General features: G+C 40.9%; 4 protein-coding genes and 1 long non-coding RNA gene across 6 annotated transcripts in view; 1 reads left to right on the top strand and 4 right to left on the bottom strand.

Moving 5' to 3' along the window:
* Nucleotides 1–6018: 6018 nt before the first annotated feature.
* LOC311261561 (ubiquitin-conjugating enzyme E2 L3) lies at nucleotides 6019–52539 on the bottom strand. The gene is made up of 4 exons (XM_084360325.1): nucleotides 52434–52539; nucleotides 30493–30588; nucleotides 30223–30409; nucleotides 6019–7591 (listed from the first exon to the last, which is right to left on the bottom strand). Exons 1-4 carry the CDS (start codon nucleotides 52458–52460, stop codon nucleotides 7437–7439), a joined length of 465 nt encoding a protein of 154 aa, XP_084216451.1. The 5' UTR covers nucleotides 52461–52539; the 3' UTR covers nucleotides 6019–7436.
* On the bottom strand, nucleotides 42136–42939 carry LOC311260851. Its single transcript, XR_014623060.1, has 3 exons — nucleotides 42836–42939; nucleotides 42563–42725; nucleotides 42136–42439 (listed from the first exon to the last, which is right to left on the bottom strand). It is a non-coding gene; the product is annotated as an uncharacterized lncRNA (long non-coding RNA).
* A 2061-nt stretch (nucleotides 52540–54600) lies between the features above and the next one.
* On the bottom strand, nucleotides 54601–115060 carry zfr (zinc finger RNA binding protein). 2 transcript variants are annotated; one of them, XM_084360964.1, is made up of 20 exons: nucleotides 114956–115060; nucleotides 114708–114789; nucleotides 101383–101662; nucleotides 99474–99612; nucleotides 87994–88206; nucleotides 75138–75385; nucleotides 74718–74921; nucleotides 73827–74148; nucleotides 73335–73528; nucleotides 73112–73231; nucleotides 72334–72479; nucleotides 70216–70372; nucleotides 68592–68794; nucleotides 67151–67301; nucleotides 66543–66684; nucleotides 64300–64397; nucleotides 63360–63455; nucleotides 57770–57881; nucleotides 56247–56344; nucleotides 54601–55858 (listed from the first exon to the last, which is right to left on the bottom strand). In XM_084360964.1, the coding sequence occupies exons 1-20, from the start codon at nucleotides 114990–114992 to the stop codon at nucleotides 55676–55678; spliced, it is 3225 nt and encodes a 1074-aa protein (XP_084217090.1). In that variant the 5' UTR covers nucleotides 114993–115060; the 3' UTR covers nucleotides 54601–55675. The 2 variants fall into 2 exon arrangements, with proteins under 2 accessions (XP_084217090.1, XP_084217091.1); XM_084360965.1 differs by lacking the exons at nucleotides 54601–55858; nucleotides 56247–56344; nucleotides 57770–57881; nucleotides 64300–64397.
* A 16810-nt stretch (nucleotides 115061–131870) lies between these two features.
* uqcc3 (ubiquinol-cytochrome c reductase complex assembly factor 3) lies at nucleotides 131871–134751 on the top strand. Its single transcript, XM_084358967.1, has 2 exons — nucleotides 131871–132203; nucleotides 134208–134751. The coding sequence occupies exons 1-2, from the start codon at nucleotides 132090–132092 to the stop codon at nucleotides 134334–134336; spliced, it is 243 nt and encodes an 80-aa protein (XP_084215093.1). The 5' UTR covers nucleotides 131871–132089; the 3' UTR covers nucleotides 134337–134751.
* An 8502-nt stretch (nucleotides 134752–143253) lies between these two features.
* Nucleotides 143254–144179, bottom strand: part of LOC311260711 (VIP36-like protein) — a 6193-nt gene continuing 5267 nt past the window's right edge. Inside the window, exon 8 of the mRNA XM_084358875.1 lies at nucleotides 143254–144143. Coding sequence (XP_084215001.1) covers nucleotides 144001–144143 — 143 coding nt within the window. The 3' untranslated portion in view covers nucleotides 143254–144000. The remainder of the gene's footprint in view (nucleotides 144144–144179) is intronic.

The following is a 144179-nucleotide window of genomic DNA, read 5'->3' on the forward strand; positions in this document are numbered from 1 at the left end:
CACTCTCGTCCGCAAACACACCGGATTTATATAAAGAAAGAATAAGGCTTCAAACGGAACTTGATCTCCTTCTCACTTCTGAAGCTGAACAGCTTCTTCTTTGTTCTAGGGGGTTGGTGTACGAACATGGTGACAAGGCTGGACGCCTCTTGGCTCATCAGCTGAAGGCTAAAACAGCATCGAATCAAATTACTCAAATAACAGACGAATCAGGCTCAATAACCTCTGACCCGGACAGAATAAATAACAGTTTATTGAACCACTATCAGCTGCTCTGAAAATGGGGGAGGGATTTGGGGGGATTGAAAGATGGGGCATAAAACACTCAGTTTTGTTATATGCAGATGATCTGCTTCTCTATGTAAGTGATCCTGTGTCAAGCATTCCACGTATTCTGACATTATTAAACTCTTTCGGTGCTCTATTTGGATATAAGCTAAATATCTCTAAAAGTGAATACTTCCCAATCAACCAATTGGTTGTAGACATATCGCCATCAATTATACCCTTTAAAATAGCCAACACAGGATTTAAATACCTTGGCATTACAATTACACGATCCTTGAGAACAATGCGAGAGCAAAATCTTACTTCATTAACAACAATGGTCAAGACCGATTTACAAAGATGGAATTACCTGCCGTTGTCCCTAGCCGGTAGGATACAAATTATAAAAATTAATGTGCTACTTGTATGTTTTTCAGTGTCTGCCCATCTTCCTTCCCAAATCCTTTTTCACAGCTATAAATGACATTATTTCATCATTCATCTGGGCTGGTAAACAGCCAAGGGCAAGTCATACACTGCTTTATAGGGATAGATCGGCTGGGGGACTGGGTCTACCCAATCTAATCGGCTACTATTGGGCTGCCAACGTGCATAAGATAATATCTTGGTTTACTTCCCCTCAATCCAGTTGGTGCCAGAGTGAGTCAGCCTCCTGTTCCTCGCCGCTGCTAGCTTTAACATGTAGTACCTTGCCCCTCTCCCCGTCAAGCTTTACCTCTAATCCGGTTGTTGTTGGAACACTAAAAATTTGGACACAAATAAGACGCCACTTCGGATGGCTCACCCTTCCTCTAGCAACTCCTATTTGCAATAATCACCTGTTCATTCCAGCAAAGATTGACCCAGGATTCTCCATCTTAGAAAGCAAAGGGCTACGTAGTTTGGGAGACTTGTACATTAATGGTATATTTGCGAGCTTCAACCAATTACTCTCTACCTTTAACCTACATAAATCAGACTTTTTCCGGTACTTCCAGCTGTGGGACTTTGCAAAAACACACGCTACGTCATTCCCACAGACACCAACACTGACCGGGATGGACCTTGCGCTCAAGGCTAAAACCCTGTCAAAGGGCCATATCTCCTATTTTTATAATTTACTGTCCTCAGCCAGTGCATCTATTTTACATAAGATCGAGATGAACTGGGAGTCAGAACTCCAATTGAATCCAATCTCTGAGATCTTCTGGGAGAGGGCTATGGGGGCTGTTATCTCGTCATCCAGCTGTGCTAGACTGTCATTAATACAATTTAAAGTCTTCCACAGGTTACACTATAGGAAGGAAAAACTATCAAAGCTCTATCCAGACAAATTTGATGAGAAATGTAATAGATGCTCGCAGACTCCATGCAATCTTACCCACTTGTTTTGGGCATGCCCCAAGCTGTCTGAATTCTGGCATTTATTCTTTAAAACAATTTCAGATATATTAAACATAACTCTAATTCCAACCCCACATATCGCTATTTTTGGCAAGCCCCCAGACAGCTCCCATACTACAGCCATTCAAAATAACGTTATTGCCTTTGCCTCCCTTATTGCTCGTAAGAGAAATCTTTTATTATGGAAATCTCCTCATCAACCATCAATCAAAGTCTTGCTTCATGACATTTTAGGTCTTCTGAAACTGGAGAAGGGGGGTGTTGTTCATTTAAGTTCAAAAAAAGAAAAGACATTGTATTCCTGTACGCACTTTATGTCTGTTACTTGCACTTGATAAATAAAAGTTATAAAAAAATAAAATAAATAAAAACTCTCAAAACGATCAAACAATAATTCGGCACCCCCATCCAGTAACTATGAGGAACCCTTAAAGCTATGGTCTACGATCTGAGAAAGGTTTGAAAAAAGCACCCCCCTCCCCTCCGAGTTCGTATCGCTCTCCCCTCGGAGCCTCCCGCGACACACCCCCTCCCGCAACAAGAGCAACAAGCTGGCCGGCAGAAACCAAATACAGCCCAGCTTTGAATGCGGACTATCGATGTCGGATTCACAGGTAAAGTTATTGCAATGCACGTTGAAACTAACGTAAATCTTGTAAGTCATTACAATGTCCAAAGCTAAGCTCCACAGCCAAGCTAGCGTAACGTCATTAGCATGTTACAGCTACGTTTCGTTACAGCTACGTAATAAGTTACTATTTATCAACAGCTAAGTTAGCCACTTCTAAAAGTTATTGAGGGCCAAGAGACTAACAGATGCTGCCGTCAGCTTTAATCACAACGATCGCTTCCACATTGTGGCTGAAAACTAAACCTGTGTGAGTCTCGGAGCAGCTGTGTCCCAGCTGTTGTCTGAGTAGCACCAGACCGCGACACGAACGTGCCCCGTAAACCGCAATCTCTTGTTTATGACAGATAAGACACACAAATACACACATCGCAACGTGTATATGATAATCCATCATATTGATTTAGCAAAGGCTTCGTTGAAAACAAATGGACAAGACCGGGAGGAGGGTTAGCAAAACAGTTGAGTAGTGACCGGGCGAGAGGTTGTTATGGAGAAATAAATCCGGACAAATAAAATGATTCATTCATCTTACTTTCATTATTTGCTGCTTCATTTAGCTGCCACAAGCAAATAAATAGGCTGATTTGGTGTAAACATGATAGCAATGTTGGCTTGTTGTTAGCTTACAATGCTAACATAGAGGCTAACATCTCCATCGAACAAATAAACAAGTGTTGACAATACTGCAGAGACAGAAATTGTCTCAACACTGTCTTAATAACACAGAAACAAACTAACGGCAGCTTTCACAGTCATAAGCCAGCATCAGCATGAAAGTTATCTGTGTCACAACATCCACAATAAAGACGAAAGATTACCTGCTCAACAGAAACTCCGCTGTATCATCATTGGGTCCATATCTTCACGGACCTTTCGCCACCGTTCGAATGATGACCCGATGTTTATTCTGGTTTGAGCCCTCTTTATTTCACATCTCCGCTTTGTGTCTATTTCAGTGACAGACTTTCTTTCTTTGACTCTTTGTCAGTGGGGCGAGCAGAGGCAGCTGAACTGCTCAGGGCAAAACAAACCTCTTGTCCGCTTGTAGTTTCAAATGTGGAAGTGGGTCGGGACCAGACGTGAGCAGGAGCAGGAGAGTGAGCGAGGGGATTGGATCGGAAAATTGATCCAATAGGAGCCATCCGGACCGGAAAGTCGTAGACCATAGCTTTAATTTGTGGTCACATGATTACTTTTGTTGATGGTTGTCTAGTTACAGGGGCTTGGCTCATTTTACCCACTGGCTCTCTCCTAGTCATTTCAAGACAAATAATGATCTTCTTAAGCTAACCAAATAGTTTCATCAATATTGAATACAATGAAAATGCACCTGCTGTTAACTTATTCTTCCAGGATTTGTATAATATGAACCTTTACCATTTAAGTTACCCTTCCGTTTAAGGTTATGAAAAGTATTAGCCTTTATACTCTTGGTTTTTAAAAATATCAATTATGTTCGCACCAAGGTCTTATTCACCAATAACCTGCCCAATTGGGGAAGTGTAGACAGCCATACATATAAACCACCTTCCAAAAGAGACAGATGGCTGAAATCGCTCATGGCCAGAGGCACCATTGCTGGGAGTGTGGGTAACCAGTGGAAAGCAGTGGTGAAAAGAAAATCACTACATCTTCTCAAGAACTTCACCAAGGTTACTTCTACTTTGCTTCAATTTTATGCATTATAATTTTACTTCACTTCACTACAGGAGGAAATATTGAACATTTCTTACCAGTGTATTTATTTCACAACTACAATTACTAGTTACTTCACCCAAAACAAAAATAACTTGCACACAAAACCTATGATTAGCGTATATAGGATTTTGTTGTATACTATATGTGGTTATAGAATAAACCACACACAACTATGTAAAACTAACTAAATTTCACTAGCTATGTTTGCTTCAGTAATCTAATATTGTAATAAGACACTCTAACAATGAAAAGGGCCAATATGCTGCGTAATGATCCATTAAGTACATTACAGAACATTTGTCCTTGTGGTATGAATACTTTTACTTCCTTTATCAAGCCATCCATGACTTGATCCCTGAACTAGTGGGTGCTCAGCATCTTCAACAACTCGCATAATTGTATGTTAGAACTTTACTACATTTTACCAGCATTGCAACCCACTAGCAAACAAGAATTAGTACAAACATCTGAAGGTTGGCTTTTAACCTAATAAGGGATTTTCACTCAGCACCCCAGGCTAAGAAAGCATTCACACTGGTACATTTCAAAGTGACCTAACTGACTTTAGTCTAAGGCTTGCTGACCCTGCCCCAGAGCACAGTAAGCCCCAACTTTGTGGGGTTATGCTCAGAAAATGAACTAAAAAAGCGAAGAGGTGCCAGTGTGAACTTGGGCTAAAGTAAACACAGTACTTACACAACATTCTACAATGTTAAGCTCTGCAGTTAACCCCAGGCTAGTAGAAATGCAGTGTGAATCGTATAGGCTTAGGTTAACTCTGGGTTAACAATCTGTGTGAAAAGTTATCCAAGAACGAGTATGCAGTGTGAAAAGTCCAATAGACAGCCACAGTAATCCCACTATGCTAAATATCAAGTGGCTGAAAGCAACTAAGTACATTCATTAATGCACCTAAACACAGATTTGAGGTACTTGAACCTCACATGAATATTTACTAAAATGTAAAACTAAACTTTCATTACATTTGAGAGGGAAACTTGTTACTTTTTACTCCACTTAATTTATGTCTTTTCTAGTTTCTGGTTACTTCACAGTATTTGTTACAAACAAATGGTGGAACTCTAACTCAACAGAATAAAATTAGATTCACCACCACAAGATACAACAGTGAAATGCTTTTCAAACATAAATGTATTAGTATTAACTATCCAATAATGTATGAAACTTACAGCGGCTCATTACAAACAATTTTACTTGAAATACTTTTGTACCTTGTAATGTTGTAACACTGAGTAACATGGACTATAGGACTTAAACCTGTGCTTGAATATTTTTACATTGCTATTTTTACTTAAAGAAGCACTATGTAGTTTTGGGGAATACATTTTGATCAGAAGAGAAAGATCTTCATTGACTGATTTTCTCTGCCTTAACAAACTAAATCTTTTTCCATGTCTGAATAAACAAACTGACCTTAAAGGACAACACAATTTCATACTGCTTTACTTCGTTTCTAGCTTCAGTGTGCTGGGGACCTTATTTTCCCCAGAACAGCATATTTATGCAATTTGACTTTGAATTTCTCCTCCAAAACTCTAAATATTACTATTAGTTCTGAAAAATAATCACCCATGTGAAGCAATGTCACATGTATGCGATCTGTAATAGAGGAATACAAAGTAGAATGTGTTAATTTGCCCCAAAAAATGCTCAACAGCTGATTTATAAAGTTCAATCTTTACTTTGAAATGAAATGAAAGTCATAACTCAAGGTCCTATTAACTGTATGTCAAAATGTTTAAGTTTTACACTGTAGGGTCTGTTAAAAGCTCCAGAATAAAAAATGCAAGTGTAATCTGCTATCAACCTATGGACCAACTGTATAGTTATGACATGGTTATGTGGATTTGTAATATTTGTTAGTAAAATTGCACTAAAGTTCACATCCACTTGATTTGTACCAAATTGTTTTTCAGAACATGCTGATAGTTGAGACTGGTTTTACTTCAAAAGCCAGGTGCATGCAACATCCAATTGACCACCAGACAGGGAAGCCAAACGGTTAGCCATCTTTATTATGAAACAATATTGGGACCAGATCAAACAGTTGTTACATGGTGTTTTATTTGGCCACTGCAGTCCCTTTCCATGTCCTGACACATCCCTGGACAGCCAGCCCTCTCCCAGCTGCCTTCAAGGTGCTTATTTGTAGGACTGCCTCAAGGAGCTGAGCTTCATTCCATCTGAGTGCATCCTTCTCCAGCTTCTCCCTCCTCCCTCCCGACAATTGGGTCCCTTTCAGTTGGGTAGCTGACAGTTGATCTGCTGCTGGGATATGTCTCTGTGGGATGATCCGTTTCTAGTCTGATCGGTGGTTATACTGGGTTGCAGGAAACATGCCTGTAGGATTCAAATTAACCAAACAAGTTCTTCCCACATTACCAATTTTCTATATCAAGTGCCAATCAATACAAATTTTAAGTGGAGAAATCAAATTATCATTAAGGAAAAGAAAATCAAAATAGCCATATGTCATGCAGGAAACTGTTTTAACAGCATGGTCTGAGATGACAACTCATCTGTCTGTCAATAACCCAAAAAAATAACTACTGAGTAAATGTTGGGGCTGCTGTTCAATTTGTTTTGGGGGGCTGCTGATAACTACGTGCTGGAAACCAATTATTTTCATTTTAACACTCAAGAATGGTCTATAGCATATGCAGCAATAACATTGTTTTAACTGAGTCAGTTACAATCTGGTTACAAACTAGGGGGGAATTGGGGAAGGAGATTTGAGAGGACAGTGTACAGTGCAAGTCTAGAAGCAGTGGAGGCGAGAGAGGAAGACATATCACTCAGCACAAACCTCCAGGTCCTACCTGTAGCTTCTCTTCTATCACATTTGTTTTAGCTTAAAAGATTATTGATGATTGGGCAAAAGGAAAAAAACCTAATCAACCACTTTCCTTGCTCTGTAAAAAATAAAATACTTCAGGAAAAAACATAACTAAGTGAGATCTGTTTAACACAAGAGTTGTTTATATAGAGGAAAAGCCAACAGAAAATTAAAACATTACTCTGAGTGTTTCCATCGAACTATTTATGTGTTTTCCATAGTATTTCCTTTTCCATTTTTCACATTAAGAAAATAGTAAAAAGTTGGAAATGGTCTGGGGATTAATGGCTGAGGGGAAAGAGGAAGAAGAGGGGGAGGAAGCTGTCTGATCCACAGAGAGTCCTGGAAGGGGAGGGAGACTAAGGCTGCTTGAGCCTTCTGCTTGGCTTCAGCTTGGTGGCTCCTGGGCTGCAGGGAGGACTGGTGTGGGGGAGAAGGGAGGAGGAGAGTGAGCGAGGAAGGTGGTGAGATGTGGGGAGGGCAGTGAGGCAAGAGGAAGTTCTGTATTTGATCGGGTATGTGAGATAGGAGGAGAGGGGGAGAAAGAGACAGAGAGAGGGCTATACGCTTGTTGCGTGATCAGTCCATTGGCCTTTTTTCGCCATGTTTCTTTGTAAACTCTTCAGCGTTCTTCAAGAATTTTTTACGGTCTTTTGAGTATTCTTCTGCTAGGTCAGCCCTCAAGGGATGCTCCGGCTGGGGGTCGTTCACCAACGCAATGAGGGACTGAATAACTGTAAGACACACAGCCAGAGAAATCAAGTTAAATATGGACAACACTGTTCCTAACAAGACTATAACCTCTAGTTTTACAGTGGTATATGCTTGCAGAAAGAGCAGCAGCTGGTGCAAAACTAGCAGCAACACCATTAAAAAGTTTGAGTTAGTTACAGGACCACACCAGTGGTTTTGTGCAATAAGCCTAGTTAATCCTATGTGATTCTGTAATTTTTGCCTCCTATACGATCAAAATCAGACTTCATACCAAATACATAGCTGTATCTTACGGAAATGCATCAGCACTGGTTTCCTTGAAGTTTCTTAATTTTGGTTTTAAAGTAGCAATTTGTAGTTTGCGGCCACCTGCTCCAAACATATAAGGGGCAGTATTTCACCCCTTCTCAATGTTTAGTTCAAACCCTTTTTGTTAATCATTTTATATATTATACATTTATTTTATGGTCATCATTGTAATTACTACTATGTATGTATTTATTTACCTTTATATATTAACCATTCCTCAGTTGCACTGTTGCATTCTTATGTTACGCAAGTGCAAAAAAAATTTTTTAGAGTTATACATTGACACAAAATTCTGAGAACAGCTCATTGTACTACCAAAAAACCATGGTAACCAACATCTGAATAAAGCTGGCACAAAACCCTTTCCAGCAGGTTGGAATGTTTCATTTCAGTTATTGTCAACACAAAAAGCCTTTCATGTTTTGCCATTTATTACAAAAGGTACAAGAAACCAGCCATATATACAAATACTGTAGTGTGAAAACAAAATATTGGTACAAAAGTGGACACTAAAATGCCACTCATTTTTTTAGAAGAAGGACTTTGCCATGGTGTTTGATGCACAAAAAATGATGGCTAATTACTGCAAAATTTAAGAAAATATAGAATACAAATTTAGGATAAAAATATAAGAACATGCTATAACAAATACTATAACAAGTATGTATGTTTTAGAAACACAAAGCTGTACGGGGCACAGGGTAAGTAATCCATCACTGAGGGTGGCTGGACTAGAATTCTGGTCCTAAAAAAGAGATGGTGTGGCAGGGCAATTAGTGACATACTTGTCACTATCACTCGTCCAATGCTTAACAAAGCAGGATCTTCCAGCTCTGCAGGCCCTGCTCATTTCTTCATGGAAGTAGAAACTAGAGCTGCAAGAATTTTATGATTTACTAACTGCAGCAATGAAACTGTTTGATATTATGTACACTTAGACACGTGTAGTAAACCTCTAATGTACCAAACTTCAAATGTTGCCTGATCTAATGCCAACTGATTACAATATGGTGAACTGGTTGACATTTTTTCCCAGCAGTCTACTAGTGGGTCCATACAATTGCAGTTAGTCATCTGTTAGATAAAAAGGCAACTTATTACTAACAGCAGAGCAAGAATACGCAAAAACAACCAAACTGCTGAACCTCCAACAGCTGGTCAAAATAAGACTGCTCTGATCTTCACGTGTGGCGTTTATGTATAGTTGACATTATAGCTTACTTGGCTCAGCTTAGAAACACCACAGTAACAAAAAAACATCACGCCAAGCTAACCGTTACTAATAACAACACAAACTGTAAGACTAAGGATATGTTTCAGAGGGGATGTAACGATACACCAAATTTCACGATATCACGCTTAAAATGTTGCAATACCATCGTGGGACTGCGACAATATCTACCAACATATGACATGGTTATTTTGTTCATAAAACTCATGGATCTAACAAGGGAAATCGGTATAATTGCATTCTACTGTCTCCCCTACTGTCATTGTAATGTTCTATTTGAACGGCAGAGGGCACAATCATACTGGTCAAGAAGACAGCCTCCTGTTATTATGGGTCCTACCTGAGTTCTCATAAGACCCATCCTACTCCACCTCCAATAGGTTGGCGTCCTTAGTTGCGTTTCTCTATGCTTGACTTAAACTGTTAACTCACACAGTAGCTCTGCTAATGTCTGTTTTCAGCTGTGTTTGAGCTGTGTTAACAGTCCAACCTCTTCTCATAGACACAGTGCCCTCTTCGGCCTCTATCCCAGTCTTCTGCTGCTCCTGTCGGGGTCACTCATCCTCCAGAGCTGCTACTCACAGCAAGAGTGTTTCTGGCCTTGTGAGGTGGAGCGTACAGGCCAGCGCCACCCGATGTGTCTGCTTCACCCAACAAGCCCAGAGACACTGCAGTTCTGACAGTCATAGTGACCATGTGTTTACAGGCAGAAAAACTATGGCTCACAATCCCTCTGGATCAGCTCCACCTCTGGTTGGTTGTTTTTACAAAATGTTTTACAAAACAACCGTGAGAAAAAAAAACATCAACCCATTAACACCAGACAACCACTGGACATACAGTTAGCGTAACTGACACATTATTTCCTAACAGATTTTTGTGGACCAAGTCATTTGCTGGACAACATGAGGGAGGGAGATCTGTGGGACCCGGGTAGGGAAGGATTGCTACTGGCTACTCTAATGTTTTGTGGGACGCGGCTGTGTGCCAGTTCTTGGATATGGATATATATATATATATATATATATATGTTTTATGTTTTAGGTCAGTTAGGATTACCAAATTTATATTAAATTATTTATATTTGCTATATGCCAGAATAATGAGAGAGAGAATTTTTAAGACAATTTTTTATTACTTTCTTCAAAGTCAGAAGTTTACATACACCAAGATTACTATGCCTTTAAACAATTTGGGAAAGCCCAGATGATGATGTCATGGCTTTGGAAGCTTCTGATAGGTTAACTGACAACATTTGAGTTAATTACAGGCACACCTGTGGATGTATTTTAAGACACACCTCAAACACACTGCTTCCTTGTGTGACATCATGGGAAAATCAAAAGAAATCATCCAAGATATCAGGAAGAGAATTGTGGACTTCCAAAAGTCTGGTTCATCCTTGGGTACAATTTCCAGATGCATGAAGGTGCAACGTTCATCTGTTCAAACAATTATACACAAGTATAAACACCATGGAATGTCCAGCCATCATATCACTCAGGAAGGAGAAGGGTTCTGTGTCCCAGAGATGAACGTGCTTTGGTGTGAAATGTGCGTGTCAACCCCAGAACAAAAGCAACAGTGTATGTAAACTTCTGGTTTCAACTGTATATGACTTATGTTAAAGTGTATCTTCAATGTTTACTGCTTAATACACTAAGAAGCAGCTTTTAGTTTCTATGCTCCCCACATCTGGAAAAAGCTTCCTGAATACCTGAGGTATGATAAAACTGTCTGCTAATTCAAATCTGGGCTTAAAACATTTCTGTTTTCATAGCCTTCCAATAAATTAGATGAATAACCTCTATAAACTAATTATTTATTTGCTTGCGTTTGTAAGAATCTCATTTAAACAATGTAAAACACACAAGGTAACCTAGAAGCACCAAACTTCCTCCACTACTTTGTCAAATCAACTACGGTATTCCCCCCCCCCCCCCCCAAGACTCAAAAGCACATCTTTTTTTTTTTTTTTATACTCTTTATTTATAAATCATTTTCATCTTTTAGTACAGGAAGGTAAGACAAATACAAAACATTGAACAATTACCCATATTCAAGGTCCGGGGGTGATCAGTAGATCCAAAAGACAAAGTATCATACCCAGTACATGCATACAGTCTCACTCGTTGGCCAAATATGCTTGCCATTTCTGCCATCGTTTTTCACCTAGATCTTTTTGGAGTCTGATTGAGTAAGTCATTTGCTCTAGTACATGTAGTTGTTTTACAATATTAACAAAAGAATCTGTAGTGGGGCATTTTTCTGGAGCCAACATTTTGTGATGGCCTTTTTACTTGCAGCCAGCAAGACCCTAAGAAGGTACATATCAGCTTCACTCAACCCATCTGGCATATTCCCAAGATAGAGAGTTGTGAATAATACATTCATATTAAAACATAGAACCTTTTAAATAATTTTTGCCACTTCCCTCCAGAAAAACTGGATGGGGGGGCAAGACCAAAAAACATGGGCATGGTCAGCAAAGACCTCTCCACATTCTCTCCAGCAGGCCAATTGTGTACCAGTCTGTTTGGACTTCTGCTTGGGAGTTATAAAATAACGAATAAAGCTTTTCCAACAGAAGTCACTCCAAGTCCAGGAGTTGGTGGAGGATGACTGTGTTTCCCAGGCGTTCAGCCACATTTCCTCTGTTATCACGATGTTCAACTCTTTTTCCCATCGTTGTTTCACATAGTCTGTAGAATCCTTCTTCAATGAGGTGATGCTGTGGTATAACTTGCTTATAAGTCCTTTAATATTCCCAGAGTTGTATGCATCCATAAATATATGAATAATCGCTGGTGGCTCTACTGGGTTACAACCTTTCAGCTTTTTAAAAAATTATCACGGAACTGTAAGTACCTGTAGAAGTCTTGCCCACATAGTCCATACATTTGACATAAGTTGTTAAAGCTGTCAAGCTCCCATTTTTTAACGATTTTACATACAGCAGTAACACCATGATAGGTCCATTGTTTATATCTATGATCTAGTAATGCTGGTGTGAATTCAGGGTCATACGCTGGCCATCTAAGTAGTTTTATCTGTTTTTGGAGTTCAAATTTTTTAACCACCTCCCCCCATACCTTCAATGAGCAGTTCACCCATTGGCTCTCCGTATGTAATATTTTTTTCTCCATTCCCACACAACCAAGCAGTGATCGTATTGGTGCATCTGTTAATGATAACTCCATGGTTTTCCATTTAGCTACATAAGAAGAATTACACCAATATACTAGAGGTCTCAGTTGGGCTGCTAAATAGTAGTCCCTTAAAGATGGGAGGGCCTTACCGCCCCTGTACTCCGCAAGCCGAAGGGTGGAAAATTTAACCCTTGGTCTCTGTTTATTCCAGATGAATCGTGAAATATGTTTATTCCATTCTCTGAATTGTTTCAGAGGGATTTCAACTGGCAATGATAAAAAGAGATATAATAACCTAGGGAGAATATTTATTTTTATTGATCTAATTCTGCTACCAAAGTCAAGAGGCAGCAGGCTCCACCCATCAAGGTCATCATATATTTTTTGGTTAATACAGTTATAGTTAATATTGAATAATTGTGACAAGTCTTTAGGCAAACTCACTCCCAGAAATTTAATACAGGGTAATCCAATTAAAACTATACATTACGTTGAGTTCTTCTGTAGGTGTGTAATTAAATGTCATAACCTGTGTTTTATGTACATTTAGGACATATCCTGAATATTCCCCATATGTTTTCAGCATTTTCATTAATAGAGGCAGGCCTGAATCAGGATTTTTTATTGTGATCAATACGTCGTCAGCGTACAGACTTATTTTATATTCCACTCCTCCCATGGAAATACCTTCTAATTCTGTCTGCTGACGTATTGCTTGGGCTAAAGGTTCGATGAATAAATTAAATAAGTTGGGGCTGAGAGGGCAGCCCTGCCTGCAACCCAGTTGTAAAGTTATAGAATCAGAAAGACTGCCATTACCTTTAATTCTCGCAGTGGGGGAGGCGTAAAGTGCCTGGATACAGTGTATAAAATCCTTACTAAATTTAAATCTCTTCATAACTAAATACAGAAATTCCCACCCAACTGAATCAAAAGCTTTCTCAGCGTCTATCAAAAGCACATCTTCAATAACACATTGCTAGAATTAGAACAAAATCAGTGTAAAACCACCTCAGTTGCAAACCTTCCCTTCTTACCACAATCAATACAGAAAATGGATTGTTGCAAATACAAAACAATCTCCTTAACTCTGGCAGTCTGTTGGAAAACCCATAAAAATCACAAAATCCTCACTAGCACCAGGAAGACACAACCCAGCTTGGCTTAATCCAGACATCAAGCTGCACAACACACCCGTCTACTTTCCAGCATGGCAATAACGGAATCACTTGTCACTTATTTTAAATAAACAATACACAAATTTGCTACTTATTCAACATAATAAAGACCACATGACTCACATTACCAAAGGTAGAAATTAGGGCCGGGACTTTAACGCGTTAATTAAGATTAATTAATTACACAAAAATTAACGCGTTAAAAAAATTAACGCATTTTAATCGCACTTATTTTTGCACCGCGGAACGTTTCTCACTGGATGAGTTTCCTGAACGCAGCTCAAACCGACCCGGTGCCTCAGCACTGCGAGCAAGCTTTGATAAACACACCAGATCTGCGCCAGTTTACAGTATCCTCCTGTAGTTTAGCCGGTCGCTACTGTTTAAAAAGCACTCGTCACAGTGGAGCTGAGAACAGCGGAGTTTCCTCTGCTGCAGCTGAACAGCTGACATGTGGTCAAGACGTAGGTAGCCTACAGACCTGTCACTGTCTCACGGTGCACATCACACAGGGAAAACATAGCGCTGCCTGTGTTTTATTAATGTTTACATCAGGCTGAGTTCAACAAATCAGTTTATGCTACTGTGATTTAAGTAGTTAAATACAGTAATCATCATAGTGTAGTGGTAGGAAAGACCATTTACCAAATAACGTGTTACTTAAACATTTTTCATTGTGCTGTGCTCTAAAAATAAACTAAAAAATTAGTGTAGAGTCCTGTATAAGGAATGTCCAGCTTAAATTTTCCCCTTAAATTTAGGTTCTCAGGAAAATCGCATCTTATCAGGTAATCGTTAATCGATCGATAAGGTCCATCAACTAACGATTAATGAATTAATCGATAATTTGCATCCCTAGTCTGTTGGTCTTGGTTAAGTACCACCTTGAAAAAAAATATACAATGTTTTGTTGCTTAAGCTTATGTATTCAGTCATTATTCAATGGTATACTAAAACCCATATGAAAAGAATTGCTTCTCACTATTCTCAGGTCAAATATTTATATGCGATTAAAAATGCAATTAATTTCGATTAATTAATTACAAAGCCTCTAATTAATTAGATTACTTTTTTTAAATCGAGTCCCAGCCCTAGTAGAAATATTAAAAAATGGGATTGGATAGCACAGATTAGAGCCCAGCCGATAAAGGATTTCTAAGGCTGATACCGATACAAATATTTGGTGATTTAAAAATCCTATATTCCCATATATATTGGCCGATATATATATATAAAAAAGAAATTCCAGAAACGCGTAACAAAACATACAACAGATTTCTGTAACATTAGTTATTTGTAGTTATTTATGATTCCTCACTGAAATAATATGATAATGCAGTTTAAAAATAAACTTGTTTTTTTTATTGTCACAACAGAACAGAGGAACATTAAAATTACTAGCTAATTCCGTTTCACTCTTGGCTTACACGTAACAGCAGCAAAAATGGACATGGTAGTCACAAATTTTGTCATGCTTATTTGAGTTAAGAGATCTGATGGGGATGTTCTTTTAATTGTTATTCAAGCAATGTATTTCTCTTGACAGTTGCCAACTTACCATGAACACACTTCACCGATGATCTCAGTCGTGGCTGGATCAGCTGGTTGTAGGGTTTGTGGCGTTCTAAACACGAGTGTTGCCAACAGGGACGTTGTAGAGTGTCCTCTGGTGGACAAACTATGCAACGCCAACACTCATAACATGGTTGAAGGTTGTTTCGTCTGTTTTTATTTTATTTTTTAAATATTCATTTATCGACCATTATAAATGCTGATACCGATAGTTTGGAAAATGCCTAATATCGACCAATAATATCGGCCAGCCGATACATCAGTCGGGCTCTAGCACAGATATCTGTTCAAAATGCACTTTGGACTGCACAGACGATTATTTTCATCCAACTTGGGCCTGTCTATCAGTTCATTGCCTTTAGATAGCAGTGACTGAGAAACTCTCCACTGTCTTGGATCTGCAGGATCCTATTATCACTGGTCCCCTGCTGGGAGACATTACATAAAATCACCTTCCCCAATAAATACAGAAACCCACTGCTCATTTCACTAAATATGGCCATCTTTCAAAATCTTTCAAAATTGGAAATCTTGGATCTCACTGGATCAACCTACTTACGAGAACAGTCCAATAGAAAGAATAAAATCCTACAGAAAAATATAATTTATCAGTTTATAATTACATTTGGAATATATGCTCAACTAGTCAGACAAAACCTAACACAAAACCAAAGCCATGCACATGAAAACTGATCCCAGCCATGCTAAACATCCATACCACAAATCCTTAATGTCTGCATCCATTTAACTTCTCATTACCTCCTTTTTCCTGATTTTTTCCAAAATTATTATGCTCTCAATCATCACACACACATCTGCCACACTGCGATCAATACAAATTTTTATTCTGACATTCTCTTGAATACACAGGCATCACACACATTCACCCAACAAAGATACACACATTCAACCCCACTCCCCTCCTTCCTAGCTCTTTTTTGTTGTTCTTTCCTTTTCCCTCTATCTTTTCTCAATGTCCTGAAACTTTCCCTTTAACCTGTACTTATCATACACACATTTTTGCAGAAATAATGCCTTCTATGTTCATAATCAAACTGTGGAATCGATAAAAACTTGACTTTTGTTCACTGTCCATCTATCTCCTTCCAATTTCTTCCATCTATCCACTAGATAGCCTAAGAAGGCACTATGGAGTACAAGATTCTCCACTCAGACAATTGGAAACCTAATCCTACTCCATCCATCAGTAAGAGTAAAAATTTTGCCTAAGGACGTCCATTTCCATCACCAGCTGGAAGAGGGAAGTCAGTGAACAAGACTAGACCTAACATTAATAAAAACTTAGAACTACCTTGTGTGTGAACATCTGTGCCCGAGTCACATCCGATAGATTCTCATTTTTAAATTTTGTATGCCTTAAACTAAACAAACAAACTCTTTGTTTTCATAACTGAAAAAACTTTCTAACTTCAAACAGTGGTCCGGGGACCTTTTTTTCCTATGAAAACAGCTTGTTTATTCAGTTATGGAGAAGATATATATTTCTGAGTTTGTATTAGTACCTCATTAATATTGTAAATATTAAGATTATTAATATTAAGTATTAACCACCAGCGAGCCACAAGCAAGTTTGTCTGCTGGCTGATAGACAAGAGCGAAGATAAATCAACTTTTTAATCCCTAAAGTTAAAAAGTAATCCCACAGCTGTCCTCCCGTCAGTAAACGGCTCCAGATCCTGACTGACCGATTCTTCTCTAGTTTTGTGTTCTACTAGTGTCCTTGTCACTACTTGTAGCATGAGGCAGTACCTGCAGCCCAATCAGGTTGCACAGGTAGTCCAGCTCCTCCAGGAAGGCACATCCATACGTCTGGTCGCAAGAAGGTTTGCTGCGTCTCCCAGCACAGTCTCAAGAGCATGGAGGAGATACCAGGAGACTGGCCATTACACGAGGAGCGCTGGACAGGGCCGTAGAGGCATCAACCCAGCAGCAGGACTGGTACCTACTCCTTTGAGCAAGGAGGAACAGGAGGAGCACTGTCAGAGCCCTACAAAATGACCCCTGGCAGGCTAGTGGTGTGCATATTTCAGAACCCACAGGTGTGAAAGAGACTGGAGACGCCATGGTGAACATTATGCTGCTGATGGTCTGGGGAGGCAAATCTGTGGAGGTTCGCACAGAAATCCTCAGAGTGATTGTCAGACCTTACACCGGTGCAGTGGGCCCTGGTTCCTCCTGGTGCTGGACAATGCCTGGTCTCATGTGGCCAGAGTGTGGAGGCAGTTCCTGGATGACGAAGGCATTGATGCCATTGACTGGCCCTCTTGCTCCACTGACCTAAATCCAATTGAGCACCTATGGGACATCACCAAGTACCACCACAGACTGTCCAGGAGCTCACTGATGCCCTGATCCAGGTCTTGGAGGAGATCCCCCAGGACACCAACTGTCGACTCATCAGGAGCATGTCCAAACGTTGTCAGGAGCACGTACAGGCATGCAGGGGCCACACACACACTACTGAGTCACATTATGAGTTGCCATGATAAAATTCATGCAAGTTGGATCAGCCTGTGATTTGAATTTCTTACTTTGATTTTCCATGTGATTTTAAATCCAGCCCTCAGTGGGTTGTTGCATATTTTTTTTCCTCAAAAAATTATACAATGTTCATCGGTAAAGATTTTCAATTTAAATAATTTGTGCATCAGGATCTGATGTATGATTACAGTGTTCCCTTAATTTTTTTGAGCAGTGTACTTTTCCTAGTGACTACGGGGGAAATAGATGACTCAAAACATTCCCACAATAATTGACCATATTTTTATAGGTATTCACACCAACTGCAGGGAGTATTGGATTATAAATTATTTACATCTGTAATTTCAAAAAGAATTGAACGCTTTCTACCTGACTTAATAAACCAGGACCGGACAGGGTTTATAAAATGATGAAAAAAGGACTTTTTGCAGATGATATTGTAACCTACTTCCAAAATCTAAACTCAACACTGCCCAAATTTATGACAATTGTTGGAGCATTATGGTCAGATGTCGGGTTATTAACTAAACATCACAAATACACAGGTACTCTGTACCTTTATTATACACCAAATTTCTCTAATAGGCAGAAATATAGATTGAAGTGGGAAGCCAAAGCCATAAAATACCTGGAATAATATGGAGTGTTAATTACTCAAGATCTAAATGCAATAAACAGTAGGATACAGAACGATATAACAAGATGGTCATCGCTAGTACTGGACTTAAGTTCAAGAATTGAGACAATCAAAATGAATTTATTGCTGGTTGCTGCATCTCTTCTTATCATTACCAGTCAGAGCCCAGAATCTCAGTTTACAGCATGGGATAAGCAGACATCCAGGCTGATCTGGGCAGGAGCAAGACCATGGGTAAATTTAGGACCCTCCAGCTTAATAAGGAAAACAGTAGCCTAGCGCTGCCTAATCTCAGAGCATAATATTATGCTGCCCAAATGAGATATGTTGTTTATTAGTGTCCCGAGAATACCAAACCAGGTGGAAACATATTTAGCTTAATCTGGACTAGACCCAACCTCAGGTCCGTCTAGGTAGGTATCCTGACCAAAAAGGAGAACATTCAATCTTAAAAGATACATGATTTGATACCTGATTTAGCCCTCTCAGACCGCCAAGTTTAGACCTGGGGAGATGGATAACACTTTTTTAGGGTGAAAAGAAAAAAGAATTAAAGCCTCGCATTCGACGCGCGTCGGGCTGTGGCGCCGTCGGAGGCTGTGCGCCCAGATGTGTGCTTGCCCGTTGCCTGTGGAAATGTTCTACCTACTGTAAATGGGATAAGTGTCACACAAAACACAACAGTGACATCTTCAGTGACTTCCTGTGTCCAGTGGGTGGCGTTATAGAAATGACGCAGTATTGATGCAGAGACGTATTCTGGGTGAGCCCCTCTACATGTGTGAGCAATGTGGTGCAGATCGGCAATTGTATGTTGAAGTTATAAGGACTTCCTGCTTGATGGCGAAGGATGTAAATTGACCGCACGGCCACGGCCACCAGGCACAACGCAGGCTGTTGAAGGTATGAGGATGCTACTGAGTGAATGTGAAGTCTGTAGTGTTAAATATGTAGGAAAAGATAGTGAAACTACAAGCCATAGAACTTGGGTCCGTATAGAATGGGAAAAGCCATAAGGGGGGTCGCGAAGTTGAACACACTGCCACGCCCACCAGGTATAACGTAGGCGAAAGCTTTTCACAACATATCATCATCAAGGCATGAGGATGATACTTAGTGACTGGGAAGTCTGTGGGGTTAAATCTGTAGGCCAAGTTAAACAATGTACGAGGCTTAGAAATGGGTTCTTACGGCATGGGAAATGCCATAAGGGGGGTCGCGAAGTTGAACACACTGCCACGCCCACCATGTATAACGTAGGCGAAAGCTTTTCACAAGGTGTCATCATCAAGTTCTGAAGATGATATTTAGTGAGTGTGAAGTCTGTGGCTTTAAATCTGTAGGATGAGTTAGTTAAAGTATGAGGCACAGACATTGGGTCCGTACAGAATGGGAAAAGCCATAAGGGCGGCGTTAGGGAGCGCTACTGAGCTATCGTGCTGCGCATGAGGGCAGTTGTGGTATCGAAATAATGTACTCATGGTTAAGAAGCTACATGCGAAATTTGGTGAGTCTGCGAACATGCTCAAGTCCCGAAAACAGCGTAGGAAAATTGAAAATCGGCGCACGCCATTCAAGATGGCGGACTTCCTGTTGTGGCAAAAATTCCAACAAAAATAATTCCGAGCTAAGTCCTTGAGGCCCATAAGTCCTGTAAATTTCATGACGATCCGAGAAAGTTTTTGGTCACATGACCCGACGTTAGGTGGCGCTATGGAGTCCCCTGGCCACACCCGTCCCTAATCATGTTGAATGTGTGCTTGCCTGTTACCTGTCGAAATTTCCTACCTAAATGGGATACGTGCTACACAAAATACAACAGTGGAATATTCAGTGACTTCCTGTGTCCAGTGGGTGGCGCTATAGATATGACACAGTATTGATGCAGAGACGTATTCAGTGTGAGCTCCTCTACATATGTGAGCAGTTTGATGCAGATGGGCAAGTGTATGTTGAAGTTATAAGGACTTCCTGCGTGATGGCGAAGGATCACAATTGACCGCACCGCCACGCCCATCAGGTGTAACACAGGCTGTTGAAGGTATGAGGATGCTACTGAGTGAATGTGAAGTCTGTGGTGTTAAATCTGTAGGAAGAGTTATTGAAAGTATGAGACTTAGAAATTGGGATCGCACAGAATGGGAAAAGCCATAAGGGAGTCATCGAAATTAATCACACCGCCACGCCCACCAGGAATAACGTAGACGAAAGCTTTTGACAACTTTTCATCATCAACGTATGAGGATGCTTCTAAGTGAATGTGAAGTCTGTGGTGTTAAATCTGTAGGACGAGTTAGTTAATGTACGACGCTTAGAAATGGATTTCCTACAGAATGGGAAAAGCCTTAAGGGGGGTCATTGAAATAAACCATATCACCACGCCCACCAGGAATGACGTAGGCAAAAGCTGAGCACAACTTTTCATCATCAAGGTATGAGGATGCTACTGAGCGAATGTGAAGTCTGTGGTGTAAAATCTGTAGGAGGAGTTAGTTAATGTACGAGGCTTAGAAAAGGATTCCTACAGAATGGGAACAGCCATAAGGGGTCATTGCACTGCCACGCCCACCAGGTACATCAGAGGCAAAAGCTTTTCACAAGGTGTCATCATCAAGGTCTGAAGATAATATGTAGTGAGTGTGAAGTCTGTGGCGTTAAATCTGTAGGACAAGTTACATAAAGTACGAGGTGAAAACATGACAAAAAATGAATGGGAAAAGCCATAAGGGGGGCGTTAGGGGGCGCTGCTGAGCTGTCGTGCTGCGCATGAGGGCAGTTGTGGTATCAAATTAACGTAGTCATGGGTAAGACGCTACAGGCCAAATTTGGTGACTCTGAACATCCTAAAGTCCCGAAAAATGCGTCGGAAATATGAAATTCTCCGCACGCCGTTCAAGATGGCCGACTTCCTGTTGCAGCTAAAATTCCGACAAAAATAATTGAGACCCATGACTCCTGTAAATTTCAAGATGATCCGAGAATGTTTTCGCGGCCTCACCCAACGTTAGGTGGCGCTATGGAGCCCCCTGGCAACACTCACCCCCAATCATTTTGAATTCAGCTGTGGGCGCGCAGATGTGACATATGTTACGAGTTTGGTGAGTTTTGGGGTATGTTGAGGCCGCCAAATATGCAGTCGACTGGAAGGATGAAGGAGAATAATAATAATCCTCACGGATACAATAGGTCCTCGCACGAGATTCGTGCTCGGGCCCTAATAAATAATCCTTACCGATACAATAGGTCCTCGCACGAGATTCGTGCTCGGGCCCTAATTAAAACAATAATAATCATTCAAAAAACAATAGGGACCTCGCAGGTTTCCTGCTCGGGCCCTAATAACCGATTTTTGCAGACTCCTTTAAGACTTGAAATTTTATTTACAAAATACGGACCTGTTCCGATATTTTAATGATACAGAAATTAAGAAAGGGATTCAGCAGATGGTAATGAGGTGCTTGAAATGTTGACTGGTGCACATTGGCATTCTATATGTAGCACCCAACAGTCTTCCACTAGCTGATAGCCAGAGACATTTTCCAAAGATTTCATCTGAACAATTCATGTTTCAAATATTTTTATTGTGAAGCAAACAGTATATCAAAAATACAACCATCTTCGTTTATGCAATGCTTCGTTGTTTTGTAACATAACAAAGATGTGCTACAAGTAAGTAAATAAATGAAAAACAATAGATGGGAGAAAAATTTAAACAAATACAAAGATGAATAAATAAATAAAATAAAGTGATTAAGTTGTTAGCTCCCTCCCTGTCCCACCCCGTCCCGTCCACCCAGTGCTACTCAGGTTTGTCCTGCATCCTGTTTCAAGAAAGAAATAATTGGTTGCCACATCCTTTTGAAGTCCTCCAATCTGTCACTAAGAGAATAACGAATCCTTTCAAGATGCAAGGTATCAGTCAGTGCCGTTAACCAGGCTTTAAAAGTTGGTGTCTCCATCTTTTTCCATTGGAGGAGAACAAGTTTTTTCCCACAGAAGAGACTGTAGGATAGAAGGCGGTGTTGCATATTCTGCAGATTCCCAGTGCTCCCTGATGTCCCTAGTATAACCAAGAGTGGATCTGGCCTTAATGTAGTCTTGAAGACCTTTGAGAAAAATGAGAACACTGCTGTCCAGAAATCTTCTAGTTTGGGGCATAGTGCGTAACTGAAGTAGGGTTGCCTCTGCTTGGTTACATTTTTCACAGATGGGCGATATTTCTGGGAAGATCCTATGTAATTTTACTCTTGAGTAATGCAGCCTATGCAGAATTTTAAACTGGATCAAGCAGTGTCTAACATTCATGGAGCAAGTGTTGATATATCTCAGACTTTCCTTCCATATATCCTCCGCTATTCCCATACCCAATTCTTCTTCCCAGCCTTCCTTTATGTATTCCATGTTCACCTGGTCTAGCTCCTGAAATGAATCGTATAACTGAAATTGCATTCCTCTCCATTGTGCAATCTCTGAGACACCTGTCTAGCTTGTCAGGGGTGGCGTTTTCAAAATGGTCCAGGTGTGTCCTTAAAAAAAGTCTGACTTGGAGGTATCTAAAAAATTCACTTTTTGACAGGCCATAATTCTCTTGTAGTTGTTGAAATGACACAAATGAACCACTAACGTATAGATCTCCCACACTGTGCAGTCCAAGTTCTTTCCATCTATCGAAGCCTCCGTCTATAATAGAAGGGGTGAATGATGGATTTGCTGATATTGGGAGTGTAAAGGATAGCTTCCTTAGTTTGAGTTGTTTTGATATTTGCCTCCAGATCTGAATAGTGCTATGTATAATTGGGTTGTAGCTATTAGGGCCCGACCGATATGGATTTTTTGGGGCTGATGCCGATACCGATTATTAGGGGGAAAAAAATCCGATAACCGATTAATCGGCCGTTTTTTTTAATAAAGTTTTAAAATTTCATTAATATAAGTAATATATCTACATATTTACTTTTTTTTTTGAACAAATGGCTGCTTTTGAGCCTTTCAGACACTTCTACAAAGAATTAAAGGCAGAAAAATAATTTCAAATCCTTTTAATTGCTGAGTCAAGCAGCATATTAATAATATGGCTTACACTACACCCCTGGCTATTTATTTTAACTGTAATAAAGATGATAAACTAATTCTTCTCTGCAGGAACACTCGATATACTGTAGGCTACTGCTCTTCACGCCGACAGGAAGACCGACTGATCATCTCAGTAATATACCACGGATTTATCATGAATCAAACTCGGACCAGAAAAGCGTTTTCAACTACTCGCACCCATTAGTGAGAACTCTGGCACTAGGATTGGAGTAAAGTAATTTTATCCACGAGATAAACCTTGTTCCAAGTCCAAATTTTTCTAATACAGCATATAAATATGGGAATTCTACACAGTCAAAAGCCTTTTCGGCATCTAAACTCAGAATGAACAGATCTTCCTTTGGATGCCTGGGGGAATACAGAATATTAAAGGATAACTACCGTTTTTTACAATCTGGACCTTATTTCCAGCAAAATATATGGTCATGTACTCACCCAGATAACTTTGGTGTCATTTGGCGTCGTTCGGACGACATTAGATCCAGTGTAGCGCCGATATATCCATATAATGCGAGTAACGGGGCATCGACACACAGCCTCTATATAACGCATTATCTACCACGAAACTAGTTCATTTCACCAATATTTTGTTACGATATGCTAGCGCTATTCCCCTCTGAGTCCGGGCTCGTCTGTTGTCAACATCCGGGGTCTGTAGGTTGCCCTACTACCTCTGACCTGGAAGATGTCGTCTCTGAGCTGCGCGCGCACCCGCGACAGCCCAGCTTGTTTACCTGTAGCTGCTACTGCTAGTTTGACCCCGGATGTTGATAACGGACGGGCCCGGACTCAGAGGGGAATAGCACTAGCATATCGTAACAAAATATTGGTGAAATGAACTAGTTTCGTGGCAGATAATGCGTTATAGAGGCTGTGTGTTGATGCCCCGTTACTCGCATTATATGGATATATCGGCGCTACGCTGGATCTAATTTCGTCCGAACGACTTCAAATGACACCAAAGTTATCTGGGTGAGTAAATGACCATATAGTTTGCTAGAAATAAGGTCCAGGTTGTAAAAAACGGTAGTTATCCTTTAAGTAGGCGTCTAACATTATGAAATAAGTGTCTGTCTGGGATAAATCCGGTCTGATTCGGATGTATCAGTTTGGTTACAAGAGGACTGAGTCTTGAAGCCAGGGTTTTAGCCAAGATTTTCAAATCAGAATTTAATAGTGACACTGGTCTATATGAGCCCACCTGCTCTAAGTCCTCCCCCTTCTTCGGAATAAGCGTTATTGTAGCCTCATTCAGTGTTGATGGTAATTTGCCATCCTCCAAGGACTTCTTATACATTCTGAGAAGAAATTAAGATGTTATATCGCCAGATTTCTTATAAAACTCATTACATATCCTGTCTGGTTCTGGGCTCTTGCCATTCTTCAGGGAATTGATTGTTTTTCTTATATCTCCCTCTGTAATTTCCATTCCTAGGGAATTCTGACCACTCTCTGACAATGTTGGTAATTGACATGCACTTAGGAACTGTTTCATAGTCTCAGGTGCATGTGCCTGGGAGCTGTATAAAACTTCCTAATATTGGCGAAATGCATTATTAATATCGTTGTGCGAAGTGACAGGGGTGCCAGTGCCTGATCTTATCTTATGAATAGCCCTATCACTTTCCCTCTTCCGCAGTTGTCTTGCCAACAGTTTATGAGGTTTATCCCCAAATTCAAAAAAAGCCTGTTTAGTAAAAGTAAAGGCTTTGGAAATTTTTTCAGAGAGAAGTGTATTGAGCTGATATTTAAGGGCTGAGATTTTATTGTATTTCTTTGCAGAAGGTTGGGCGGTGTTTTCTGCATCCAATTTTCTTATCTGCTCCTCTAAACCTGTCTGCTTTTGATTGTTGCGTTTCTTTTTTGAGGACTGATATGAAAGAATGCATCCTCTTATATATGCTTTGAAAGACTCCCACAAAAGAACTGGGGAGATGTCGTCTTTATCATTTGTTAAAAAAAAATAAAATAATTGTGGATCAAGCCTCCAGGATCTAAAATTTCTCCTCAACTCATGTAGCTTCAGTGAGACAGAAACAGGACAGTGGTCTGAGATTATTATGTTGTGGTATTTAACATTATTTACCCCAGATAGAAGTTTGCTGTCTAGGAGAAAAAAATCGATTCTGGAGTACACATTATGAGCTCGAGAATTAAACGAATACTCTCTACCAGTTGCATTCAAGATTCTCCACACGTCCACCAAATTGGTATTTTTAATAAATGAATTCAGAAAGTTGGAAGCATTAGATTGAGGTAATCTCTGATTTGATGATCTGTCCAGATAGGTATCTAAAACCAGATTGAAATCCCCGCCGATAATGAGATTTGTACATGAAATATCTGGTATCAGACTAAAAGTCTTTCTAAAAAATTCTGGGTCATCCCAATTTGGTCCATACACGTTCAGTAATGTGATTGGTATGGAGTGTATCTCTCCTGTGACCATAATATATCTCCCATCCTTGTCAGCTTACTTATGTAGACTTATGTAGAAAGGGAATGTTTTTGCGGCTGCTCCCCTTGCTTGAGCTGTAAATTTGGAATGGTATACTTGGTTTATCCATCTGGCTCTAATTTTATTGTGTGCCTCATTTTTCAGGTGTCTCTTGTAAAAAAAATCACATACGCTGGATCTGTCTCAAATGAGATAGCACCTTCCCTCGCTTTACTGGTTCATTAATTCCATTTACATTCCACGAGCAAAACGTTAGATTTCCCCCTGTTCCCCCTGCCATGTCAGCATGTGTAGCCATGGTGACATATCTGCTCCATCTGTGATCCCTGATATTGCATCTCTATTTCGATGTATTTTGATCTAAGTAGCACTTTTACCCACCCTGCCCTTGTCCCGATATGCACCGTAGAGAAAAACCCCAACAAAAAAGAAAAAGCCTGTCTCCCCACGGGATAACCTACAGTCAAAAACCTAGGAGTGAGACCAGGCCTCTTTCCCAGAGGTCCGATCTCCCCAACTCTTATCAAAAAACCTGTTCTTAATCATTACCATCCTGCTCCTAACTGTGTAGCTCTGCAGTTATATAAACAACCAAAAACCTTAATAAACTGTGGCTATATTGATTCCAACATTAACAGGGAATATTCATATTCAAATGATGGATAAAGAACCTTAGGACACAGTCTTTAGTTCCCCTCCTGAAGCCACCATCTGATCCATGTTTAATGCGCATATGCAAATGAAGAATTATTTATATTATATGAACAGCACCACATGGAATGGGAAGAGGTTCTAACCCTGTTGTCGGCTCAGCAAGAGAGCCATTGCATGTCTTAGCTTATTAAACCATATGTAAAAGGAATATCTTATAACACACTAACACTAAAAGCATTAATTGTAGCTTTAAATGTAAACAAAACGCTGGCAACTGCCGTGACTTCTGGTCACCTGTTGAAGTCCTCAGTTTCAGTTCGTCTCAGGGAATAAGATGTTCACAATATCTGGACCAGTGTTATAGGGGGGTCTCACCATCACCTCACTCTGATGACCCGAAATGACGGGCTGCGTATTGGCGCGCTTCTTCTGGATCCGTGAAGAGCCTCTCTGACCCATTGTGTGTCACCCGTAGTTTAGAAGGATAAAGGAGTCCAAATTTAACCCCAGGCTTGTCGCGTAGTATCTTTCTGGCTGGGGTGAAGGCAGCTCGGCATCTTTCGACTTCAGGTGGCAGATCCCTTCCAGATCAAGGCAGCTGGCCTCCCAGATCATAGTGATTCAACTTGCCCAGAGAGTCTCTTAACTTTGTCTTCCAACTCTTGTAATGTGTCTGAAGTGTCGTTAGAAACGTCTGCTAGCTCCTTCAAAGCTTGGCTTTGTGCATCTATTTGGGTATTAAGCGCCGGTATTGCTGTGTTATTTTCGGTTTTCAGTGCAGCTATCTCCCCTCTCAAAGTGGTAGTTACCTCTGAAATCTCCGCCTCGATCTTGTTGCAGATCTCCGACTTCATTAGTGCTAGCTCTGAGAGGAGTGATGTTATGGCCTTTAGCACGTTGTTGCTATCTGCCTGCTGGACGCTCTCACCGGCTCTCGTCTCTGTAGCCGAGCCCGAGGCTTCATGCTGGCCTGTCTCCTCGTCCAGGTCAGGTTTTGCATTAGTTTTTCTCGGCATTTTAAAAGTTCTCAGACTGTTGCTTGGTAAATTCCCCAAAGTTTCGTTCATATGGTTTTGTTGAAATGGAGTTTTAAACTTAAATCTGCGAGAGCCACTGGTGGGTGCGTCTTACTTGCTCATCGCTCAACAGCGCCCCCCATCTGAACAATTCATGACGTAGTATATAGTGTCATTGTAATCCTTGACCATCAAAACACAGGGGTAGACATCACTGGTTCTAACATCCTTCACATATGAAATTGAACTTGAAAACTGTCCTTTCAAAACCCTGGACTGGACCTCATAAAAGTGGATACTACATTGAACACTAGAATGAAAAGAATGCATGCTTTGTGAAGTGAAGCTAGCACTATGAGAGTAAATATTATAGAAAACATCATGATATAAATTGGTTGGTGTGCTGCCCTCTCCTGGCACACAACACCTCTAGTGTTGGCTGTATAAACCCATTGGGAGTTTTGAGTTTTGATCCTTTGATCTTGCTGAAGCGGCTCAGTGTGGTTGAGTGTTGAAGCTGCAGAGCAGCGGATTGAGTTAACAATGAAGTCAGCAGTTATAAATTCATTTGAACTTTACATTTAAGACAGAGTAAGAAGAGACCTGTTGAAAAGCCACTCAGCCTGACACTCTGCCCCCACCCCCAGGTGCAGGGGTGTCAGTGTAAATGCCAATTGGTGTGACTATGTCTTAGATCTGCAAGCTTGTCCTTAAGCAGCCAACGGTTTTCTTGTAATTCCATGTTACATTTTTTAGTGTCTGTAAATAAACCTTTGTATACATACACGGATATATTTTATGTTCTAAACATGATTGCCATTCATAGCATTATTCATCTGAATTTACAATGTATATCACTTATTAATTACTAAGTAATATCCTGTTCATTTAAAAAAAGGTTGTTTAATATCATTCAGTAGCAGAGAGTCATTTTTAAATCTGTAAAGCTCAACCTCAAAACAGACTTTTATAATAGACCCTTTTCACGACGGATGTTTTGACTCATCAAAACAGGAAAAGCACAGCTGAAATCTCTAACATTAATGATGGCTGCATTCCAGTTCAGTGAGCTTTCAGTTCTGGTATTGTGCATGCTCACTTAATAGACTGAAGCCATCATTAATGTTGTTGGTCACAGCTGTGCTCTTCCCGCTTTGACAAGTCATGTCAGCCATTCGAATGGTCTATTATTTAAAAAAAGATTTAGAGTTAGTAAAGTTTATCAAATGAAAGGTAAAGGAGTAGGAGTGACGCGTCGCACTCATGACATTACACCAACAGCTCCCTTATTACAAGACCTCTTTAAACAAAAGCCCCCTTAACCCTTGGGAGTCTCTTCTTCTCTGGCAGCCACTTGAAACACACCTTTGCTGAGATGACCCCCAATAGTGGGGTCCACTGGGGGTCAAATCTGCCTATAAGGCAGGATGAGCCAATCAGAGCATGCTTGGTGAACAGAACTTTAATGCAACAAGATTACTGTACATTTGTGTCCTGACAGTACTGAGGAAACTGATCTCCCTGCACACCTAGGAAAAGGGTGCATGGAACTGGAGGGAAAAAGGCAAAGAAAGAGAGAGAGCGACATAGAGAGAAGATGGGGGCCCAGAAGGACTCCTACGTGAAAATGAACACAAAGAGAAGGCCCTTGGATTCATGACAAAGCTTCGACGCAATGAGGTGCCTCCTCCTCCTTCCCACAACCCCCTCAGGTATAACAAAAGACTTTTCCAGGGTTGATCAGATTGATGTTTATAGATTAATAAGGGTGGGCTACACTAGGAAGCGCTAGATTCACACTAGGATTTCCTCTTAATTATAATGATTAATAGAATTCAAACCCCTCCTTTTTGTGTAACAACTCTAAGCTGTTGAATGATTAATTAAAATAAAATTTATGTTTTAAGGTTCCCTACACAAAGTAATCTATTGTGTTACTGAACATGCATTGACATCTTTGCCTGCTTACACTGGTCCAGAACCCCACAACTCTTTGTTTAGTGTCTAGTCTGTAATTTAGTTTAGTGTGTTTTGTTTAAGTCTGGTTTGTCAGCAGATTAGTGATTAAATGCTTGTCCATAAAGTAGTCGTCCTAGTTTTATGCGATTTTACCGGCAGTCTCTGAATACATTCTGATTTGCTTTACCTAAATTGTAGTTTATATTTCCCCAGCATTAATATGTGCGTTCAATAATATCAATAAGATGTTTTGTGGGTGTTATCATGCAGACTGTGAAACAGTACCACAAGTTGGATGATTTAAAGTAGTCTGTCATAACCCTTATAAACACCATATTAATATTTGAGCTATAATTTGCGCTAAGACTGACTTATACTTCCTAAAAAAAGTCACTACCTTAGAAGTGCTGCATGCGTAGGTGTAAGCTGATTATATCCATATACAGATTGTCTGATTTACCCGATTTCAGTGAATTCATTTAAATGTGGCATATTTAAATCACAGATAGGGCTGGGTATGAAAGATTCATACCTTTAGAATGAATGCATGGCAAGTATTCAGAGATTATTGTTTTTTTTTTTGATAGTTCCTAATTTAAACCACAATTGTGTTGATGTTAAACTTGAGGTAAATTTTTTTTTGCTAAGACAAACTACTTTGATTTGTTTGGCCAAGCTTGTTTGATGAAAAAAGGGAGCCCACTCCATAAAACAGGTATTAAAAAAAGTATTGTTTTGGTACTGGCACTAAAACTTGCATAAGCACTTTTACTGAATAATTTACACCAAAGCCATGTTCTGAGCATAGACACGTAATGTAAGCTCAAACCATAAAGTGATTATGTTGCATCAGTTTACCTGCAGAGGCCCTCTGTATCACTAACACACCCACCTTGGTCAGTTTTGGTGGCAGGCTTCCAGTTCTCTGCGCTGATCACAGGCAAGCACACCTGGCCCTTCTCATCAATGTTGGGGTGATAGATTTTTGTCTTGAATGTGATCTTGGGAGGCTTGAAAGGGTACTCAGTCGGGAAAATGATTTCGATCCTGAATGCACCTTTGTCATAAGGAGGGTTGTCCTGGAAGTGAGCAAAGGAGGTTTTGTCAAGGAAACTGTGGGCCAACAAATGCCAGAGAAGTTAAACAAGGAACACTTACTTACAGGAACAATGAGCCCTTGCCATGACAATAGGTTTGATTCCTCAACTTGAATGTTTCTGAAGTTTTTCATTCCAGACCTGCGAATCTCCTCAAGTTCCTGAGAGAACCAACATATAATGTAGATTACAGAAGTGAAAAATGTCAAGAAAGGAGGTCATATCCTGAGTATGTGTTGTACTGAATAAGAGTTCTTGAGTCAATATTGTTTTTTCTGTTTCCATCTGTCCAAGTGCTGCCATTTTGCATATTATTTCCATTTCAGAGATTTGGAATTATTTTACTCTTTACTCCACTTCATCAAGGTTGCTATAGATAACCGAAATTGAACTAGAACCTGTTCCAAGTGTATGACCAGGGATTTATTAAAATACATGCTTTATTGCCTTTCAATTTCACTAATTGATTCCTGAAGGTCTTTTTCCTCCCTGGTTATGCATGTGTCAATGCATATGTATAAATGATGAATAGTAAATGCATTTATAGAGTAGTGCTTATAGTATGGCTAAAGGGGAGGTAGTAAAGTTCTTGCTTATCACTGAAGGGGTCTCTCCAGCTTGCCTTACAATATCATACTACCATGATGTAAGACAGCTAGGGTTCCCATCATTTTTGCAGACTAGTGACTTAATTAAAGGTTGGTCTTTGTGCATGCACATTGGAGAATGAAACTGAAGTGATTGTGTTAACCTTAGACTCCGCCCGTAGACTCTGCCATGTGTCAAAAGAAGATGCAGCATTCAGAAATTGTGCATACCATTTTAGGAGAAAGGATCCAATGCTAAAGCAACCCAGAAACTGGCATTCTGTCACTGTACTCGTCTGCAGTTTCCCAGCATTGCCAGGAACAACTATGGTGGAACATGACTGGTCCTCGGACCACCGTTGCTTGGTTCTAGGCCATTTGTTTTGTTAAAGAACTACAAGGTATCACAGTTTAAGTTTAAATGACTATGCCCTAGGAGGCAGAGGAGAATATATATATAGAATCACTTTTCTATGCCTTAACATAGAATAGTGATTCAAAGTTTAACTTAATGGAACTATGGAAGCAAACAGACCTACACTTTTGGCTGTATTGCTTTCAAGCGACAAAAGCATCACAAACTCCTACATAGCTCCAATTTGAATTTTGAGCTGCACAATGCTCCCTCAGGATGGTTTAAATGCAGAATACCAGTTTCACCATGTTGTACATTGTATGATATGTGATTTAATGAAGCTCAGAAGTCTGAAAGGTCCCTGTGAATGATCACACTAGCCACAAGTGGTTACAGTGCGCTCCTTCAGGGGGGCCAAGAGTTTAATCACATACTAACCACACCTTTTATGCTATTTAGAAAAGATACTATTGCCTAATGTACGACGCTAATGGAGGTGGGCATTGGGTGTGATCGAAAGGTCAACCAATGAGAATAGCCATAGAATCAGGCAGTGTCATCCACCATTAGAACTGGCCCTCAGGGGCGCTTGTACGTGGAGACCCTTCAGCATAAAAGCAGGAGCGAAGAGAGAACTTGTTTAGTTCGCTTACGTGATCGAACTAACTCTTAATTAGTGTTGCTGTCTTGTAGAACCCAATAAACTCCTTTTTACCAGACTCTGCACCTCTCCAGCGCTCTTCTTTGAGCCCATTTCTTGATTCCTGCCTACAGTGAAGACTATTTGGTGAGGTGTTGGACCAAGTACCAGGACCCATCTGGCCCATTTCCTGGTACCCTGGGATTCAACATAATTTGTGAGCCAGCCAGGAGATTGAAAAGGGCCCAACACCAGGGTGGACCTCACTGCACCTCAGACCATCAGTGGCCACCAAACCAAAGGTAAGAAGAGCACTTATTTCTTCTAATGCTGAATGCGTTTCAGTGCAGTGTCAGGACTCCGCCCAGGTTGAAGGTAACTAAAACAAATTGCTAAAGCTAACTAAAGGTTAACAAATTGCTGGAGCTGCTCAAAGAGATACAATTGCCAAACACTGAACTGCAACTTAAACCACTGGTGATACAGACTCTACATTTTTATGTAATATTTTTTACCATGTTGCAGAAAGATTGGATGAGTGTTGAATGTGGTTATAACAATTTGGATTGTTGGATGTCATTGTGCTCTGGGTGGAATAATTTGGTATTTAGCAAAGCGCAGCCAAACACAAGGCTGTATAAGATGGTAGCATGAATAATTTGGGAAAACGATTGTTGAGAATCCGTGATAAAGAGTGTAAACAAGTTTAAAGTAAAGTTGTTAGATTAAGGATTGTTTGATTAATGACTATTGTTGAGTTGATGGTTGTAGTAGAAAGTGGATGATTGCCTTGTGTAAGGTTTACTGAAGATTAAAAGGTCTCTCACCTTTACCATCTGGGGTAATCTAATGAAGTCAGTTTATTAGATTAGCATAAGAGTTGAAGGATCAATTGTGTTTAGACATGGGATTTTTGACAACCAAGAAAAAAGACCAGGAAATTTAAGTGCTTGGTGTGCCAAGACTGAATTCCAGTCCTGTTTTCTTGATAATAAGGAGGTCCACATAAGGGAATTTTGTGTTTTTCAGACTTTGGTTTTGAGATAGTCCTTGTTTTATTTTGCTCAACGTTGAGGAAGTGTATCTAGAAGAGGTGGGTGAAGAAACTGCTCTATAAGGACGCACAGCTGATCAATTTAAAGCTTTGGCAAATCACCAAGTTTATTAATTTGGAGCGAGTAAAAGAGGAATTTCCAGAGATACCATGGGAGCGAGTGCTACGCTGGTTTTGGAGACCCGAGGCATTTGATTTGGTGTTGGAGCGACTGTGCAGAAAATCCCAAAGCAGCGGCCACAATTCACCTTGATCAATTTGTACAATTAAGAGGAATAAACGGGGAGGTTGCGACTCCACAATAGCGTCTCTGTCATTCCCAGGAAAGTTGAGGGGGAAGCAGGTAAATTCGGCTGCATTACCAAGGTCCCAGAGGACGATCAGCCAGAAATCCATAGAGCACTAGCTAGCAGTGCTACCCAAGGCTACATGGGGGCTGGACAAGGAAAAGAAGACAGGAGGGAGACAGCACCAGTGGAGTTAATACTGCAACAACACCCTGGTTGCAAGAAGCAAATCCAAAATTGCATGAAAAAGTGGCATAAAAGAACAACAGGAAAATTCCTTTAGCCTGAAGGGGGCACCTTCCATATGGCGTGCTGTGACGAAGTGGAGACTGAAATCAGGCACATGGATGTCAGAGATACTAAAGCAAGCAACAAGAAGAAGAACAAACACGCAAAAGGGGAGGAGAGTGCTGGGGCTGTGATCAGCCCAACCATCGACAAAAGGGAGTGCCCAACCAATCCTTGGATGGGCCCTGCTGCAAACTTGCAATTGGGCTGCCCAGAGGAGCTGGTCACCAGTCATTTCAACACGGTCACCAGTCAGCACAACCAGTGACGAACCTATCATACCACCTGTTAAAAGAAGAACAACACCCTTTCATGGTGGATACGGGTGCAACGAACACCAGCCAATCAGAGGCAGAGTAGGAATAAGAGGGTGATTATCACTTAACGCTGGACAGCTTACCGTAAGCAAATTTTCAAAGTTATTAGCTAGTTAGCTATGTGGCAGTATTTGGAAGGAGTCAAGAGACCTTTGAAATGAAAACTATGTGACGAAAAAGAGGACGGAGACACACATTCAAGGAGAAAGTTTTGTGAAACGTGGAGGTTTGGAGATTGAGGGGTTCCCAGAGACTGGTTACAGTATGATGCTGAGGCTCTGGTGATGAGCTGTTTGGTGTGTCACCAGTATGCCAAAGAAAAAAAACGACACAACTTGTTTGTTATCAGAAACAGAACGATGAAGCTGGAGAACATCCGCGATCATGAGCATAGCAAATGTCACCATTCCTGTATGTCTGTGTCTTGGGCTCAAGCTGAGCCTCTCCTCTCGACACCCACCGTGACGGCGCTTGTGTTAATGTCGGAGCAGACCAGCGCAAAGAAGAAGATACTGTTTCGTAATGTACATGCCATTGGAAAGAGGGCAAAACCGCTCTCTGACTTTGAGTGGATGTGCGAGTAAGTGAAAACTTTGCTTCTCTGAAATTAGTGTCACTGTCATATGTAACCTGTTAGGAAGCACATGTTTAATGTATGTTTGTTTTAAAATGAAAATGCAATCCCACAATAGCGTTCAAAATTTCCACTTAAGTATCATTTGTATCATAATGAAAGTGAAAATTCAATAATCAATGACCACCTTTTACAATTATTTTACTGAGAACATTCACTGATTTTCTGCCGTGTATAAAGTAATGTTACATACAGAAAATTAGAGAAGTAACAGCAATATTGAATAACATGATTTTAAGTTAATTTTTAATGAAATAACTTTGTTTTTTTACTTCTGCAGTTTGGATGAAAAGAAAGGACTCACTGTGGGCTCAACATAAGGCTGGGCGATATGGCAAAAAAATTGAATCTCCGATTTTTTCACACCAAACTTGATTTACGATTTTAAGCGATTTTTTTTTTTTTTTATCCTTCTCATGAACAAATTTCAAATCACAAAGAAATTATTAGAAGCATTGCATTTATTTTAATGCTATGATTCCAAACAAATTTGCCCTGCCGTTGTGAAGAGTGCAGCTTCAAACTCACTTGAAAAAATAAATGAAAGTGCATCCTTTTGAAAAGAATGTGTCCCTTTTTGATAAAATGCTTTTGTAAACATAAATTTAACATGTCAGATTGCTATTATAAAAACAGATCAGTTTCCATATTGGTATGGATAATGTGTTAACATAACTTTTATTGAATACTTTATTTTACAAAAGGTACCTTTTGTTTCCAAATATTATTTTATATCCCTGAAGATATGTAAACTAAATGAAACATCTGCATGCTGCACAGTAAACATGACATGTTGGTAGATGTACCGGACATGAGGTGTATGCTTGTTGTCTTTATAACATTTTTGGTCAGGAAGACGAGCCTGTCTGCTTCCTCTGGCTCAAGGCATCATGACCCGTTGTGGCTTCGTAGCACAAACCTGGGGTCGAACATTTTCAGCATGTGGATGAACCTCCGGCTTTTCCACTGTATATACGGGCAGCATGTCTTTAACGATATGCAACGTGACTGCATCCGTAACAGCTGTCCACCGGGACCCTTTCTTCTCATACGGGACACAATGATTACATGATTCCGCTAATGTTAGCTGCTTCATAGCGGGTGTTTGTTGGCTGTTGCGGTCTGTTCATCTCGTAGTGAACAACAAGTGTTCCACTGTGATACATGCGTCTGTTTGAGATGCTGAAATAAATGTCGGTCCGCTGTCTTTAGTCACAACAGCCTTTGAACAAACTTTGCAGCGGACCGTGGTTTGTTCGAGGTCCGACGCTACACAACCAAGCCACTAACGAGACGGTGCCATTTTAGGGACGAGCTCGCTGCATGTTTTTGTTTTGTTTCTCAGTGGAAAGTCAATGCGGGGGGTGGAGCCACTATGAACTACGGGAGCCCATGAGGAGCGGCGGCGGAGCAAGTTAAATAAAAACTCGATTTTCATTTTTTAAAATCGTCCTAAACCAAAAACTCGAATTAATCGATTTTGCTGATTTATCGCCCAGGCCTAGCTCAACATATAGAAATGAAAAGCAGGCCAAAGAGTTCATGCACCACATTGCAGAGGTGGAGAGGAACAACATCAGAGAATATCTGAAAAACACCAAATTTCTTTCCATCATGTCAGATGGCTCCACAGACAGTTCTGTGAAAGAGGAGGAATTAGTTTATGTCAGATTCTGCCACAAGGGCACAATTGCTTCGAAGTTTGTTGGCATCAAGTCGGTGGAGAAGGCAGATGCAGCGCATATAAGCAAAGCCATCAGTGCCATCATGAAGGGAGTATGTGATGAGTGGGAAAGCAAGTTGGTCGCTGTAGCAACAGATAGAGCTGCTGTGATGACTGGAGCCAAGAATGGTGTGGTCAGCCGGCTTTAGGGGGACAGGGACTACATCATCAACATCCATTGTATGGCACACCACCTTGAATTGACCTCTTCTGATGCCATTCGGTCTAATGTGATGTTCCAAAAAGTAGAAGACCTCCTCAGTGGGCTCTACATAGTGCTGGGCGATATATTTTTGTTATGATATGAATTTTTAATGTACCCCCATACCGGTGTATTTGATTACACAACGTCCGGAACGCTACGCTGCGCCGCGCGACACTGTTTCAGAGCGGACCCTTTTCAATGTTGCGCTTGTAAACACGCATGGTGCGACTGCGTGGTGAGGGTTAACAGTAGTGCTCTGGTGTTACCTTACGGTGAAGATGGATAGGATAGACATTAGCCCCATTCATACTGCCGTTTGTATGCGGGGATCCTGCGCCAATTCTCCGCATCCTCCTTTGTGTGAAAGTCTCAGATGCGGCGAGGGGTGAAATTTCGCTGCGCCTCTGATTCGCCTCCGGAGGTAGTATCAGAGGCGCAGTATTGGCGAACCGAACAAGTGTTCACTGTCTGATAACTAAACAGGTCCTTCACTCAACAAAATATAGATAAATGTCCCACAAAGCAACGTTACATGACCAAACAACAGTAACGTAGAAACTGGTCCTGTCTTTGGCAACTTATATGAGGAAAACAGCATCCATATGATTATAAACAGTCAGCAGGTACATGTTTTAACAGGAGGACACCGGGGAAACACCTTGAAAAAACACATACATCATCATCATGGCATGTACCGTCACACCTCCTTTGGAGCCGCGGCCTCTTCACTAAGTCACACTTGTTTTAGATTTCCTTTTTAGATTTACTTGAATACTGTGTAGTGTACCTGGGCTTGAACTTAAAGCAAAAGTATAATTATTGCAAGTTGCACTACTTTTTGTATTGGTTTTATAAAAGATGTTTGTGAAATTTGCACAGTAAAAGTTCTGTATTTTGACTGCAGTTGTCTTTGCATACTGATTCCTCACTTCATTAGAATCATGAGTGGCTCTTCTTTGTAAACAGCATCATTTTCTGGGGCCATGCAAACCTGCATTACTAGTAGTGTGGAATTATTCCACAATATTCACTCATCATGACAGTAAAATAGACCATCCTTAGTCAGTCTACTGCAGTAATTCCTCTCTCAACCAGTAGAAAATGCTGTGAACACCTGATTATACATGAAAAAAAAAATACTGTGATATACAGTGAAACCGTTAGAATTTTGAAAAATACCGTGATATACATTTTTGGTCATACCGCCCAGCACTAGCTCTACACCTTCTACCACACCAGTCCACTGAACAGGGCAAACCTGGTAAACAGCTTCCAGGCTCTTGGCACACACCACTGGTACCCACCAGAATCGGTGGTACCAGATGGGTAGGACACCTATTGCGTGCCCTGGACCACTTCCTGCATGGTTACCAGGGGCTTGTCCAGCATCTGGAACAGGTAGTGACTCTAGATTTGTATGCTAAGTACTCCAAAAAGTATCATCAATATGTAATGTCCTGTAAATAACAACATACACAGTTACAATTAATAACATCATGTTTCAATATTTTATGCACTGATTAACTACTATAGGTTTTTTGGGCAGCAATTAATCTATTTATATGTCTTTGTTCTTTATGTATTTCAGATTCAATCTCCTGATGCCCAAAATGTCCGAGGTGTTCAGCAGGCCAAGGCCACGAAATACTACAGTGTTGCCAGGGAGGCTGCTGTTGTCCACTTCTGCGACTTCCTGCATGACACACTTACACACCTGAGCAGCCTGTCTGCTGGTCTGCAGAGGTCCACAATGACCATAGCGGAGGCCCACAGATCCTTGTCCTCAACACAGGCAGTACTTAAGTACAAAACCAGGTATGTTTATTTAGACTGCAATAAAAAATACTTACCTTAAAGGAATAGTTCACTCTAAAACAAAATTCAGTCATTATCGACTCACCCACATGCTGATGAGAAGTCCGGTGTAGTTTTTTATTCCTCAAAGTGCAGCTGGAGACCCGCGGTGCTACCCTCCGGCAGGAGTAATCCATATAACGAGCATAAGTGGCGACCCAGGGGAAAAGGTCCATAAAACTACACAAACACTTTGTAATATTCCTCCATACTGCTCGTCCGCTGCAATCCAAGTGTCCTGAAGTGGCGACATCCAGAGACTCGAAACGACGTCATTTAGTACATTTTTACAGCCTAAACAGTCATTATGCTATGTTTACATAGAGGCACGCTCCGCGTTCACGCGAGTCTCCCTTTCAGCCGATTGCACTATGGAAGCCGCGCCGGACAAGATGTACGAGACTCTCAATAGATACACACCGGTATTTACATCCAGCTGTCAGTGTCAAAGTTTCAAATCACTAGGGCAGGCAGATCCCTCTTGTGTTTGTGTGTCACTCAGTCGCTCAAAGCAGGAAGTAAATGCTGGTGTGTATCCATCGCGAGTCTCGTTCATCTTGTCCGGCGCGGCTTCCGTAGTGCAATCGGCTGCAAGGGAGACTCGCGTGAACGTGGAGCGTGCCTCCGTGTAAACATAGCATAGTGACTTTTTCGGCTAGAAAAATGTACTAAATGACGTCGTTTCAAGTAAACTGGATGTCGCCACTTCAGGACACTTGGATTGCAGCGGACGAGCAGTACGGAGGAATATTACAACATTTTTGTGTAGTTTTATGGACCTTTTCCTCTGGGTCGCCACTTATGCTTTTTATATGGATTACTCCTGCCGGAGGGTACCCCCGCGGGTCTCCAGCTGCACTTTGAGGAATAAAAAACTACACCGGACTTCTCATCAGCATGTGGGTGAGTCGATAATGACTGAATTTTATTTTAGAGTGAACTCTTCCTTTAAGAGAATGAAGAGAAATGACTGTTAACATAGAGAGAGAGAGAGAGCTTTTTGTAAAGATAAATTCTGAAAGAATGATAAAAATGATCATTTTATTATCAGACAAGGGCCCATGATGAAAGCCACAATTGCCAACAGCTATCAGGGAATTTCACTGAACATTGGTGACAGCAAGATCCTCGTCAGCTCAAAGGAGAAAATTTGCTTGCCAGGCTAGTCGAGAGTATGTCAGACAGGTTTCCAGGATGCCAGTGTAGGGATCCTGTGTGCCACTAAGCTGGTCAGCTTCACTAACTGGCCAGAGTCAGAAGATGCAGAGGCAGGTTAGTTTCAGGTTCATGATCATATTTTTGTAGTTTGAGAATTAAAACAGCATTAGGCTTTTTCTAATGTAATGTGTACAATTATTCTAATCTAGATTTTGGTGAACGTGAACTGGAACTCCTGGTGGACCACTTCAAGCCTGTCCTTGAGACCGCTGAAATCGATGTTGAAAGGTTCCCTGACCAGTGGACTGTCCTGAAGGCACTGATGCACGAAGAGCCCCAGTCCCTGCAGAAGATGTCGTGGTTCAGTGTTAACAGGAGCCATAAGCATTCCTGCCCTGATTTTCTGTTTTAATACCATGAAACAGGTGAAAACTGATTGGCGGTCCAACCTACACTCAGATACACTGTCAGATCTCCTTATGGTCCAGCTGTCCTCTCCAGAGATCAGTGAGTATGATCCCACAAAAGCCGTGGTGTTGTGGCACCAGGACTCTGTCAGGTCAGGAGACCAGACTTCATGGACTGTGCAAAGAAGAGGGTGATGACTGTGGTTGAAAGTGAGGAGTCTGATGAGGAGGATGTATATTAAATAATTAAGCATCCAATGTTTTGTTTAGGGCTTAGGGCTTAACGTTCTCAGGAGCCATGCCTAATTTCAGACATTGAACAATTGATATAGATTTTCTTGCTTTAACTCCTGTCGATAGCAAATACATTCATCAATATATTAAAAATAATTACACTTCAACCTTGCTCTGGCCTCTTCTTTAAGTTTGTATCAACATAATACTTTATCTCAATGAAATGTATGGAAATTAATGTATATATATATAACACAAAAAGGCAATTTATTATTTTGGCCGGTAAAAAATATGCTTGGCCGGTGGATTTTTTCATCTACCAGTCCACTTGGCTGGTGAGTCAAAAAGTTAAAAGTTAATTTCGGACCCTGGTGCCATGTATTCATGCATTGGGAAAGAAGGCTCCAGACTCCCCCTCTCAAATTCATCTAAAAAGACGATAGGCTTCTCTGGGAAATCACAAGTAATACCGCTCACGCAGCCCTTCCCAATGCCGATCGCTGGAAAGACCATACTCGCACCTTTACTCTACTCAGTCAGCATACTGGTCAACCTACTGTGAAGAGACATATCGTGTTCGCTAAAAGCCAAGATTATATGCACACAGGAGGGTCTCTACCTAGACTTTGCTGAGGATCCACCAACAGGGATGATGTTGGCAATGAAACAACAAGAAACCACTGACCAGGTACAGTTGTTGGCCTATTGGTGCTGATTGATGCATGGAGGTATCCTAGGGCCCTATGATTTCCGCGATCATGGAAGAACAAATCACGGAATTGGCCGATTAAAACGGAATCTATTTTTTAACGCGGAATATCGCGGAATTTGACATAATTTCACTGAAATGCTGTTTTCATGTGGAAGAGGAACGTATGTCTGGGGAAAACTGCACGGAGTGAAGCAAATCTGGGTGGCACAACAAGCCACCTCCACAGACTGAGCCCCTCCACCTTCAAAACAATGTAAGCATGGCTAAGCGGCTGCCCATGGCTCTGTCTTCGTCGGTGAAAAAAACGGAGAAACTCGACATTAATCCCTCAGTACAGAGCCGAGCAGTTCCTGAACGACTTGTATGTGAACTGTTGTTTTGCAAATTCTGCCAACACTCAGTTGACTGGAAGCGTAAAAATACGTGCAATAACCACGTACTGTCCAAAAGCCATGTGAGAAACAGGGAAAAGTACAATAATAACGCTAGCAAGGCCACGTCCCTACAGATGTGTATTACTGCTGCTACATTCAAGTCATCGGACTCCAGAAAAGAGTTTGTTAAAGATTTTGTGGCTATGTGTGCTGAGGCTGACATCCCCTTGGAAAAGATGACAAACCTACATCCGTTTCTAAAGAAGCACTGCAAACAGGGAGGAACCCTACCTGAAAATGTTAGCAGTCTTCGCCAAATTCACCTCCCCCGAGTGTTTGAGCAACATATCTCCTCTGTGCTACAAAAGATCTGTGGGACAAAGTACTCCGTTGTTGTGGATGAGACCACTGATGCAAGAGACTGCAGCGTCCTAAACATCGTCATTGGTAAGTTAATGTGAATTTAACAGCCTGTACAATGGTCAACACTCATATATCAATTTGTTAAGTGAATTGTGTGCATGCATTGACCCAACATCGCCCCTCAGGTGAAATAATATCTGATGCAACTTCTTGTCATTTTTTTGTTCAGTCATTGATAATTTTCACCTTTTATTGCTACATATAACAATGTAATAGGATAACTGAATATAGGTGATTAAAAATAAATGTTGATGATGATTAATAGCTGATGCATCAGAAACAGAAAACAACTGATCCCACGGGGGAAGCTGGCTGACATGCACATTCAATAAGATTTAAAAGGATTACTTTCTGGACATGTAAATCAAGATATCAAATTGTAATAGAAGTGGAAATATTGTCCATTTCCTTTCCCTATTTTTTTTTCTTTTCTTTTTTAACTTATCTATTTTTTAATTTACATGTTCAAAATAAAATAATCAAATCAAAATCATGTCAGTACAGCCACACAATATATATATTTTTATTATTATTATTTTTAATCTACATCAATAAATGAAAGGGAGATTTAAAACTACATGTGCTGATGTTTTTTTCTTCTTTTATCACAGGAGTTGAAAACCAATACTTTCTTGTGGATGTTGTCTTTATGGATAGATGCAACTACTCAACAGTTTCCCAAGCCATACTAACCTCCCTCCATAGCAACAGTCTGGATCTGAGGATGCCTGGGCAGTGGTCACAGATAATGCCGCACTGTCTGAAAGCATACAGGGAGGTCCTGAAAGGAGTGATGCTAAACAGTGTCCATGTTACCTGCCTCTGCCATATCATCAATCTGGGGGGTGAGACCATTACAAATACTTCTCTGATGCTACCTCACTTGAGTCATGGATGAGATCAGTCTTCTTCAAGAAGCCTTCCAGAAAGCGAAGATGGGTGGCCTTCCTCATCAATAAGGAGTGTGTGCAGGCCAAAGTTCCTCCTGAGGCAGTGTGTGGAATAGCTGGCTTGAGGCCATCAAGTATCATGCAGCGCATGTTCACCTGTATAGACAGTTTTTGTTGGCAGTGGAGTCAACAGGCATGGCAGTCAGGAACATCCTCAGCCAATTGGAAACAGAGGAGAAGGTGCAGACCCTCACTCTCAAGCTAACCTTCAACGCAGAAGCCTGCTCCAAAGTGATGACATCCCTGACCATCCTGGAAGGAACCCACAGACCCACAGCAGTGTCTACAATGTCATGGAGGATCTTGGCTCCTACCTAGTTAATGGAACAGCAAAAACATGCGGTTATGGGCCCGAGACAGATGAGCTACTGAGGCAAATGGGGGTTTGAGAGAAGAGGAACGTGCTGGACAATCTCCATGATGCCTTTCATTTGGCTTTCACAAAGTTCTCGAAGCACTGGGACACACATCCAGCCAGAGATGTGTACAGGCTGACCAGGATCTTTGATCACAGACAGGCTCCAGCAATGGAAAAGCAGATCGAAGCCTACTCAACACTGAAGCCCATGGCTAACCCATCAGCAGAGCTCAGTGAGCAGTGGATGGCCTATCAACAATGTGATTCCAGGGACCCCCTGCCAACTGATATGAGGCTTGCAAACTACTGGAGAGGCCTGAGTGCAAGATTCCCAAGAGTTGCAGAGATGGCTGTGCACTTGTATAAGTTACTTGTGAAGAAGTTTAAAATGTTTGGTTGTTATTTTATGACAAGTCAACTAAAGTTTCATTACTTGCTGCTTGTTTTTGATGGACTGCATGGTATGGTATAGAGGAAATGTGTTGTTTGTCTGTCACCTCAATTTCATTACTTGCTGCTTGTTTTTGATGCACTTAAATGTACTGTACGGTACAGTATTGAGGAAATGTGTTGTTTGTCACCTCAATAAATTTAATTAGGGCCCGAGCAGGAAACCTGCGAGGTCCCTATTGTTTTTCCAATGATTATTATTTTTCTTTGTCGGAAATTATCGCATTTTTCACTACCTGAACATATACGAAAACGCGATTTTATTTGGCAAACATATTAGGCTTGGCGAAAAATTTGATAATCTATGGTCGTCGTGAACTTCCACCACTAGGTGGCGCTATAATCAAGCAAAGTGCGTTTTGGCTCATAACTCCCACATACGTTGTCGCACATTCAAAAACCTTATATCCACGCGTTCAGTGAATTGTGCTTAATCTCTTAATATAGGCCTAGCCCATTTCTGGTTGCCTAATTTTTTCGTAAATTCGCAAAATGTCGCAAACCTACTTTTGCTAACTCCCCCCAGACAATTTCGCCGATTTGCACCAAACTTTGCACACAGCATCTGTGGACCGTCCTGACCCACAGTTGTGCTAAGCATGTTGATATTCCAAAGATTACTCAAGTTATTAAATCAGAACTTCCTGTACATTTGGTTCCAAACAGGAAGTGTTGCATATCTCCACATTGGTGTGTCCGAATGAAATGAAACTCAGGATCCTACCTCCATATGAGCCCCTAAGGCTCTGTCTAAAATTTTGGCTGATGACCACTAGGTGGCGCTCTTTAAATTAAAGTAATTTATATCTCCACATCGGTTGGTCATATGAACACAACATTTGGTACATTCATTGCCAATGCCCTCCTGAGGATAGCTGATGAAGGTCTTACTGATTCGCCACTACGTGGCAGTCCAATTTTATTTTTGCCACTGTGCCCACACCATAACACTTATGGATATGACATTGATAGGGGTGGTATAGACTGGCCCCTGTAACCCACACGCCAAAAATGACCAGCAGGTGGCGCTAAATGGCTCCATAGCGCCCCCTGGAATATTTCAAACTTTAAGCCCCGCCTCCTACATGCACATACATGAACAAAATTCGGTAAGCTTATGTATCATGACCAGACGCACAAAAAACCCTCTTGGACCCATAACCTCAGTCCAACGGGAAGTCTGCCATTTTGGTTCAAAGTTGAGATTTCGCCGCCATTTTCTCCCATTTCTATGCCTCGTACATTATTTAAATTGGCCTACAGGTTAAATGCCACAGACTTCACATTCGCTCAGTAGCATCCTCATACCTTGATGATGAAAAGTTGTGCTCAGCTTTTGCCTACGTCATTCCTGGTGGGCGTGGTGATACGGTTTATTTCAATGACCCCCTTATGGCTTTTCCCATTCTATACGGACCCAAGTTCTATGGCTTGTAGTTTCACTATCTTTGCCTACAGATTTAAAACCACAGACTTCACATTCACTCAGTAGCATCCTCACACCTTCAACAGCCTGTGTTGTATCTGGTGGGCGTGGCCGTGCGGTCAATTTCGATCCTTCGCCATCAAGCAGGAAGTCCTCATAACTAGGGCTGTAGCTATCGATTCTTTTTGGAATCGATTAATCTAGCACTTTATCGATCGATTAATCGTATATATATATTTTTGCATTTTTAAACAACCAAAACAAATAATGCATGACGAAAATTATGTGGCTGTAAAATGATCAACCATTTGGCTTTTACTTTCTTAAAAAAACAGAGGTATTTCTTACAACTCCAACATTTGGCTCCAAAACTTTATTGCAATTTACCCATTTAGTGCAAGTGCAAACAATTAAATAACAATACAGTTTCAACTTACTGTAAAACATATATAACATGTAACACTATGAATCAATACAAACTTAAATAGTAACGGCCATTTTGCCTTAGTGTTGTCTTATACAACATTACAAAAAGGGATTGCACCTTCTAACCACCTACTAACAAATAATATATAATCTCTGGGATAGGCCATTTGCTATGGTAACCTAGCAACCTATGTGTGTGCACGCATGCTGTGTTATATATAATTTTATGTTATACATAGCACCAAATCACAACAGAAGTCATTTAAGGTCACTTTTCCTATAGAACCGGTCCGGACCGTGTTCGTTTAATTAATAATTTCTTCATCGTCGCGCATCTACAATTCTCCTCCGCTCTGTTTTACGAAGGGAGGAACTCCGGACCGACGTAAACAAACACACGTGCACACACACTTACAGACAGACAGAGAGAGAGAACATGTCACGTCGGTTTCAACTGTCTGTAAAGCAGATATCATATCTACGTTTTTTAAACGCGCACAAACTGATTCTGCTCTGGCATGTCATCTCGAGCCTTCGCAGTTCTCTGTCGTGGTGGCGGATACGCAATGCAATCCCCCCCGGGCTGCTGGAGAACCAGCGTGAGGACGTGAGTTTAGAGGACCAACCACAGCCATTGCCGTCTCCGTTTCCCCTCGACGGAGTGACGGACACTTAAAAAATCTTTCATGCGCCCGGAGAGGCTCTCCGTCAGGCTCTCCGGCGACGGAGAGGGCTCTCCGTGTCCGTGTACGGCACTTTACGCAGTAGTATTAACAACAGTCCGTCTGGAACATTCAAGATCCCTGCGCGTCATAGGAATTTAACGACGCTTCGAGGCAGAGTTTTTTCCTCGACCAATTTTTGTAATCGAGTAACTCGAGTAACTCGATGAATCGTTACAGCCCTACTCATAACTTCAACATACAATTTCCCCTCTTCACCAAATTCTTCACACATGTAGAGGGGCTCGCCCTGAATCAGCTATGTATCAATACTGTGTCATATCTATAGCGCCACCCACTGGAAGTCACTGAAGATGTCACTGTAGTGTTTTGTGTAACACATATCCCATTTAGGTAGGAAATTTCCAAAGGCAAAGGGCGAGCACACATCTGGGCGCACAGGCCTCCGACGGCGCCACAGCCCAACATACGTGGAGGGGCGAGGGCCCGTTCATCACTGCTTGCAGCTTTAATTACTATTATTATTCTTTTTCTTTCTTCCTCGAGATTGCATATTTGGCAGCCTGAACATACCCCAAAACTCACCGAACTCGGAACATACGTCTTATTTGCGCGCCGCTATCTGAATTCAAAATGATTGGGGGTAGGTGTGGCCAGGGGACTCCATAGCGCCACCTAACGTAGATTTGTCCCCGCAACATTTTTCTCGGATTGTCATGAAATTCACAGGACTCATGGGTCTCAAGGATTTAGGATGGAATTATTTTTGTGAGAATTTTAGCTGTAACAGGAAGTCGGCCATCTTGAATGGCGTGCTGCGATTTTCATTTTTCCAACGCTGTTTTCGGGGCTTTAAGATGTTCGCAGCCTCACCAAATTTGGCATGTAGCTTCTTACCCATGAGTACGTTATTTCGATACCACAACTGCCCTCATGCGCAGCACGAAAGCTCAGTAGCGCCCCCTAACACCGCCCTTATGGCTTTTCCCATTCTGTACGGACCCAATGTCTATGCCTTGTACTTTAACCAACTCATCCCCTCTGGCACCGTGAGTTACCATGGTTACAGGAACGCCCTGAAACTTTATAATGATGATCAATAAGAAGTGTTTGGTTAGTTTGTCTGGAGCCTTACAGCAGGGACAGTAAAAGGTGGAGGGATATAACAACAAAGCTTATGGAATTTATAATTGGTAATGTTTACACAAATAAAAAGTTGATTGTGGTACATAAAGATCTTGATTGTATTTATTATTTATTTTAGTACAAATGGTTTTACCACTTTAAGTGGTGCACAAGGCTAGATTGTAAATACAGGACATTGAGGATTATTATTATTATTATTATTCTCCCATCCATTCTGTGATCGGTATCGGCAGATTTATGATTCCTGTGATCGGTGATCGGATCGGCCCCCGAAAATGCTGAATCGGAGCATCCCTACCTAAGACCTCTAAAAACTCAGGGAAAACCCTGCAATAATTGGCCTTTCCAATGAGGATACCAAAAGAGTGTGCAGGGAAGTGAGATCACCTACAGCATGGCAGAAAGATGAGCAAAAGGTTTTAGGTGGTGATTGGATTACGTCAGGAAGGGTAGTGGCTTGTGGGCTATTAGCGAGGTCCATATCCAATGCACAGTACATAACACAAAACAGCTGACGGGTGAACTACCTGTGGTACAATCAGCAGAGGTTCGTAAATTGAATAAATGCAAGATATTCCCACTGTCATCATCTGTCGTGATTTTTTTTTCACTACATACTAACTAGGTGTGTAATGAGGCATGACCACCAATTGTTACAAAATGTACCTAAAAACCTAAAATTGGCATATCCTGAACTAGGCCTGTCACGATAACAAATTTTGCTGGACGATAAATTGTCCTAGAAATTATTGCGATAAACGATAATATTGTTGCTTTGAGACCATTTTTCAACTAATATAGTGATAATGGCATAATAATGCAAGTACACCCTTTCAAAGATTAATAAACCTTAATTTCTAAAGAATATTTAACATTGGAATTTGAAGAAGACATTTTAAATATCCAAAGTAAATAAAGATGGAGTTTGTGGCCAGCCAAGATCCCTTATTGCAGCAACAATGTTAGCACCATTGTCTGTAGTGATGCGGAGGCGTGACGGTACACGTCATGATGATGACGTATGTGTTTGTTTGGTTTTTTTTTGTTTTTTTTAGGTGTTTCCCCGTGTCCTCCTGTTAATCTAAACATGTACCAGCTGTCTGTTTATAATCTTATGATGCTGTTATAATGTGCTGTGATTGAGATCCTGGCCCACCAAACATCCTGGAAAGTGACAAAGTTACGTTTTTCTATAATTTACATAGTTAATTACATAATCACCACCAGTAAACAGGACGCTGTCTGATTTCACTCGCGGAGTTCACAAAGTTCACTAAGTCTCAGTCGGGAGGGCTGACCGTCAGCCAACAACAAACACTTGAGTTAAAGTTTTCTGCCGGGGACAGACGCTGTTTTTCGGGCAGAAATGTGACGACAGGCTGACAGACACTTCTCCACGAATAACTGCGGTATTATTTTCCTCATATAAGTTGCCAAAGACATGACCAGTTACTACGTTACTGTTGTTTGGTCCTGTAACGTTGCTTTGTGGGACATTTATCTTTATTTTGTTGAGTGAAGGATCTGTACAGTTATCAGACACCAACACCATCAGATCGACACACCCTCGCTCCGCGCCGCCGGCTCGGTTCGCCAATACTGCGCCTCTGATACCTCCGGAGGCGAAATTTCACCCCTCGCTGCATCTGAAACTTTAACACGAAGGCGGATGCAGAGAATTGGCGCAGGATCTCGCATGCAAACGGCTGTGTGAAGAGGGATCTAGTGAGAGACACGAGGAAAACAAACAAGCATGCAAATAGAAATTATTGAGGCCGGCAAAATTATCGAGCTCATTTTAATTTATCGTACGATTAATTGATTTATTGACTATCGTGACAGGCCTATCCTGAACTAATATTTGCTTTTTTTTTTAAAAAGACAAAGCATGGCTGAAAATAATGGAATCAATTAGAAGGATTGGAGGTCTCCTTCCTGTGGCATCTGGGTGGGCTGGCAAGGAGGATCAGTGGGACCAGGGCCTCCGGATGGACCAACCAGCCAACTTTATGCCACCATCAGCCCAACTGCCAGTCCTACCACATCCAAGATACAAGGCTACCTATCCATTCACCACATGAAGTCCACCCAGACCAGCAGCCTCACCCCAAACAGGACTGAGCTCCATGTACCCCCAGGCGATGTGTCTTCTGCACACCACGTAACTGACCCAGCTACTTCAGGATCCAGAATCGGAATACTACCTAGGGGATTACTGCGACTCATCTCTCTACAACCATGAGACGGATGGCTGTGGGCCCACCAAGTACCCTTCACACAAGGAGTCACTGGCCACTGTGGATTCTTCATACAGGGACTCATCACCACAGCCATCATCCCACGACCATTTCTTTGAATACTGAGTGATCCCTCATCACCAGAGAGCCCCACCGAGCTTACCATAAGGCTATCAAATAGTGCGGCTTCCTCCCAACATGGTCCAAACTACTGGGTAGTACCTGGGTGCTAGTAAAATTGCTCTGAAGACAATTCTCCACTTTCTTACACATGTTGGGACCTCCGATATATTGCAGACAAAAGAGAGTCCTGTAGGTAAAACCAGAAACCTAACTACAGGAACCTCTAAAACCAACAGAGCCCAAGAACAAAGGATGTGTTGTAATTGAGATCCTGACCCACCATGCATCGTGGAAAGTGAAAGTTATGTTTTTTTCATCAGTAAACAGCAGACCCTGTCTGGCTCTCTCACAACAGGAGGGTTGCTGTTTTCTGGGGGAAAGTACACTGAAGACTCAGTCGGGAAGGCTGACAGTCACTTTAAATTTTTTTAAATACAAGCTTCCAGAGACAGTAACTGCAACAACACAATAGTGGAAGGTGACAAAGACATGTTGAGTTATAGTTTTTTTGCTCTGAATCACGTCACATAACCACCGCCATTCAACTGCAGCTGCCTGGCTCTGCTGCCGGGGACAGACGCTGTTTTTTGGGCAGAAATGTGATGAAGAGTCGGTAGGAGAGACAGGATGACAGAGGCTTTTCCACGTATTACTGCAGTATTTTTTTCCCTCATGTTGCCAAAGACACTACCAGTTACCACATATCTCTTTTATTTGATGAGTGAAGGATCTGTTTAGCTGTCAGACTGGGCTGTATGGGTAAGTAACAAAAGGTGTGTAATAATAACCATTTATTGAGGAAGTGAAGCAGCTGATTGATAGAACATTTTGTTTGTTTCTTTAATTATTTTTTTTCTTTTGTATTGATGTGGCAGCCACAGCAAATGTTACATAGCAGAAATACTGCTCCTGATGTTTCACACAATGATATATTTGCAAGATGCACAGGTGCTCCAAGTATAAAATTTAGTTGCACCGTCACCAAAAATGGTCGCAAAATACAACTAGACTGTCATAGTCTGGAACCATGGATGAAATAATACATCCTTGTTTGTGGCTATGCAAAAATAAGTGTCAAACAAAATAAGCTTTTATTTAAACTTTATTTCAGGCTGTGAGACACCTCGATTGATCCTCAGCACACTGCAATAAAATAGTTTTAATTTCATGATTTAGCCAACCAAGAAAAGTGATAATCCAACCTTGTGGCAGGAATTAGGCATAACAAAAGTAACTATATAGAAAAATAGGCAATCTTCTTGCATATGGTGTTGTTTGCTTATGTTGGAGATATAGAGGCATCGGTATTAAACTGTTTCATAACCAGGCAAACAATGTGGGATTACTGTTGCTGTATATTACTATTTATACACTACGGTGTATTTATTAGTCAAAGAAAATAAGCATAGGAATAAAAGAGATTATAATTACACAGGCATAAAATAAAGCAGTAGGCATTTCATTTTGATAATACTATGTGCATGTATACAGTAGGAGACTGGCGAATGCTGGGAAGTAGTTTAACTTAAAGTGATTTTATTTCTCCACTTTACAACAAAAACAAAATTGTTTCTGTTCACTCTCTTTAGTCCACCAGCACTAGAGAAAAACTAAAATTTTCATTTCACATATTGCAATGTATAACAAACAAGACTCGAGGCGGAAGCCATGCAGTACATTCAGACAGACTAAATTATGAGCACTGCCGGCCAGAAAAGTCTTACACTAATACATTTGGAGTATAAAAAGGTCCTGCATATTTGAAATAAGGATACAATTCCCCATTGACCTGTTAGCTGAATCAAATTTAACAGTATACTGAAAATATAAAACAGTTGAAAAAGTAGGAAATACAAACAACCATAAACGCGTAGCCTCGTGGATAATAATACTTGAAGATGATGTGCAAGCTAAATATGGCCTCCGGCACCAACGACACACTTTCAGTGTCAGAAAACAGTGAGCGAACCCAAGACATACAGTGAAGCGACAAAAACTCAAAAGGTACATTTTATTAAATATCTCTTGACCTAGCTGACCGCTCAAGTAGGCACGTTTGTCTGAAGAAGATTCGCTCAATGAAAGCAAGCTACGTGCAAAAGGATATTAATGCAAGCTAGCAGTCAGTCGGGTTAATTGTCCACATCAGTGCTGTAGTTGATTATGTAAAAATATCCCAATGCGCTGGTCCAACATGAATCTTATAATGTAAATGATGCATATGCCAGGCTCACATGGTTTCTGACTGAATTAACGTTCAATTTCTATCCAAGTAACATTAGGTATTCGATTATTAAGATTAGGAAACTACTTCCTTTGCATCCACAGACGCTTTTAATACCGTTTGTTATGATCGATATCAACATCAGGTGGACGGATCCCCAAAGCAACGGGAAGTAAACGCTGGGGGCTGTTCTATACAGGCGTTTGGCTCCACATGAGGGCTGCTTCTCCGCTCGCCAGCTAGCTAGCTAACTAGCTAACTTGCTCGCTTCAGCTAGCTAGCTAGCAGAGACGCAGCTACGGTCTGCTAGCGAGTTGGCTAGCGACATAGCAAACGCCTTTAGCTATGGAAATTCGCTTACGGTCCTATGATGGCCACATCAAAAACTCGCTCGCTTGGCCACACGACCCAAAGCTGCATGAAAGCTAGTGTTAGTAGGTAAACAATCAGTTCATTGATCCCATTCGCAAGGCTGACTTTCAATTATCTGGCCTAATTTACCGGTGCTTTGCTGCCTAACGGTAATATTTGGTCGACTAGGTTAGGTGGCCAGCAGTGACCTCTCTCTTTTATTAAGTTTACAGCTAAAAACAGGCGATATATTTTCTTCACACAACAATGTAATCTTAAAGCATTAACGTGAAGAACGATTGAACCCACTAGGCGCCATTGTAGCTCAAGAACTGCACACATTACAAATTAAAAGAAAATAACGGGATCGGGAGATTTACCTTGGCCAGCCTCCTGCTCGCCGCCATCTTGAAACTACTGTGTATTCCCAGAATACACAGCGCGTCGAATATGGATTTGCGGCTGTACTCATAAAGCGTCCCAGTCATAAATCCCAGTGCTGACAGTTGCTCCTGGTGAAGAAATATAAGAACATTCTTAGAATTACGATTTGTTCCTCAAAATTAAGACAAGATCCTGGTAACGATAAAAATTATTCACAAAGCGTGTTAGCCCTTAAGAGATAAAGTGAAAATCTGCAAGTAGGGAGGAGGGGGGTCAAGACAAAGAGGAAGAAGAAACACTGTCCAAATGCTGAATAACAATAAGTTAATGAAACACTACAGTTTAGATGGTCCAGGGGAAATGTTTGTGGTCTGTCTCATAACAGATCCACTCACAACTCCAACCCAACACAATAACACTGCTTTTGAATCACATAGACTTTTTAGAACATTCATCAATGTGCTCAAAGAATGTGCCAGCATTAATGTGTGAATAAGAGGAAGAAAACAATTTACTGTAGCATTGGAAGATTTCCTTATTAATCTTATCTATCATTCTTAATTACTGATTAGGGTGACCAGATGTCCTGAAAAATGTGGGACGGTCCTGAACTACAAGCAGATGTCCCGAATGGTGTCCTAAAAATTAGTCTACACCAGAGTTTTGATCAGTCTAATAAAACATTGTGATCGCTGTGAAACACTTTATTGGTGTCACCCTGCAGCCTGCTCTGCATCGGCAACAAGTTTGTATCCTACATGAATTGGTTGAATGGATGATGTTGTCTTTTTCTGTATATATAATGTATATATGTATGTATGTATAATGTGTATGTGTATATATATATATATATAGAGAGAGAGAGAGAGAGAGAGAGCTCATTCTGAAGACAGTAACCTGCCAATATTCTGTTAGTCATAGCGCCGCCTAGTGGCAACAGAAAATTACATTTTTCTATACGTCTTACAACAGCTCCTGTGGCTAGTTTGACGCACATACATGAAATTCAGTGCACTTGTCTATCCAACCTACATCTACAAAAACACGTTTTTATAGCTACCTCAACCTAACAGGAAGTCAGCCATTTTGAATTATTCTGCTCATTTTTGGCAACTTACACGTTTACAAACTCCTCCTACAGCTTTAAACTGATCAACTTCAAATTTTCACCGGCCATCGTAACAGCTTTGTGGGCAAGTTATTTAAGTTTTCGTTAAAATATGGCTTACAATTGTAGTGCCATCTTGTGGCAACAGGAAATAACATGTTTTATTTTTAAATCCATGTACTCCTCACAGGTTGACCAAAACCCTCTCAAATTTGGTCAGAATATCTTCAAGGTCTTCATTATATGGCATATGGTGAAGAGTAGGAGTTATCAGTGAGTGATGCAGCAGCAAGGAATTAGTCACCATGAAAAAGGAAGATGTCACAACTCCTGTGTAAAAGGTCCAATCTGTCCAAAATTTCAGATGTTTGGTAAGAGTCCTGCCCAAAACACTTCTACATGCCAATTAGGAGGTATTTTTGCTCCACTTACTGGCAACAGGACATAAGCCTTGTCTGACAACCATCGTTTCATTTACTTAAAATTTTCATGATGCGGACCATCCTTGACATCCTTAATCCTTAACGTGTAATTAGTCAGTTTTCTCTAGTGACACATACTGGAAACAGTTAGTTAGACTGAACTCCTTTGTAAAGTGTCCAAAACACATGAAAATTCAGGTTATTCAACGGTCAAACCTGTCAACAATCTTATTAAAATTTAAAACTGCATGTATTGATGAATGCGCCCTTTCATGCCCAGAGAGTTGGGGTGTGAGGCAGCTCCTACATGTGCATTTTTTAGCCACTGAAAAATGCAATTCAGTACACGGAATAGGTATAATTAAATAGAATTAAAAAAGGGGTGCGAGGGCCCGTTCATCACTGCTTGCAGTTTTAATTACTCTATTTCTACCCCTCTCTCTTTTTGGAGGCTTGTCCAAACACGACAGAGCACCCGAAACTTTGAACTGTCACACAGAGCTGAATACTTTATGGAGACATCAAAATAGAGTGTAATTATTATAGACAGGCACTCGTTTGTTAAATAGGCTTGATGCAAACCCTGGTTTACACTGTACAATGCGAGAAAGCAAGTTACTCAGCAAAAGATACTTCGATCTGGAAATATATTTATTCTGCTACTGGAATTATAAAGCAGAATACAGAGCACAGCACGCATTCACAAAAGAGCCTACACTGAAGGACAATTATATTTCTGTCCCTCCCATTCTCAGCCTTTTTTTTTTAATTCTTATTCTTTATTCCAGTATTGAACTTAATTGAGCACCTAACCAAGTTAAAAGGCAAGCAAGCCAATAAACGACCTTATCAACAAGGAAAACAAAATTAAAAGCCAAAACAGACTGCAATGTGAACATGACCATGTTTCAACAAACCAAAGTTTTTTTCTCTATTTAAAGATTATACAAATAATTTTATAAAGCATATGAAAGTGACACTGACATTTAGGGCTGACAACTTCACTAATAACAAAGCTCTATCAACAGTTACGAGTTTGAGTCTGAATCTTTGAGCAATGCCTCGTAGGTATTTTATCTATAAGTGTAGCCAAGCATTGAGACATAACAAGACCACAGCATCAAACATCACCTGCATTAAGCACAGTAATTCATATTCAAAAGGAAATCTTTGAACATTGGCCAAATGAATGCTTCACAATAATAACAACAACAACAACAACAACAACAAGGGCTCAGTCGACCTCTGAATGCAACTATACAGATGAATGAAGGCATTTACATTGATCCCCGCTTTCTGTCCTATCCACAATACAGAAGTCTGGCCTTAGTTTTGATCCTGTGATCGCTCCTCCTTCCCCTGCAATTTATACTTTAACAAAAACACAGTTCAGAGGGGAGCAGCAGCAGAAGCTTAATAAGCCACTGGCATCAACACTTCTATTTAAGAAGCACATTAGGTAAAAACTGAACTAGTACAGAGAGGTCTAAACTCAACTTTAAGAAATCTACAACTAAAACAGTACACAAATTGACATTTTTTCTTTGTGTAATAATACAGTGTGACACTGCAATTACACCAATACATGTTAAAAAGGGAAAAGAACAAAACGGCAACGCTGGACCTTAGCCAGTACACAGGAGACAGCGCATACAACATGTTAGTACATTTCAGTATGCAGGTTACTTTAAATTAGTAACACAGAGGCTTAGAAACTGTCATAATCCTTCTTGTCCTTTTTGCCTTCACCCTCAAAGCTGTCTGTTCCGTCACTGTTGTCACGACGACGCTTGCGGCTGTTGCGAATGTTGAAGCGAGGGTTCATCTGCGGAAGAGGGTCCATACCCAAAACTTTATGGATCTGACGGAATGCCAGCAGCCTCAGAGCAAACTGTGGAGAAATTCAGAAAGACCATTGCACAACAATTAGGAGCCAGCAGAGGGCGACTCATCTTCATGAAAGGAGGGCAAACTCCACCATGATTTGCACGATTCCCACAGAGCTGACAAATCCCCAAAAACATTTGATGTAATTCCTGACTTGTCCTGTTGAAAAGCTGATGGTGACAAAAAGATAATTCAATATCACATTAGGCCACTCTGAAAGTACAAAAAGATATTTACATTTACATTAAAAGCTTAATCCAGTTGTTTTCAAAGCACTATCATTTCTCCTATTTATACTGATCACCACCTGACACAATTTAAGGTATTCCTTATGTTTTCCTTATGTCTCAATTACCAGCTTGATTGTTTATGTTAAATTAAAGAGCATGTACTTGGGCACTTGAGGTAATGTCCTCTCTCTGTTGCTCTCCCATGGGTGTCAGGGTATCCACTGGTTTCTTTTCACAGGGATCGACCAATCCTGGCCCACCTGTTAAAAACAGTAAAGTATGACAACATTAAGTGATGTTTCATTTCATCATGTTCTCAGTGTCCTCAGTCTAGATCAATACAACAGAGGTGTATGAGAATTGGAAAGTTTGAATATTCACCAAAATTTCAAATCTACAGATAAAACTGAAATAAACCCCACATTATCTGATCAACACAGAAGTGTTGCTTAATATTTTCATGAAGTTTGATCACAAATTTGGTAAGATAACGCCATATGTACTGTATGCATACAACCTCAAACATTTATTGTCATTGTGTCCTATGTCAAAACTCTTGGCAACATTTCTCCTCCAGAATCTTAAACAATTTGTCAATTCACTTCAGTAGCCTCTGACCCTATATTTCAGGTATTTCAAAATTTGCAAAGTCAATTAACTCCTACCATTCCCAGAGTGATGGGCTTCATTACTAGTTTTGGAAGAGTTTAAATATGTGATGAGTGCAGTATGGCTAACACTTTTCATCACTCACAACAACATTTCAGGGTCTGACTTGGTATCAATCAGGGGGATTGATACCAAGTCAGATCCTGAAATTCATGATAACCTGGATAAAATTAAATATTGATATTGTGTTGTGTGTGAATAATACAGCTTCAGTAGTCACTGAGTATAACTGTTCTTACTGTACATCTTTATTTCTATTTTTCACAGTTATGGTTACAGACTCTGTCCACCTCCAAATACTCATATTTTCAGGGCAAATCTTCTGCCAAAAAAAGCAAAAGACACAGTAAAAGATGTTACATTTGATTAGGAGCATTTTTTATTTGAATTTTTTTAATAGATATGGCAATAATATAATTAATGTGCATTCGTTAGGCCACAGTAATCGCGTAGTGAAAATCTGATATGGTGATAGCCCTAGTCTAGATCCTAGAACATGTCCAGTGCATTTTCAGATAAACTATTCCAGCAGGCAATGTACATAGGTTTTGCAATGAACTTCAGAGTTAGTCCATGAACACATGCATTAAATTTGGTTATGATAGTAGCAACAAAATGGCAAATCATAATTAAAGGGCCAAGTTTTGTGCAATCGCCAGGAATAACCTGAGCTAGGCTACCGTCTCCTGGCTACCTTCATATTAAAAAAAAAAAAAAAACGACAGGGTATGACGTCTAGGCTTGTTAGCAAAACCAAAATAGAGCCAATTCTGTCTCAGCAAAGATTCTTCAAGAACAATCCTTAGAAAAAAATATTAGGGTTCCAAGTCTGGTTACCGTCATAAAACAGGAACAGTGAGATTACATTAATGCAAGTCTGAATGCCCCCGTTTCATCTCACCCAGTTATTGGTCCATGAACAGAAAACTACATTTATTTGGTCTAAAAGACAGTAAAAGAGCCCATTAAGTAGAACACCAACCAACGCTTAGGAAACTGAGGAAACGATATCTTACCTAGGAGTAAAATCCCGGAGGAAATAGATTCAAAGACACGTCTCAGTGCATCACCTGGGCTGAGGGGGGCAGAGGCGCTACTGATGGCCTTCTCAACTAGCAGCTCCATGGCCTGAACACAATGACAAGTGAAGATGGCTTACATTCCTGGGACACACACCCAGTCTCTGCTTGCATTACAACAATCAAGTGTTAGCTGGAACACAAAATGATCACAGTAATTGAATTAAAAAGTGAGCTCATGCAAATACATAGTAATATATTACAGTCACACTTGTTTTGTCTTGGTAGCTACGGGTCAGGTTATATTAAACTGAAATACATAGGACTGTCAATGTGAGGTATGCCAACTTTTGTGTTTAATCCAATCTCAAGCAGTGCAGCATCACCTTACCAGGGTTCTGTTTGTAGTCTGTGAGGGGGTAGATACTTATGATAATAACTTTGAGTGACATTATACATGTGTAGGTGCAGTATTGTGTCGTTTTTCCATCACATCTGCCGGCCTGGCTCTAATCTGCATTTTTAGTTGTAAAAACTATGGCTCATAAAGAAGACCTGGTACCGAGTTCTTGTGGTTAAAAAGTTGTTTTTTTTTGTTATTAGATTAATTTAGAGAGACCAATTAACCTCACTTTCATTGCACGTCTTTGGACTGTGGAGTGAGTAACAGTAAAGAAAATGTTTGCACATTAAATCTCTTTGTATGCAAAAAAAAGAAAAGGTTTGTAACTGATTCTTGTTTCAGGAAACATGTTTTACTCCAGGATTCTTGACATTATGCATTTGTGCGTGTTGCTGCTCAGTGTTAATTTACTTATTAGACCTGTCTTAAAAGGTAACAATATCTGAAAAGAAATGGTCAAAATTAATTAGCTTGGCAACTGTGTGTGACTTTAGCCCTTTTAACACAGAGATTCCACAACATCGTGGCGGGTGATTTGGACAGGAGATTCTAAGACAGAGAGCATTCGACCAAGTTATACAATTGACCTGTCGGGGGCAGCAATACGCCTATGCTGCCGCTAGTCTGCTGCAAATGCCATTGGCCGCGTTTCCCAGATTCGATCGTTCTTAAGGACTTAAGAAGGCTCTTAAGAAGGGTTCGGCTAAGAAGGAGCGCTAAGATACGGGTGTTTCCCAGATGCGTTCTTAACTGCCTTCTTAGGAGAACCTTAAGATCAAGCCAAAGAAGCTTCTTAAGAAGCTCTTAGTGGGAGCTGTCCACCGCGCTGCTGCTGTGCTGAATCAATCGATGCCAGGCAAATCGATCACCCACCTCTTTATCAGCGCATAAGAGTGTGTGTGTGTGTGTGTGCGCTGTCAGACCGGGCTGTCCAGGCAAAGAGATCCAATGGCCGTTGGATCTCCGCACGGGGCAGCCGGTACTTTGCCTGGACAGCCCGGTCTGACAGCACGTCCAGTGGGGAGAAGTGCTGACGCACGTATGCATTTATGTAAACCGTCTGGCTTCCCGCACGGCGACGCTGTTGGTTCGCAGCGAGAATGTGCTGTATTGTAGCCGTGGTTTATCACACGCGCGGACTTTGGCAACGCAGAGTAGCAGGGGAAGCCTCTCTGGATGAGGTTCAGCTGAGTTTAATACATCTGTTCCCTTGATATCTGTGAAATGCCACAGGGTTGTTGTTTTTTATGTGTAGTACTATAAACTCATATATGCAGATGTTGCGGAAAACTTAAACGTGTAATTCAATAAAAAGGTTTTTTTCATCTACCATTTTCTTATTTTTTTTTCTTGCGCCAGTGGTCCGCAGCTATGAGCGCATTTCAACACTGAGCATTGTTTTATTATTTCGTAAAGTGGAGGATATAAATTTCCCTGACGCGGCTTGATCACTGAGCATTCGGTCGCTAAGAAGGCTGTTAAGAGTGGGTCAGCTCGATCTTACATTTCCTTCTTAGTGGAAGATCTTCTTAAGCTAAGAGCGACTCTGGGAAACACATCCTTCTTTCACAGCGTTCTTAAGAGCGCTCCTAAGAAGATCTTAGCACTTAAGAGCTTCTTAACGAATCTGGGAAACGCGGCCATTATCAGTAAAAGGCGATGTAGAGGAAGAAAGCTGGAGAGCATGTTTACAATGGTGGTCAGTGTGAACTGCAATGTGGCATTACATTGTAAAGCGGGTGGCAGATTTCAGCAAGCCTTCTCAAGAGGAGCACATGGACAACCCTAATGTTAAAAAGGGAGGGGAGTAATGAGAAGTGGAAAAGCACGGACAGTGGCGAGTTACGTGACTGGCTAGTTTTCGATGAGACTAGCCTGTCTCGGTGTGTCTGCTTGTACCGAGACAGGACGAATAAGGAGCTGCCATGGAGGAAAGTGAGTGAGAAACAGTATCATAAACATTAGAATATGATCGTCATTTCTGTGTCCTTTTGATCCATTTATTGCAGTCAGATCACAGAGAAATTTCTTTGTTTTGAGTTCATACCGATGTGTTAAGACACATTAATTCAGTCTACGTCTACTTGCTGGTCACAGTTACCATTTATTGATTTGAAAACACCAATTAAGAAACTGCCACTCAGCGGAGACAGATGGACAGGTGCTCCACAGCTGAGAACTGGGCACCTGTCAGCCTCAGGTAGCGCTGGAAGCTGCAGTAATCCAAACGCAGCTCCAAACGCTGAAATTCAGTTAGATGGGTGCCGCACGTTCGTGGTTATTTTCGTGAATATTTTCATCATGTTTGGTCTGAACGCAGCATAATAGCTTTATTGTGGGCACAAAAATTTGACATTGAAGGCTATGAAGGACCATGAAGCATCAAAATGTAGGTTTGGATAACCGTAAGTAAGAATTTTAAATCAACATTTTTCATGTGTTTATATTGTTGCTGATATTTTTTTTGCCAAGACAAGTGTTACACAAAAGTACAACTGCGAAATGGTGGCTGTTGGAAGAAAAATTCAATTTCCTACATTTAACATAGTCTTACCCTTATGCTGCCTTTGTTTGTTCACATTGAGACAAGCAGTGCCGACATGCAGCTGCTCCAGTGTGGCATTTCATTCAGCAGGCCAGCGTTGCGGAACGAAAAGAGGCATGACAGTGCCACACAACGTTGAGATCTGTGTGGGGTTTATTTTATGCTTCCCCCCCCTAGTTTCCACCTGGATCCATCTATCCGCCGACTGTTCATAATCATATGGATGCTGTTATAATGTGTTGTGATTGAGATCCTGACCCACCGTGCATCATGGCAAGCAACAAAATACGTTTTTTGCGGTAAATAGCGGAACCTGTCTGGCTCTCACTCACAGAGAGGGATGCACTCTTCCACAGGAAAGTTCCCTGAAGACTCGGTACGGAGGGCTGATTGTTGCGGTGACTTTTCCTCATTAAATTTGGGGATTTTTGTCTATATAAGTTGCCAGAGACAGCAACTACAACAACACAATAGTGGAAAGTGTCAAGGACATGTGAGCATGTTTTTTTGCTCGTCACATAATCACCACATGTCAACAGCGGGAGCTGCCTGGCTAAGGACACACAGGATGACAGACACTTTTCCACGTATTAATTCAGTATTTTAAAAAAAATTTTCCCCCGTATACAAGTAGCCAAAGACACTTCCTGCTACCACATTACTGTTGTTTGGTCTTTTAACTTTGCTTTGTGGGTTTAAGTGTGGGACATTTCTCTTTTATTTGATGAGTGAAGGGTCTGTTTAGTTGTCAGACTGCGAACGGCATCAGACTGACACACTCCTGTCCCGCGCTGCCAGCATTTCCATTCACACAGAGGTCATCTCGTCTCTGTTGCGGCTCCGTTACTTCCTCCGCTGGAAGATCATAGGCGGAATGGGGGGACAGTTTCATTCCACCTCTTTCATACAGACGCTGAGGTGGACTATCAAATTCCTGCCTTGAAAAGGCAGTTTGAATTTTGATTGCCACCCAGCCGTTAGCTTGCTACCACCAAAAAGACTTGTGAGGCAATATCTACTCAGATATTCCTTTTTCTCTCAATCCCCATTCTACAAAATATATAGAATGAAAAACAATACAAACATGAAAGCACTTCTTGATGGCACAACTTTGTGCTGTTATTGGCTGTGTCCAAATTCAGGGGCTGCAGCCTTCAAGGACGCGGCCTTTGCGGCCCACGGAGGCTGGGTCCTTCGGAGAGACCTTGAAGGTCGCGTCCACCGTTGTTAAATGGGACGGTCTAGCCTTCGGAGTATTTCCTGGTTGCGTCATCAGGTGTTCATGCATAAAAGTCTGTTTTGGTTCAAATCTATCAAACGTGTACATTCATTTGTGTGTGTACAATGTGTCAAATCTAAATAGAATTATCAACATTACAAAATAAACATTAACCCATTGGTGAATAACAACTATATTTTCCATGGCATTACCAGCGTCACGTATTTTAACTGAAAGTTAAAATTTGGAGGTTTTATAGTCCCTTGAAGTTTGACATATCTGCCGTGGATGTTCAAATGACTAAAAACCGAGTATAAACCCATTACTTAAATTTGAATGTCATGTCTGCACCACTTGATATCGCCATTTTCTCTTGCTTCCTCTTCTGTTTCGGGACTGAGCAGCGCTGCGCAAAGGATCTTGGGATATGTGACGCCTCGAAGAATAGTAGCGGTGCGTCCTCCAAAAAGAGGGAAGGCCAGGCTGCATTTGTGGGCTGCATTTGAAGGAGCCTTCGAATTTGGACAGCCTTCGCACAGCGTTGTGACATAATTGGCCTTCAAATGCGCACTTCGTGGGCTGCAGCCCCTGAATTTGGACACAGCCCCCGTGTAGCCTAATGGAATCACATGTAGCTATAATGCAGTATTTGGAAAATTGAAAAGGGTATACAAGGATGCCAGTTCTTTTCTAGAATTTGTTTTTCATATGAGAGCTTCAAATAAAGTTATAGAAATAATCATTATATATGAGCATAAACCAGATCCATGTTGTAATAAGTGGCTCCAAACGCTGGAATTCACCAAAAAGACACTTACAAAGCTGTAAAGCTAGTGGCCTGCCGGGCAGTGAGGCTGAGGCTAATATTCCTTCTCCTACTTGTGAGGCAATTTTTGTACAAGCGTGTCTTGTCATCATATTTACGGCAGAAGTGTTGCTAACTGAAAGCTAAAAGCAGCAGCAGAGTTGACAATACAGTGCAGCAGCAATGGACAGTGATGGAGTTATTAAGTCTTTTTTCTAAACATTAAAGGATGTAAACCTTTTCTCTCAAACCCTCAAAATAAAATATGAAACCAAAAATGAGCATAAAATGTCTCCACTGTATTTTTACATCGCAAATTAACGTTTTCTGCTTGCTTGTGGAGCAATGGCATCCTGAACAGAGAATAATATCGCACTCTGTGTGTGTGTTGTAATCCGAGCTCCAATGTTTTAATAACTTATCTGGTCTTGTGTGCATGTTGGTGTATGTGAGCGATGGAAAAGGATAGTTGATTCACAGGTTGTCAAATACAGTCTTTTCTCATTTTGTCGCATCAGTATTTGATGACCTGTGAATGAGACAACAACCATCTTTCTCCACAATTACCTACTTCAACTTTAAATGTCTCACAGCATGTTTAAATAACACACTTACCCATCCTGGGAAGGACGACCATGTGGGAACTCGCTGACAGAGGTCTCGCAGAATTCGGATGATGATCACACACGATTGAAGTCCATTGGCTCTAGCCTTTTGATGCAATAAAATTAGGTTTATGGAGTGACCAAAAGTGACAAGAGATGGACCAAACAAGTGAATCAGTTCTGTCATAGAGGTCCAAACACTACTGTGCATAATGGAAGCTTGAATATGGTTTGAGGTGTGTATAAGCCATAAAAGTTTGCAATCAGCTGCCATTCCCAGTAGTCTTGTGCCTCACAGTTAGTAAGGGAGTTCAAAGTTTGCAAGATGCACAAGAAATGAGGACTTTTCTTGCCATCTTCTAAACCCTGACCCCAGGTTTATCCAGGTATCTCACAAACAGGTACTTAAAAGTACAAGAGTACACCTGAGAGAAGAGTATAGGGACTGAAAGAGCCAAGGAAATCTGCTTTACTTTGCCTGTGCTTTTGCTCAGGTGGCAGAATCACAGGAAACTACTCAGATATTCCTTTTTCTCTCAATCCCCATTCTACAAAATATATAGAATAAAAACAATACAAACATGAAAGCACTTCTTGATGGCACAACTTTGTGCTGTTATTGTGCAGCCTTATGGAATCACATGTAGCTATAATGCAGTATTTGGAAAAAATTGAAAAGGGAATACAAGGATGCCAGTTCTTTTCTAGAATTAGTTTTTCATATGAGAGCTTCAAATGAACTTATAGTAATAATCAATACATATGAGCATAAACCAGATCCTTGTTGTAATAAGTGGCATCCTTGAATATATTTTCTTCAAATAGTAAAGGTTTTCCTCATTGTTATAAAATGAAAACTAAATGTGTAAAACACAAATAAATGAATAAACAAATAAATAAATAACGCATCTCATAAGGCTACAATAAGAAAGTAAAATGATGTTCCGAACCTGGAACCACTTAGCGTGGCGCAGAGCAGCCAGAGCGTCAAGGCATTTTTGCCTGTCCAAGACGTCCGCTGGGTCTTTCACCATACCCGAAGTTACATCTAAAAATGGATTTGAAGTGTCAAAATGGTGATGAGGAATGGGTGTTTGACCAGGTCAGCGAGGCTGGCAAAGAACAAACACATTGCCACACATACCAGTGTTGTTTTCTGAAACAACCTACAGTTGGTTGCTTATTTAAAGATTTCAAAAAAGGTTATGGATATAAAAAAAAAACTGACTACACAAACCAACACACTGTCAACCCAAGAGGATAGATGCAGATTGACGGTGTACAATATGATTAGTCATTATGTTTTATACAGGGGTATGAATTTACCTTTCTCAACATTGCAGAAAAATGGCCTGATCTGTTCAAGCTAAATTACATGGGTTTAGGTCACATGTCTTGAAGCCAATACCATTTTATCAGGTTAATTCTTGTAGTAAAGCTTATTATTACCTTGGTAAGTACCAGAGCAATTTGAGCTTTAGCAGATTTTCTTTGCTCAAGCATTGGCACAGAGGAGGGTTTCCATGGATAATGATTACTAGTATGCACTTGGTGCAAAGAAAAAGAAAAGGCAAATGGCTAAGAGGGAGTGACCTGATAAAAAGTGGCATGGCAATAGTAGGTGTGGCAAAGTTTTTGGGATGTGAGAAAACCTTGGTCAAAAATCCTTCCGAAGCTGTTGGGCCCTACTAAACCTCTCATAGGACACAATGTACTGGATTGTTTTTATTTTTTCAAAGAAATAAAGGGCTCTTTGTGCTGGACTTATGAATATTACTAAGAATATAAAGAAGAAGGAAGCAATGGGTGCTGAAGAGGAGAAAAAAAACATGAGAACTACCAGCCAACAAGAGGGGTTAGGATATCACTGCATGCATACCTAACAATCATTAAGACCCTAACAGTCATTGTAAACCAAAGGCTGTACTCAGGTCCAACCAAAGATTCCTCAGTCGGAGCCTTCTTACCCTCTTCACGTTTAACAATACTCCCCTAAGAATAAATTGAAATAATTAGATTTCAAAGCAATATTGTTCATGGTTTACTGTAGCTTCATATTTTCATTCTCAATTCAAAAGAGAAAATGGTTCGTCTTTAAATTATTTGTCCTCATCTTTCCATTGTTGGTAAAAACAACAAAACTTTCATTTTTGCTGAACCAGTCTAAAATCATCTCCTACTGAGCCCAATTTTGAGTCTTGTGTGTGTAAAAGAAACATGTCAATCAACTCAGGGGAGCACTTCAGAACAGGGGACCTCAGCAAGGTGAACTGTTCACCAGTACACAAAAGGAAGATTTGTTTCCTGTGGGAAAATAATATCCAATGCCAAATCTTGATTTGAGAAAGGGATGGAAAATTTAAAAATGTTTTTGTACAATTCTTTCCAAATTAAATTTTAGGAGCAGTTATGCCTCCTGTTGAGCATTTGTTCATCTTCTGCAGGAATTCTCATTTTTTTCTGCTCATCTCAAAATTTGGAGAAAAGATACTGTAAATGCTTGTCTCCCATCCAATATAGCCGACAGTAAAATGGAAACAGAATCCCTTGTAACACAGGAAACAAAATAGAATCTCACCTGGGAAAAACTAGAGACTTAACACAATGCAAACACTGATCATGCTTTGTTTAAAGGATAAAGATAGCCTTTGAGAGGTAGGAGTTACAGAGCAAAAGGCCAAAGAGCATTACTGCTGGCACTTGCCTCTTTCATCTTTTTAAAATTTGACATTGTAAGTGAGTTGCCTCACATATATAGGGAAAAATTATAAAGAGCATTAATTGAGAAAAAAATAAAGTTGGGGGTCTCTCTTTGGCTCCCTCCTAAGACATTTGAAAGCAAATTATCTAAATCTAATTTGTCATTGAAAAAAGTCTGTTTAAACAAAAATTACATTTTGCAGGTCACATACTGTGGACAACAAATCCTGATGGAGACCACAACTAAAGTTATTAAATCCGATGAGCTTGCACTTCCTTTGTTGCCCTGTCATTTCTGAAATTCAAATGCATCACAGATGAAGAGAAAGTTGCCACAATGACTGAATTTAAAGCCAAACAAAATCTTTGTGGAGTGCCAGCAGGACAGTGCTCTTCAAGGTATCATCCAACATACTGAAACTGATTTCTTAGAGAGACAGCAGAAAGACAAAAGAAGAGGAGCAATGGGAAAGGCTGTGATGGGTTTCCCAACCTCCATCCTGGCCATTTTCCTCTCTGATGACAGGTGAGGTCAGTGTGATTATGACTTGCATCTTTGGGTCTGTGCAGGATGTCAGAATGATGGCAGCTTCCTGGATAGATCCCTTGACCTCATATTTTTCTGCCGTTACCATCTGGAAGAAATGGTGTACATGCAAATGCAAATGTTATTTTAAAATCCATTGTATTTACACAACTAGTCTAAAGTCACTTCTCAAAGTAAAAAAATGGGAACATACCCAGTAGTTGTCATCTACACTCTGTGTTCACTTTCATAGGTACAGCTTTTAGCTCATGTGAGACTTAATAACAGTTCATTCTGCCTGGCTGGGAGAAGCCATGCCATTACTATTGCTGCACAAATTTTACCTTCATTGGAGGACATCAACTAAATGAAACTGCTGGGCAGACCAGGCACTTGAAGTGTTATCCAGCTATCTTGTATAAACTCAGAAGGGCTGCAGCTTTAAGTAGTTAAACGAGGTCACAACTTTGTCTTGACAGCTGCTGTCAGGCTAACTGGTTTAAAAAAAGCAAAGTACCTATTGAAGTAAACACTAAAGAAATTAATTATGGTGTGATATATGTAAAAGATAGTACTGTTAGTTGTTTGGGAAGGTGCTCCACAATGCGGGTGAGGAGGCGCTTGGTGGGCTTCTCAGAGCACAGCAAGACAAGGTTCACATCCTTGTCCCCACGAAGAAGCAAGCCTTTGGCCAGGACTCCAACCCTCATCACTCCCTTCAGGGCTCTGAATAGTTACACAAGGAAGATTGGGGGGAAAATATTGAAGAACAAAAGCAATAATTAAAATGTAATCTTTCTGAAAATTGAAATACAACCAAATACAAAATTTCATTTGCTTGTTGTGAAATAATTACTGGATATCACTACCTCCAATGGAAAGATAATTAGACTCGTATGAACAAATTTAATCCATTTTTGCTGTGGTTTTTGGACAGTCAAATTGAAATGTACTCACATTGTTTTGTTAGAAGGAAAGAAGAAATGAGCTGAGCAAGACAATCTGTCACTCACCTCTGCCGTTAGCTACATTTCTACAACTTAAAAAGGCCAAATGTAAAACATTCAGCCTCAGTAGATGTCAGAAAACAACTAATTGCAATGCAAAGATATAGTGTAGTAAAGAAGTCCTGAGCAGAGAGTGATGTTACAGTCCCTGTCTGTTGTTGTTGTTGTTGTGTTGTTCTGAAGCTTGCACGTGCATGTGAGCCCCCTGCTATCTGAACACTTGGACCGACTCTCTCTCACAGAGACACAGATAGACACACACCTCATCTCCATGCTTTTATGACTCCATTATACACAGTTTCAGCATGTGCAATCAAACAGTCCTTCAGTTCATGTGTGTTTACGTTGGTTGTTGGCCGAGCTCAAGCAATAGTACACTTTGAACTGATGCTCATGCAGTTCAAGTTCTAGCCATGGGCAGATGTATAATAATGCCACTTCAGTATCAGATATCCAATAGTCAAATAGTCTGACCACTTACTTCTCCAAATGGAGTTTGGATTATTGCTTCAAATAAAGAGTCAGCTGTTTTGCTCAAAATGATCTTGGTGTATAACCTGATGGTAGATTGCTATGAGATCCTGCTGCAGTGTTGGAAGTTGTAAAACATTAATTGAGGCATCTTGTGTACTCTGCAGTCCATCCACCAATTTAGAGACTGTAGATGCAACATAAATAACTGCTGGTATATGATGGCTGCGGTTAATTAACTGACAGCAATACAAAAAAGGAACTCAGATTGTACAAATTCTGAATGTCTAATGTAATTTTTGTAAGATTCATGTCTTCATTCATGTCTATCCAGTTGTGGCAGTAATGGATTGCTTCTGGGACTGAGTTTTGCAGGTATTGGGCAGATATGCCAGCATATATGGATCTGTGCAGGACTGTTTTAGAATACAACATTTGCATGAGGACAAAATAATATTTCTATGCAAAGGAAGAACAACCATTCTAGCTTTCCAGTATTCAAGCAGTCTAACAGGTATTAACAGCCCAGATATCACACCTGTCTTTAGCAGGTTCTTTCTTCTCTTTGTCCTCTTCTTTGACCTTGTCCTGGTCTGTAATGATATCTGAGACCAGTTTGAGGGCACGTTCTGTGATTGAGACGATTTTCTGGATAGACTGGAGTTCATCTTCTGATGGGTAGATGGCTGCATGCTTGGTCATGACATAGCGGTCATCCGAAGAATCTGGCCGACGTGGGGGCTGAAAAAAAAAAAACAGAGAGAGGGTGTTTAACGGTCATTTTAGCTTAAATGTCATGTTTGGAGATTTCTGAAAAAAGATCGCATCATTAACAAACAAAAGAGTCTTCAACGATAACGATCTAAAGTAAAGCTTTAAAAAAACAAAACAGACAAAACAGGCACCGTACATTACTGATTTACAATTTTAGTTTCAACAATTAGTAACTCTACAATTGTTAAGACCTAAACACATTTAAAATTAACTTTTGTATTTAGACAAAGACTGACATCAGACATTACAGGCTGCCTTTCAATGTCCTTGTCTCCCTTTAGATTTGCTTTAGTTTGTTTTCTTGGTGAATATATGGAAAAAGTGTTTAGTTGTATTAATTGTGTTTAAACAGTTGGTTAAATGTCCCTCGGCCATTTTCCCTCTTGGCAGAATCAGTGAAGTTCAACTAAATTTGTTGGCTTGCTGGCACGGACTTGTTTCTTCAGCACAGTCCACATTTTCTCGATGGGGTTCAAGTCAGGTTCAAGTCAGGACTTGGGAAGACCATTCCAGAACCTCAATACTAGCCTGATTTAGCCATTCTTTACCACTTTTGATGTGTGTTTGGGATCACTGTCCTATTGGAACCCCCAACTGCGCCCAAGGCCCAATCTTCTGGCTGATGATTTTAGTTTTTCCTCGCAGAATTTGGAGATAATCCTCCTTCTGCATTATTCCATGCTGCCACGTGCCATGCTCTTTAGACTTACAGTTGCTTGTACAGTTGATCTTGGGACCTGTAACTGCTTTGAAATGGCTCCAAGTGACTTTCCTGACTTGTTCAAATTAATAACGCACTCTTTCAGATCAATGCTGAGCTCCTGAGACTTTTTGATTGTAGTATTTGTGGCTGAGTCTAGTTGGTGTATCAAACACGCCCTATTAAAATGGGCCTAGAAAAGTCATCAGCTGTTATCAATCAGAATCACTCAAAAGTTAAGAGGCCATGCTACAAAGAAAAATTTGATTCACACAACTTTCTACATCACCAAAATTGGTCATTCGATTTGTTGTATATATATTTTGGACCCAGCAGATTTGGTCACATTTTCAGAAGATCTATAATAGATTCTGATTTGAAGCAAGCTTCAGGAATGCTTTTTGTGACAAAGTAGTATGTGTTCCACTTATTCCATCACAGAAAAAATGAGAGCTGTAGAAATCATTGGAACTCAAGACTGCCATGATATACATTTCCTTTACAAGTGTATGTAAACTTTTGACAAAGACTGTAGATGGTTTCAACCAAGTTCTGGTCAGGAAGAATGGTTAATGTCAACAACCAGATAGTATGATGACTGTTAATAGTTGGTGATGGAGTTGCTAATGGCTGTGCAAAGGTGACACGACAAGCTAATATTTTACTATGCACAATCAAAAAGCCCTACCACAGGTCCCTGAGGCTGCAGGCCAGGCATGCCAGGCCGGACTCCAAGTAGACCAGGAGGCCCCTGTGGATACCCTCCGTCTGGCATACGACGTCGGTCGTCCCAGTGGTGCTGCTCTTCCTCCATACGTCTCCAGTACATGTCTTCTTCATAACGCCTGGAAATATAAAACCACAGCTAGTCTTCCCTCCGAGTCTAAAACTGTACAAACTGATTTTAAATGTCTAGTTAGCAGGTGGCTGACAAATTAAAAGACCAACATGAAGTGTTGCTGCAAGTTTTTGTTTCACCATGAGCATGAGAAATAGCTTTAGTGCTCCGGTTCGAGTTTGTAGAACTCTACAGGAGGGATGAACACCATTCTTTTAAAAGATATTCCCTCAATGGGTTTGTCTGTAAAGACCCTCAGTCATCCAAGTTCTGGTATACAAGAAGTGCTTAGTCAAAAATTAGTGATTGGACTTGCTTAGCTCAGACAGGACGAGACATGAAAGCATCTGATTGGTTCTTTCAACTCGGACCGAGAGGGAGGGATTGGTCAGAGTTTTTACAGGCCTGCAGCTGCCACAGAGGTCTGATTTATTTTGTTCCTTTTTCTGAACACATTGGCTGTATTCGAAACCGCATACTATACTGCTAGTACGTAGTGATTTGGCCAAAATGTAGTATGTAGTATGTAGTATGCAGTATGCGAACAAAAGCAAAATCTGCAGTATGCGAAAAGTTCCCGTATGTCGTACTGATTCGGAAAATATTTCCAGTATGCATCCGACCAGTCTACTCTGCCTACCGTTTCCCACAATGCAATGCGCTGGAGCCTGGATCATGACGTCCTCGTCACGTACTCCGGAGCAGTACAGCATTTATGTTTGTTCACATAACATAAGTACAGTGCATAGGCTACTTGACTATTGTGACAAAAGCTATAGGTACAATAGAGATCCAGGCTGTTGTACATGTGAAATGAAAAAAAGTACTCTGTTAATTAAAACTTTTTTTTATTAATATTTGGTGATTTCAGTACATACAGAGCTCCCGAGACATCGCTATACTGTATACTGTCCACTACAAACATGAAGCTTCCCTCTAGCGTTTAATCTTCAAAGAGCAGCGGTTAAGATAACTGGCCTGCTGTCTCCCCCGGGACAACGACGCATGTTGGCCAGCGGAACACCTCTGGAGGCGGGGCTGCTGCCTCTGAGACGAGCCGCTCCTCAGTCCCTCAGGTGGAGCTTCGCTTCTCCGAAAACATCGAGGCAAATTACTAAACAGCCGCCATTTGGGTAAACTAACCGCACATTGGGGATCTAAATGGTTACTTTCTCGCATGAACAAATATTAAAACTTAATAAAGTGACATATTTGTTATGAGAATTTTGTGCTATATGTAGAAGAATGTGAATTGATGTTACACAGCCCTTTTTAGAGAGACTGTGAACTGTGACTTGTGATCTCTTCTATGGCCTTGCCTTGAAACTTACCTTATGACCTAAGTAAGGAACCGACAGATACTAAAGATAAACATTCTCCTCTCTGTAAATGGGCTTGAATAAGCATCTGTTACAGTGATGACACACCCAGAGTGAGAGAGAGAGAGATAAATACCCTGATTTCCTCTTTAGACAGCGAGTCTTCACTTTGTAACTGATCTGCGTGTTGCTCTGTGAATGCTCCTCTTGTACAAGATTAAAACCCTTGTTTGAACTATGAGCCGAGTCCGATCTCCTTCCTCCAGTTCTAAATGAACGCAGAATTATTTTAACAATATTAACAGCGCTACAGTGGAAAATAAAACAGCTTTGCGCCTGTTTTACAACTACCGCTGCCGTTCGCCACAAAATGCATTCTGGGAAACTTGCATACTGCATACTGCGGTGTGAACGGCGTCGGTCTGCTGAAGTAGCATGCTGAATCCCACATTCAGTATGCAGTATACAGTATATACTAACACAGTATGTAGTAGGCAGTACGGTAGTATGCGGTTTCGAAAACAGCCAAAATGTATGGACTACTTTCAGGGTGGAAAGACCATTTCACCCAGTATAACAAAAAGTGTTTCTGAACAGGATTACCAACTATACCTTTAAGGACCATTGATAAGAAAACACCATAACAGACCTCATTTCCATTCTCCAGCGCTCCTCCTCCTCTCTTCTTCTCCAGTACTCCTCTTTCTGCATCTGCTTCCTCATCTTCTCTTCCTGTATCTTTCTGGCTCGGATGCTGGGTTTCACCTCCACCTGCAGATCTGGGTTCACCTTTTTCTACAAAAAAAAAACAAAAATTACAGGTGTAATAGAGAATATGGAAATATGAAAACTGTCTGACAGGGTTCTCAACCTGCTGGCCCCCATTTAAATAAGTTCTTTATTAGCAAAAAAGATCTGCACTGTTAAAAAATTATTTCCAAAAAAGTTTAGTTAAATATGAAGAAAATATGAGTAGAAGTGCTGCCAGGTGTCCGACAAGATATAAAGTAAAAATGTATTTAATTTGTTAGTTCAGTGCAGGGTTTTAATATTTAATTTAAAAGTAGGGAAAACAAAATTTGCAACTGTTACAAACTTATATAAAAATGCATACAAACTGCTGTTTGCATTTTGTATTATTATGTTAATAATAGAAATAAAAAAACTAAATTATCTTAAATATTCCGCTTTCTTATAAACACTGAAGTGGCCCCTTACGAGATGACAAAACCAGCAGTGTCCCCAAGCTCATTTGAATTTGAGATCCCTGATCTATGACTTAAAAAAGAATATTCACTACTCAAATGTGGGCTTTAAGAGCAAATATGCATCACTGTCAGAACTTAATTGCCTTCTCTGAGACACCTGATAAACACACTAACGTGTATAAATTCTGTGGAGTGGTGCAAGACATGTCAGCTACAGACCTTGTATTGCAGGCGATGCCTCCGACCTTTCAGATGCATTTCCTTTGCATTTGGATCATTGAAACTACATTCACATAGCTTGCAATGGAAGCGGATGACTTTTCCTTCATCGTTTCGGACCTACCAAAGAGTTCCAATTATTAGACTCAAGATTTAAAAAAGGTATTTCTGCCAAGTAAGTGTAGCTTGGCACCAGCCCATACACAGGTATGTCAAAACTCACTTCCTCGACGTAGTCATGCCCGACAGGCTGGACGTCACTCTGCAGTGCAGCCAGGGCTGATGTGGACAGAGAGTCGGAAATGTCAGTCTTGGGGTCTTGAATACCTGAAGAGGGCATTGTAGGTTTGGAAGTCTCCACTTTGGTGTCTGCTCTGGCCTCGTCCATCTTCACTGTGGTCTGTAATTTATTTCCCCCTGCAAATATTCAGTATTGATATTTAGATATTTTTGACAACACTACTTACATGTTAAGACAAAGTGAGAACAAAAAATTCTGTACACCTTATATTGTCTGACACACTTAAACAGTCACACGATCAAAAGGCTGATTTACAGAGAAATGGAATCATCTTTCAACATTTTACATAATTACCTTCTAATAAGGGATTTTTACCTTTGCAAAACTTGAAATTTCATGAAAAAGATTGAGTAAGAAAGTAGGTCCAACCTCACAAGAAGCTAGACGCTGCACCCACAACATATTCTTACTAACCAACAAAATTGATTTTGGGGGCGTTGACTTTCTTCCCAGCTGACACAGAGTTGGCAGCAGAGAGGCTGTTGGCCAATGGGTTCTTCACACCTGTCACACCACTGCTGACTATGTTGACAGGTTTCAGGTAGGGGGGGCTGGAGCTGTTGGCAGGGGAGGTGGACGAGGCAGCCATACACAGAGAACTGGTGGCGCTGGAACTGCTCAGGTTAGCTGTGGTGGTCTTGCTTGGGGCAGCTGTGGTGGAGGATAATGTCTGAGTGACCATGCTGGGCTCAGTAGAGGGAATGGGCTTACCAAGTTTGGTATGAAGCTTCACAACCTGGAGAAGAGAATTCAGAGGAGAGAAAGAATATTTTCAGCAGGTCTGACGTTTCTATTTAAAGACGCCTACAGACTGAGACTTCAGCAATCTCAAAAGTTTATTGTACGACATGGATCTAATCAACTTGGGCAAGACATCTAGTTTGTACATTGTAAAATGATAAAAACTACTGAATCGTAGGCTACAACACAAGTCAAGAACAAAACATCAGTGTGCATGCATCATCCATCTGCTATAGCAGTAATCATTTAAACTAATGCTGCATTCCAATTGTTTGTTTGGTAGACGTAGGTCTTAGCACTAGTCAGGATCCTGTCTTCATGACGTTACAGGAAAAAGAGTGCATTGATGGTGCATGGATGGATGGAAACTATACCACTAAAACATTTTGGCAACAATTACATCAAATTATGAAAATGATTAAAAACTTAAACTCTCAATTTGGGATATCAGTTAATAGAATAGAAAATCAAGGGCCATTTTGTCTTGCTACCATTACAAGGGTTAAAATTATATTTAGCCACCAACTGAGGGTATATAATGTTATGTCCTACTCTTATCCATACCTTCTGGTGCTTGGCTCCACGGATATGGGCAGCATAGGCATCAGCGCCAGTGCAGGAAACGTCGCAAAGTTCACAGCGGAGCTGGTTCTGAGCATTGCGGGCCAATACCCCTCCACCACTTCCACTGCTGCTGTTGCTCTGGGAAACCTTCAGCGCTGCCTCCTTCTTCTTATGCTTCTGGCCTTCAAGATGCTCCTTGTAAGTCTTATGCATTCAATGTTTAGCGGAAGACAGAGCCATTAGAAACACTGGATGACAAGCATTTGTTTGGGACACTAAAAGTCATATAGAGTGACTAAATCATTAGACTACACATCTAAAAAAAAAAATCAGTATATATTTATCCAAGGCTTTCTCTTCTCAACTATGCTGAGCAAAATAAAAGGTATGATTAACCCATATCTGATATATTGAACTCACCTGCGGGCCAGCACAGCTGATCTTACAGACATCACAATAGTGGATCTGAGGGGGTTTGGGCGGCTGCTTGGGTCGAAGCTGCTTACTCTGAAAGGGGGGTTTCTTGGTGAAAGTGTTTCCGGTCCATGCTGCTGTCGCTGCTACAGCTGCCACTGCCTGCTTCTGTTGTTGCTGCTGCTGCTGCTGCTGCTGGTAGTAGCTGGAGGCAGCTGAGTAAACTGCTGCCTCATAGCCAGAGTAGGAGGTTCCTGGAAAAGTATAATGCAAGGCTTACTCATAACCTACTCACTGCGCTTCTATCGCATAGCCATTTGAAAAGGTTTTTTTTTTTTTTTAATTATATCTTTATTTGGAGTGGACAAAAATACACAGCATAACAACATCGGCAAGAGTGAAAACAAGCGTCCCTCCGGTTTTGTTTGTTTTGAGCCCAGAAAAAACGCATCACCAGCCCTCCAGGCATGCGAGTCCAAAAAAGGCACAATCATGGGTCGTGGAACAACCTACAAAATTAGACTACAAAAATTTCAAACTACAAATTTCACAGCAACTGCAATGGAATAACACCAGTGGATACACGCCATCCTCTTAAAGACATTATTGACAATTTGCCCGAGGTACACAAAGCCAGGTGAGATTTACATGCTCACTTTGAAAGAACTCTGGTACAACTTACTTGTAGATAGAACAGTTTACATGGAACTATGTACAGGAACCAGGGTGGTCGTTGTCATAGAGATAATCAACAATACCTAGTCAGAAATTAAATAAGTAATCTATAAAATAATATTACCAGTGAGATCAAATAAAATCCGCTCTCGTGGGGGTTATGAATGAGATCCAGTTGTTCCAGATTTGGTAAAATTTGTCCTTTTGGATTTTTAATTGAAAGGTCAATTTTTCCATCCTAAATATCTCTAGGGTAATTCCAATCCAATCCTCCAGGGTAGGCTGTATTGGACTTAACCATCTCCTTGTAATTGTTTTCTTAATTGCCACCAAAAGTAATTGCAGCAGCTTTATCTCGCACCTGCGTTTCAAGAAAGAGACAAGACCCAGGTATAGAACATCAAAAGCCAGAGGTATTTGGGTGTTAAAAACAGAACTCAAGGAAACCTGGATACCCCTCCAGAAATCATTTAACTTGGGACACTCCCAGAAGATATGATAATGGTTAGCCACAGTCGAACCACATTGTCTCCAGCATGGCATATGTGCACCTTTATACCTCTCCTGATATGGTGTCTTGAAATATCTAATAATATTCTTCCAGCAATGCTCTCTCCAGCTCATGGAGCTGGATGTTGTCCACTGGAAGGACCAGATATTGCCCCACTCCTCCTCAGAAATCTTAATCCCTGATTCCCTGATGTATAAAGTGTTATTAGCATTGGCATGGGAAAGAGCTGTGTACAGTCTTGAAATGGAGTTAGAGGGGGTCATGGTCATGGCATTTTTCAGAATGTGGAAAAATTCTGATTCAACTTCTGTGAGGTCAGTCAATTTACATTCATGAGCAATATATGATCGTAATTGCAAGTATCTATGAAATTCGTTTCGAGCCAAGCCATGATTATCCCGCAAGGTCTCAAAGCTGTGCACAGTGTTTCTTTGAGTAAGTGAGAGGAGTGTTGTGAGACCATACAGTGTCCATGATTTAAAACTAGAGTCATGCCTGTTGGGAACAAAATCTGAGTCATAGGCAAACCATCTGAAAATTCTCAACATTCTATGTATCTCACAAATATTAATTACCTTCTGCCAGACTTGGAGTGTGTGGGTCAACCAAGGGTTCCCCAACTTTTGCAAATGAGACATTAGACCTTTATCCGCTATAACAGCTTGAATGGGGAATTGATTTGACAGACTGGACTCGAGGTCCTTCCATCTAGCTGTATATGTTTCATTACACCAGTATAAAAGGGGGGCTATCTGTGCAGCATAATAGTAATTCCTTAAACAAGGGAGGCCCAAGCCTCCACTTTCCTTGGCGAGTTGAAGGGTGGCATATTTAATCCTTGGTTTCCGGCCCTGCCAAATAAATCTGGAAATCCATTTGTCCCATTCCCTGAATTGATTTTCACTCACCTCTATCGGCAAGTTTCTAAAAAGGTAAAGTAGTCGGGGGAGCATATTCATCTTAACTGCACTTATCCTAGAACTAAGGCTCAAGAAGGGAATCAGATTCCATCTGTGTAAATCAGCTTTTATACTCGATGATATTGGCTCATAGTTTGCCCGGAAGAGCCCCGAGAGATCCCCAGTCAGACGTATCCCCAAATATTTAATATTTTCATTTTCCCAATTTACCTTAAATTTCTTGCGTAAAGTCACAGGAGCTACATAATTAAGTGTCATCACCTGAGTTTTTGAAATGTTAACTTTGTAGCCAGATAACTTCCCAAAATCAATCAAAGTAGACATCAATTCATTGAACGACCCCTCCGGCTCCCCCAGGCAGACCAGCACATCATCAGCAAACATTGCTACCTTATGTTCAACTCCTGACAGTGCAACACCCTTAATTTTTTGATTTTGTCTTATTAGTTGACCTAGTGTCTCTATAAATAAATCAAATAGGAGTGGTGAGATTGCGCAACCCTGTCTGCACCCACGTTTTAGAATAAAGGCCTCAGATAGATCACCATTGACCTTGATACGGGCTGAGGGTCTATCATATAGCGCCTGAATTACTCTGATAAACTTATCCTGAAAACCAAACTTCCCCAGCACCTTGTACAGGAAAGCCCATCTGACAGAGTCGAAAGCTTTCTCAGCATCTAGGCTCCCTATAATTGATTAAGTTTTGTCCTTTTGTATTTGACTTAAGATGTGTAGTATTCTTCTGATGTTATCAGTTGTTTGTCTATGGTGAATAAAACCAGTCTGGTCTAAATTAATAAGGTCAGGCAACAGCTTCTCCAGTCTACGGGCAAAAATAGAGGTAAACAATTTATAATCTAAGTTGAGTACACTGATCGGTCGATAATTCCCACATTCTCATCTATCTTTCCCCTCTTTCGGGATAACTGAGATTGTTGCCTCCCTCCAAGAGGGTGGGATTTCTCCCTCCTGTAGGATGTAATTAAATGTCGTTAGTAATAGTGGAGCTAGTTCTGTCCTTAGGCTGCGATACCACTGAGAATTGTACCCGTCCGGCCCAACTGCCTTTCCTGATTTTAGTCTGGTGATAGCTGCATTAATTTCCTCCACTGAGATTGGTTTAATTAAATTCTCATTTTGAAAGTCTGAGAGTGATGATAAGTCTAGAGAGCCAAGAAAGGCATCAATGCAATCCTCCTCAGAGGCGCAAGGTTGTGAATATAGATCCCTGAAGAAGATCTCAAAGCACTCCTGAATCCTTTCTAATTTAGTTTCCAGTATATTAGTTTTAGGGTTCTTAATTTTGTATATTGTACTTTCCTCTTGTTGTTTACGTAGTTCGTACGCCAGGTATTTTGCTGATTTCCCTCCCATCTCATAATATTTCTGCCTCAGGAAAGTTAAGTTCTTCTGGGCCTCCTGCGTGTAAATATCATTGATTTCACCCTGTATTTTCCTGATTTCCTGCTTTACAGTGGGCTCTGGGTTATTTTGATCTGCCTGTTGTTTCAGCTTTAAATTTGACTGTAGATCTGTTAGTTTTTGCCCTTTGGTTCTCTTTAGGTGAGAAGTAATAGAGATTAGTTTCCCTCTCATTACCGCTTTAAGCGTATCCCATAGAATAGTTGGCGATACCCCCCCTGTGTCATTAATTTCTAGAAATTCTTTTATGTCTTCCTTTATTTTAGATACTATGGCATGGTCATTGAGTAAATGTGAATTAAGTTTCCACAGAGTGTTTCGTTTTTTCCTAGCCACCTGCAGAGATATAGAGATAGGACTATGATCAGATAAGTCCCTCGTTAATATGTCACATTCTCTAATCTTAAATCTATTCACATTAAACATAAAAAAAAAGTAATCCAGCCTAGCATAAACTTTGAATGAGCCTGAATAATGTGTGTAGTCTCTGATAGATGGGTTTAGCTCTCTCCATACATCTATTATCCCCATTTCTACTATATAAGGATTAACTTTTCTTATGAGCGGGTTAATCTGATTGGTCGGATTGGAGGAGTCCAGTCTGGGATCGAGCCTAAAATTAAAGTCCCCCCCACAGATAACCGTGCCCTGAGAGTCAACCATTAAATCAAAAATACTCATATCACCCAATACCAATACCCAATAACTCCCGGGTGGGGCATACACATTTAATATTGTGATTTCAGACCCCTCTATCCTTCCCGTAACCCAGCCAAATCTGCCTTCATCATCACTGATTTCTGAAATATGTTCATAATTAATCGCACTAGAGATAAGTGTAGCCACACCCCTCTTGTGTTTAGATTTGACAGATGAGGAAAATACATATTTAAAACCCTTTCTTTTCAACCTCAAGTGATCCGCTTGGTTCATGTGTGTCTCCTGAAGTAAGGCAATCTGGCCTTCTTCTTTCTTTAGTTTAGACAGTATCTTACTCATCTTAATCACATTCAAGACCCCATTTACATTAAAAGAAATAATTTTCACTGGCTCATTTTGCATGTAGTTGTATTAACTGACCTCACAGCATATCTCCAACAGCAGCAGGCAAACCACCCTTAACAAACAACATATGAAACAAGTAAGGAATAAACAGAAATATTTGGTGTATAACTGAAGCATGAATGCTCCTGACCACACTTCCAGCAGTGAATCACTTCCACTGCTTCCCTTAGTCCTTGAAGGAATACCCCTATTAACTCTCTGAGTAAGGGGGCCTTCCACTGTGATGGCGCCCTCAGTAAAGAGCACCCCCATCCATTTTAACGCGACAATAATTACGTTTCACCATGTCGTCCATATCATATAGTTAACATTATATTAGTTCTCTTCCCGTCTGTATACTTGCAGCCTCTCCTTGAATCCTGCAGCTCCTCGGTTCTGCCGCGGGCGCCGACCCCCAGCCTCCCGCCACGACGACCATCTCTGTAGTTGCTCTCAGAGTTGCCGGTGGTTTAATCACTTTCACCGGAGCCCTCGGCTCGCCAGATCCGCTGTCGCTTCCTCCACGGTGTTGTAGGTTTTCGCTCCTTCTTCGTAAAATACCTTCAGGCGGGCTGGATAGAGGGTCCGCAACCGCAGATTCTTATCTTTCAGGGCCCTCCGCGCCTCTGCATACTCCTTCCTCAAGGCCATGATCTCCGGAGGATAGTCGTGGTCGAGGTTTATCTTGTTGTTGTTCCACATAAAACCCTTCTTCTGCCATGCCAGCCTGAGCACTTCTTCTTTCACGGTGAAGCACAGGAATTTTACCAAGATCGATCTGGGCTGGGAGCCGTCTGGTGGGGGAGATGATAACGCTCTATGCGCCCTCTGGATCTGTAGTTCTGTTGATGAGGGGATGTTGAGATTCTCCCGAAGCAGCTTCTCCACAAACTGGGCCATAGTTTGTGAACCCGATTCCGCTCCCTCCGGGACCCCGTATAGTCTGAGCGTCTCCCTCCTCGAGTAGGCCTCCAACGATGTCAGTTTTGATTGAAGCTTTTCCTGTGGGTCCTGTGCTGTTATCATCTCGGATAATATCTCATCTGTATTTTGGAGCTTATCTTCATGCCCAGCGACCCTGGTTTCCACTTCATTGAGCCTCGCGTTGGTTTTGTCCAGCTCTCCTCTGATGTCTTGTAGTTGTATTTTCGTGTCTTTCCGAAATTCTTTCACCTCTTTCCCAACACCTCTTAGTTCTTCCAGTATCAACATCAAGCTTGCCGGTTCGCCCTCGTTCTCTGTCTCAGCACCGTCATGGCTAGGAGCAGGTGAGGCGCCCCGGCTAGCCCCGAGAGGGCTAACGTTAGCTTCTTCTGTTAGCTGCATCTCGCAGCTTCAACTTGTTCGATATTTGGCTTTTTAACTCTCCTGTTCTTTTTGGACGTCATTTATGCCCCTTCTCCCTTGTTATCGTGTACTTTGTTGGTTAATTAGTTCACTTTGGGGCAGTTTTAATTAATTCTCGTCGAGAGCTCTCTTTCTAAGTCGCCATCTCTCACCTTTGAAAAGGTTTTGTAGACAAGACTAGGTCAAAACGTAGTATATGGCTGGACCGTGTCTAGTCAAGATTTGAAAATGTGGCCTATTTGTTACTGGGGGAGTCAGTGGTAGAGTTTACGATGTGAAATGCTCGTGCAAAGAAACTTGGCAGAATATTACTTTGAGTGTGCGGTAATTTAGGAATGTGTTGAGTAGTTATTACATTCACAAAAAAAAAAAAGTATATATATATATATATATATATATATATATATATATATACACACACTTTTTTTTTCCTCTCTTCAAGTTTGTTTATGAGTTATATGTGGCCAACAAGTGAAAGAATGACAACAATACACAATTCAAGAAATTCTTCATTTCAGGGATATTTTATTCATGGATTCCCAAAATATGCCATGTTCAAAATTATTCATACCTAGTCCAATGTCTTTCTTTAATAGTCAATCGCATAGCCTTTGTTTTTTGATTTGTTTAATTTTTTTCAGATTTTTAGCCACAACAGGAAGTCGGCTATCTTCAATGGCGTGCAGCGATTTTCATTTTTCCGACGCCGTCTTCGGGACTTATTATATTATTATATTATATTCGCAGACTCACCAAATTTGGCCTGTAGCTTCTTACCCATGAGTATGTTAATTCAATACCACAACTGCCCTCATGCACAGCATGAAAGCTCAGTAGCGCCACCTAACACCCCCCTTATGGCTTTTCCCATTCATTTTTTTCATTTCTATACCTTGCATTTTATTTAACTTGTCCTACAGATTTAACACCACAGACTTCACACTTACTAAATATCATCTTCAGACCTGGATGATGACACCTTGTCAAAGGCTTTCGCCTCCGATATACCTGGTGGGCGTGGCGGTGCGGTTAATTTCGATGACCCCCCTTATGGCTTTTCCCAATCTGTACGGACCCAATATGTCTATGCCTCGTACTTTAACTAACTCGTCCTACAGATTTAACACCACAGACTTCACATTCACTCAGTAGCATCCTTAGACCTTCAACAGCCTGCGTTGTGCTTGGGGGGCGTGGCGGTGCGGTCAATTTCGATCCTTCGCCATCGCGCAGAAAGTCCTTATAACTTCAGCATACAATGGCCCATCTACACCAAATTGGTCACACATGTAGAGGGGTTGTCCCTGAATAGGTCTATGCATCAATACTGTGTTAAGTGAAAAAATGGCTCCAAAGCGCCCCCTGGAATATTTCAAACTTTAAGCCCTGCCTCCTACATGCACGTACATGAACGAAAGTCCGGACCCTTATGCATCATGGCCAGACGCACAAAAAAGCCTCTTGGACTCATACCCTCAGTCTAACGGGAAGTCCGCCATTTTGGTTCAAAGTTGAGATTTCACTGCCATTTCCACCCATTTCTATGGCTCGTACATTAATTATCTTGTCCTACAGATTTAACGCCACAGACTTCACAGTCACTAAGTCTCATCCTCATACTTTGAAGATGGTATGTTGTGTTTAGCTTTTGCCTACGTTATTCCTGGTGGGCGTAGCAGTGCGGTCAATTTCTATCCTTCGCCATCACGCAGGAAGTTCAACATACAATTTCCCATCTTCACCAAATTGGTCACACATGTAGAGGGACTGGCCCTGAATACGTCTATGCATCAATACTGTGTTAAGTGAAAAGATGGCTCCATAGCGCCCCTTGGAATATTTCAAACTTGAAGTCCCGCCTCCTACATGCACATACATGAACGCAATTCGGTATACATATGTATCATGACCAGACGCACAAAATATTCCTAGGCACCGAAACCCTCAGTCCAACAGGAAGTCGGCCATTTTGGTTCACAGCGGCCATTTTGTCAAACTTGAAGCCCCGCCTCCTACATGCACATACACTAATGAAATTTGGTACGCATAAGTATCATGACCAAACGCACAAAAAAGCCTCTTGGACCCATAACCTCAGTCCAACGGGAAGTCTGCCATTTTTGTTCAAAGTTGAGATTTCCCTGCCATTTTCACCCATTTCTATGCCTCGTACTTTATTTAACTTGTCCTACAGATTTAACGCCACAGACTTCCCAGTCACTACGCATCATTCTCATACCTTGATGATGATATTTTGTGAAAAGCTTTTGCCTACGTTATTCCTGGTGGGCGTGGTACTGAGGTCAATTTCAAAGAACTAAACGGACCCAACTTCTATGGCTTGTAGTTTCACATCTTTTCCTACACTTCAGAGTTCACATTCACTCAGTAGCATCCTTAGACCTTCAACAGCCTGCGTTGTGCCTGGTGGGCGTGGCCGTGCGGTCATTTTCGATCCTTCGCCATCACGCAGGAAGTCCTTATAACTTCAACATACAATTGCCTATCTGCATCAAATTGCTCACCCTGAATACGTCTCGGCATCAATACTGTGTCATATCTATAGCACCACCCACTGAACACAGGAAGTCACTGAAGACGTCACTGTTGTGTTTTGTGTGACACGTATGCCATTCAGGTAGGAAATTTCCACAGCCAACGGGCGAGCACACATCTGGGCGCACAGCCTCCAACAGCGCCATGGCCCGACGTACGTGGAGGGGCGAGGGCCTGTTCATCGCTGCTTGCAGCTTTAATTTAGTCTTTTTTTTTTTTAGGCAGTTGTCTTAATAATATGTATTGCTGAGAGGTACAGGTTATTTCCCCTCCGATTTAATTACCAAATTTCCATTTAAGCTCAACTATTCTCCATTTCATGTTTGCCATGTCTTATTTCCTTCACCATTTCATCTATACAACTGCTTTCAGTTAAAACTATAAATCCAGCTTTTGTATTTTAAATTTTACTTCAGAATATCATTTTAAATTTGTTTTTTAGATTTAGTTTTTTCAAAGGTTTATTTATGATCCAATTCCTAATTGTGTAGTTATAATCTTCTTAAATTGTATATTTATTTTTAATTTCTATTTGGACTTTGAATTTTAACTATGACCAAAAATATCCTCCATACATAGGATGCTCTGAGCTCTCTGAAAGTATAACTGAATTTCTCAAAAACCATTTCTGACAAAATGTATGAACGCACCTATATTTAGCTAAACAATCAGTGGACTAATGGTAACTCTTAATCATTAACCCATGTTTGTATAATTAATTCCGTAACACACCTGACATGGATGAGGAAACGAGACATGAACTCCGAGCTTCGCAGTCTGCATTTTCCACCTGTACGTGAGTCTACAGATGAAGCTTTTCTAAAACTTTCGTCTGTGACGGGTCGGTGCTGGGACCTCAAAGGTTCCGTGACTAGAATGAAATCCCCCGCAATGACGTAGTGAAAGCGGGGCTGAATCGTAACGCCCCCTTCCACATGTGGAAACCAGTTTCAATGGTTTATCCATCCACCAGGCGGAGAAGTGATGATGGAAGCTGAAGCATTACTTCAACCTGAAATTGGTTGTTCTTACTGTATCATGGGCATACAGTATTTGACGCGTGTCAGAGAGTGTGATTCCCTCACAGAGCATATCTAATCATTGTTAGGCCACCATATGATGGGGTCATCAATATTATGCCTCAGCTTTTTGTTTTTCAACAGTACTGCATGAAAGTGAGAGTAATATGGCCAGGGCATTAATGATTTAACAGGAAGGAGGAGGCTACGTGTGCAGCACTTGTCTGAGCGGCTGACAGCAGTGGTACTGGGACCATCTATTATAGTGTAAGAGCAGTTTTCTTGTTTGTTATTGCAGTTATATTAATGCAATTTCTCATGCTGTTAGATTACTGTTAGACCACGCCATCAAGAGAAGAAATCCGAGAGCAAACTTTTTTTGCCACAGTGCAAATGTTATTTTACAAAGGCCACCAACAAATATGGATTGAAGCTGAATATTTGGTTAAGTAAAAACATCTTGTGGACTTTGGAAAACTTTTGAATATATTTTGACTTTTCGACTTTTCAAGCGATTTGAAATTATAAGAAAAGTTTTGATTACACGAGTCAGAAGCAATCCTACACAAAACAATACAAAGACAAAAACATTTGCTCATTTTTTCTGTATTTCCGCAAATGTGGAAGGCACATTAGAGCATTTTTTGGTGAAGCAATGATGATATCTAGTCTAGAGATGCACCGATCCGATACTGGGATCGGATATCGGCTCCGATATTGACTAATTAGCTGGATCGGATATCTGATGAATGAGGCCGATCCAGCATTCCGATCCAGTCCTTTCATTTTTATTAATATTGGGCGCGGGTGTGATGTCAGAGAGTGTTGCTCAGCTCCAAAGAGTATTATGTTTGTGAGTTTTTGTCAGCAGAAAAGAGTGACTTTAGAAGCCCTGTACACTTTGGAACGCTACAATATCATACACAGCAATACAGTTACAGCGATCTAGTCACGCCGGTTACGTCATCACGCAGAGCACGCACAGCACGCACAGCAGCTAGTGATGAGCAAACACAGAGCAACATGGAGCAAGCGCCGGACCGAGCTAAGTCTGCTATTTGGAAACATTTCAAACTTGATACGACAACAAGTCTGACTGCATCATGCAATATCTGCAACGCGAAAGTTGCGAGGAGTGGTGATAAAATTAGTAAATTTAACACCACAAACTTAAATAAGCACCTCCAAAAGCACCATGCTAAAGAGCACGCGGAGCTCCGAGCGAAGCCGGCAGAGAGTACAACGACGCAGCTAACTTTGGTGGATGCACTGCAAAGACGGGAGAAACTGCCAGCCGGCAGCGTGAAAGCAACCAACATAACAGAGAAGGTTATGGAGTTTATTGTTTTGGATTCGCAGCCCCTCTCTGTTGTTGATAACGAAGGATTCCGCCGCCTACTTGAACATCTTGAGCCAAGGTACAGTTTCATAACCATCGCCATCGTTTCAAAATCCTGCGCTCTTATTAGAGTGACTACCTTTGGCTGACGTGTCGGTCCGCCATTTTTGAATTCCAGGTATATGATTCAGCAAAATCAATATCACCCCTTTGAATTCGTGTCCGCGCGTGGTTTCACCAAATCACGTCCCGGCCATTTCGGTAGTTTTATGAACGTGAGTTCACCAAATCACGTCCCGGCCATTTCGGTAGTTTTATGAACGCGAGTTCCCCAAATCACATTCCGGCCATTTTGTAGTCCTACGAATGTGACTTCCCCTACGTCACGTCCGCAATTTGTAGTCAACGTCCGGTTCGGCCATTTTTGTAGTCTTTACAAATGGTAAATGGTCTGCATTTCTATAGCGCTTTTCCAATGCTCTTGGACAGCTCAAAGCGCTTTACAATACATGCCACATTCACCCATTCACACACACATTCATACACTGATGCCAGAGGCTGCCATGCAAGGCCAACTGCTCATCAGGAGCAATTTGGGGTTCAGTATCTTGCTCAAGGATACTTCGACATGTAGCTGTGGGGAGCCGGGATTTGACCCGCTGTACCTCCTGAGCTACAGCCGCCCCCAAAGACCTCACTGCCCTTGTCCCCACCCCCACCCCCACCCACACACACACTTTCCTGTGATTGGTTTGCACAATTTGATATTGTAATAACAGCTGGTTGAGAAGTCCAGTGTTCGGAATTACGCCTTCTATTTCCCTCATTATTGATATTCCTGTAATATCAACAATTTGTGATAAATTTCAGGCATTGAGACTAAAAGCATATCAATTGATTATTGATCCCTGATTCCAGGGTGGTGCTCCGGTGATTATTAATGAATAGTGATAACATACATTTCATTAATCAACATTAATAACTTTATTAATAATCGATAATTAATATTCCCATTGAATTTCAACACAACTTAGAGGTAACGGGGAAGAAGAATATGGTTTAGGTTTAAAGGGCATCTTCACCGTATATGTTTTTTGTGAGGGACACACCATCTCATGATGACACCCTGCAATTGAATGAATGGGCATGTTTTATAGTGGAACCTAGACACACCCCCAGCGGCTGGGAACCGACTGGCAACTGGCTGGCAGCCGAAGGGCAATCAGTTGGGGAGAGGAAATCGAGGCAGCTGTAACTGTAAGTGATGCACCTTCACTAGATCTTGGGAAAGAGTTCTTGTGTTTCTGCACTTACATATTTATTGCACTTGTGGCAGCGCACTGTATGCATAGTTTAACCAGACTTTGGAGTGCACTGTCATGGGACCAGGGTCTCTGAAAGTGTGCATGCAGGCAGAGAGAGCTGTCCTGTCCTTCACACAGCACACTGATGACAGCCTCATGAGAAAGACAGACTTCACAGGGCTGGCAAATGGCCACACAGAAGTGTAGGCCTACACGACTGACTTGAAACAAAATCCAGCATTGAGGCAGCTTCCTACAGAATTGTTTTTTTGTTTTTTTTGGGGGGGGGGGGGTTGTTTCCCCTTTAGACTGTAGCCGTTGTGTTTTATTTGTCTAATTAACATAACATCGCCACACACACTCTTCATTTACTCTGCAGCTTGCTCGACCTCTGCTGCTCTCTCCGTCTCCCTCATTGAGGTGGTGAGTTAATGCCAACTTCTAATATTGTTTTAATAAACGCTTACCGACAACTCCTGCATAGTATGCCTCTAAATTAAGGTCTCTCTCTCTTGTTTCCGTCTTAACTATTCTTTATTTTCCAGTAACGCATCCTGCAATTATGTTTTATTTATCAGACAGATGTTGGGCAAATGCAGTACAGAAATATAATGTACCGACTTACTTGGCTAAATACAATTGTGAGGAACCAAAAATGTTTTTCTCTCAGACCAATGTTTTGCACCATTACAGTCAGCAGTTAATTCCGTGTCAAAGCTTACCAGAGTAGGTGACAGCATTTGTGCTGTAGGTTGGGCTTTGGGAATATGAAGGGACCACAGATGCTGCAGCGGGTTGGACGGTGGAGGTCACAGGGTAGATGGAGAAAGTGGATGAGGCTGGGCTGGGAGCAGCTGGCTTTATCACAGTCACTTGTCGAGTCTGCTGGCTCTGGGTGTATGATGTTACCCCCTGGCTATATCCTGGTTTGGGGGCTAGAAAAGACAAAAGCGGAGGTACTTATCAAGTTAGTCCCTGAACGAGGTTTCAATGTCTTTTGGATCAATTGTTTAGAGACTGATGATGGTATGTCTGTGGATGTACATATAATCCCCCAGACAAATTCAGAAAATCAGATCCCATTTTGATACCATTCATGGTCTGAAACAGCCAAACATATTTATACACCAGTATTGGTGAGAGCAAGACTACAGGAGAGTGAATACACTTGTTGAGTTGGCTTTAAGGAGATCTATGTCTTTGTCTTAATAGCTAGATTTATAGAAAATGCATGACTGAGAACACTATATCCAACATAATGCATTTTCTTTGATTGGTATGCCCTGAAAAGCTCTCTTTCAGAATGTGTAGAACTGCACCATATGATATATTATGTTGCCATCTTGCTGTTATTATCAGTGTCTTGTAAGCCCATATGGGCTGGGCACTACTTGGTGCATGACACTTTTAAAATGACTATATACAAATACCGGTTTAATTAATTGATTTGTTTATGTAGTGGAGGAGACTGCTATTCCCATGCTGGATTCAGATCTTACCTACTGACAAGGGACTTGCAGGATAACAATGCATGTAATTGGGTACAATGCCATCTCATGGATAAGACAGTGTTTCCCCTATATGCATCTAGCAGCAGTGCACCTCCGCTGCTAAAATGTGACTGCCAAGTGCTGAATTCTTATATTTTTCACAAGAGGAGAGGAGGAGGAAAGGGGAGGTGAGGAGGAGAAGGAGAGGGGAAGAGAGGAGCCAATTGGTGGAGAGGGCTATGTTTAATCTTACAGTTAGCGTGCATTGTTTTGCGCCATGGATGCCTCATATAGCTACAAGTCAATTTACACACCTGCGAGTAAAAGCATACATGTGGAAAAGAGGATGCATTCCGATAACTTTAAAGTAACATTATATTATTTTGCGCTGTCACACACAAAGAGGACTCTCGCAGGAGGGGAAAAAAACAAACTGTCATGCAACTTCTTGTGAGTGTCGCACAGCAACATTACAGCAAACACAGTCATGTGTTGAGAAAACGTTAGCACTGATTTGTGAAATAAACATCTGTTTGAGCCATGTTGATAAAAGATCAGTAGATACTCCACATGAACAGATTGTTTTCTTCTTCCTGGAGGTCGGCTTACCGTGCGTGAGGGACACCGTGATGCTACAGCTGTCAATCAACGACCGTTGACAGATTCCCTCAGAGATATTACCACTGAAAATGTTAAATTTTAGTAAATTAGCACTATTTGATAATACAACACTGTTGTGATGCAAGTTAATTCTAGAAAAAAGGAGAGTTAAGAATGAATAATTGTTAGAACAACTGACAACTAGCTAGCTACACCCAGTTGATGTGACTGGTCACCTAGTGGGTGATAGGGGTCACACATCAATAGCTTATTTGTCAAATCACATAGGTGTATACTATGTTCCCATCCTGGGAAAAATATAATCTGCCGCCCAGTATTTCTCTGTAAACACAAATAGCACTGTTTGCAGTGGCAATGTAGTATTTCTTAGCTGGCAGGGTGACAAATTTTTCTTTCAGCACTACATTTGGTGTCCCCTTCAGGAATTGCTCTTGAGGAAATGTCATACAATTGTCCCCTCCAAAGCCGATTTGGCCCCTGCATGTTTGAATTTTCAAACGAGTTAAGAAATTGTGTACAGTGACACCTTCGCAGCTACAACTCAATCCTAGTGGAAACATTGTAAGAGGATCACCGTTTACCGCTTGCCGTCTTTACATCACTGTAAGGAGCTGTATTTAGTTACTGCTAATGCAAAAGGGAACATCCTCCATCTGCTGCTTCACATTAAAAAGTGTTCAGCGCAATTTCCGCATGGGTGATTGAACAAGAGGCTGTCTGGAAAACAGAACATTTTCCCCCTCAAGAATCTACATAATTGAAAACATAATTTTAAAATGGTATAATAATATGCATTGAAAACATTTCCTAAATAAAGCAGCAAATTAAGATTTTTTTTTTCCACAAAGCCATGCTTATGCTCTGGTTTTGTTTAAGAACAAAAAACAATTGGTTAATTCTAGGAAAAAACAGTGTTGTTGGTTACAATAGCCATCTGTTTTGGTCGCCACAAATACCGCTGTTGATGTCCTGAGGTCTCGTTAAAAACACTCAGTGTTTTTTGAATATTTTTGGTCCCCCACCCACCCCCCAAAAAAACACTTTTCATTGTATATCCAGATCCAACTCTCAACACATACCCCACACTTCAAAAATGGGTATTCCCACCGTATGCATCAATGACAGCCGGACATATTTGGCTCATATTCCTTACTAGACATTGAATATTGTTTTTCTGTATGGCCCTCCATTCTGCAATGACAGCAACTCTGACTTCCTGGAGCTCACATGGTGGTGGGTCATGAGCATGGACGCGACTTTTCACCTGATTCCAGAGGTGCTCTTTGGGGTTCAGGTCGGGTGACATGGCCGGACATTCCATGTGAGGGACACCACACATCCTACTGGAGATGCGTGGTGACCACACAAGCACTATGTGGGGGTGTATTGTCAGCCATGAACATGAAGTTTGGGGTGTACTGGCGCCACTGGGGGATGATGGGATGGATGATGTCCTGCAGGTAGGACTGACCCGTGACTGTTCCCATTGACAAAAACCAGATCAGTTTCTCTGTCCATCGATATTCCAGCCCATACTGTTAACCACCTCCTCCAGCTCTGTGATTTGGGACCATGTTGACCGTTGCATAGGGCTCACCCCCACACCTCAAAACTCGTTGCAGCTCGTCATTCTGATGCACAGTTATCCTGCTCTCATCAGTGAACGTCACTGACGATCATTGCTAGTTGGTCCAACCAACATGTTGCCTGGCCCACTGCAGATGTGCTCAATGGTGCCTGGCATTTAAGGGTGTCACACTCAACAGTCGTCTGCCGTTCAGCCCATAGTGGTGAAGCATGATCAGACACATTGGTTCCTCTGACAACTCTCAAGACGTCTCTGGAGTTGTGTTGCAGTGGCATCCCGGTTGCGTAAGATATAGGTCCTCAGATACTGGTCATCTGCCCTGTCTGTGACTGGTGGGGCAGATGCCAACTACGATGCCTTTCACGCACTGGACTATTGTTCCGATGTCGAGAGACCAGTCTGCTAATGACACTCTAGCCCCTTTTAGATAGAAAATGCGCCGCATTTGCGGCCAGGTAAAGGCTGCAATTTGCCGCCTTGTCTTTGTGAAACAGAGGCGTAATATTCCTCCTTTTCAAAAAAGCCGGCACAAGGTAGGCGTGAACATATGACATGACGTGAAGCACAAAGTGGGGGTGCTTCTTCTCCCGGCGAAAGCCATGTCGGCTAAGCTCCTCTGCGACCTTTTCGTACAAAATGCCATCTTTCACAGTCCCCGTGATCTGGTTATTGACGATTCTCTCAGGTGTGATGGTTAGCATCTCCCGGATCTCAGCAGCTTTCCAGTTGCTCATCTTGACGTCCGCGGATGAAGTGATGAACCGACTGCAGTGATCAGCTGTTTCCTGCTTTAAAAACTCCCGGCTGTGGCGCGCACAACAGTGCACATCTTCGACACCTCCGCCCATGTCACGCAATTGCCGGCACATTGACGCCTTGGATTTACATAGCACAATGGAGGCGGCAAAAAGTGTACCCTCCGAGGCATCATATTGGCGGACCAAAACAGACCCTCAATATGCCGCGCTCTGTCTAAATGCGCGGACCTAGCCGCAAAAAGGACAGCCAAATTGGCGGCTTGCTGTCCAGTGTAAAAACGCCTTCTGAGACACTTGGAGTTCATTAGCAAAATCAATTTGCCTACTCCCTGTCTGGATATGGGCCAAAGCCAATTGGCGCTACTGCTTAGTCAGCTTAAGACGGTTGACCATGACCATTTCAAATGGCCACAATGGACACTCACTCATTATCCAGTACCTTTATAGCCCCAAACAAACATTTTTGCTCAATAACAGCTTCTACCATATTTGTGTGAGGTTTGAGTTTGACCCTCATTTGAGTTCTAGTCTCACAACTGAGCTGAAGCGGTTCCACAAACAAACAAAACCATTTTTCATAACTGAGATACAAATGACTCTCCATGAGTAAAACTATTGAAGCAACAAATAAACTGTTGGGCAAACCATATGCACACATATCCCAATATCCCTAACTAATTTTGTGTATTACTTTTACCTAGGGCTGTAAAAAAAATTATCTTATTAGTTACAAGAGTTGTGATTAATTTATCAAAATTAATGTTGTTAATGGTAAGGTCAAGGGGAGTCATAGAGGGCCGCAGCCATGCCTCTTCGAGTTTGCCCCATGGGACCTTGTTTCTGAAAAACTTTGTATGGTGGTGAATTGAGAGAAATAATTTTTTGATCCCTGAATCCCTTGAATTGTGCCATGAACTACACATATAATGTTTGTCGATTGACAGTCAGCTGACAGTAGTGTTAGTGACATCGTCTTGGTGAACAGCCACCAAATCCCATAACTTAAACATTGTCGAGCTGGTCCTGTGTATTAGCTTGCTCACAGAACTGACAAACTACCCTTTCACATAACATTTATAAAATTGTGATTTTCACCTTTGTTAATACTTTTTCTGTGCCGAGGTGGCCATGTTGTTATAAAAGGTTTTCCTTCACCTTTTTATGTATGCTTATTGTATTTAGTTTGAAAAAAAAATAGATAGTCTGTGTGTATTTTGATGTATAGCCAAATTATCAAAACATTTTCTATCATTAAAATAAGAGAAGATTGTACAGCTTTGATTGAAAGTATGCTAATTTCTAGTTTTAAATTGGTCATTTTTACCCTTTTGACCATATACTGTACATTTGGTTTATCAATGTTTCAAAAAAGTTCCAATGTCATGTTCTGGTGGTTGGGTTAGTTTACGTCTGTATTGAATGCACCTTATTGTCCTAACTGAAATTCATAATTTTAAGAATATATAAAATTACATTACATTCATTTTATCAACTGTCCCCAAATGAGGCCATATAAAGCTTCTTCTAGACACACAACACAGGAGGGAAGAACTTCCTGATGCCATAGGTCCAGCAGACAACCTGCCTGTTAGCTGTATTGTCTTGGGATAGGGACACAATATCTACACAGTCTCATTATTAACATCATTAAACAGTTCCAATCAAGCAGAGATGGTATAAATATGGACAACTTATAATAGACAAATATACATTATTTATACTTTACTATTTGGCCACATAGTAAAAGTATTTCTTATCTCATCTATTCACAAGTTCAAATTGGTAAACTTTAAATACAGAATCAATTAAAACTGCAAGCAGTGATGAACGGGCCCTCGCCCCTCCCACGTACGTTGAGCCGTGGCGCCGTCGGAGGCCGCGCGCCCAGATGTGTGCTCGCCCTTTGCGTTTGGAAATGTCCTACCTAAATGGGATCCGTGTCACACAAAACACAACAGTGGAATATTCAGTGACTTCCTGTGTCCAGTGGGTGGCGCTATAGATATGACACAGTATTGATGCAGAGACATATTCAGGATGAGCCCCTCTATATGTGTGAGCAATTTCATGCAGATGAGCAATTGTATGTTGAAGTTGTAAGGACTTCCTGCTTATGGCAAGGGATCAAAATTGAACACCCCCTGCCACGCCCATCAGGTGTAAAAGAGGCGAAAGCTTTTGACAATGCATCATCTTCAAGGTCTGAAGATGATCCAGAGTGAATATGAAGTCTGTGGTGTGAAATTTGTAGGACCAGTTAGTTAAGCTACGAGGCATAGAAATGGGTTTTAAATGGGAGAAGATGCCGACGTTCTGAACTGTTAACCAAAATGGCAGACTTCCCGTTGGACTGAGGGTATGGGTCCAAGAGGGTTTTTTGTGCGTCTGGTAATGATACATATGGATACCGAATTTCGTTCATGTACGTGCATGTAGGAGGCGGGGCTTCAAGTTAGAAATATCCCAGGGGGCACTATAGAGCCATTTTTTCCACTTATCACAGTATTGACGCATAGCCATATTCATGGCCAGCCCTTCTACATGTGTGACTAATTTGGTGAAGATGGGAAATTGTATGTTGAAGTTATAAGGAGTTCCTGTGTGATGGCGAAGGATTGAAAGTGACCGCACCGCCACGCCCACCAAGCACAACGCAGGCTGTTGAAGGTCTAAGGATGCTACTGAGTGAATGTGAAGTCTGTGGTTTTAAATCTGTAGGACGAGTTAGTTAAAGTACGAGGTATAGACATATTAGGTTTGTACAGAATGGGAAAAGCCATAAGGGGCTTTATCAAAATTAACCGCACCGCCACGCCCACCAGGAATAACGTAGGCGAAAGCCTTTCACAACAGATCATCATCAAGACATGAGCATGAGGTGTAGTGAATGTGAAGTCTGTGCCGTTAAATCTGTAGGACGAGTTAGTTAAAGCACGAGGTATAGACATATTAGGTTTGTACAGAATGGGAAAAGCCATAAGGGGCTTTATCAAAATTAACCGCACCGCCACGCCCACCAGGAATAACTTAGGCGAAAGCTTTTCACAACAGATCATCATCAAGACATGAGGATGAGGTGTAGTGAATGTGAAGTCTGTGCCGTTAAATCTGTAGGACGAGTTAGTTAAAGTACGAGGCTTAGAAATGGGTTCCTACAGAATGGGAACAGCCATAAGGGGTCATTGCACTGCCATGCCCACCAGGTATATCGGAGGGGAAAGCTTTGCACAAGGTGTCATCACCAAGGTCTGAAGATGATATGTAGTGAGTGTGAAGTCTGTGGCGTTAAATATGTAGGACAAGTTACATAAAGTATGAGGTGAAAACATGACAAAAAATGAATGGGAAAAGCCATAAGGGGGGCATTAGGGGGCGCTACTGAGCTATTGTGCTGCGCATGAGGGCAGTTGTGGTATTGAATTAATGAACTCATAGGTAAGGAGTTAAGGGCCAAATTTGGTGTCTCTGCGAACATCCTAAAGTCCCGAAAAATGCGTCGGAAAAATTAAAAATCACCACACGCCATTCAAGATGGCCGACTTCCTGTTGCGGCAAAAATTCCAACAAAAATAATTCCTGGCTAAATCCTTGAGTCCCACGAGTCCTGCGAATGTCATGACATTCCGAGGAAATTTTCGCGGGGAAAAATGACGTTAGGTGGCGCTATGGAGTCCCCTGGCCGCACCCACCCCCAATCATTTTGAATTCAGATAGCAGCACACCAAGTTTGGTAAGTTTTGGGGTATGTTAAAGCCGCCAAATATGCAATCGTTTGGGTGGAAAAAAAAGAATAATAATAATTCAAAGCTGCAAGCAGCGGTGAACGGGCCCTCCCAGGGTATGCTCCTGTCGGGGCATGCTCCTGGCGAGGCATGCTGCTGTCGGGGCATGCTACTGTCGGTGCATGCTGCTGTTGGGGCTTGTTCATGCAACAACTTCTGTTGAGGAATCAAAAGTGAAGGCAGTCAAGCTGTTCTTTCATCATTTAGAAATAAAAGCGCCATCTATTGGCCGATTTGCACCAAATTTTGCACAAACCGTCAGTGGGCCATGGAACACAATAAGTTAAAGTCTTGTGCTAATCGGACTGTATTTCGTCAAGATACGCAAGATTGTCTGTTTGACCACAATGTGCAGGAAATTGTAATTCTGTATTTTGGGTGTTTATTGGACTATCAAAATTATTTTAAAAACTTTTTGTCGTGAGCATCCACAGATGCTGTGTGCAAAGTCTGGTGCAAATCGGTGAAATTGCCTGGGAGGAGTTCGAAAAAGTACGTTTTTCATTTTTTGCGATTCTGCGATGGAAATTTGGGGCCAAAGTTGGCGTGGCCTACATCACACAATTCAGCTGAATGCAGGAAACACATAGATATAAGGTTTAACAATGTGCTCCATATTATGTGGGAGTTATTAGCCAAAAACGGTTTTGTGTTTAAAATAGCGCCACCTACTGGTCATTTTTGGTGTGTGAGTTACAGGCACCAGTCTATACCACCCCTATGAATTTCATATCCATAAGTATTATGGTGTGGGCACAGTGCCAAATATAAAATGAAACTGCCACCAGAGCGCCACCTAGTGTCAGATCGGTATGACCTTCGTCAGCTATCCTCAGGAGGGCATTGGCAATGAGTGTACCAAGTTTCATGCAAATCCGATAAACCGATGTGGAGATATGCAACACTTCCTGTTTGGAGCGAATACTGCAAGTTGTTTTTTAATAAGTTGAGTATTGTTTAGAATATCAAAATTCTTTTAATAACTTTTTGTCAGGAGGGTCCACAGATGCTGTGTTCAAAGTTTGGTTGAAATCGGTGAAATTGTGTGGGAGGAGTTCGAAAAAGTAGGTTTGCGACATTAGCGAAAAAAAACTGTAGGCGGATGTGGGCGTGGCCTATATCAGCAGATTCAGCACAATTCAGTGAACGCGTGGATATGAGGTTTTTGAATGTCTGACAAAGTATATAGGAGTTATTAGCCAAAACGCACATTCCTACATTATAGCGCCACCTAGTGGTGGAATTTCACAACGACAACAGATTATAAAATTTTTCGCCAGGTGTGACAAATATTCCAAGTTTGGTGAGTTTTGGGGTAAATAACTATAAGGTTACAGATGCACTGAATTGGAAGACATGAGTTATTTTCTTCTCTGCTCGTTACAACAAATGATAATAAATTTAATAAAAATAAATACAAATAATCATCATTTCCTGTGTCAACAAAAAGCCTCCACATTGGCAGTGTCTTCACATTTGACACACACACACACACACACACACACACACACACACACACACACACACACACACACACACACACACACACACACACACACACACACACACACACACACACACACACACACACACACACACACACACACCTGAGATTGAGTAGCGTTGCAATGCTGCAGCTAAGGTTTCCTTCATGGTTTTGATCCCATGGTCCTCATCAGTCTCCTTTGTAGAAATCTGTGCAGCACAGTGACGCTGGAATGACGTCTGCAGCCATGGCATCTGTAGAGCTAACTTTTCGGGATAACTCCTCGAACGGACCCAGAACAGTTAGCTAAATAAGAGCTTTATATTGCACCCCATTGGATTTTAGAACTGGGTTCTTAGCGGGGGGCTTTTAATTTGAAAGTAGCGACCGTTCGTACCTTGCCGCTACACAACAAGCTGACAGCAGCTACTAGCTGTTTGATTGTGTCCGCTAGCTGTCAGCTACAGAGACCGAGGAGACACTAGCATCTCCCGGATCTCAGCGGCTTTCCAGTTGCTCATCTTGACATCCGCGGATGAAGTGATGGACTGATTGCTGTGATCAGCTGTTTCTTGGTTTTAAAACTCTCCGGCTGTGGGCCACACAACAGTGCGCACAACTAACAAACTGCCCTCTGATCGCGGTCTTCAGTTTCATGCAATGTAAGGCCTAATGCAATAATGTGGTATCGGTGCGTGGTATCTGTGAATTTTTGCGAGTACGAGTACAAGTATATGAGCGCAGTATCGGCCCGATACCCGATGCCAGTATCGGTATCGGTGCATCTCTAATAATAATAATAATAATAACAATAATAATAATAATAAATAATCCTAGCAGATACAATAGGTCCTCGCACGAGATTCGTGCTCGGGCCCTAATAATCCTTACAGATACAATAGGTCCTCGCACGAGATTCGTGCTCGGGCCCTTACTATATGATTAAAAAGCAAAGATTTCTGGGTTTAAATACTGCTGTTGAACACAGCTTCAGCATGTGCTTCATTGGCTCTACCTTGTTCCTCAAGGCTTTTTATTCTAACTGTAGAGAAAGTGGGATAGTTTAACAGATTAATACATTTGCTCTCTCGCCCGCATTAACTTTGGAGCACGTTAAACGTGGTGTTGAGTTTTAAGCTGCTGTGCAAGTTACAACAGACACAAGCTAATACTTACACATTAGTTAATGTTCTGGGTAAGGCAGTGTGGCCAAAACGCATGTCTTCCCATTCATTTTAACGAGGGAAGCCTGTTTTGGCTGTGCTTATTGAAACCAAAAAAGTTTAAACCAACTCGACTTCTGGAGAAAAGCAGCCTGATGCAACGTTACAATGGCCAATCACCTAAGCTGGCGATCAGACTAGCAGCATGAATAACTGAAACCACAGTGGATTGGAATGTAATGGGTCATGTGTATTCACTCAGTTAGGCTTTGTACACCAGTTTAAAACACATTTGTGGATGCCAACGATCACCGTAGGACCGGCATGCTTAACCTACTGTAGTAGAGGCATGATCAGAGAATATAAAAAGAGCAGAACGGGTCAGTGGCTGAGCATGCTATTTAGCATGGCTGAAAGCTACAGAGGGAACACAACGATTTTTTGTATGTGTAGCGCTGTTTCACTTGTGATCACTCGGTTTGGCCTTTTGTCCCATTTAAAACAAACTAATGATCTGCCTGGCATGCTGGTTAATCATTATTGTTTTGAATCCGCCGATTAGGACAAACGATCATAAGTAGGACAAGCATGCTATTAGCATAACAACATAGCAGCTTTGCTTTTCAGCAAACTGATCAGTTGGGGTTCCCAACATGTCACACACACAGTGACACTGCCACATGGCCACACAAGCCTGCGGAGTTTCGCCACACCACCGGATTTGGTCTGAATGTACCCTAGATATCAATACTTCTGCTAGTACTTGACAACCAACACTGGTTCTTATAGTCTGAAATGTGATGGTAAACTTTTCAAGTGACGAGAACAGAGTTGGCCATCGTTAGCAAACAATCTGAGTAAACAAGCCACAAGTCACTTAGATGCCCAGCTCTCCACTGGGTCTCCTCACATTATAACTCAATTTCTGTTATTTTTTCTAATCCTTATCTGTTCCTGGTCTCTTGGACACTTATAGGCTCATGATTATACGTTTGTGGTTACATATACAACCTCCAAAGTGTTTTAAAAAAGAATTAGAGCCATTAATTTCTTATTAAGCCTGGTTAATAAGCTTGACACTATGTCAATTCCGGTTTGTATTTGAAGAAAAATTCTCTCACAAAAACAACTCCAGAAATCAGTGTAGTTTATATATTATTTTTCCACACATTGATTTTCTGAGGTCTTCAACCTGCAACCTCCACGTTAAAGCATCATTTTACCATCTCACTGGAGAATAGTGTCCTACTGTATACATGTATGTTGTTTGAAAGTGTAATAACAGAATGGAAAAATTAATTATTTTGCATGTACCTGTCTGGTAGTAGGAATCTGCCACACTGGGTTGTGGCTGTGCAGCAGCAACAGCCGCTGTAGCAGTGGGCTGCTGGTAGTACTGCTTACTGTCATAAGCGACAGCAGGAGCTGTGGACCGCACGTAGGAGTAGGAGTCCTGCAAAAAGAAACAGTAGGACAGAGTGACAGGGTTGGAGGTTCAATCCCTGGCTCCTTCTTTCAACATGTCCAAGTGTCATTAGGAAGACACTAAAATTGTAATTTCACCAGATGCTGCCATCGTTGTGAGTGTGTACATGGTTGGCTGAATGACAGTAAATGACAGTTGTTAATTCCTCTGGATCAAGGTGCCATGCATAATCAGTCCATTTACCATTTATAACTAGTGGATAAAAACAGTATTTATGTTAAAAAAATAAAAATAAAAAATAAAAAAAAAGTCACATGTCAATGTGAGTCTGTTTTACTGACAGAATTGCTGTGACAATTATCCTGAATTTATCATGTGAACTTCAGAGTACAGTTTCCACACCACCAACACTTTTTAGTTTAAGTTCGTAATCAATTTGACAAGAGTCTGACCAAACTTTTAATATGTGGTCTAATTCACATTACTAAAAGCATCAATCAATAAAAGCAGGAATTAATAAAAATAAAAATTACAAATTAATCAATCAATCCACAAATGGACTAAATTAGATGAAAATGTAATTATTGCATTAATTGGCATAAACAGGCAATAAAAAGAATATTTATCAAAAATGTTGGCAAAATTGTTTATTAATAATTATAATAATAATAATAATAATAATAATAATAATAATAATAATAATAATAAGTCCATCAATGAAGAAATGGGTCAAATGAAAAAGGGCTTCATACAAATAAACCCTTTTATTTATTTACTTATAAATTCAAAAATCAAAGATGAACCAACTCAATCCTGAAGAAATAATAGAATTATTATATTTAATATGAGGTTTATTTTAACAAAACAAAGTCTAGTTATGATTAAATAACATTCCCCTCATTGACACAACGGCGCCACAACTTAACCAGCTAATGGTAGCTCTACTGAAACACCTGAACATCATAATAGTGCTTTATATACACAATGCTTTAGTACAAATATCAAATCTTTGGATGTCCACATACAGATTTGTAAAGTGAGTTGGCAGAGGCAACACACAAACAATTTATAAACATATAATAAAAAAGAACAAATACAAGCCATGACTGCCAGTACACTATATACTCTTGTCTGATGATTTAACTTCATGGACTACCACATTGTGGCTTTAAAGACTAATGTAATGGAAAAATGTAACATAAGAGGGTTTAACAGTGAGGATTGATCTAAATAAATGTTAAATGGTCAATAAAGAAGGAAAAAGGAAAAGCAAAACAGTAAAAAGGAAGGGTCTTTCTACTGGCCTGATTGTCTTAATTCAATTAATTAATTACATTTGTAATTCTTCTTTTCAAACTAAATTTCAAAATTGACATTGAAAATTGATGAATAGCTAAATCAATAATGGATTTCAAATGCTTTAAATGTAATTTAATCAATGCATTTATGTATGCATTTTATATATTAATTTATAAAAAAAAGGACCCAGACGCACCAAACTGTCATTTAGCTGTCACACTAGCGGCGACAAAAGCAGACTGCTGGTCGCCTGACATTGTCCCTGTGTGTCGGCACATCGCAAAGACTACAGCCAACGGCCAACTAGCTTGTATGTTCTGCGCCTGCAGATTGTGGACATATAATTTTATGATAAAGCAGTGTTTTTTCACAACGGCTGACAGTTGTGAATTGCACCAGTGAAGATATTCTTAATATCACTTAAGAATGTGATCAAAATGACAAACAAGTTTGTGTAATCTGTGTGGAAGCCTTGAAAGGGGAAAACTTGTAGTGTACCTGGTAGTTCTGTGAGGTGACTGGTGGTGGTGGTGGAGGTACTTCAGGCTGGCGCTGAGGGTAGCCGTAATCAGTTGCAGCATGGGTTGGCTGATATCCTCCATAAGCTGCAGCAGTAGCGGCTGCCACAGCGACGGGTGCAGGCCTAGCAACAGCAACGGTGGCTGCAGTGGGAGCATAGGCCGCTGCCACAGTGTGTGCTGCCACAGGTGCTTGATGAACCGTGTAACTGGCCACCGTGGTGGGATGTGTGTATGCTACCCCACCAGCTGGCTGCTGACTAGTAGGGCAACACAAATGAAAAATGAAAAAAGTTATCTGGCCAGTCACAACTTGGCTTCATTCCTGTTGTGAGCGTGAGCTTAACCCCATGTCCACAGAGCTGTGCATGTGTGATGATGTGGGACAAAGAGGTTATGGCAGTGGTTTTGATTTACAGTTAAATCTCAGATTTCACACAATTACATCACCTCTACACTAGACAGAGGTATTGAACATGATCAGACCATGTCTTTCTTTCAAATAAAGTTTTCTAGTTACATACAATCATCATACAACATGTAGTGAAATTCTTAGGTCCATAGCTCCAGGATTAAATAAAAATATAATTAAAACTGTAAGCAGTGATGAACGGGCCCTCGCCCCCCCACATACGTCGGGCTATGGCACCGTCGGAGGCCGTGCGCCCAGATGTGTGCTTGCCCGTTGCCTGTGGAAATGTCCTACCTAAATGGGATTCGTGTCACACAAAACACAACAGTTACATCTTCAGTGACTTCATGTGGTCAGTGGGTGGCGCTATGGATATGACGCAGTATTGATGCTGAGACGTTTTCAGGGTGAGCCCCTCTACATGCGTGAGCAATTTGATGCAGATGGGAAATTGTATGTTAAAGTTATCAAGACTTCCTGCTTGATGGCGAAGGATTGATTTTGAAGGAAAATGGCAGACTTCCAGTTGGACTGAGGGCATGTGTCCAAGAGGGATTTTTGTGCGTCTGGTCATGATACATTTGCGTACTGACTTTCGTTAATATGTGTGCATGTAGGAGGTGGGGCTACACGTTTGAAATATTCCAGGGGGCGGTATGGAGCCATTTGTTCACTTATCACAGTATTAATGCAAAGACCTATTCAGGGACAACCTCTGTACAATTGTGACCAATTTGGTGTAGATGGGAAATTGTATGTTGAAGTTATAAGGACTTCCTGCGTGATGGCGAAGGATCGAAATTGACCGCACCGCCACGCCCACCAAGCACAACGCAGGCTGTTGAAGGTATAAGGATTCTACTGAGTGAATGTGAAGTCTGTGCCGTTAAATCAGTAGGACGACTTAGTTAAAGTATGAGGCTTAGAAATGGGTTCCTACAGAATGGGAACAGCCATAAGGGGTCACTGCACTGCCACGCCCACCAGGTATATCGGAGGCACACCAATGTGACGTATGTTCCAAGTTTTGTTAGTTTTGGGGTATGTTAAAGCCGCCAAATATGCAATCATTTGGCTGGAAAAAAAAGAATAATAATAAATAATCCTTACAGATACAATAGGTCCTCGCACGAGATTCGTGCTCGGGCCCTAATAATAATATATAATCCTTACAGATACAATAGGTCCTCGCACGAGATTCGTGCTCGGGCCTTAATAAAATATGAAAGAATCAAGTACTCTTTGACTTTGGTAGTACTGTAATGGTGACTTCTGCTGTGCAATTAATAGCTATAGTAGTTCTCTTCATCCTTTTTCCAATTTGTATTTCTTCACAATCAACATTCTTTACCAGCACAAGATAGATGCAGGACAGAACAGGAGGAGCTTAAACTGACCAATCATAGTTCTTTTTCCTTTGAGAAGGTATACAATGTTGGAAGGTGCAGCTCATTTCACCTAAACTGCATCCACGTTTCCCGAAATGACATTTACCCAACTACAGTAAGTGCACTACGTATGGGAATCCTAGTTACTTCTGATTCTTGGTCATCATACCATTCAGACGGGGCACTATTTTCCTGCTCCAATACCACCGAAAAGCAAAATGAAACATGAGCTTAAAACTTAGGGCTGGGCGATAATTTTCATGGTAAAATTTTCCACGATAACGATGATAAATCTATGACATTTATTTTCGATAGTTATTTTTGAGTCCTTTTTCCTTTACCTATAAAACATACATCAACAGCCAATCGCACAGCAGAGAAACAAATGCATGTGGTTGATACATGTTTCCAGCCCCTCCCACTCAAAACAACTTTGGTTATTTGGAAATAGATCAGCTACCTGAAGTCTGACAAAGCCCAGACTACCAGTAGGCGCAAAAAGTATCGGCGACCAGTCCTCAGCAGAACTGGAAACACCACCAACCTCTTCCATCATTTCAAAAGGTACCGTCCCAAACAGTACTCCGAAAGCATAGGTTTGCACTATCATGCTAGAGTCAGCCTCCCCGCAAGTAGGCAACAGCCCAGCCCCACTGCTTCTACTAGTCAAACTTCAGTTCGACAACCAACAGGTGCCACTTTTTCAACCATTACCCCATATGAGCAGAAACCGAAGCAACCCAGAGACATAACCAGCGCAGTTACGTACTGTATCGCTAAACATATGATGCCTATAAGCTAGACTTGTAGTTCTCGAGACCGAGACCGGTCTCGAGACCGGTCTCAAGACCACTTTTTTGTGGTCTTGGTCTTGTCACGCCTCGACAGTCTTTGGTCTCAGGAGGCATTAAAGCGGAACTGAACAACTACCTGCAAGCTCAAGAAGAGAATAAGAATACAGGAGCATAATCATCCTCAACATTTACCTTTTTATTTTATTTTCTGTAATTAATGTTGCAATTAATGCAGTGTACTATAAGGATCGACCGATACATTGGCCGGCCGACATATCGGGCCGATGTTTGCGTTTTTTACGTGTATCGGCCGATTCGCGTGTGGGTTCGCCAATGTTTTTTTCCGCGGCATGATTTACAGACAGGCATCCACGAGCAGCTCTGTGTTGCTGAAAGACCCTGCAGCACATGCAGACGTGTTTCCCCTCCCCCACTGGAAGAGTGGTGAAAGCGGCATTGCCCAGGAGGCTGCTTCAGAACAACGGTAAGTTTTAAACTTTCAATTAGCCTCTAACTGTTAAACTTAGTTGAAATACTAGTAATGAAGTAATATTAGTAGTAATGTCAAAGTTGTCAATTCAGTTCCATGGTGTTTGTAGGAGTTTAAATCAGCGAACGCCAGGCTGAGATGCGTGTCGTGTGTGTGTGCGCGCTCTCTCCCTCAGCAGAGCAGAGTGGAGCAGCCATTGCGGGGCTATCAGGTCTTTAGCGTGTACTAGAAGAACTTTATGATGAGAGAAATGTTTTATATGTAGTACTAATTTGTGTCAGTGTTTCGTGAAAACGTGTTTAGAGCCGTTTGCTGCCATTATCAATCCAGCGGTGGTGGAGTTTTTCAGTCAGCGTCAGCTCAGCTGACGTGTGTGTGTGTGTGTGTGTGTGTGTGTGTGTGTGTGTGTGTGTGTGTGTGTGTGTGTGTGTATATAGAGGGGGGGTGCGCGTCTCACTGGGGAGGAGCAGCCATCACATCGATGAGAGATTTAACTGAAACTATGAGAGAAATGTTTTGTACATGGTTGAATATTTATTCCTTTTAAAGTTGATAATGCCGTTTAAAACTTAAACTTGAACACTTTGTTGCTTAATGTGCTTCTGACATCACACTTATTTTCCTGCTGATTTATGTTCTGGTGTTGCCAAACCTGACAGCATAGTAGCCTAAGACATGATCACTTTATTTTGTGCAGAAAAAATTAATTATACCCGTCTTATCAGCAAGCAATGCATCATCAAGGCTGTGTTGTAGATATTGATGAAAGGGTGATATGAATGTAAGATGATGCCAAAAATATTGATACTGATTGATACTAATCTGTGTTTTTTTTAATTCTTCATACAGATGGCTGAACGCAAGAACCCGGTGTGGCAACATTTTAGTGAGCCACCAAAGCACTTTTTTTCATTTGAAAGTATGTGTGGTGTAAAGTTGAACAAAGCTGTTGAATCCTACTGTGTACAGTAGTTGTTGTTTTATTTATGCTACAGCTTAAGCTTAAATTTTACTGTTCAATAAATGTTTGTTTAAACTTGAGACCTGTTATCATTGTGTCATTTTTTTTATGTAAATTGAGGGAGCAAAAGCAGTATCGGCCCCAAAAATCGGCCCAAGAAAATCGGCAGTCCATAATCGGTCATCGGCTAAGGGTGATGGAAAAAAATCAGTATCGGCCCTAAAAAACCCATATCGGTCGATCCCTAGTGTACTACCTCTAAAATGTTTGAGACACATTTGAAACAAGCAATTTGTTTTACATATTCATCATTTTATTTATTCAGTGTTTAACATAAAGCCATTTGGTTGGTTGGTTCTGTTGAATGTTTGTCACCTATTCATTCTGACAATAAATAATTGTATTTTATAAACCATAATTAACCTTCTGGTTTGTTTTGGGTTCTGTCCTAAGGAAATTACTCTTAAAACTGTCAATTCAACATTATTATTGTTAAAATATCAGGGTTTTGCGTGTCAACCAATTTTCCGCGACATTATGAGGTCTGTGAAGCATAAAATATGGGTGAAACATGGGTTTTTTGTATGAAACTTTGTGTTTTTTATGCGAAATAATTCACCTCACCTGTTTCAAACGTGCCGCGGAGTCCTCCTGTCGCCAAGCAGCAAATGAAACCACCGCGTCGCTCTGCGCCAGTGAGGTGGTTCGCGCTCAGCACAAGGTTTGACCGGAGCAGAGCCCCAATGAGCCCCGCGGGAACACAAGCAGCGCGTCAACGTCATTTTGCCGCCCGGAGCTGAAATCAAACGCACCCTTCTGCTGCGGTCGAGTTGAACCGATTTGAAAACAGCGCCACTGAGCTTCCATAGAACTACATTGATTTTCAATCAAGATTCCAGCGCGGCGGCGGACAATTTCAGCGAGGCGGCCGCCTCAAAATGTATAATGCAGAAAAAACCCTGAATATACTATATCGTATATCGTGATAATTATCGACATCGATCAATATAAAAAAAACATATTGCAATAACAGTGATGAACTAGCTTGACAGTGGTGAGTACCAACAATAGCGATATTCATTGTTAACGTTATGATAATGTTGGGCGTTTTCTTAAATCTGAATGACACATGAAGTAGCTGGATATGGTTAGCAAAGACTAACGAAAGAGCCGGTCAACTAACGACAAGCGAAAGATTGCTTTTTTTAAGATTCTGGGTGCACACTTACACATTCAGGTTTTGAATGTGCTTGTTCGTGTGTGTTTTAAACTGCACTTATTGGCAAATCTGTCTCAGTCCCCCAGTTGGATTCATTCAAGGTTGCCATGGTGATGGTTACTTAGTTGGTACTGGTAACTTTGACTAAGAGGTGATTTCATAAAATATTTTAGCTGCGGCTCACCTAACATTATCATGCTTCTCCCAGAAAGACAGTACCTGCTAAATGGCGTTATGGTAGAAACTGTGAGAGTGTACTGAGCACTCTATAAACCATGTGTGCATCCTCAAAAATGTAGCTAGATCAGTTAAGAAAATTGGCTGTGTTTGCAGGCCTCTAGATATTTTTCATCCCAGTTTAATGGGAGGCAATGCAGCAGTTAATTGGCACTCCTGTCTTCCTAAGCCCAGCACACATTTTCCTACAAGCTGATGTTTAAATTATTGAATTGAAGTGAATTGAAGACTGAAGAATTTTGTGGAGCTCCTTTCCATTCTGTCAACACTCTGTCCTACAAACACCAATGTAGAAATGTGAAAATTGCTCAAAAATAATGAATTTCAGGACTGTCTGTGTAAAAAGTATGCATGATATGTCGGGCTGGTGTGACGCGTCGACATTAGGGATGTCACGATTACTCGATTTCACAATTAATTGCGGTATTAAGCGCTACGATTAATTGATCGTTACGTTTCCTGAATACCGTCAGAAAATATAATGCCGGCCTGGAACCATAGTTAAGGGCAACTCAAACGGAACGGAAAAAAAGTTACGCAGCCCGCGTGTGTTGCTTTGTTTTGGTCCCTGCAAATTGCAGAAGAGAGGCGTGCCTGTGGGGAAAATGGCAGAAGACTTATTCCCCCCGGCCAAACGTGAAAAGTCAGCCGTGTGGGAATATTTTGGATATACGAAAAATGACCAGGGTGTCGTTGATGAGGATGGAATGCCAGTATGTAAAACATGTCACAAAAAAGTTGCAGTCAAAGGAGGAAACGCGTCCAATATGTTTCACCACCTGCGGGACAACCACCCGACTTTGTTTGCCAAAATAAAGGTAAATACACAGTAACATTAAAATACGTCAATGTTTTCCCAACGTTGCATTGAACTGGTAGGAAATTAAATGTTAGCGTGTCATTTGCACTTAATTGTGTACGAGTACGACACGGGTTCGCCTTTCAGTGCAGCGTGAGGTCGATAGCTTTTTTTTCTCCTTTGTTTTTTTTTTTTGTCGTCGGACAGTCTCGGTGTCAGTGTGCAGTGACCTGTAGAAGAAAACGCCATATTGTCAAGGTCCTCACTCAGTCAGTGAACATTTAGCATTACCTCCTTTTGCTTTCTCCCATCTGTGCGTAAACGTTGGGCTTGTGCTTCCAGCTCGATCCAGTGCTTGTATAGTTGTGCTCTCAGTCCGTTTCATGTTTTACTAATTTGTTTATGTCATTGTAATTTAAACATAAAATAAATTAACCAAAATAATAGATAAGTTTTATATGTGGCCACATAATACTAGACAAATGATGATAAACATCTGGTATAGATGACAATTGATGACTTAAATAATTAAAACAATTCTCCTGGGGGATTAATGATTGGTCCTATATAAATAGATACTTAAAAATACAAATATTGGGTCATATAATTAGCAATATAATTATATTTTGACAGTCAACATAAGTCATTACAGCCCAAACAAAGCTCAACTGTGTGTTGGAAATTTATTTCCTCTTTTCCTCACTCACCGACACCTTCAGGGCAAGACTGGGGGTGCTGCTGCTGCAGTTCAACAACCAACTGTTGCAGAATCCTTTGCAAAGTGTGTCCCTTACGCTCCTACCTCAAAACAAGCCCAGGATTTAAATACTGCTGTAGCCTATTTTATTTCCAAAGACATGCCATTTCAGATTGTGGAAAAACCCGGATTTCTTCATCTCATGAAAAAGGCAGTGCCACAATACAAAGTACCCACAAGAAACTACTTTTCAACAACCAAAATCCCAGCCATGTACGAGGAGGTGAGAGGGAGTGTGGAAGAACAGCTGGCAGAGGGTGAATGGTTTGGTGCAACCACAGACTTATGGACCAGCACTGGTGGTACAGGAGAGCCCTTCATGAGCTTTACAGTCCACTACATCTCTACTGACTGGAAGCTTAAGTCTCACTGTCTTGACTGTTTATTTTCCAGAAGACCACACGGCAGAGCACATTGCAGAAATGGTGGAGAACATGCTCTTGGATTGGAAAATAAAGAAAGAGGGTCTGTCTGGAATTACAACAGATAATGCCAGAAACATGAAGGCCTTTGAAGAATTTCCATGTGTTTGGTTTTCTTGTTTTGGTCATAATTTGAATTTGGCCATTTCCAAAGTCTTCAAGATACCAAGAGTGGAATCCGCTACCAGAGCATGCAGGCATTTGGTGCAAGGATTTTCTCGAAGCTGGAAACGGAAACGTGAGCTTAAAAAAAAGCAGGCAGAGTTGGACATCCCTGAGCACTCAATGACCTAGCCTTTGCGGTCCACGAGGGCCGGGTCCTTCGGACAAGTCTTTGAAGGCCTCGTCCACCGTTGTTAAATGGGACGGTCTAGCCTTCGGAGTATATACTGGTTGCCTCACCAGATGTTCCCGCCCCTTACCCTTACGTCACGATTGTGAATGAAGATATGCATTAAAGTCTGTTTTGGTTCAAATCTATCAAACGTGTACATTTATTTGTGTGTACAAAAATCAATGACAAAATGTGTCAAGTCTAAATTGAATCATTAACATTACAAAATAAACATTAACCCATTGGTGAATAACAACTATATTTACCATAGCATTACCAGCGTCACGTATTTTAACTGAAAGTTGAAATTTGGAGGTTTTGAAGTTTAACATATCTGGCGTTGGATGTTTACATGACTAAAAACCGAGTATAAACCCATTACTTAAATTTGAATGTCATGTCTGCGCCACTTGATGTCGCCATTTTCTCTTGCTTCCTCTTCTGTTCCGGGACTGAGCAGCGGTGCGCAAAGGAAAAAAGAGGGAAGGCCAGGCTGCATTTGTGGGCTGCGTTTGAAGGAGCCTCTGAATTTAGACAGCTTTCGCGCAGCGTTGTGACGTAATTGGCCTTCAAATGCGCACTTCGTGGGCTGCAGCCCCTGAATTTGGACACAGCCCATGACTTCACTGACATCCTGGCCTCAGAGAAACAGGTCACACTCTCCTCCCTGAAGCCAGTCTTGGAGCACATCAACACCGAGATACTTGACGAACAAGTAGATGAAGACAGCAATCTCACAAAACAAATGAAACGGGTGATGAGAGAAGACCTGCTAGAGCACCTCAGATAACCAGAGGAAATGAAGAATGTGCTGAACATAGGCAGTTTTGTGGACCCCAGGTTCAAAGGAAATTTTGTTGAGAATCTGGATGACACAGTCAAAGCATGCAACGATGAAGCACTGGCACTTGCATCACATCACACAGATGAGCCTCCAGCAGCAAATGAACCAAGCACCTCTTCCACCACCACCAAAAAGAAAGAGAAAAGCCTGTCTGGGTTATTACAACACATAACCACTGCAAAGAGAAACAGGTCAGCTCCTTCAGGAAGTGAAATGCCAACTATTCAAGACAGAGTTGATTCTGAGAGCAAGCTGTATGTGTCCCTCCCTGCTATCAGAAGTGATGATGATCCCCTAGCCTGGTGGAAGGCACATACACAAGAAATGCCAATGCTTTCGAAGGTTGCCAGAAAATACCTCTGCATCCCTGCCACAAGTGTACCTTCAGAAAGAGTGTTCAGCACAAGTGGCCACATCCTGTCTCCTCAGAGATCAAAACTCAGCTCTGAGCACGTGAACATGCTGACGTTCCTACACTTTTGTTTTTTGATCCAAAAGAAAATACACACAGCTAGCTTGTATTGTAATTTGTATTTAATTTCAGACATATGTTTTTTTTCCCGTGTTTCATAATGTTCTACTCAGGTTCAAAAGAAATGTTTTGTGTGATTTACTTTACAGAAACATAGCGGTTCTGTAGAATAGGGCCCGACCGATATGGATTTTTTGGGGCCGATGCCGATACCGATTATTAGGGGGGAAAAAAATCCGATAACCAATTAATCGGCCGATTGTTTTTATTTTTTATAAAGTTTTGAAATTGTATTAATTTAAGTAATATATCTACATATTTACTTTTTTTTTTTTAACAAATGGCTGCTTTTGAGCCTTTCAGACACTTCTACAAAGAATTAAAAGGCAGAAAAATAATTTCAAATCCTTTTTATTGCTGAGTCAAGCAGCATATTAACATGACAACCATCCAACATTAGGCCTACACCAAGGCACCACTAGCTACTGCTCTTCACGCCGACAGGAAGACCGACTGATCATCTCACTAATATACCACGGATTTATCATGAATCAAACTTGGACCAGAAAAGCGTTTTCAACTACTCGCCCCCCCCTCCCTCCCTCCGCCGGTCGGTGCCTCCCCGTCTTAACTCACGTTACTCATTTTGCTCCGGTCTTATCTGGAGACATGCAGCTGCCTCAGTGAGAGAAGTAGCTAGTCGATTACGTAATGTATACTGTTATGTTTATCCTACCGTTACTGGCACAGCTAATATGTGTAGCAAGGCTAATGGCAGATGGCTAATTCTAACTTTAGCTTGCATATTACATAGTGCTTAAACGTTAACTCGGCGTGATCAAGACCAACACAGCGGGGAACATCGTGAAGTGGGTTGAATTGAAACTTGTTGACTTATTGTTTATTTCACAAACTTGTTTATTTACTGTTGAGGCGGACCACTCTCCTCCGTGCGTCCCTGCCGCTGCCTGCTCCAGACTGATCTGGAGCAGGCAGCGGAGTTTGTCATGAGGTCGGTGCGCCCTCTACAGGATAAATAGCCTAATGTCGGGGATCTTTTCAAATAGGGGAACATTTTCAAAGTAAAACCAAGTCTTATTCCCTGCATTTTATTTCTGAAAATATCGGCGACAATCGGCAAGTTTTGGCCGATTACCGATTAGTCTCAAACGGGCTATAATTGGCCGATTTAATCGGCTCGCCGATAAATCGGTCGGGCCCTAGTAGCTATAATATGATTTTTTAAAGGTGGGTGGGAGACATCACAATAGCACCGATCGAATAGGGAATACAATTCTCTCGCTCCATGTCCAGCCAGCTGGCGAGCACAACTGTCTCATCCAGCCAGTAGGAGATGCATCGAATATTTGCTGCCCAATAGTACCTCATAAAATCTGGGAGGGCCAACCCACCATTTGTTTTACTTTTGCACAGATGCCCCTTTCTGATCCTATGTGTTTTATAATTCCAGATAAATGGAAGAATCATAGAATCTATTTTTTTAAAGTAAGTTTTACTAAGAAAGATGGGTAAGTTTTGAAAGAGGTACAGTATTTGAGGGAGACAGACCATTTTAATTGCATTTACTCTGCCTATCAAGGAAATAGGGAGGGTTTTCCAGAACTTGTTTGTTTTCAAACTTATTTAATATAGCCACATAATTCGCCTAAAATAAATTATTATATTCGTTGTAATTTCTAACCCCAAATATGTGAACTTCTCCCATGCCAATCTGAACGGGGTTCGTTCTAGTGTGCCTGGGTTACTGCATCGCACTGGCATCAGCTCACTTTTTGCCCAGTTCACTTTGTATCCGGAGAACGAGCTAAATAAATCAATTGTCTCCAATAAGACAGGCATTGAAGTTTGCGGCTTTGTGATAAAGGTCAAAATGTCGTCCGCATATAGCGATATTTTATTTGAGGTGTCATCTGTGTCATAGCCATGACCCTACTGTAGAACTTCACATCTGTTTTCTCTGAGAGAAATATATAGTACATATGTAGCATTTTTGGTTTCATTGTGGCAGTGGTGGTTTTTTGTTTAATTGCCATTTTTCTTGTACTTTTTGGTTACTTGACTTTGTAGCTATATATTTTTGTTATGTTGGCATAAAAAAATAGAAATAAAGGAAACTTTAAGACCTTCAAGGAGTGTTCATGTGATTTTACATAAGAGTTGTGAAATCAATCAGCGCATAATATTCGTGATTATCGTAATATCGTGATAAATTCTCTGACAATAATCGTGCTAAGGAAAACTGTAATCGTGACATCCCTAGTCGACATAATCAATTACATAAAACGACGATTTACGCAACAGTACTAATGCCATGCTAATGCCATGCTCGAGAACTTGAAGCAGAAGCTGATCAGTTTGCCGGAAAATGAAGCCGATATGTTGTTGTGCTACTAAGCATGCCAGTCCTACTAGTGATTGTTTGTCCTCATCTACGGATTAAAAATAACAGTAAACAACCAGGATGGGACAGATCATTGCCGCATTTTAAACTGGGGGACAAGACCGAACCGAAGTGAAAGTGAAATTTAACGCTACACAGAAGTGTCAGTTGTTTTCCCTGTGTAGTATTTATCCATGCTAAATAACATGCCCTCCTGATCGTATGCTTATGTGATTGGCCACTGCAACATGACGTCAGGGTGCGTTTCTCCATAATTAAGTCCTGTTTACTTTTTACCAGTTAAGATTGGGCTATTTTTTTCTCGGCAATAATGCCCTGCAGTGCATACTTTGTCATATTCGTTTGTTGATGATTGAATAAAATATTAAAATATAAATGACAAGTTTTGAAATGTTATTTTAAAATTCATTGTTATATTAATCAAGTACTAAAAAATAATCGATAAAAAAAAAAAAATCGTTAGGTGCAGCCCTTATGATATTAAAAAGTTTGATTAATACGAGAAAGTCCTAATCTTTGTGGACATTTGAAAGTTTGAATACAGTTTCTATGTGAATGTATGAAGGACTGGGAAGTGGTTTTAAATTAGTGTGTTTGAAGGGTTTTCTAATTGACTTCCATTATAAAGTTGAATATTTTGAGAAATTTTAATGGGATTTGACAGGTGAATGATAGATTAGATGTAGTCAAGATGGGAAATATTTCAAAGCTTGAATGGAGTTTCTAGCTCAAATCATGAAAATGGACAAGATATCTCTAGCGTGTGCCTGCTGTGGGCTCTCGTAGGGGGATGCCCCCCATTTTTGTTCCGCTAATGTAATGCTGATGGAACCACAGAATGAAAAAACAAAAAGAATGATCTTTGACAGTTGTGAATTGATTCAGAATCAAAGAGGATAAAAATCCAGATTTCTTATGTGAAACTGGTGAAATCATAATCTCCTTGGCAGAGTTAACTTGCATAAAATAAAATAAACAATAAAGTAGAATGTGATTGCTCAACAAACATCCTTCTGAACGACTGTCACAAAATACTATTGTCAGTAACTAATCTGACCCAGAAAACTGATATGTTCTTAGGCCTCACCAATTGAGTATCCCAACCCCTCGAGTCGTAGGCCCGGATTATAACATTTGCAGATGGGTACAACAAATTGGGTTCCGGTACGGATCAGGCACTGACACACACACTTCTCTCCTGTGGGATTTCCCAGGAAATTTGGCCCCTCCCTAGTTGATCCAGTCCAGTAGGTATCTCCCAAAAGCTCATTTAAGTGCCACTGCAGCGCCACTCATCTAAGCAGCAACCTGAAACCTGCCACCGACTGCCACTGTGATGCCAATACGAGGATTGAGACCTTGCTGCATTTGTGGTGGTGGATTCCTCAGTAATATAAATGGGGTACTACGGTTTCTTACCTGAACTATACATTTCGGCCACATAATACCATAGACCACAGTACAGTGTGTTGGCGTTTGATAAAACTCATAATGTATTACTCTTCCAATAATATATGTTATCGTTGCAAAGGACATCAACGGAGCTCCCTGCATTTAACGCAGTGCACTTTTCAGCCTGAACTGCGCGTCCAACTGCAGCATTAGCAGAAGGATAACCGCCCCCTCCCCCCCGGCTTCAACAACAGTGTGAACCATTACAGCCTGTACAACACAGAATCTCAGTTTACGTTCGAGCTAAAAACATTAGGCAGCATGTTGTAGCCGAAAAGCAGATGTATCTAGTGTAGCCTTACCTGTACTGGGCGGCAGCGCCGTGGGTAAATCCAAAGTAATTGCCGGTAGCCATTTTGGCATCTTCACCAAGCCGGCTGGGCACTGCGGAGGATAGACATACAGGGTATTGCTAAGCTAACTGTTAGCAACAGCGGTCCAAGGACTATCCATTAACGTCGCAACCTTACTATTTCTGACACACATATACAATTACTTCAGTCTTTCAAGATGATTGTGGAACAATCTCGACGTTTTTAACGATACTCACCATAGGTGAAGGAGACAACTGGACATATAGGAATCATTGGTGTTGTATATGCTTCAAACACCCGTACTGTAGACCAGCCTATTTATATTACGTGTCGTACCCGGAAAAGCCTTCTTCGCGCCTGCGCAGAGAGAAGGGTCGACGGGGTTGTTTGTTTTGTGTTCACCAACTTTATTGAAGCCCTGATAACAATACAAGACAAGCAACAGTGCAGGGAGAAAACAGCAAAGGAATAAAAGACATACAAACACTGACAATGACAATGTATGAAGACGGTAAATATCTAAATGGTTAAATAAGATATAAATTGAAAACACTCAATTAACCCTTATGCCCTCCTCGGATTTTTTCTTTATTTGGTGATCATTTTGGCTGTGTTACAGCTTGTGGCATGAATTTTTGCAAGAACTTTTCTTTTTGGTAAATTTTTTTAAATCGAATGTCTTTTACTCTTACGTGTCTTTAATACTCTATTGATGCATTTTGCACCCTCTGCACACCTTCATGGCAAAAATGTACACGCACAAAAAACTGCTATTAAATCCTCATACAACAATATTTTTTTCATAAATCACTAACACAACTTCAAACTTGCTCAAAACTACCAAACATTCAATAATTTTCAGGATTTTAACCCTTTAATTGCCAGTTTAATTATTTGAAAAAAAAACACAAAAAAATAATTATTTTCCATGTAATAAATAGTAGGGGGGTGGAGCTTCGGTGGTGATTAGAGTCTTGGTATACGTCAAAGATTAGCAACAAAATTGATTTGATTACATTAGTATTTTTTATGTAGTGCCAAAAATGCCTCATTGACTTCCATTAAAACCACATTTTTTAATCTCACTGCCATTACAGTATAAAACCATGCATTCTGTAATGTCAGCATTTCGTTTTGAAGAAAAGTAGTGATATTTGACATTTTTACTGTATTCCACCAGATTCAACCATTTTCCCATTGTAGGCCGATGCATGAAATTCTTGTTTTTTTGCCAGTTATATTATGGAGCCGTGTGACTACCAGGGGGCCCCAAGAGTTGTTTTTGTGTTTGTCTGTGTGTGTGTGTGTGTGTGTGTGTTTGTCTGTGTGTGTGTGTGTGTGTTTGTCTGTGTGTGTGTGTGTGTGTGTCTGTCTGTCTGTGTGTGTGTGTGTGTGTGTGTGTTTGTGCGCGTGTTGTGTGTGTGTGTGTGTGTGTGTGTGTGTGTGTGTGTGTGTGTGTGTGTGTGTGTGTGTGTGAGACAGAGTGTGTGTGAATCTGTAAGCACGCACTGATCATTTTCCGGGGTGAAAAAATGGCATCTTTTGAGGGATGTGTTTCATGTGTCTTTGAAGACGTGCTTGAGTAAAAACATGGCCTCTTGCCTTTGCTGTAGGCCTACTCAAAAACAAAAACAACTGCTTTCACAGCCAAAGATAAACATGCAGCTTGGCTGAGGGGTCATTTCATTAGTGAGCAGAGAAGGAGAAAGACCTGCAGCCTTTATCTGCCAGTAAGATGCAGGACTTATGTGAAGAAGACACAAGCTTCGAGGGGGAGTCTGACATGGAATGCTCACTGGAGTCCTCCACTTCTGTGAATGCCTCTGACCCGTCCTCTGAAAGTGGAGAGGACACTGAGGATCCTGCCCATGTCAGCGAAGAACAGGCAAGTCTAGTCTCCATCTCATGCCGAGACACTGCGCTACATTCATATCAAGAATCTTTCTTCACTCCTGACATGATCCAACTGAAATGACAAACCTTACATGGGAGGCATTCAGTGTCAGGATGGAGTGATGTGGATGTCCAACAGATTCGAGCGTACATGGGACTTCTCATCCTGGCAGGTGTATACCAGTCCAAAGGGGAATCTACCCGCAGTCTGTGGGATGACCAGAGTGGGAGACCAGTCTTCAGGTCCACCATGTCCCACAAGCGATTTAAAAAGATAAGCGCCAGCCTCCGATTCTATGACCGACATGCTGCTGCCATGGTGGTGAAGTTACAGACCACTGTTGCTGCCCTTGCAGAAACCACTGACGCCGCCATTGCCACTGCTGCCACCAGCTCGACCAGAAGGAGAGGTGAGTGCTGGTTGTGCACAAGCCTAAAATAGAGGTCTTCTACCAAGTGTAACAGGTGCATTTGTAGAGAGCACCAGGTCACATGCTGCAGGACCTGCTGGTCTGCTGCTGGAAATGAACTAAACCACACACACCCTCTCAATCCATTTATCTGTTTCTCTCAAACACACACACCCTCTCAATCCATTTATCTGTTTCTCACACACACACACCCTCTCAATCCATTTATCTGTTTCTCACACACACACATGTGGCTGTGTCCAAATTCAGGGGCTGCAGCCCACGAAGTGCGCATTTAAAGGCCAATTACGTCACAACACTGCGCGAACGCTGTCCAAATTCAGAGGCTCCTTCAAACGCAGCCCACAAATGCAGCCTAGCCTTCCCTCTTTTCGGAGGACGCACCGCAACTATCCTTCGCGGCCTGCCATATCCCAAGATCCTTTGCGCACCGCTGCTCAGTCCCGAAACAGAAGAGGAAGCAAGAGAAAATGGCGACATCAAGTGGCGCAGACATTACATTTAAATTTAAGTAATGGGGTTATACTCGGTTTTTATTCATTTGAACATCCAACGCCAGATATGTTACACTTCAAAACCTCCAAATTTCAACGTTCACTTAAAATATGTGACGCTGGTGATGCTATGGTAAATATAGTTGTTATTCACTAATGGGTTAATGTTTATTTTGTAATGTTGATGATTCAATTTAGATTTGACACATTTTGTTGTTAATTTTTATACACACACAAATAAATGTACACGTTTGATAGATTTGAACCAAAACAGACTTTAATGCATCTCTTCATTCACAATCGTGACGTAAGGGTAAGGGGCGGGAACATCTGGTGAGGCAACCAGGAAATACTCCGAAGGCTAGACCGTCCCATTTACCAACGGTAGACGCGGCTGTCAGTGCCCGATCCGTACCCGGAACACGATCCGTTCCAGACGCTTCTGCGCATGCGCCAGCATTTTCCCTCAGACACTTCACGGTTGGACAGCTACATACGGCAACTCCACTTGGACAAACTTTATCAGGGCACTGGGCGTGCAACTGACGGTACAAGCGTACGTCTGTTAAAAGTTAAATGAAGTGAAAATACTGAAAAAATAAATTAATAAATACAAAAATAAAAGCTCCAGTCTGTTTAACTGCCTTTACATGTTGTGCCGCTTCGCTGGATTATGGCCGAGGTAGACCGAGACACCCCGTCTGCCTCAGCCGACGGACTATCACACTCCGCGGCGGGCGGCTGTGGCATGACACGGTCTTTCTCACCCCGTGGTTACGAGCTAATAGAAGTGTGGGTGATGAGAAGAGCGGAGTGACTGGGCTGGAGAATAAACCAACCGCCCTGCTCTTAACCACGGGGTGAGAAAGACCGTGTCAGCCAGTGCCCTAATAAAGTTTGTCCAAGTGGAGTTGCCGTATGTAGCTGTCCAGCCGTGAATCGGGGGGGCAGTGATGGAGGGAAAATGCTGGCGCATGCGCAGAAGCGCCTGGAACGGATCGTGTTCCGGGTACGGATCGGGCACTGACAGCGGCCTTCGAAGACCTGTCCGAAGGACCCGGCCCTCGTGGACCGCAAAGGCTGGGCCACTGAAGGCTGCAGCCCCTGAATTTGGACACAGCCACACACTCTCAATCAATTTATCTGTTTCTCACACACACACACTCTCAATCCATTTATCTGTTTCTCTCTCTCTCACACACACACACACACACACACACACACACACACACACACACACTCTCAATCCATTTATCTGTTTCTCTCACACACACACACACACACACACTCTCAATCCATTTATCTGTTTCTCTCTCACACACACACACACACACACACACACACACACACACTCTCAATCCATTTATCTGTTTCTCACACACACACACACACACACACACACACACACACACACACACACTCTCTCAATCCATTTATCTGTTTCTCACACACACACACACACACTCTCAATCCATTTATCTGTTACACACACACACACACACACACACACACACACACACACACACTATGGCGGTAGAATCGTGTCATAATGCGTGCGCACCTATCAACTGAACGTGTCACACGCGCGTGCTTTGACGCCTGTGCATCAAGCAGCGCCTGACGTGTAATGTAGTTTCCCCATTGACTTATAATGGTCCCCCGTTCACACGCACGTTCACGCGTATGACTGCTGCACGCCGGTAATCACACGACGCGTAGTGACTACGCTATGGCTGAAGAAGCTGCACATGCGTTCTTGATCGCTGATGAAATTGTTTAACTTATTTTCTGTGTATTGGTTATATTTAATGTTAGATTATATGAATCTCATGTGCAATGAAGGTTTAATCTGTTAACAGACATTTTTTGTGTAGTTGATATACTGTATATAATTACAAATATAAATACATCAATGAATAAAGATTATAAGAAACTTTTGCTGCTTGTCCTCCCCATGTGTAGCCTATATATGTACAGTAGCTGTGAGAACGTTTGGACTGTTAATTCAGTAGTTCAATTTCTTAAATTTAGGGATTGTATGATTTATAAATGACAGTGCCTTTATATAAATCTACTTTGTAGGAATTCTTGTTAAATAAATTACTTCCAAGGGCTGAAATCTGCCCAGTCGTTCTGACTCTCACCTCAGTCATAACAGTGGCATCGTTAAACAAATAAAAAGTTATGATTGACAAATTTAGACCACAGTGAAAAGTAGTTATCATTTTAGAAAAATCCACTTTGTAAGACCTCAAAGTTTGTATTTCTATTTGTTACATTTGTGAGATTAAATATTAAAAATCACACCACATCCCATCTGCCCATTAAGAGGATTAACACAGTGTAATTTATGTGCAAAGTGGAAAAGTAGGGGGATCTCTTCTGCTTCAGTTTCATCAGCGATCAAGAACGCATGTGCAGTTTCTTCAGCCATAGCTGTCCGAACGTGTTGTGCAAACTACAGATAGCCTACAGATGGCTCTAACAGGATGTAAATATTTCTGTGACTTCCTGTATATTCTTTGACGGCGGCTGGAAACTGTCCGACTTGACTGCAGCTTTTGCCACTGCCCCCTGCTGCTGCCGCCTGGTCTCGTCCACCTTCCAGGCGAGGCGCAGTTCATCTCGAACGAGCCTAACATTTGTCAAACAGTGACAGACAGACGTGCGCACGCTGCTTCGTACGCACGCAGCTTCTTGTTACGCGTGAAATACAGTCTGCACGTAACAACGCACGCACGCACGCATAACAAAATTCTCATGCGTGCACACACCCGTTGCTGCGCATCTCTCTGGTTGTTTTGACAGACACACACACACACACACACACACACACACACACACACACACACACACACACACACACACACACACACACACACACACACACACACACACACACACACGATATTTGTTCATATTTCATATGTTCTGTTGTGTTCTCTTTTGTTGTTGAAGTTTTCAAAGTTGTTGCAGTTTGCACAATAAATGTTCACATTGATGAATCAGATGTTGATTTTAAAAATGATTTCTCACACACAAAAAAAAATAAAATAAATAAAAATAATCACTCTTGGGGCCTCCTGGTACTCATACAGCTCCATAATGTATTTGGCAAAAATACAAGAATTCCATGAATCGGCCTACAATGGGAAAATGGTTGAATCTGGTGGAATACAGTAAAAATGTCAAATATCACTACTTTTCTTCAAAATGAAATGCTGACATTACAGAATGCACGGTTTTATGCTGTAATGGCAGTGAGATTAAAAAATGTGGTTCTAATTGTGACCAACCCCAGTGTAAGGGTCTCTGCATAAACCCACAAACAAATTTATCCCCAGGTACAAGGAGAGCCGGAGACATGCACTCAAGTCAAAATTCTATTTATTATGCAAACTGAAATCAACTGATGCTAATGGACCTGATAATGAAAGAAAGAACAATAATTAGTTTTTGCACAATACCTTTAATACTTCAACACTAATAAATATTTAAAACTACAAGGTAGCTGAGATGACTTATTACAATGAATAGAAACAAGCAGGAGTATAAAATACACTACCTGCTAATAAATAAATCGTTAGTACTCACCACAGGGAGATTCTATCGCAAAACCCAATAGCAACCACCACGCGCACACCGTGACCACTGCAAATCACTGCAACGGACACTGCAACAATTGAAGTAAATCTACAAACTACTTTTGGGTGCTCACCACTCTTCAGACCTACCACACTGCATGCAAAGAAGGGTGCGTATACCACAGATACTCCCCGCAGATCCTCCCACTGCCTAACAACCAAACAAAAGAAAATACAATATTAGTACTCGGTTGGTTCAAAAATGGTTATCAGCTGACACAGTAAAAACAATAGTCCCAGCAACAATACAAGACAATAGACAGCTTATGATGAGCTGGTTTACATCCACAGCAGTTCAAAACTATTAGGAGACTTCAACCAGGCCGCACGGCACATCAGCCCAGGCCTCAAATGAAGAGGCACTAATGGCTCACACCTGTCCTTATGAAGAGGGGGAGCTTTCTCTAGCCCTACCTACAAGGGGCAGTGCTCCGAATCCAGGTGCCAGCCCTCACCCTCATGAACAGTAAGAGTGTGTGTGTGCGTGTGTGTGTGTGTGTGTGTGTGTGTGTGTGTGTGTGTGTGACTCTCTCTCTCTCTAAGGTGCCTGCCCTCACATAATGGAAGTCAATGAGGCATTTTTGGCCAGTGTGGTGTCCAGAGAGAGTATCTGGCACTATCAATATCAATGATCAATATTTGATCATTTTAATCAGGGCTGAAGTTGATTAAGGGATTCAAGCAAAAACAACAGAAAAAATATTTATGTATGAGGGTTTTATTGCAGATTTTGTGCATGTACATTTTTCCCACGAAGGTGTCCTGAGGGAGTATCTGAAACTACATAAAAAATACTAATGCAATCAAATCTATTTTGTTGCTAATCTTTGACATATCCAAGACTCTAATCACCACCAAAGCTCCACCCCCCTACTATTTATTTTATGGAAAATAATTAATTTTTTCTGTTTTTTTGTAATAAATAATGAAATAATTCAAATAATTAAACTGGCAATAAAAGGGTTAAAATCCTGAAAATTATTTAAAGTTTGGTAGTTTTGAGCAAGTTTGAATTTGTTTAAGTGATTTATGAAAAAAAAGAAGAAAAAAATATTGATGTATGAGGATTTTATAGCATTTTTTTGTGCGTGTACATTTATTTTACTCTACAGTAATGACCAAATAAATGCTATATAAACAGATTTTAATGAAGAGTTGTCAATTGTCACCTTCAGGAGTGGCCCCACCAGCAAGAATTCCCCTCTGCTTACTTCACTCTCAGGCTCTAGATCTTAAGTTTACAAGGGCCCATCCACACAAAGGTGCTCTGTGACTTCCAAGGGGCTCAGACAAATGTTTGTCATCTGCCCCCATGTTGTTTAAGAACACTGCCCTTAAACAACACATTTCTGTATTAGGTAGTAAAAAGCTGGAGAACAAAGAGAAATAGATGATTGAGCAGGACTGTTATGGCTTGGATCTATGTTTGGACTTCTTCTAAAGTTATGAGGACATATCGGGACGTGGTGGACTGATTTATTTCTTTAAACATATCCAGTTCACTTATAGTGTTGTTTGGAGAAAATATATAATTATGATTAATTATTTCAAGTCATGAAATAATCCAGAATTTGTGGTAGCACAACAGATTGACTGGTTTGCACCAAATTTTAATTTGTATACCTAAAGTAAACAAGGGATTTACACACCAAATTAACCAACATAAAAACAAAAACAATAGGATTCCAATACCATTCGCGCTTGGACCACCACCAATCAGTATTTAATAATATATTATTTATTAGGTGATCAACATTTTTCTGAATTGTTTCATTTATTTCTGGTGGAAATATAATGATAGGCCCTCTGGTCAGTGAAATGACAAGGCCTAAAACAGATTTTAGGAGAGAAAGTGGTTAGTGGCAGGCAGAGAGTAGTAGCTTAGAAGATTTTGGTTCATCCACAGAAAGTGAATAATCCCTTAGGTGCAGATTGTTTTGTTATGACCAGTAAACTCTGACAGGGAACAGGACCCAAACACAACCACAGGCAGGTATGATAAAATTAAATCCGAAGCCGTGGCCATGAACACGACTTACAGGTTGGCAACAGCAATCCATTAAATAGTTCCTATTGCTGTGAAGCTCCAGAATTGTTTTGTGGACCAAGAAACTTCACCCCACTTTCCATCGGCATGGACATGAGTAGATAATGACTGAATTTTCATTGTTCGGAGAACTTATCCTGTAAGTATTGCATTAAAACTTAAGTAAATAATAATAATAATAATAATAATAATAATAATAATAATAATAATAATAATGAAAACTAGAGAAGGCAAGTTCTGAAGAACTTGTGGTTGCGAATGCTCCCTGTTGAGAAGTTGACGCCAAATGCGCAATGCTGGCTATGAAAACTTTGAATAATGTCAAGAATATATGAAATATGTTGAATATTTTAAGGTTTTTGAAGAGCTGACGCCAAATGCAGATTGCTGGCGTTGAAAACTTTGAATAATGTCTAGAATATCTAAAAAACGTGAAATAATTTAGGGTTTGTTGAAAAGCTAAGGCCAAACTGAATTGGTGGCTTGAATTTAGTTGAAGTCTCGTCTGAAGTCAATGAAGCTTCCTAATAGTTGGGTGAGAATGAAGGATTAAAAATAGAATATAAGCTGTGAGCCAAACAGGAGTATGAAGAGATGTTACAGTGAGAATGAATCAAATACTCTGAATGGGACTGAAAAGTGAAATAAATGTCAATGTGTCAGTGATTGGGAACATTTAAATATTTAGATTTGAGATTCTGGCTTGAATGAATGAAAAGATAATAGTTTAATACAGTTACAATGTTTGGAAATATAGTCTGTATATCACTGTGTGTATTAAACTGACTCATTGATAAATATGTCCCTCTCTGTGTTGGCCAAATTGATCTCAGTTGCCACGGTCATAGTAACCAACGGTAGTCACGGTAATGGACTGTGAGAGTTGATTTAATATTGATTTTAGCTGAGGTTCACCTCACATTAACATGCTTCTCCCTCCAAAACAGTAATTGCTATCACTCAAATAATGATATGGTCGAAACTATGAGAGTCTTGTAAATATTTTGTGAAATTTTTGTGTCTGTGTGGTCAAAAATGTGTCTTGTGGAGCAGTTCAGAAAAGTGGATGTGTTTGCCTGCCTCCAGATATTTTTCCTATCAGTTTCATGGGACTTGATGTGGCAGTTGGTCGGCGTTGCTTTCAGTTAAACGCCCACTGAGCCAAAAGGTTTTGACCGATTGGCTCCAGAGAACCACTCTAGCGACCAGCACAAGTTTTTCTACAAGCTGATGTCGTCATTTTTCTGCTGGAGTGAAAATTTTGGAAGCAAGCGCGAGTTGAAGACGAGGTTTTCTGAATTTTTTTGAGCTGCTCCCCACTCTGTCAGTTGGCTCCTCCAGTTGGCTCCTCCAGTCTGGCTGTCAACATTCCACCCTTCCATTGGAGTACCAGAAGTGTAATACTCAGTTTGGTCCATAGGTGGCACTGTAGCTTTATTGTGTTGCTAACTGTGCTGGTGTTGAGACCACAGAATAAAGACAGTGGTAGACTGACAAAACATGGCTTCATCCACTTCATATATTACATGGTGTCAGAGTGAAACTTGAGAAGAAAAAAAAAAAAAAGGAAGAAAATGGAGCAGCCAAGGAAAAATGTGACATATTTGAGACACCTATTCTTCACACGAGTGCAAGGAAAATCAGAAACTGTTGATGCATATGTGACTGATTTAAAGAGTAAAGCAAGAGACTGTGAGTTTGAGCATCTTACCGACACACTGATTCGGGATAGAATCGTGTGTGGAATCACGGATGATCAAGTCAGAGGACGACTACTGAGAGAACCTGACCTCACGCTACACAAAGCAATAGACATTTGTAGAGTTAAGCCGGAGTCAGCTCAAAAGTCTACATGAGGAGGTTGAAATTCCTGTTCATAAAGTCACCAAGCAAAAACAACATGATAAAAAGAAAGATAATGGTGCTACATCACAGAGTACAAAGATGAGAAATCAAGGAAACTGCACCAGATGTGGATACAGGCACGAGCCAAGGAAATGCCCTGCCTACGGACAAGTGTGCAAAGCCTGCCACAGGAAAAATCATTATGCAAAAATGTGCAACTCACGAAGACACACACACAACCATAAAGTGCAACAAATAAACAAGGCAGAGGCAGATGACCAAGAATTCTTTATTGGCTCAATCCAAGCAGAAACACATGACCACCCAGTCTCGCAGATTAATACTGTGGATGCAAAGAAAGAAAAGTGGCATGAAAATCTGATTGTCAACAAGAACGTTTTGAAAGTCAGACTGGATACCGGAGCTGATTGTAACGTCATTTCCATGAGTGACCCCAGAAAGTTGAGAATGGACAAAAAGGTGAGCAAATCTCACTCCAAGCTTGTTGCTTATGCAGGCCACCATATTCAAGCTAAAGGAAAAATCATGTTGACATGTCAGTACAAAGATAAAAACTATGATGTTGAGTTTGAAGTAATAAAGAACGGCACCTGCAATTCTGGGAGGAGAGTCATGTGAGGAAATGGGTCTTGTCAAGAGACTGCATGTGCTTAAAACAGAGAGTGACATTCTTGGTGAATTTGAAGATCTATTCACTGGATTAGGCTGCGTACTGGGAGTATACCACATTAAGACAGATCCAGAAGTCACTCCAGTTGTTCATGCACCCAGGAGAGTGCCTGTCGCGCTGAAAGACAAAATTGAAACAGAGCTGAAAAGAATGGAAAGCTTAGGTGTGATAACCAAACAAACAAAACCTACAGATTGGGTAAATAGTATGGTGACTGTAACAAAACCTAACAAAGTTCGGATCTGCATTGACCCACAAGACATGAATACTGCCATTAAACGAGAACATCACCCACTGCGCACAATAGAAGAAGTGGTAGCTGAAAATTCTTTTTTCAGTTTTAGATGCAAACCATGGATTTTGGCAAATCCAGCTAGACGAAGAAAGCTCTCACCTGTGTACATTCAACACACCATTTGGGAGATATTGATTTAAAAGACTTCCATTTGGTATATCCTCAGCACCTGAAGTGTTCCAGAGGTGCATAGCCAGACACCTAGAAGGGCTAGAGGGTGTAGTCAATGTTATAGATGACATCCTAGTGTGGGGAGAGAGCATAGAGCAGCATGACCGTCGTTTGAGGAATGCCTCCAAAGCATTTATCTGAAACTGAACAGAAGTAAGTGTAAGATAAGAATGACTGAAATCACTTACATTTGACATGTACTACATGTGATCCTGAAAAGATCAGAGCCATTCAAGACATGCCTGCACCAGAGGATAAAGCCGCGCTCCAGAGGTTCACCGGGTTACTACAATACCTCTCTAAATTCATCCCCAACCTCTCGGACATAAGTGCCCCTCTGAGGAAGCTGGAATGGCACTGGGGGACAGAACAACAACAGAATTTTGACAAACTAAAAGTTCTCGTCAGCCAAGCACCAGTACTCAAGTACTACGATGTCGTCAAGCCAGTTACATTATCTGTTGATGCAAGCTCTGAGGGCCTAGGAGCGGTGTTGCTTCAAGAAGGACAGCCAGTAGCATATGGCTCCAGGGCATTAACTGACTGTCAAAAACGTTATGCCCAAATCGAGAAAGAATTGCTTGCAATAGTGTTTGGCTGCGAGAAGTTCCATCAATATCTATATGGACGACATGTCCATGTAGAAAGTGATCATAAGCCACTGGAAGTGATATTCAAAAAATCACTCCTCAGCGCCCCAGCCAGACTGCAAAGAATGCTCATGAGGCTACAAAAGTACAGTCTTGAGGTCAAATACAAACCAGGCAAGGAGATGCATATCGCTGATGCTCTAAGCAGAGTGTTTCTGAAAGAACACAATGAGAATCTCCTTGATGAAGAACTGGAAGTCAACTTTGTCAACCACCAACTCCCAGTAACACAGGAAAAATTGCAGGAGTTTAGAAAAGCAACGGCAGAAGATGCTGAGTTGGGACTGGTCGCAAATGCAGTTCAGAAAGGTTGGCCTGAAAAACAGAGTCAACTTCCAGACAAAATCAAACAGTACTGGACATTTAGAGAAGAACTGGCTTATGTGGATGGACTCATATTCAAGAATTCAAGGTTGGTAGTACCACACACACTGAGAAGTGAAATGATCAGAAAAATCCACGAGTCACACATGGGTATAGTAAAGTGTAAGGAGAGAGCCTGTGATGTACTGTACTGGCCGGGCATGGCTAAACAGATAGAGGAAGTTGTGGCTCATTGTGCTGTATGTAACACACACAAGAACAATAATTCCAAAGAGCCACTTATGTCACATCCAGTACCTGAGAGAGCATGGTCAAAGATAGGTGTGGATTTGTTTCACTTCAATGATGCAGAGTATTTACTGTGTGTGGATTGTTTTTCAAAGTTTCCAGAGCTTGTCAAGCTGAATGGAACCTCAAGCAAACATATCATCATCGGACTCAAGTCTATATTTGCGAGGCATGGTGTGCCGGATGAGTTATTCTCAGACAATGGCAGACAGCTGGTGAGCCAGGAGATGGTGGACTTCAGCGCTGAGTGGGGTTTCAAACACACCACCTCCAGTCCGACTTTCCCGCAGTCAAATGGGCAAGTTGAGAGGGCTGTCCAAACGGTCAAGAACCTGCTGAGAAAAGCACATGACAGCGCTGGTGACCCATACTTCGCCCTGCTGGAATACCGGAATACACCACTGAGCGGGGTTGGTCTCTCACCTGCTCAAATGCTCATGGGGAGAAGGCTCAAATCAAAGTTACCAGTGACAAAGACATTGATGCAGCCGGCTCTCTACAAAAATGCCAGGAGCGACCTTGTGAATAGACAGCAGAGACAGAAACAATACTTTGACCAAGGAGCCAGGACACTGTCTGATCTCCGAGATGGTGAAAATGTGAGGATCAGACAAGGCAGCAAGTGGGAACCAGCCACTGTGATAAAGAAACACAACCTGCCGAGATCCTACATAGTTAAAACTCCAAGTGGACAAGTGTACAGGAGGAATCGCGGATACCTGCTCAAAACTAAAGAGACTTCTTTTCCAGGGACTGTTGACACTCCATCAGAGTACCCATGTCATGTGGAACAAGACACTTTGCCAAGTGTTGATCCACCGGGTCCTACTCCAGACTGTTCCACTGTACCACCGAGTCCAAAAGTGGTGACTGACAATACTGTATGTACAAACAGCCCTGTGACAACAACACGCTGTGGAAGGCCTGTAAGAGTGCCGCAGCGTTATCTGGTCTAACCAGAACAGGCTGACTTAAGGACTGTTATGGGTTTAGTTCAAGGTTTGATTAAAGAATTGTGAAAAAAGAAAAAAGAAAAAAAAAATACACACAGTGGTTAGTGTTAGTGTTACACATTGAGCTGTTGTGTACCGAGTGTAATCTTTTACATTTCAGTCATGACATTAAGGTACAGATATGTTTTGTACTGAAATTCATATAGTTCAGTTAAGTCAATTGCTTTTCTGATGTGTATGTAAATGTGCAGACTTATTAATGAATCGGATCAGTAATATCAGATGGCATTTTGGTTGGTTAATTAAGTCTAATCAGGACTATAGTATGTTTGTTACAGTGCTTTTGTTAAACGTGGTTGAAGACAATATATCACCTGTTTTTCATAACTGTTATGCCAATATTCTGCATAGAAACTGAGAAAAAAAAACAATCTTGAAAAAGGGAGATGTAGTGTATTGGAGTACCAGAAGTGTAATACTCAGTTTGGTCCATAGGTGGCACTGTAGCTTTATTGTGTTGTTAACTGTGCTGGTGTTGAGACCACAGAATAAAGACAGCGGTAGACTGACAAAACATGGCTTCATCCACTTCATATATTACACACCGCATACACACCAATGCAAAAATCTGAAACTGGCTGAAAAGTTACCAATGTTTGAACTGCGACTGTGCAAAAAGTATGAATGCTGTGAGAAAGATGAATACAGGCTTGAATGTAGACAAATAATGGAATATTTCAGAGTTCGAATGGAGTTTCTATCTGGAAGTGTGAATGATTAGATGAGGTTTGAAAATGCTGGAAAAAGTGTGATCCATCCCATACACACCAATGCAAAAATCTGAACGTGGCTGAAAAGTTACCAATGTTTGAACTGCGACTGTGCAAAAAGTATGAATGCTGTGAGAAAGATAAAATACAAGCTTGAATGTAGACAAATAGTGGAATATTTCAGAGTTCGAATGGAGTTTCTATCTGGAAGTGTGAATGATTAGATGAGTTTTGAAAATGCTTGAAAAAGTGTGAAATGTAGGATTTTTTGAACATTCTGTTATCTGCTTGAATGGGAAAAAATGGCCAAAAAACGTTGAATATCTCGGAAATTATGAATGATATGAATGAGAAAAATAGATGCGGTCGATTCCCAATTGAGATAAACATTTGGTGTTTGAATGGAGTGAATACGTTGAAAAATGTTGAAGGAGTTAAGGGCCAAACTTTCTGACCCGGAAGAATGTATGAACATATGTTGTGAATGCTGACTCAACATTCACAACCAATAAAAACTAGAAAAATTGTATTTCCTGCGAAAATACAGTGTGAATGAAGTAATTTTGGAAATCTGCTGAATGTGCTGGTAATGCATAAAAAATGCATAAAACTATGAGAATGAATGGTCAAGAATTTGCAGAAAAAGCTTATTTTTTCAAAAGCTGAAAAGGCAGAAAGTAAAGTAATAAAGTGAAAAGTAATAGGTTGAAAGAGCTTAAAAAGCTGAACATTTTGATAGTTGAACAGTTTCTCTAGCTGAACATCAAGCTGACTATTTGAAAAAGCTGAAAAGGGAGAACAGCTGAAAAGTAATAAACTGAAAGAGCTTAAAAAGCTGAACATTTTGATAACTGAACGGTTTCTCTAGCTGAACATCAAGCTGAATACTTGAAAAAGCTGAAAAGGCAGAAAGCTGAATATTTGAAAAAGCTGTAAAGGTTGAAAAGCTGACAGTAATAGGCTAAAAGAGGTTGAAAAGCTGAACAGTTTGACAGCCAAACAGTTTCTGTAGCTGCACAGATGCTGGAGCAGTAGCAGAACCAAAGGTGAAAATGTCCCCATAAGAATGAATGGGAAAACACCTCCCAAACACCTGCAGGTTTAGAAAAAAGTGTAATGGTTATGGCCAAAATATGTATACAGTGAGTAACAGGAGACATTGCTGAACCCTGTGATGTATTTTTTATTTCTGTAGAGTGAAAAATGAGGGCACAACAGCGAGAGACAAAACCGGTACCGTCTGCTCCACTCCAGAGATTTAGGCTCAAAGTTAACACTGCGGCTTATGGGGGAGTTGCTGGAGTTCTTGTCACTCTAGGGCTTCTACAGCCAAAAGTTTAAGTCCTATATCTGAAATAAGATGATCATCTGAAAGCCAACAAGATTTCCTACATTTCTATGTATATATTGTCTATGTGAAGTAAAAGATGTGGGACTCAAATCAAGCTGAAGAGAGTTTTTTCTAAACTTTTTGCAGCTGCTCTCCACTCTAGCGATGATGTCAGCCACTCTAGCGATGATGTCACCCACTCTAGCTCACGCAATACACACCCATTATAAACCCAGAAGAGGAGCTAAAAATTCTTGAAACTAAAACTGTCATAATTTCAAAACCGTAAAAGATTTTAAAATTTTGAAATATAAGTTCAATAGTTAAAGGTCTTGTGACTATTTTAAAGTTGGAATGGTGTCTCTAGCTCAAAGTATGAGGGAGCAGAAGAGGTTGAAAGTCCATGAGTTTGGAGGAGGATTTGAAGATTTTCCCATTTGTTTCCATATTAAATTTTTTTTTGAAAAAGCTGAAAAGCTAAAAAGCTGAAAGAGCTTAAAAAACTGAACATTTCGATAGTTGAGTGGTTTCTATAGCTGAACGTATGCTGAAGTAGTAGCAGAATGAAATTTGAAAAAATCCCCATAAGGATGAATGGGAAAAAATTTGCAGAAAAAGCTGAATATTTCAAAAAGTATAAAAGATAGAAATAAGAAAAATACAAGCAGTAATGTCCTTAACGAGCTGCACATTCTGATAGTTGAATGGTTTCTGTAGTTCAAAATTTGTAGGAGGAGAAGCGTGCTGAAAAACGTACGGAAGCAGGAATAACTAGAAAAAAATAATTTGTATTTCCTGCGAAAATACAGTGTGAATGCTGACGGCTGAAGTGATTTCGGAAATCTGCTGAATGTGCTGGAAAACACTTGCCTAATGCATAAAAAACTGCATAAAACTATGAGAATGAATGGTCAAGAATTTGCAGAAAAAGCAGATTTTTTCAAAAGCTGAAAAGGCAGAAAGGCTGAAAAGTAATAGGTTGAAAGAGCTTAAAAAGCTGAAGATTTCGATAGTTGAACGGTTTCTATAGCTGAACATGAAGCTGAATACTTGAAAAAGCTGAAAAGGTTGAAAAGCTGAAAAGCACAAGGTTGAAAGAGCTTAAAAAGCTGAACAGTTTGACAGCCAAACAGTTTCTGTAGCTGCACATATGCTGGAGCAGTAGCAGAACCAAGAAGAATAATAAATTCCAGAAGAACAATAGTGTGAATGCTGTGTCAGCATTCACACTAATAAAGAATTCCGTGCGTAGAAGAACATATGTTGTGAACAATGAACGACTTAAATCCACATCACTCAGCTTTATTACCATGACTCTACACACTCCGACACAGCAGGTGGCGGTACAGATATTTAACATTGGTTTCCAAACCGCCAATAGCCACAAAGAAGAGGGTGGTCTGTGGGTAAACCAAAGAAGAAGACAAAGTATCCCAGCGTACACTGCTGCGTCTTACGTTACCAAAGAGGTACCAAAGCAGACTGGGCCCTGAATGTGAGTTTATCGGCGTAAATCAGACTGTGTGGCCCTCACCCTCTGAAGGATGAGCCTGCGGACCCTCCTGAGCTCCTCTGCCTTGATCGCTATGTTGGGGCTCGGCTATGGGATGTGGGCTTTGATATCTCCCGGAGAGGAGAGACGGAGAGAGCTAGTCAAGGTGATTCATTCAGCTCAACGGTATAATTCAGTGTACCGACAAACTAAGTGCTTAACAAAACTATACAACGAGCTAGTAACTTAGCGAGTGCTGTACAGCCTGCTGTGGGTCTAACGGAGTCAGGTTTGTGTTACTTTTGTTTGAATTAAAGGCTTGAACCAGGTTAGCTGACAGGAACTACTCCACCAAGCTTTAACCTCCTGTCTTATGTCTGGAGATGTTTCGTCAGTTGGTCCCATGGGTTTTCTACACATGTACTGTTGATTATACAGATGCGTTCGTTACCATAATCAGGTATTTGGAAATTGCTGCCAAGTACAAACCAGACTTGTTGAAGTCCACACATTTGCTTTTTAAACGTTTGAGGGCTTAAAAATACATTGCCAGGAAAACGACGAATTAAAGCCATTACACACATTTCTGGAATTTTCCAAGCTGTTTTAATTAAGTAAAATGATGATCCATTTGATGATTGTGATACGGTGAATTAAAAGTGAAATGATCTGTCTGTAAACAGTTGTTGGAAAACAAAGTAGATGACCTAACAGACTTGCCAAAACTAAATCAAATCTGTGGAGTGACCTGCTGATTGGTTTAGAACCCCTGTTAAAAGGTTGTTTTTTTTTCAATATGGCAAGTTTTTCCTCACTCAAATCGAGGGTCTAAGGACAGAGGATCTCATTCACTGTACAGATTGTAAAGCCCATTGAGGCAATGTGATTGTGATTTTGGGCTATATAAATGAAATTGATTTGATTTACCTGATGAACTGACAATGTGAACGTTGTTACCTTAAACCTGGGAGCTGCATCTGAAGGCTTATTAGTTTTCAAAATAATCAAGAAACATACAATCATCTCTCTTCAGTTGCAGTACAACAGCAGCCTATGCAGTGGCAGGCTGCACTTAAAAAGGTCAGCACACCTTGGGGGTCAAAGTTCAACCAATATATCCACTTTGAATCTTTAAATACAGTACAAGCTCACAAAGGTCAGAACTAGGTTCTGCGTCTTACATTGAGCTTTTACCAAGTTTGACCAAGATTATGCTGACCTTTTACAGGCTCGTTCAATGGAAATCTATCACATGGAGTATGTGGATACCAGGATAGAAAAAAATATTGTCATATATAATATATACACATACACACTGAACAAAAATATCAACGTAACTTTTGTTTTTGCTCCCATTTTTCATGAGCTGAACTCAAAGATTTAAAACATTTTCTATATACACAAAAGACCATTTCCCACCAATATTGTTCACAAATCTGTCTAAATCTGTGTTAGTGAGCACTTCTCTTTTGCCAAGATAATCCATCCCACCTCACAGCTGTCTAATCAGCATCTTGATATGCCACATATCAAGATGCTGATTAGACAGCATGAATATTCCTGCAGTCAGCATGCCAATTGCACGCTCCCTCAAAACTTGCGACATCTGTGGCATGGTGCTGTGTGATAAAACTGAACATTTTAGAGTGGCCTTTTATTGTGGCCAGCCTAAGGCACACCTGTGCAATATTCATGCTGTCTAATCAGCATCTTGATATGCCACACCTGTGAGGTGGGATGGATTATCTCGGCAAAAGAGAAGTGCTCACTAACACAGATTTGGACAGATTTGTGAACAATGTTTGTGGGAAATGGTCTTTTGTGTATATAGAAAATGTTTTAGATCTTTGAGTTCAGCTCGTGAAAAATGGGAGCAAAAACAAAAGTTACGTTGATATTTTTGTTCAATGTGTATATATATATATATATATATATATATATATATATATATATATATATATATATATATATATATATATATATATATATATATATATGTTAGCTATGTGTGAAGGCAGAAAGGCTGTTTTTACCACTGAAATGAAAAAAGTCGAACTATTGATTTAAGTTATATGCTCGTTGTCAAACCCTTGTATTTAATATATAAAAAAAATTGCATTTGCTTTTTATGGTTTATTGTAGTAATTTATTGAATGCATCTGCCCATCAGAATCTGCCTGAATCAAATCCAGTGAGAATGGACGAGACGAGGAAGAGGAACGCTCTGGTGATGCAGGCACTGAAGGATGCAGCTGAAACCAATGACAATATTGCGAGCAGGATGGGACGCCACAAATAGACAGGCTCCACCTTTGGACCTTTATTAAAATCTCCAAGTACTAAATGCTGCTGGCATGCTGGGACACAATAAAGATGGACATTTTATTTTACAGGGAGGTTGCCATCTAATATTTTCATTGTATGTGACAACAATTTAAGATTGGATATAAGAAAAAACATATAAAGGCTTATTAAAACACTCTTAACAGTGATGATCATGAGCATTTATGTGTGGGACAGAATGTTGTTCAGGGGATTTGCCGACAGTAACAAAAAAATATAGATTAACAAAGTTAAAATACTTAGCTAAGATGAATTTGCATCTCTTTCAGGACTGGTGATAAGACAAATCCATTAATTCACTGGATAATGCTGTATTTACTGATGTACACATAAAATAAATAACAAAGGCCCTGGTCTGTGTATTGATGATATGACATAAGTTTGTCTCACTTCTTGTTTGATTTGAAATTGATCTAAAACTGTTGTCAGAGCAGCTGTCCTTCACTGACTTGCATTATCCTGACTACTTGATGACATTTCCAACTCAAATACTTGGCAGGGCTGAAAAATATTTAATCTATTCTGAGCTAAATTTATCTCATATTAAGGTGTGCAAAGGGTACTGTGTTTGAATGCTTCGCAGGGCAACTGACAATCTTTTCTTCCATCTAAACCTCTCATTGACAGATGCAAAAAAAATACATCACCACATAACAAAAATCACCATAGAAACTTTTACTGAAAAACAGGAAGCATGACATAACGTAACATATAGAATGCTCTTCACTGAACTGGCATCACCTTGTAATTAAATAAGTAACTACAGGGATGTTTGCCCCAATGATGACCCATGATGAAGATAATGATTACAACAAACATCTTGACATACAGGAAAAAGAAACAATGCACCTAGATAGACAATTAGAAAAGAGAAACAACAAGATTGGAATACTGTCTACATAACTCCAAGAAGCAGTCTTTGTACAGTTATAACTCTAAGCATGACCATAGAGTGGTTTTAAATTCTACTACTGATATATGATAGATATGGGTTTCAAACAGCTATGAGAACCAAAATGAAATATACAATAATACATAACTAAAAAGAATCTCCCCAAACGTTAACTCTTCCTACAAGTATTTCGTCATCACCAAACATTGAATGTGAACATTAGGTAATTATTTAATTCATGAATTGAGTGCTGGTGCACTGTTTTAACCTCTTGGTTGTGTTGTTCACACCCATATATACCGTAGATTTATTTTGTACTCCTAATGCCTCTTCACAGACAAAAACACAGATCAAACTTGACAGTAATTTGTCATCAAATGGATCTGTGCACTTTTGGCCTCTTCGATTTTTCTCCCTAGTATGTGAATGAGCTTTGTTCAGAAAATACGAACCATAATAGATGAGCGATCCGTAGATAGAAAACACACTGCTACACATGCAGATGTAACTTTTAGTGTCAAACCTGTGATCTCACTTGTGCCTTCAGGTGAATTTTGCATCACTCAACACAGAATATATACATGTGATATACAAGTGCACAAATTAACCAAATTGGATTTACAGGTCATTCTACAACAGTGCAGCTTTAGGTTAAATGGGAACTCCACCAAGTCAACATATTAAAGTCTGTTTCCAGGTGGGAAGTACAAATGCAACTTGAACAATGTGAAAGACGCTGTATCAAGTCCTCTGCGTTTCCAAAAGGAAGCCCAATAATTTATCTGACTGCAGTTAGGGTTTGAAAGTTTCAAAATAAGCTTACCAGACCATGGTCCAGCCCACTATTCACATCTGCTTGAGGCTAGAGGCTCAGGATTACTTTAACCCCTACCAGCATAACCCACCCAAATCTCTGACTGAGCTGTTGGTGGTCAAGTTGCATTGTGGGTAATATAAACTATCTATCATTTGTCTCACATTGTTAAAGAACACAGTCCTAAATCTGAGTACCCTTAAAGGGTCAATTTTATACATTAAAGTGTGTTTAGAGGTGTTAGGGAGTATTACATCTACATTCCCCACAATGCAACTAAGCCTGTGAGTGACATCAGTGGAAGCAAAAATCAAATGACATACTGCTTTCCCTGGAGCGTTATACTACTTTTTCCACATATGCAGTAATACTCCGAAGGACCTGTAAACACACTTTAATGTGTACAATTTGTGGAGATACCCTTTAATTTCACAATGCTTTATTTTTCATTCAGCGGTGCAATGAAAATGCAGGTTTTCCCATTAATTTTAATGTCAGTAGTCTATTTTGGCTGCAGTGGTGCGGGCCGCAGGGGGTTCTGCTAAAAAATACAGCCGGCTGCGGGCGAAAAAGTTGAACTCAGCTTTTGGAGTAACCCAGCCAATTTCACGTTGCGGTGGCCAATCACATAAGCTGCCGATCAGACTATGTCTATGACTCAGTGGATTGTAACGTAATGTGTCATGTCTATTCACTCAGTTTGGCTTTGTACATCAGTTTAAAAACACATCCATGGATGCCGACAATCAGTAGCCATGTTTCCATAAAATGTAAAGCGAATTTTCTTTTTTGGCCTTTATATGGCTTTATTGATAGACACAGCTCAAGATAGACAGCAAACAGGATTAGAGAGAGGGGGAGTGACAAGCAGCAAGGAGCCCCAGGCCAGGACTTGAGACCGGGGCAGCTGCAGCGAGGACAAAGCCTCTGTACATGGGACGCCTGCTCTACCAACTAAATGGTCTCCTGTAAAGCAAATTTTAAGCAAACTTTTGAAAGTTCGCAAAAGTTAAGACAAGATGCAAATTTTCCATAGTTTCCATAAACTGTTGTGAGTGAATGAACTAGGCTACGTAAAGTATAATTTCTTCAGACAATGGTGCGGTGTAGGCTATGTGGCTACGCCACACGTGGATGTGGAAGTAAACAGTAAATAGAGAGAGGTCTTCAGGAATAACTTTTGATAGGGCAAGTTGTAATTGTTCTTGCGTGACAGCGAGCATTGGCCATGTTGCATGCTGTCCAGAGGCTAGAAAAAAGGACGTTTTCGCAGACAGCAAAATCGCATATTTACAAAAATGTATGACATTGATGAGGTAAAACATTACATATATTTGTACTGTTTTTAATGGAAGGATTAGCAAATTTACGCCACTACCTGTTTTATTAATGTTTTACACAGCATCCCAACTTTATATTAGTGGTGCAACAGATCATCATTGATCTTCGGTTCGGCACACACGTGATCCGCGGATTGATTTATGAAAAAAAAAAAAGTTGTGCGCATGTTCAATCCACACACTTGTTAAGTGCAGCGTGGTCATGGCGAGCGGAGGAACGGAGGAGCTTGAACGCCCCGCGTCATTTAAATACCCTGTATGGGAGCATTTTGGCTTCCCTGTCAAATATAATGTTGAAGGAAAGAGGTCAGGGCCGTAGCCACCATTGAGGACACCGAGGTCATGTCCTCGATACTTTTTTCCTTAAGTTTCGTTTCATTAAAACTGAAAGTAAACACGGTCGCGACGTGACTGCAGGTCTATTTTTAGAACGGCAATTAAATGAATCGGAGCAAAGATGCGGCGTGGTGGTAAGAGGCTGCATCAATCCAAGTTATCATTTGTTGCAGCAAGAAAGGCAGAGGATGATCAGGCAAAGAGGAGGAAAGGTGAGAATTGTAATAAGCTAAGAGAATGAGAAAAATAGTGAACGAGCCTACAGATGCAACAGATAGCCAATAGAGATGCTAAACTGTAACCTACTGTAAATGTAGCCTAGGCTGAAAAATGAAAGGACATGCAATGAATCAGAATATTTTAAGGCCATGTTCAGTCACAGTATGAATTATCCATCAATAATATTATTTGGATGTTTGGATGGATAAGTAATAATGTGACTAAACATGGCATTAAAATATTAGGTCAAATTATAGTTATCATGACTCAGTAGTATACTTAGACTTTTCATTTTAAAAATTCAACAGAGGATGAGACAGGAGAGAGAGATGAAGAGGTTGAAGGGACAGAGACAGGAGGAGAGGAGAGAGAATTACATAATAAACAAAAGACAAAGTTATGTTTATTTGTCTTGTCTTTTTTTTTTTTGCTGATCCAAAAAATGATCCGATCCGTGACTCTGATCCGAGAAACAATCCGAACCATGAGTTTTTTGATCCGTTGCACCCCTACTTTATATGGAATCAGAGTTGTAGCAAAAGGAAAACCAGGGAAACTGTAGCATTTCCTCGCTCGCTACAGAAAAACGTTTTAATGTGTGTACATAAAGAAAAAATTCCAGATGAAATGCATCTATTTCAATATATAATAGAGGACTCCTCCGCTAACCTCAGTTCCTCACAAATCGATCATCTTGTTGATAGCACTGCAGGCTCATTGCGAACAACACTGGACTCTATTGCCCCCCTGAAAAGGAAACCTATAAAACACAGGAGGTTAGCACCCTGGTATAACTCGGATACCCGCAAATTGAAGCAAACATCACGGAAATTTGAAAGGAAATGGCGTTCCACCAACTTGGAAGAATCCCGCTTAGCCTGGAAAGATAGCCTTAAAATATATAGGAAGGCCCTCCGCAATGCCAGAGCAAGCTATTACTCGTCATTAATAGAGGAAAACAAAAACAACACCAGGTTTCTTTTCAGCACTGTAGCCAGGCTGACAGAAAGTCACAGCTCTACTGAACCATGTATTCCTACAACGCTCAGTAGTAATGACTTCATGAGCTTCTTTAATGATAAAATTTTAACTATTAGAGACAAAATCCATCATCGCTTGCCCTCAACTGGCACTATTGTATCTTTAAACACAGGAACCTCAGAAACAGTTGTAAATTCTGACTTATATTTAGACTGCTTCTCTCCCATCGACCTCCACCAACTAACTTCGATGGTTTCTTCATCTAGACCAACAACTTGTCTCCTAGACCCCAGCCCAACTAGGTCGCTGAAAGAAACTCTACCTTTAATTAGCACATCTCTACTAGAAATGATCAACCTGTCTCTATTAACAGGATACGTACCACAATCCTTTAAACTAGCTGTAATTAGACCGCTCCTTAAAAAGCCTAATCTTGATCCAGAAGCTTTAGCCAACTATAGACCTATATCCAACCTCCCTTTCCTCTCCAAGATCCTTGAGAAAGCAGTCGCCAACCAGCTATGTGACTTTCTTCATAAAAATAGTTTATATGAGGATTTTTAATCAGGTTTTAGAGCACATCATAGCACAGAGACGGCACTGGTGAAAGTTACAAATGACCTCCTAATCGCTTCTGACAAAGGACTTGTCTCTGTCCTGGTCTTACTAGATCTTAGTGCTGCATTTGATACCACTGATCATCACATTCTACTACAGAGACTGGAACACTTGATTGGCATTAAAGGACCCGCATTAAACTGGTTTAGGTCCTACTTATCGGATCGATTTCAGTTTGTACATGTTAATGATGAGTCATCCCTGTATACCAAGGTTAGTCATGGTGTTCCTCAAGGCTCCGTGCTTGGACCCATACTATTCACCTTATATATGCTCCCTCTAGGAAATATAATTCGGAAACACTTCATAAACTTTCATTGTTATGCAGATGATACACAGTTATACCTATCAATAAAGCCAGATGAAACTAATCAGCTTACTAAACTCCATGCATGTCTCAAGGACATTAAGACCTAGATGACCTGCAATTTTCTGCTGTTAAACTCAGATAAAACTGAAGTTATAGTACTTGGTCCTAAACACCTTAGAGATGCATTATCTAATGATATAGCGAGTTTGGATGGCATTAACTTGGCCTCCAGCACCACCGTCAGGAATCTGGGAGTTATCTTTGATCAAGATATGTCCTTCAACTCCCACATAAAACAAATTTCAAGGTCTGCATTTTTTCATCTACGTAACATTGCAAAAATCAGGCCCATCCTGTCTCAAAAAGACGCAGAAAAGCTAGTCCATGCATTTGTTACTTCCAGGCTGGACTATTGTAATTCTCTATTATCAGGCTGCCCTAACAAGTCTCTAAAGAGTCTCCAGCTGGTCCAGAATGCTGCAGCACGTGTACTGACAGGAACTAAGAAAAGAGATCATATTACTCCTGTATTGGCCTCTCTGCACTGGCTCCCTGTAAAATCAAGAATAGAGTTTAAAATCCTTCTCTTCACTTACAAAGCTGTTAATGGTCAGGCACCATCATATCTCCAGGAGCTCATACTACCCTATCACCCAACTAGAGCATTACGCTCCCAGAACGCAGGATTACTTGTAGTTCCTAAAGTCTCCAAAAGCAGAATGGGAGCCAGAGCCTTCAGCTATCAAGCTCCTCTTCTGTGGAACCATCTTCCTGTTTTGGTCCGGGAGGCGGACACCCTCTCTACCTTTAAGAGTAGACTTAAGACCTTCCTCTTCGATAGAGCTTATAGTTAGGGCTGACCAGCTCTTAGTTATGCTGCTATAGGCCTAGTCCGGGGGACAACGACACACTGAGCTTCTCTCTCCTCCCCTCTCCTCTCCTCTCCATCTGTATACATTATGCCTGTATACATGCCCCATCTCTGCATGTCACTGACTTACTTCTTCCCCGGAGTCCTTGTGCTTTCTAGTCCTACAGGCTCCCATGGATCCTGGCCGCGCCCGGGTCGTGGATCGTGGATGCGCCCACTGCTACTGCCCTGCCCGATCATGGATGCGCCCACTGCTACGGCCCTGCCTGATCGTGGATGCGCCCACTGCTACGGCCCTGCCTGATCATGGATGCGCCTACTGCTGTGGCCCTGCCTGATCGTGGATGCGCCTACTGCTATGGCCCTGCCTGATCGTGGATGCGCCTACTGCCATGACCCTGCCTGACACCCACCACTACTGTCGCTAATATTAGTCACATCTCTGTTACATACGTTCCACTACTATTATTGTAATGCATTACTACATACCATCCTTACCATTAATCACTACTACTGTTATCACTAGTAATCACATTTCCATGTGCATTTCATTATTATTGCTGTAATACATCTTTATGTACTTTCACTCCTGTCAACCATCCATTATAATTGAATACATTGTGATCTCGTTGATCTGCTCTGTACATGCGACATCTATTGCACGTCTGTCCGTCCTGGGAGAGGGATCCCTCCTCTGTGGCTCTCCCTGAGGTTTCTTCCGCATTTTTTTTCCCTGTTAAAAGGGCTTTTTTTTGGGGCAAGATTTTCCTCACTCGAATCGAGGGTCGAAGGACAGAGGGTGTCGTCTCTGTACAGATTGTAAAGCCCTCTGAGGCAAACTGTGATTTGTGAATTTGGGCTATACAAATAAAATTTGATTTGATTTGATTTGATATAGAGCCCGACCGATAAAGGATTTTTAAGGCCGATACCGATACAAATATTTGGTGATTTAAAAATCCGATATTCCGATATATCGGCCGATATATATATATATATATATATATATATATATAAATATATATATATATATATATGTATATATATAAATATATATATATATATATATATAAATATATATATATATATATATATATAAATATATATATATATATAAATATATATAAATATATATATATAAATATATATATATATATATATAAGATAAATCCAGAAACACGTAACAGAAACATAAACAGATTTCCGTAACAGTAGTTATTTGTAGTTATTTATGAGTCCTCACTGAAATAATATGATAATGCAGTTTAAAAATAAACTTGTTTGTTTTATTGTCACAACAGAACAGAGTAACATCAAAATTACTAGCTAAGTCAGTTTCACTCTCGGCTTACACGTAACAGCAGCAAAACTGGATATGGTAGTCACAAATTTTGTCATAGTTAAGAGAACTGAGGGGGTGGTTCTTTTAATTGTTAATCAAGCAATTTATTTCTCGTGACAATTGCCAACTTACAATGAACACACTTCAACGTTGATCTCAGTCGTGGATAACTGGTTCACTCTGCCCGACTCTGGCTGGATCAGCTGGTTGTCGGGTTTGTGGCGTTCTAAACAGGAGTGGTGCCAACAGGGACGTTGTAGAGTGTCCTCTGGTGGACAAACTATGCAACCACAACACTAACATGGTTGAAGGGTGTTTCATCCGTTTTTATTTTATTTTTTAAATATTCATTTATCGGCCATTATAAATGCCGATACCGATAGTTTGGAAAATGCCTAATATCGGCCAGCCGATATATCGGTCGGGCTCTAATTTGATATCTACAACCATTATAGAGAAACGTAACACCCTGTTTTGGCTTCTTCACACCCCCTTAACAAAAACAAGCAAAAAAAAAACAACAAAACCCACTGTAACCTTGACCATCCTGGCCCGAATCCCCTCATGACTCGGTCAGATCATCTCTCTACAGTTCCTCTATAGCTCCACCTGTCTGAACCAGTTTGATGGACATTTGGCACACAGGCTACAAAGACAGTGAATCGTCTCCGACAACTGCAACAGAGCCAGAACGAGACACAACTGCACCCAATGGGTATAAGGCAAGAGCTTGCATGATGGCAGCAGTTATATTCCAGGTTAAACAACTAAAAAGCATTCATATTGAAACACTCTTCAATTTACTCAAACTCACATTTAAATTCATATGCATATGGCTATTCAATTCACAGTGCATGCTAGAGCAAGGTGGAAAACAACACAATCACAAATCAAAAAGATGATGAAAAATCAAATGCTTCTATGTACAGAAATGTGATGAAATTCAGTGCCACAGAAAATGTTAGACCTTGTTAATATGAAACCTGGTGCTAAACATTGTATTTGGTGCACAACAGTGACAGACTTAGACAAACTTTGACATCCACTTAACTGAGAACTGTTATTAAATTGAGAAAGTAAATTAAGCCAAATAACCTATGATGTTTCATAGAAAAAAAATAATAGGGGAGCTGCAAAAAAGACTGGAACATACAGTAAGAGTTTGTCTTTATTGGTCCTAGCTAGGCACTTCAAACAGCACTGCTAACTCAAAATCTTTCCTTTAATGTACATCTTACAGCATAATGTTGCATCAATCATACATTTACAAACAACTAGTAGAAAAATCAACTTAAGCTGATGCAAGTGTATTACTTAAGTGCTTATAAGGTGCTCACAAATTCATGGGAGCTCAATACAATTGGACTTGTGCAGCAAGAAGTCTACAATGATCCACAGGTTGATTGGTCTTCACAGCAGCTACAGTCAGATTAATACCGCACGTTGGCAGCAATAAGTGGTACGTGTTAAACTATACAATAAACCTTAGTACTACAGTGTCATAACAGGATGTAAGTAAACTACACACAGCATGATTGATTCTGAAGCTTTTGTTCGTCTTTGCATCATATGGGCAATCATATGTAAAATCATCAGTTTCTTGATCAGTGCAGAAGTTGCAGACCTACTGTGCTATGTTTTAGGTTGAAATGAGATGATTTTAACAAAAAAAAAACAACAACTACCAAGGCAGTTTTATCTCATCCATCTTCCACAACACAAAAAGGAAAAAAAGAAAAAAAAAGAAAAGCTGGCTCACTTGTTCAATATCTCCTCACCTGTTCCATCTTAGCTGTTATGTTTCTTGGCTCTGAGCTTCAGGCCCATGAGGTCGTTCATGGAGTTGATTTGACTGTATGGTACAGAAAAGCTATGGCAGTCTTTATTTGTTCTCTGATCAATAGAAACGCTTGCGTCTGTTTTCCTTCCAGCGCGCATAAATCATCAGTCCTACCACTGCCAGCACACCCAGGCCCAGAATGGAGAAGAGGACGGTGAAGAAGAACTGGACCCCACTCATCCCTTCCTCCTGGACTTCCACTGCAAAGCAAAAGAGGAGAAGAGGAGAGAATCATT

The sequence above is a fragment of the Pagrus pagrus genome (assembly GCF_965226575.1).
Source record: "Pagrus pagrus genome assembly, chromosome: 8".
NCBI lineage: Eukaryota > Metazoa > Chordata > Actinopteri > Spariformes > Sparidae > Pagrus > Pagrus pagrus.

Coding starts and splice junctions, on each gene's coding strand:
- LOC311261561 (XM_084360325.1), bottom strand. CDS start 52,460: ATGGCGGCGAGCAGGAGGCTGGCCAAG. Junction 30,589..52,433: donor CGAGCAGGAGGCTGGCCAAG/GTAAATCTCCCG, acceptor TGGTTCTCTCAG/GAACTTGAGGAGATTCGCAG. Junction 30,410..30,492: donor GGCAAGGGCTCATTGTTCCT/GTAAGTAAGTGT, acceptor GCTCACTTCCAG/GACAACCCTCCTTATGACAA.
- uqcc3 (XM_084358967.1), top strand. CDS start 132,090: ATGAGCCTGCGGACCCTCCTGAGCTCCTCTGCCTTGATCGCTATGTTG. Junction 132,204..134,207: donor GACGGAGAGAGCTAGTCAAG/GTGATTCATTCA, acceptor TCTGCCCATCAG/AATCTGCCTGAATCAAATCC.
- zfr (XM_084360964.1), bottom strand. CDS start 114,992: ATGATTCCTATATGTCCAGTTGTCTCCTTCACCTATG. Junction 114,790..114,955: donor AGTTGTCTCCTTCACCTATG/GTGAGTATCGTT, acceptor TATCCTCCGCAG/TGCCCAGCCGGCTTGGTGAA. Junction 68,795..70,215: donor TGCAGCCTCAGGGACCTGTG/GTAGGGCTTTTT, acceptor TTTTTTTTTCAG/CCCCCACGTCGGCCAGATTC.